The sequence below is a fragment of the Mytilus edulis genome, chromosome 5, assembly GCF_963676685.1.
Source record: "Mytilus edulis chromosome 5, xbMytEdul2.2, whole genome shotgun sequence".
Classification (NCBI taxonomy): Eukaryota; Metazoa; Mollusca; class Bivalvia; order Mytilida; family Mytilidae; genus Mytilus; species Mytilus edulis.
The window spans coordinates 67247672-67352558 of record NC_092348.1 but is presented as its reverse complement, the minus strand read 5'-3'; the positions used below and the strand labels follow the sequence as shown (position 1 = coordinate 67352558).

Below are 104887 nucleotides of genomic sequence, written 5' to 3'. Positions count from 1 at the left end.
GATCATGGTGAATGTGCCAAAGAGACAACAACCAGACCAAAGTGCAGAAAACAGCCTAAGGCCACCACAAGGAGAAAACCCCTCACATGGGATGTACATGTTTGTCTTTCAGTTACAGGATTGGTTTCCAGATAATAATTCAACTACTTGCTTGACCAAATTGTTGAAATTCAATAGATTCAGTCCCTTAAATTACCTTGATAGTTTGGTTTTTGGCGAGTCTGTGACTTATGTTGCAGAAAGCTGGACATCAGGATGGTGATCTGGTGTCGTTAATTAACTTCTTGAAAGCTTTTATATTTTAGAGGGTGGAAGACTTGGATGCTTCATACTTTGTATATAGATGCCGTATGTTACGAAGTTTCCGTCCGTCTCACATGTCCATTGTTCTTAACCTCTGACATTTTCATGGTTCAGTGACTACTTGAAAAAAAAGTTAAGATTTTTTGTAATGTTAATTTCTCTCTTATTATGAGTATAAATAGGATAACAATATTTGGTATGTGAATATCTTGGAAGGTCCTCATGACCATCAGACAGATTTCACTTAACCTCAACCTCATTTATTGATCAGTGAATAAGGTTATGTTTTGTGGTCAAGTCAATATCTCAGATACTATAAGCAATAGGTGTAGGTTATTTGATGTATGGAAATATTGTTATGTGTACATGTCCTACTGGCAGGTGTCATCTGACCTTGACCTCATTTTTATGACCTGTGGTTAAAGTAGTTGAGTTTTTGTCTATTTTTCTAAAATGGACAACTATATTTTTGCAGCAGGTCAACTATATTTGGTGTGTGGAAATATTTTATGTACATGGCAGTCTCATTTTTTATTTGACCTTGATAATATTTTTACGATTCATTGCTCAGAGTTGAGTTTTTATACCACCACACAATTTATCGCAGTTTTGTATAATGCTATGATACACATTTGGTTTCTGGACAATAACTTTAGTTTAAGTGAATGGATCTCTATGATTTTTTTTATTGGAACGCAAAATATAAAAAAACATTTGGTCGTATATTGGTATCACGCTGTTTTCGTCGTCATTGTTGTCAACAATGTCAAAAGACCCATGGTTTCCAGATTATAACTTTAGTATTAAGTAAATGGAAATCGATTAAATTTTTATCACAAGGGATTATTACTAAAGAAGGTTGGGATTGATTTTGGGGTTAATGTCCCAATTTTTTAGGAATTAGGGGTCAAAAAAGGGTATCAAATAAGAATTTTTTAGCACATGGCCCAAAGGGCCAAGTGAGCTTTTCTCATCACTTTGCGTCCGTCGTCCGTTGTTGTCTGTTAACTACTGGCCAAATTTAACCAAACTTGGCCATAATCATCATATGGTATCTAGTTCATAAAATGTGTCCGATGACTCGTCTAACCAACCAAGATGGCCGCCATGGCTAAAAATAGAACATAGGGGTAAAATGTAGATTTTTGCTTATAACTCTGAAACCAAAGCATTTAGAGCAAATCTGTCATGGGGGTAATATTGTTTATCAAGTCAAGATCTATCTGCCCTTAAATTTTCAGATAAATCGGACAACCGGTCGATGGGTTGCTGCCCCTGAATTGGTAATTTTAAAGAAATTTTGCCGTTTTTGGTTACTATGTTGAATATTATTATAGATAGAGATAAACTGTGAGCAGCAATAATGTTCAGCAAAGTAAGATCTACAAATAAGTCAACATGACCAAAATTGGCAGTTGACCCCTTAAGGATTTATTGCCCTTTATAGTCAATTTTACCATTTTTTCTTAAATGTTTGTAATCTTTTATACAAAAATCTTCTCCCGTCTGAAACTACTGGTCCAAATTTAACCAAACTTGGTCACAATCATCATTTGGGTATTTAGTTCAAAAAATGTGTCAGCTGACCTGGCCAGCCAACCAAGATGGCCGCTCAGCGACGCAATTTATTTTAAGAATGACCAATAACATAAAAGAACAGTTGGGGATGATGGTCCTAACGGTTTAGGAATAAGGGGCCCAAAAAGGGGCAAAACAAGCATTTTTCTAGTATCCAGACAATAACTTGTGGAATGGTGTATGGATCTCTGAAATTATACCACAAGTTACTATACCGCAAAAGGATTGGCTTTTTGGGTTTATGGCTCAAACCGTTTAGGAATTCAGGACAAAAAGGGGGAAGAACAAGGGTTTCCTGGTTAACGGACAATTACACTTACACTGCATTACATTATGCATAAAGAAATGTATTGTCTTGAGGTGAATCGTGATTAGCTGTCAATTTATTTTTAGATCTTAGGCAGCAACCATTTGATTTTCTGGGGGGGCTATGTTTTTTTTTGGGAAAAAAAGTTTGTTTCCAGTTTTTGGAGAAAAAAATAATTTGTTTTTGATTCTGAGAAAAAAAAATTATTTGTTTCACCCTCAGCTGCCACTATATGTAATGCTAAAATTGAAAGAAAAAAATTGCTTTCGACTTGTCGCGAAAAAAATAGATTGTTTTTTGCCGCAGGCGAAAAAAATAATTTGTCCAGAAAAAAAAAACCATAGCCCCCCCCCCCCCCCCAGAAAATCAAATGGTTGCTGCCTTACTGTTTTGAAAATGTTGATTAAAGGTATATCAACTTTATCTATGTTCATGTATTTTTTTGTAAAAAAAAAAGGGGGGGATTCGCAACAGCATAGTGTAAACAAACAAAGGGGTTGATTTTATTTATTTTTTTTATTTTTTAATTCAAATCATATATATAATTTTAAGTTTGTTGACTATATACAGATATTCTAAGTAAGAAACGTATTGTGTGTCAACTATTTAATTACAATCCAAATTCTGACCTGTATCAAGCGCGAATATTGTGTCCAGTTTTGTCACAACTGTTCAGGATTGGCCCTTTGCAGTCGTGTCAAGATGCGCAAGTCTAAGCAATTTATTGTGATTTGTTTTTCTTAAACTGTAAGCATGCGCGTAGCTACGTTTACGTCAAAACGCCCGGGCGTACACTTGAATTTTGAAAATAAAACAAACAATCGACATAGAATAAGAAAAACTGGTCAAAAGCACATCAGCCTTGTGCTTCTTTTTTTCAATGGATTGTGATTTTGAATAAAAAGGGACTAAATTTACTCAAATATATTTGTTCGAATCTTTTGTAAAAGTCTGAATCTACTATAAATTCGACGTACTTTTTCTTATATTTAAAGCAATTCCCTATCTGCTCAGATTCGATATACTGTTTGTTTTATTTGTCGAGCCTGTGATTTATGTCCCAAAAGCGAGACAAAGCGTTGTCAATATTTAGGTTCCGAATGTGGATAAAGTCTTTTGAATGACTCTCCGTGAAATTTTACGAAAGTTGGACATAAACTGTTTATGATCAAAAGAGTATTCAGAGCAATATAAAAATGCAATTGTATCTTTAATTTTCCCGCATTTTAAGGACAAAATGTATTTCTTTCTGCAATTGATAAGTGGTCGCAGTTTGGGCTTACATTTTGTTATTTCTCAATTACATTAACTGCTTGTCGAACCTTTATCGAATTTCATGAAAATGCCGAAGAAGCTTTTTCTATGACTAATGTCTAAAGCTAAAATTTTGAAAGCATTTGTTTTCGTTCATTTTTCTGTTCTTTTCTGATAGACAGATAGCCGGACTCTTCTTTACGCAATTAATTGTTTTATATGCTCAATTTATAAACCTTCATAGATTGTCGTGAAATATTCCAGATCAAGAAAAAAATATCAAAAGAAAATTTTTGATTTTTTTTAAATCCCTTTAAAGGAATGATAAATTGATTCACTTTTTGTGGGAAGAAATCCTAGGTGTTCAAGATTTTTTTTTATATTGCACCTCTTAGAAATATTTGTTTTCGTGTTCATTAAAAGGTGCTTTTGTCTATTGTATGCTCACTCACGGCACCCTTTAAACTTATTTAAAAGTAATATTGGTTTCGACGTTTTCTCTAAAACCAATGACCATTAGGCTAGCTTCCAGTTTAACACGATGAATAAGTTAACATATTACAAAATTTAACCAAAACAAACAAACCATTTAGATTCAAAAGTATGTTGCTATCAATGATTTTTGACTGACAGGAATTATTTACGGTATCTCATTCTCGATAGCTTTCGGGGGCTTCGTCCCTTTCGAACCCACTACCAGCAGGTGCTTTAACATTAAGCGGTTGGCATACCTCATATCCCTCGCCAAGTTTCGGGCGTACACGTAAAAATGACACAGCTACGCCACTGGTAAGCAAAGGTCAACCTTTATTTGTTGTATGGAAGGATTGCAAGCTGTGCATGTCTGCCTGTCATGGTTCATCTGATCTTGACCTTATTTTCATGGTTAAGTCTGTTTCTTCTTAGAAACTAAGAAACTTAAGCTGAATGAATCTAAGGTTATCGAGAATAAAGTTTGTGTTTTATTTTCTGTACTTTTAAATTTGCCTAAGTATCACCTGTGTCCTCCTTCAAAACATCTAAATAGTCTTATAGAATATATGAATGTTGTTTGAATTTAAATATTGCCAACCGAAATGGTGTCGTAAATCTGCAATGTACAGTTTAACCGTAAATTGCCAAAAATAAAAGTTTGTTTAATTTATTTTAACATGTTTAATAAGAAACAACGTTATAATTTGGTTTTGTAAATTCATTTCTGGGTATGGTACTTTTATTCCTTGACTGACTGTTCAGAAAAACGCCACTGGATTTATCACTCATCTGGCTGTTCATGTAATCGCGATAACTTATGTCTGCAATACTGCAGCTGTCCGTTAAATTCAATGGCGACATATTTGCTAAACAGCTGGCATCGAATTTGTATGTGTATTTCTTTCCATTGACTTTTCTCATAATATTTTTATCGTAATAATACCGGAGTGCTCTACTGAGTTTATCATAATTCATGTTTGGTCGACACTTTCTTTGTCCCCATTTTCTGGCTACTTCTTCCGGATCAACAATTCTAAACTCTCCTTCAGTTCCTTCCCATATTATACATTCTCTGTTTGATGTTGTTGATAGTAGCTCCAGTAAGAATTGCCAAAGCTGAATTTGCCCAGAACTTGAGCCTGAAACTAATAAGCAACGAAAGATATAAATTACTTTAATCTAAATCTTTTTATTGTGAATCATACTTGCAATAAGCAAGACAACTGGCGCCATTAGGGGAGCAGACCGTTTGTCCGTTGTGAGGCTCAGATAAGTTATATTGAACTTTTCATGAAAATAATTATGTTTAAAGTTTTATGAATATGTATTTAACGTTTACGACCAATTATGTAATTCTATGAACATTTCTCTTTTTTTTTTTTGTGTGAAAATTGTAACATTTGACACGCCATATCTGGTTGTATTTAATTAAAAGATTTCACGATTTGTTACACGAAAAAGTAATAATAATTGTTTTAAAAATAGTTCTAATTTCATACATTGCCTATTGGGTTTAGTTTACAGCAGAATGCATTGAGTGTGAAGGTAAAGTTATAATATTTGATTAGCTTGCTTGTTAGCTGAACCGTGAAGTCTTTGTTAGGTTAGGCGTTAGGTTAGGTGTAGTACCCTTATTTTGGAGTAGTCTAGTCCTACAGACTGATAAATTGGTTATATGTCGGACTAGTCTACTGCTAAAGGAGGGTAGCTATATAGTTTACCTAACCTAAAAATGACTTCACGGTTTAGCTTAGCTAGCTAGCAAGCAAGATAACCAGATAGTACCTTAACCTACACACTAAATGCATTATGCTTTGAAATTAAAGAGATATATACCCGTGTTTCTGAAGATTTCTTCTGGGTAATCAATTACTCGGTTATCTCCCCTAGGGATGTATTGCTGTGAATAGTTTACGTCATCGTTGGCTTGGTATCTGTATTGTATTAAATCTTTATATTTCAGGTATCTGTACTGATTATATGTGGTATCTGTTGGTATCTCTCCACGATTTGTAACTGGTTTTCTGCTATAGGAAATGTTATGACACATGTTGCTGTGTGCTGTTGATTGGTAAATTGGCAGAGTGGTATTTGACTTGTGGTTATAGAAATCCATATCCAATAAATTAAAGTGCCTATAATATAAAATTTATATGCTGAGCTTTCTGGTGTAACAAGAGTACATGCATCTTATATTTACAGTGTTTTTACAGATTTGTAACTGATTTAAAATCCGAAAGAAGAAATATTTTTGTCGCGAATACACATTACACCATGGAATAATGTTGTAAACAAAAACCAAAAAAAAGACTTTATATTCAAGCTCACAACTGAAAATGACCATACATATTCGTAGATTGTGAAATTCAACGTCAACGTCAACCGTTTGATCGCCTGGGAGTCAAAAGTATGTGCCCGTCACATATAGTGTAACAAACAAACAAAATGTCTCTCTGCAGACTGTTACCTTGTGAAACTAGCATCCGACTCGGCGTATATTTCTAATACGATACAATTTCATAATAATGGCATCCTGATATTCGTGTGATATCTGCCACTGTACGTTAATATCTAATTCATCCATCAATGTAGTTGTTAGAGTAACTTATACTTATTGAAGTTAAACACATCGACTTTGTTGTATGCATTGTATATAAATATATGACCAGAAGCAGTATGCCTAGTAAAAAGAATAGGCCTAAAAATTAATTCCGGCCTCACAATACCGACTTTGTTTTATATAGTTGAAACCCTTGTTTTTGTTAAAATGAAACTAAATAAAAATTGACAGCCCAGTCTTGTCTATAAAAAAGTGTACTTCATAAATAAAAAATAACAATGACCATGAATTGAACGTTAGATGGTCAATCATAAGAAAACAAAGAGTGATATGATTGTCATTGGGACATTTATCAACCAAAGTTCAAATGAAGTGGATGTCAGAAAATATAAGCAACCGTACGGCCTTCAACATCGAGAAAAACCCATACAGTATAGTCGGCGATAAAAGGCCCCGATTTACAATAATTTTCCAAACTCTTATTGAATATAGAACTGCTATTTCTTTGAAAATTTTCCATGAAGTTTTGTTCTTGTTTTATTTTAGCGTAATCTAAATTGTAAACATCATTGGGGTGAATGTGGTCATGTTTACTTCTTGTTGTATACACGGATTTAAAATTGGAAACTGAGTGAATGTGAAAACCATTGAAACCTGATTATTGAGATTTATATTTATAGTCGGAATGATATATTTGGATCCTTATTTTTTAACGTTTTTCCGATTATCAAAATAATAGTTGTAATTTCACCATAATTCTTTGATTGTATGACTATGTTCTGAAATAATAAAGCTGTCAAAAGTATCGTCTTTTAATCTAGCTACACAAATTAAAATCTATAAAGTTTTTGATTTCATCGTTGGGTTGATCTTATCAGTGAACTTTTTGTTTGTCCCGATGATGATAATGATTTTTTTTTTGTATATATTCATTGCTTCTCTTTGGTTGGATTGTCTCGTCGACATATTCTCCGTTTTCATTCTCAATACAAAATATATTCCCCGTTTTCATTCTCAATACAAAATACTCCTTTTTCATTTGATAATAACATAGCTGGAGTCGGGTTCACAAAAAAACTTGCGACGAAGATTGATCGTATAAGTTATGAACAATGCAGTATACTTACGATCAATCTTAGTAGTAAGTTTTTTTGTGAAACAGGTTCCAATTGTAATAGTTACAAATACAAATTTTGGAACCAAATATTTTGGATGAGACAGCAGTCCAGTATGTTTAACTTTTGTATTGGTTTGGCGTATATGACTACTAAACTATGCCTTCTAAATGTGTGTTCTAAACAATAAATAAGCTTTCAAATTCATTAATTTCTAAGGCTTGTTTTGTGACTTATGTATAAATTAGACGATCACGTATTAGTCCTTGTCTTCTTTGTAGGTTAAATGTTATAATGCAATTTCCTTACCTTGAATTCATTTGGAAGTCTCGAATAAAATGCACTTTTCCTATAATAACCTGAGACATCCTACATCTTTATATACCATGATTTTATCTTATTAATTATTCATATAATAACGGTTCATTGATTAATGGTGTTCATTATTCCAACAAACCGAATTTTATTACTGGACTTTTAGAATTAAAATGGTCTGCTTTAAAACCGTCTTTATTTTGTTCATGTGTTCATTGTATAAGAAATAAAAAAATATTTACACTTGCAGAAGAGTATAAACTAATTACAAAATGTTATAATATAATTAACTTTGCCTTCATGTTTATTTTTTTTTTTTTTTTTTTATATATATGATGAAGTTTAGCACGGCAATCGTTTGTCTTTCAGCTGCAGTACTCGTGTGCTCAATTATCTTTGCAAATGAGTGGATATCATGCTTTGGTTAAGTTTGAATTAGTTAAAACGATAAACAGATTATAAGTTGTAAGAAGTTTTAATTAATAATTAATCAGACAATTGATGCTAAATTCTGCATGGCAACCTACACGCGAATTGTCATGTATATACATGTGAAACAAAGCACCTGGTTCTGAAAAGTCATAAAAATACGCGGCATTTCCGTGATCTTACAAGTTAACGATCTTCGATGATGACGACCACTATTTGTTTACGTTCAAATTCATTTACACGAATCGTAATTAAGATATAATCGTTAGGAACAACTTGAGGCGATAAGCGTTTCTTTGAAAAGGGAAAGAGACAGGCTATTAAAAATTAACTAACATTAGCGGTATCTGATCAAACACTTTGGGATTTCATGGAAGAATTAAGTCAATGAAAATAATAAAATTTCCAAATGCACAAAATGAACAAATCTTCGTTATGGTCGCATCTATTTAAAAGTAGAATTAGTTATTACATTAACAACAAAGAGAATGAGCGAGATTAACAAATGCACATGTAGTGCTATGGAGTTCACAGACTGGTGGACAAGAGCTAGTGCTTTAAATAATCGATCCCAGTTTTCAATCTAGATACATAAAAAAATCACAAAAAGATTCCACTTATATCAAAATTGAGAATGGAAATGGGGAATGTGTCAAAGAGACAACAACCCGACCATAGAGCAGACAACAGCCGAACTAATCTATTCACCTGCTTTTATGTTCAGAATTTCGGTTTATGATTTACTTTACCCCTTTCGATCCAAACTTTGGAACCGGACCGGACCGGGTCTGTACCAATATTGTGTAATCAAATACTCTAATATTGCAGCTTTCGGCAAGATCTTTGAAATATCTTTGACTGAAAAAATGCACCGACTCATATCAGAGACATATATACACACACATACAATCATGCATGTCTCTGCTCCTATAAAGTTGTTTACCTCCATTCACAAAGTTTTATACTGTATTTCCATATATCTATTTTAAATGTCCATTATAGACCATTCCCTATTTGTTAAAGAAACATTCAGTCATTACAGTTTTTACTATTCCATTAACCAAGGAGTTTCATATAGCATAAAGATATGACATTGCGCAGGACCAGCCTTTTTCAGATGGGCACCTACACTAAATACCGTTTGATTTTGTACTGTTTGATTTATTTGTTGATTAAATTGGCTTTGAACTAGCAAGGTATTTTTATGTGAAAATCTTGTCTTGATTTTTAATAAAAGCAAATTTTGAGTCAGTTATTCAATTCATTATTTAGACTTCATTAAATATGGGACAACTATGTGATTTCAACTTATGATCACTTATTATAGAAATGAGAAGATGTCGTATGACTGCCAATGAGACAACCCTCTACAAGTGAAGAGATCGTACAAATGACATAGAAGTTATCAACTATAAGTCACCATATATGGCCTTCAATAATGAGCAAAACCAATACCGCAAAGAATGTAAAAAAAAACAATGAACGAAAAACAAAATATTATATATACACGCCCGACAGTAACATCAACAAACAGCAACCATTGAATTACAGTTTCCTGACTTGGAACATGCAAAATGTGCCGGGGTTTGACAAGTTTAAAAGAAATCATTTGAAAGGGCTTAACTCTTCAGATCGAGTCGAAGCAGAAAGACAACTAAACAAAACTGAACAAAACAGACTGGACGTGTACATCCCCACATCACAAAGAAACATAAAGTACAGATCTGATAGTACTCGCGCTACTTACAGCTACTTCAACGCCATTAACAACTCATAAAAAAAAATCATGCATCAAATGGTTCTTAAAAAAGGAATATTTTTAATGAAATTAAACAATTTTTAACTGTAAATATTATACGGGGAGATCAGTGAACTCAGATAAACGGTTACACATTTTCTTTTGATTTTCTAAGAGGTCTTGTATTAAATTCTAAAAATCTGACATTTAGTTTCCTATTCACACATAAAAAATGATATTCCTAATATAACCTTACAAAAATATGTCATGATTTTACAACCTGAGCTTGAAAACAAGATCGGTTACCAATAATTCTGTTTTATTCGAATTATATTTTGGCAAATTATGAAACAAATGATGGATTTCTTTGTTTGTTCAAATAAATGTACCATATATGTTCATGTTTGTGTCACAGGTGAAGATTGACCAATCAGATATAAGAAATGGAGTTATCAGAAGTTGACTAAACTTCTGGAAAACCTAATATCTTGGTCATTCCCTGAAATAACTTCTGATGATCAAAACATTCGATTTTACACCCTTTACGCTATTAAGCCTTAGTAACCACATAAAAATTATAAACTAGTCTAATCCGCAATGCTTTCCTCCATATGATGATGAAATTGGGGGTCGAACGAATGGATAACAACTGTCATATTCCTGACTTGGTATAGGCATTTTCTTATGTAGAAAATGGTAGATTGAACCTGGTTTTATAGCTAGCTAAACCTCTCACTTGTATGACAGTCGCATCAAATTCCATTATATTGACAGCGATGCGTGAACAAAACAAACAGACATAATACTAGGTAAAAATTTCAAAAATACAGCAGTCAAAACTGTGCTATAATCTCAATCACTAATAAAAACCCAACAAATATGTAACAAAGAAGAACAAAATGGCATATAGACCAAGCATATTAGCAAAAACTAAAGACAAGAATACATGAATTTACCATATTACAATGACACAATGATGGGAACCAACTGTGCACCTCTCCTTGTCGAGCTTTTCATATTTCCATACGAGTCGGAGTTCCTTCAGACAAATGAAAAGAACACGAAGATCAAAGAAGTTAGATGATTTAATTTCAAACATATATGTACAGGTATATTGATGATGGTCTTTCCATAAATAACTTTTTTTTCTAGTTGCGTCCCATTAATATATATGCTCCTGAGCTAGAGATTCAGGAAATCACAGATACAGCTCCTCTTTTCAATCTAAACATGTACCTCGAGTTTGCAACAGCAGTCATCTCAGTACCATGATCTATGGCAAACGAGACGATTTCAATTTTTAATAAACCAACTTTACTCGCATATGGAGTATTTGTTCCTCAATTCATGCAATATTTAAGAGCTTGTAGTTGCTACTCAGACTCTGCAAAACATTGTCAGTGTCTAAGCAAAAAATAAAAATAAATAAAATGATGAGCCAGAGTTTGTCAAAGAATGTCTCGTCCTTTTTCTAAAAAAATCACCGGACAGTACCATATCAATTAGATATAAAGGTACATAACTCTTCATTGTTTACTTTATCAAAATTAATACAAAATTATCTTCAGTTTTAGATTCAAGGATTTGTAGTTGGTGTATCTTTTTAAATACTTTACAGTTTCCCTTTATGAGTCTAGTGCTAAATTATGTTTCTTTTGATCGTTATGACTCGTGGTGTTACTCTGTATGTGCAAGCTATCGCGTTTTTTTAATTGGGCGTTCCATGTGCACTTAGTTATGTCCTATGGTGCGATGCGGACGCAAGAGGTTTTTAAAGTATTGTTTTCGTTTTTTTTACCCTAGTAATTGATTTTAATCAATGTTGACTTTGTCGAAAAAGTGTATACTACTTGTTTAAAAAAAATGCAAATGATTATGGGATTATAAAACTTGTGATTAATATGTGATTACTTGGAAAGCCATCGTGATGATGGGCCTCTTTCCACAGTTTTTGGCTGATGACTCCCAATCATTGTCATATTATAGCCTATTTTGTTTGTTTGGCTGTTTATACTTACCCAATTTTGTCAATATGACAGAACTACAAACAGCTGTTATACAAGTGATCACAAGTGGAAGATTTGCTAGCTACAAAAACAGGTTTAACCCACAGCACTTGTCTCAGAATGTTGTTTGTATATATTTTAATATAACACACTTATATATATAAAAATTTCTGAGACAAGTGCCTCAGTGTGGTTTACTCGACCATATTTCCAAAATGCCTGTACCAAGTAAAGAATATGCCAGTTGTTTTCCATTCGTTCCGTTGGGTTATAAAGTCTAACGTTTGATCTTGTCAGTTTTTCAGTATTAACTTGGTTCAGGGACTTTCTATTAGTATAGAAATTTAAGTCCCTGCTCAAGTTAGCTTCCTCTTTTTAAGTATACCCTAATATTTTAAAACCACTAAAGCCACTGTGTGTATATATATATGTTATCAGAACTTCTCCATAACTAGTCTATTGTTATTCACAAGACTGTTTTATTTTTTATATTGTCGAATTAACCTTTCTACCTAAGATTATATTTCCGTATCTGCAAGAAGGAGAAGAAGAAGAAAAAAGAAGAAGACCGAGAAGAAGAAGAAAAAAGAAGACCTCCTTAAAATCTTTTAAAAGTGCGACGGATGTTCGATGTAATACTACCTAAACTCGCAATTTGTGGTGTAATCCGGCGATGGTTCGGATATTATACTACGCTACTTGTTCGTGTCACTAATTAGCGACAAGAAGCGTTAAGAAGCGACAAGAAGAATAAGTTTAGCGACAAGAAGAGACAAGAAGACTATTTAGCGACAAGAAAACATTTTTTATTTTATTAAATTAAAAAAAATATGCATTTTAGTTTTTTTATTAATATACGGGCAGAAATAAATTGAACAAATAGAATATAAAATAGTATTCCCTTTCTAACAGTACAATTCATTGTTCAGTCTTGATAGGAACAACATCAGATGTGGCTTCACCCTAAGGTAAACACAGTACATACAATGTGGAACGTCAAATGAGATTAACGAGGCGCGTGGGTTTAGTCACGTTTCTCCAACATTTGATAATTAGACTAAAACAACATAAGGGATTAGGGGGTCCTCATAAGGACTGGCATCGTGATAATTACCTGTAATTCACCTATATCAGGTCTTAACTCAAATATTGTAAAAAGGGGGATATTGTTAAAAAATATTTATATCAAAACATTAACAAACCATATATTTTTGGTCGAGTATAACCAGAAACGGTTACGTAATTATTTTCATCCGCCGTATTTGATTTACAAAATTAAAAAGGTTATTCAACAAAAAAATCCTTAAATAAACGGGAAATTCTAATCAAACTGAAAATTTCATAAAAAATTATGAAGAAATAATCTCGAAATTATTTTTTTTAAAAGATATTTTTTTATTGAAAGTAACATCTTCACTGACTGTACCTCATTTTAGTAATTTATTCCATTACTTGATATATTTTTGTATTTCTGTTACATGTAGATGTTAAAATCTAAACCGATGCAAAACAGCAAATTTTTATTTATGGAAAAGTCACCAAAAGCGATTGTCTTCTAGTGCGAAGAACCGGTGTCTTCAACCTATGCCAACATTTGATAAAAATATATTCAACCTATGCCTACAAACAAAATACAAAAGGTGTTGTTATAACAATTATTAATTAATAAAAGGTAAAATACAGTCAGTATATTTAAGCATTAAATATTCCTCTTCAAAAATTCACAAACAAAAATAAAGTATTTGCAAAATTATGTTGTAGTAAAAAATGGAATTATAAACAAATTCTAAAGAGACAAAAATTGTAAAATAGAAGTCTGAACCCTTGATTCTAGCAAAATTGAGTATAAATATTAAATAATTATAAAAATGAAATAAGACTAAATTACTAAAATTAATCACATAACAATACTTGAGAAAAAATAGACAAAAAAATGTTTCAATTGTGCAATTTTCTTTTTTCTTTTTTCTTCTTCATTATTTTGTTGTATTAAATATGAAACATACTTTAACAAGCAACAAAATATACAAATATAACATACTTCAACAGAAACTATTTTTTTAAATCAAATTAAGGTGGTACTCAACACCTTCACTAAAATTAATTTGGCTCGTTTAATTTTCATAAAATTTTGACAAAGTATTTACTTTGATCTTTTGACAAAAATATAAAAATTTCAAAAAATTTGAACCAACCGTTTGATCAGAAAAATTACACTGGTTATATAGCACTTTGACAAACACTTATTTTGAACATTGAAAAGCTTAATATTCCCTTAACAACGCAACGTAATTAAAACGTTTAGCTAATTTTACAGAGTTATCTCCCTGTAGTGTTAATTTTGCAAAATAATTTAAAAAAAATAATTATTTGGTTCATTTATAGGCAGCAACTTTCCAGTTTGACAGTGCACTATTTATTTACTTTATTTTACGGGTAGTTTAGACAATTCAAGTACTCTGTGATTGTTTTTATTCATTATATATTGAGTTGTGAGCTTCTGTCCAAGTTTGGTACAAATCCAGGATAGTATAAGAAAGTTATTAAAATTTTAAAAACTTAAACAATAGAGTGAATGTATTGTTTCCTGGCAGAAAAAAGTAAGTCCTTTGAAAAGTAAAATACGGAAAAAAATGGATTTTTTGTTTTACAAAATTTACCTCTGGATTCTATCTAATATAACGGGGCTTTCTTGTGTGTGTCTTAGAACTTTGTCATTCTTTCGGGTCTACGCATCCGGGATCGTAATCCATGTTGCCCGTTAATATAGGGAACTAACTATTGTAAAGTTTCTCCGTAAGCTCACTTAGTACTGTCTATATAACGAAGTCCATTTAATGTTCACATGTTTAATCATATATATATATAATCTTTATATAAAAGTACATGTATGATAAATATTCTTAATCATAATTTCCAATTAACGTTCGTACATACAACTTGGTACTTCAAGCTACTACTCTCATATCTCTGACCAATACATAAAGTTTCTCACAAGATCCAGCTATAAACATGTTCTTAATTAAAGTCAGCAAAGGCATTGATTAATGGTCTTAGATTATTTGGATAAACTATTGCAGTTCAACTGTGCAACTAATGTATCGTATAAAGTGTCACATTAAACAAGATGAAAGATCATTAAACTGATTAAGAACTGACCATCAAATCTTAGATGTAATTGATGACGCCACATCAATGATCATAAACAAGCTTCTGTCCAAGTTTGGTACAAATCCAGGATAGTATAAGAAAGTTATTAAATTTTTAAATAGTTTAAGAAAGTTATTATTAAAATTTCAAAAACTTTAACCACAGAGTGAATTTTTGTGGTCGCCGACGGAATGTAGTATCGCTATGTATCGTTTTTTTACTAAAGGATAACAACATGACACCAGTTGCTTGTGTAGATGCAGCATCAATTCATATCTTACAGTATGACTTTAGAGGCAATCGGCATATTTGTGAAGTTTGTTTTATTCTCTGAATGTGTTGGAATTAATAGTGAACATTTAAAATAGATATTTTACATGAGTCAGTATCTATGAAATTCATGAGTTTCAATAGTGGTGTATGCCATTGTATTTGAAGGAATCTCTTTTACATAAAACTGAATATTTTTATCATAAATTTCTATATTATTCATGAAAATGACACTCATAGATATTCAATATGACTACATTGTGTAGATGATTGTTCCTTAAATAAAAATTCATAAAATCCTTTTTCCCCTCATTGTTTCATTATACTAATTTAAAACTTATTCCTTTATGAAATAGAGATACTCATCACACACAGTTACCTACATTTTCACTAGTACTTGTAAAAGAAATTGTATATTGAGTAAACATCAACGCTAGGTTTAAACTGGTTGTAGATTGATTAGCCCCTAATTAATTTATGTTTTTATAACACTTAATCTGTAACAAATTATTCAACCTATGCCAACATTTTTTCACACAATTTTATACCTAAATTTCAAAATGTTGGCATAGGTTGAATGAACCGAAGAACCATATATCTACCTAGTCGTTCTGTCTGTATATCACTAGAGCCGAAGCCAGTTTTCGTGGTATGCTGTCTTGGCAGATGAAATAGTCAGTATATCTGTTCACTTTTTCCTCGAAAACGGAGCTGATACAAATTGGGTACATCACGTCGCGTCATGATCTATATAGTGTTGAACTGTGGGAACTGGCTTGGTGAATATTGTGCACTACTAGTATTTTCGATTTGTTACTTAAGCTTTGGACAAGTTGACTAAGAATTTTGAATTAAACTGTATAGGTGATAATAAGCTGAGTTTTGTACTTTTATATAAGATTAATGACTCAAGATATATAAATTCTTAATAGCTCTCAAAATATTAAATGTTAATTTTTATTCAAGATCGCAACATTGTAATCTATAATACATTATTATGAAAAATAGAGAACAAAATTATGAAAAAAAGCAAAAAATTGCTTCCGGCCGTACGGTAACGGATACTGGATGTGTAGTGATTGATAATTTAGTCTTAGATTATTTGTTGCTTGTTTATGTATGTTTTTGTACAGTTCTTTTATTGTTCTGTTGCACCAATGTCTCAAGATAAGGGGGAGTGTTGGAGCCTGTAATTCGGTGGTTGTCGTTGCTGTGTAATATATTCGTTTTTCGTTCATTATATTGTACATAAAATAGGCCGTTATATTTCTCGTTTGAATTGTTAAACATTTGTTTTCTCGGGTCATTTTAAAGCTGACTATGCGGTATGACTTTGCTCATTGTTAAAGGCCGTACGGTGATCTATATTTGTTAATGTCTGTGTCATTTGGTCTCTTGTGAATAGTTGTCTCATTGGCAATCATACCACATCTTCTTTTTTATGTATAATTGTTAACTTCTATTTCATTTGGTCTCTTGTAGAGAGTTGTCTCATTGTCTATCATACCATGCACATATAAAATAAAAAATTACATCACTGTGTTAGACTATATGGACTTTTACAATTTTGGGAGACTATTAAAAAATATATATTTCTTTAAAAAATATATATTTCTTTAAAAAATATATACCTTTTTAACAATATTTTGGTCAAGAACAGGTGAATTTTGAATTACAGGTAGATATCAAGATCCAGTCCTTAAGAGGACCCCATAATTTGCCACCGGTAAATTCGACAAGAAATGTTGATGCAAATGAGTTTTATGATGCTTTACTGAGTCAAGTTCATATGTATGGGAAAGATTCCTTATTTTTGTTATGTGGGGATTTCAACAGTCGTTGTTCAAACTTTGAGGATTATATACCTGGTGTTGATAAAATCCAGGAAAGAAATATAGTCGATTTTAAGAGTAATTTATACGGAGAACTATTATGTGAATATTTGATTAATTCAAGTTGTTGTATATTAAATGGACGAAATTGTGTTAAAAATAACTATACGTATGTCTCTCAGCTTGGTTCATCTGTGGTGGATTATTGCATCGTTCCTTATGAATCTCTTAATCTGTTTGAAAGTTTTGAAGTTATTACTATGTCAGAATTATTAGAAAAGCACAAATTATTAGAATATGCCGATCCACGCGTGTCGAAACCGGACCACTCAATGTTAATATGGAATATAAATATTGATAAAATTGTGCGAGGAAATATGAATGAAGAAATTAATACTTGTGAATATAAAAAGTATGATCTTAATAATATTCCCAGCTCATTCTTAGCAACACATTTACATAAAATAGAAGATTTAATTTCATCATTGGAAGTGCAAAGTGCAAATTGTTCAGAAATTGATCAAATTTATAGTGATTTTGTGAATTTATTGAAAGTCGAAATGACGGAAAATTTAAGCTATAAAGTGATTAAAATGTCATCCGGGTTATTAAGCAACAAAAGACGACGAATTAAAAAACCGTGGTGGACAGATAAACTCACACAACTATGGAATAATGTCTGTGTCGCAGAGAAAGCCATGCTTGGGAGTAAATCTGATTCAAGAAAGCGTCAGTGTCGAATTGAATTCATTGATAAAAGGAAAACATTCGACCGTGAAGCACAGAGGGCGAAACGAACACATTGGAGAAAACAAATGGTTGAAATAGACGACATGGAAACGACTAATCATAGCGAATTTTGGAAAAAAATCGGACGTATTGGTGTTGGTACAGAACGAAGAAAACTTATACCTATGTCGGTTCAATTGCCGGACGGAACCATAGCCCATGGTCGTGAAGCAGTGGTTTCGGAATGGAAACGTGCGTATTGTAGTTTACTAAACCCAGAAACTGTCAATTCAGAATACGTAATGGACCAAAGACTTGATACCGAGATTGAAATGAATAATGAAATCACAAGTTTTGAAGTAGTGAACGCTGTGCGTAGCCTAAAGCGTAACAAAGCCGTTGGCGTGGACGAAATACCGGCAGAAATCCTTAAAGTCCCAAGTTTACTGAACTTTTTACGCAAACTTTTTAACAAGTGTTTTTCGAGTGGAGTTATCCCTACAACGTGGACAAAGGGAATTATAAACCCAATCCCGAAATCGTCAACATCAAATCCGAAAGACCCAATGAGCTACCGAGGTATAACGTTGGTACCAGTGTGCTATAAACTATACTGTCATATACTTAATAACAGGCTAGTAAAATGGGAGAACGAAAATGACATTCTTCATGACAGTCAAAACGGATTCCGGAAAGGGCGCAGTACAATTGATCACATTAAATCGTTAACATCAATAATCGAGACTAGGAAATTGAAACGTTTATCGACTTTCGTGGCTTTTATTGATTTTCGTAAGGCATATGACGGGATAAATCGAGCGATGTTATTCCAGAAACTATTCGACCTTGGTATATGTGGGAATATTTATAACGCTATTTTGTCTCTGTATAAGTCCGTGGAATGCTGTGTTCGCATTAATGGACATCAGACAGATTGGTTTAACGTTCAGTGTGGTCTTAAACAAGGCTGTTTATTGTCGCCATTACTTTTCAACTTGTATATAAACGGATTAGCTACGTATATTGATTCACTAGATATTGGCATTGACATCGAAGGGGAAAAGGTGTCCATGTTACTTTATGCCGATGATTTAGTGTTTTTATCAAACACAGAAACAGAGCTACAAACATTACTTGATGCATTGGATTTATGGTGTACCGATAACAAGATGACAATAAACGACAATAAGTCAAATATAGTCCACTTTCGGCCAAATTCGTTCCCGAGAAGTCAAACAATCTTTCACTGCGGAAACCACATTTTACAGACAGTAGAACGTTACACATATTTAGGCTTAGTTTTAACAGAACACTTGGACTATAACGTCATGGCAAAATACGTTGCAGCAGCAGCTAGTCGAGCACTTGGACTTGTAATATCGAAATACAAGGGACTTGGAGGTTTACCTTTTGGAACTTTTACAAAGCTGTACGACTCTATGGTTTGGAGTACTATTAGTTACGGTGCGGCAGTATGGGGAGATAAGTCATTCTCGTGTATAAATGCAGTTCAAAACAAAGCAATCCGTTTTTTCATGGGAGTTGGTCGTTATACCCCAAACGTTGCAGTAAATGGAGATTCGGGATGGACACCACCGTTTGTGAAACAATGGCGGGTAATCATAAACTATTGGAATCGTTTACGATATATGGATGAGAATAGAATAAATAAGAAAATAGACAATTGGGCAGAGCAGAATTTCAGACGTCATCGAGTGTGCAAAAACTCAAACTTTAGAATTTATAGTCTATTCGAATCATGTGGTATAGCGAACTTGTTTAATGACACTGATATTGATAAGCAGCAAGTTAACACTGCTATACATGTAAAACTTATGTCCGATTTTAAACAGAAATGGAATGAAGATTTGCATAAAGACACTACCAGACGAAATGGACCAGGAGGTAACAAACTACGGACATATAGAACATTTAAACAGGATGTATATACAGAACTTTACCTAGATAAACTTATAATACCATCGCACAGAAGAGCATACTCTCAGTTTCGCTGTGGTGTTGCCCCAATACGTGTGGAGACAGGACGCTACGAGAGTCTTCCAATAGATCAAAGAACTTGTTTTGTTTGTGACGATAAAATTGAAAACGAGGAGCATGTATTGACTGAATGTCCGTTATACGACGATCTTAGAGACGAACTGTATAAGTTTTTAAACTTTGAAAACGAAAATTTTAGTCTATTGCCGAATTCTTTAAAACTTTCATTTATTTTAGCGAGTGATAATATTAATGTGATACAAAAATGTGCCAAAACCTGCAAGCTTATTTTAGACCGTAGACGACGTTTTTTATACCGATAATTGATATAAATAGGTTTTATGATTTAACTTTTGTTTTATAATTGCTTTTTGAAAATTTGTAAATACTAGTTCCTTTTAACCCGTCTCTCATAATTCTTTTAGAATGGCATTAATAATTTTAAAAAGGTTTACTTTTATAATGTGAAATGTGTATACTGTATTATTGATGGTGAGACGTTAATAAATTATTATTGTATTGTATTGCATAATCCCTAGTGCTGTTTTAGTCTAATTACCAAATGTTGGAGAAACGTGACCACACCGGCGCGTGTCCCTTTTTTATTGCTACAATAACATCCAATTGACACCTTCAACTTTGTACACGCGTAAGACTATATATACAATTATTGTAAATAGTGAACACCTGTTGAAAACTCAAGATTGTCAATTAATTTCCTTTAATCTTCAATCAATATGCATAAACATGATAAATATCGTAAAATGAGGCAATACACAAAATAAAATGATGAAAAAATAATCACATTTTAATTATGTTTTCTTCTTGTTTTTGATTTCAGTTCATTTTAATGTATTTCACAATTTGTTTCTGTATTTTCTGAACAATGATGCACAAATAATGCATTTTGCAAGTTTCTTATAATTGTTCAAAGAGAGTCGATAAAAATAAATGTAGCAATTATATCTTTGCAAGGATGCAAGGATGTCACTAAACGCGACAAATCCTTGATCTATGTTTTAATTTTTTTTTCTACCAATATTAACTGTATGTCGCTAAAATTTTCTTTTCCATTTTCTTTTATTATTTATTTTAAGTAAAAGTTAAAGTAATTTTAATAAAAAGACAAATGATTTCTTGTCGCTAAATAGTCTCTTGTCGCTTCTTGACGTTTTTTGTCGCTAATTAGTGAGACCGACTGGTTCTGTTCTTCACGAGATTTCTAGGGTACCAGACACGCGAACATTTTGATTTTATTTATTATGAAAAACAAACTGCTTACAGATTTACAATGTTGAGTGACACTGTTTCACATTGGGACAGATGTACTATTGAAAACCATTTGCACATATGTTATAATGATGAATATCTGGAAACAGTTTCAGAAGTATTAGAAAAGATCCAAAAATTTGGGGAATTAACAGAGGAACAGAAATCATATTGTGCAGAAGTTAAGCGTTATCTTGCAAAAATAGACGGCGATATTGCAACTACGTACAAACTGAAATTCCGTCCACAAAATTTTTTAGCTGTCCTAGATGAAATTTATGAAAAATTTGATGAAGGCAGAGAACCTACTGAGTCGTGAGTATAGACCTTTTTAAAACTGTTTAAGGTGGTACCCAATACCTTAACTAAAATTAATTTGGCTCGTTCAATTTTCATAAAATTTTGACAAAGTATTAACTTTGACCCTTTGACAAAAATATAAAAATTTCAAAAATTTGAACAAACCGTTTTATCAGAAAAATTACACTGGTTATCATGGTTATATAGCAGTTTGACAAACACTTATTATGATCATTGAGAATATCCCCTTTCCAACACAACATAATTAAAACGTTTAGCTGATTTTACAGAGTTATCTCGCTGTAGTGTTAGGTACCACCTTAATATTGCTATCTGAGATCTTGTTACACTTAAACTTTTGAAATTATACAGCAATCACTTTTGTATTATTGCATCAGATATTTCCTTATTATGTTATATTTTTACGGGAACGTCTGTGACAGGTATGATACCTGGACCCAGACCGGACGCCGGACTGGGTAAAAAATTATAGGGGGAAAGTGAATTTTCTTATAATTATTTTTTCATTTTTACTCAGGAGAAGTTAGTTAATTTTTTGTGAGAATCTTTACAAGATGCATTATGATAATGATAAAAATAAATCGTACAGTGTGTATATTTATTAGGGTTGTCAACGAGCACTCGAGTACTCGAGTATTGCTCGATAGTACCAAATATCAATTACCAAAATGAAACTCGACTAATCAGTTTCATGTAAGAAAGTTGTTAATTTCTTAAGCTAGATAAAAAATATTTTTATTGAGAGCCCAGGAAATTAAATATTAATCATGTTAATCAAAATTAATAAAATTTAAAATACCATTCGAGTGTTTGCGTTAACTGTCATTTAAAATTCTTCCAAACAGAAGTTGGATACAGGGTTCAAATTAGCGGTGGTCCGAGGTCCGCGACCTTCCGCTATTGCAAATTAATCGGACTTTCATTTTGGTTACTACCTATGCAGCTATGTAAAAGCCGGTTTCTTGAGGCTTCATATATGAAAAATACATAAAATAACAGACTATCACACCTACGCCCGATGAATCTTCCATTTGAAAGAAATAAAAACTTTTTATTTCATCTTTATTATTCAGGACAGCGATGATCATGTTTGTTCAACCGCTAGCTTTAATCGTATCTGAGTGACAACAACATTGAAAAACAATGGATGCCATAACCGAAAATGAAGACAATTACAATACCGGATCAAATTCCGGTGGCGGATAAGGGTAATTCCGGATTTGCAGATCAAATACAATAAAAAATCATAATTCCAGGCAGGTGACAAAATACATAGAGAATAATACATGGCAAAATCCGTATCATATGTCGTATCATCCCGAGACATCAATATCAGCCCAAGGGCCTTTAGGCCCGAGGGATGATATTGGTCGAGGGTGATACGGCATGTGATACGGATTTTGCCATGTATTATACACTTTATCATATTTTTCAACAGAAGAGTATTATATTATATGAACTGTTTTCTGATCCATAACACTGGGTTACCTTCAGTTCTACTTTTGTCTTGTTTCAAAGGCCTTAAAAGAACTGCTCAATTACTTATCCGAAGCACCTGGGTTACCTTACAATTTGCGTGCTGTTGTTTTAAAAATATTTTGTTTATTATTGTATTAATTTGTGTGTTTTGTATTTTTCATAGTTGCATTTAGTGTGCCAAAAATTATGAAAACTTGACGTTCGTGACGTCACATACCAAACAATGACGTCATTCAAAAAATTTACCTATTTTGAGGAAAATTTTTCTTAAGCAAAAAAAAAACCAAAACTGACTTTATGTAAAAAAAAAAAAAAAAAAAAAGTAGGGGTGTGATAAAGGGTAGGGGTGTGATAAAGGGTATGCGATAAAGGGTAGGGTGTGATAAAGGGTATGCGATAAAGGCTGCGCATCAAAGTTGCGCGATATGGATTAAACAGCAGGCTATTTATCACATATGCAAAACTACTGTATTTACTACTAAACATATGATAAATCAAATTAATCACAATTATGTGACAGTAATTTTCTTCCATCATTAATAGATGTTGATATTACATGTTGATATTTTTATAGTGTAAAAATATTACATGTACTACAATTCAAAGAGGTAATTTCTTCTTAATTTTGATGGGCCAGTATTAAAAAAATCTGGAAGTTTCTTACTTTAATTTCACCATGTTCACAGAGGAACTAATATAATAGTGTAACTTGATATGATACACTTAATCACTAAACAGTTTGAATTTGAACTGTTACTTTAATTGTATACTCGGGTATGAATTGAACAATATAAAAATAGATACATATAGCCCTTTATATGATAGTAAAAACCAAACATTGTACATAGCGCTTTGAGTGAGCATGCACCTCTCTTCCAAATATCACCACTTCTCCCTATCAGTTTCAGAACGAGAAAGGTTACTTCTCCCTAGGATTCTGAAGTAGTGTGAGCCCTGAGATAATGGTATAATAAGTAATTAATTACCAATTGTTGAGACAACACACCCACCCACAGTGACACCCTCCCTAATACCAAAAAAAAAAAAGATTATTTGAATTTATAATATGCAAGACAATTACATTATTATTAAACATGTTATACAAGTAACAACAGTGACACTGACAATGAAACAAGCTAACCTAATGCCAAAAGCACATGAATTTGTATCTTACTGATTTATGAAGTATTTCAAGTAAAAGTAGGACCTGGAATTTACGTTGAGGACCTTTCGGTTTGGAGTGCCAAAGGTCCTCCTGGACCTTCCTGTACCAAATGTTAACTTGAACCCCTTGGATGTATGAACAAGAGCACTTTTCCAAGGCTTTCCCTGACTTTTAACTAATATTAGTATTCCCCTGCCTCTGTACCGTCAGAGCATATATTTTTATCAGCAGGACTGTTTAAGTTACCTAACAAAGTTGAAAAATTGCCTCGTCCCAGAAAAAGTTGACAAGATAATATTTTTGAATAAGAACAAATTCGTTGCACCCTGTGTCGCCCCTCAGAAAATGATTGAAGGCATCTTAATGGGTGTTTTTTTTTTATGGTTTATGTTGTTTGAGTAATAATTTTTCTACAGATCTTGATTAATTACATGATTAGATCATTGCCAGATTACATAATTAGTACATGTAGTAAATGAGCTTTTAATTATGGTAAAAAATTCCTTGGACTATTATCTAGTCCTAGGTAATAATAAAGAGAGTTTTACGTTCATAAGACAACGACCCACAGTACATACAATGGGTATTATTTTGTGTTTCCATTTTGTAAATGTTTTACCGAGCAAGTACTCCAGTATCGGTCGGTAAATCCAATGAGTACTCGATTAGTAAATCTTCACGGAGTTGACATCCCTAATATTTACAAATGACTTTAAAACACATGGAAATATTTTTGGATGAACTATAGGGGGAAAGTGAATTTTCTTAGAATTATTTTTTCCTTTTTTATTCAGGAGAAGGCAGTTAAGTTTTGGAGAACTGTAACACGATGCATTATTATGATGATAATAAAAATAAATTATACCTTCAGTGTGGTTATTTACAAATTACTTTAAAAACACATGGAAATATTTTTGGATAATTCTTTAAATAGGTTTAAATTAAAATAATTATTTGACTGAACAGTTTTTCTTCAGTTTCAACAAAATTTCGACTTAAAACATGTATACATAATGGAAACCTGCAGTGTTATTTTGTTAGCTACAGTCACTATTGCTGTTTGATTGTGATATTTTATAGATCTTTGAAGAGAGCTGTGATGAAATTTTTATTAGAACTGAGCAGATTTGGAGAGGATATACGAAACTCAGATGAAGCTGAGGAAGGTTGCTCTACAAGATTATTTTGTTCCTTTGCTGAAATGTGTTGTATGCATTCTGAGTAAGTCTTACTATCATTTTAGCAACACTGGTAAACAGACATCCATATAATGGAATTTAGATATTTTTTTTAGCCATTATTACATGTAACTCTTCTGAAACTGCAAAATTGCATAAAGTTATATGATATGCTAATTGTTTGTTACAATATTTAATTCCTAGATTTGTATTAAGAAGCAATTATCTTTTTGTTGTTTTTGTAGTTTTTACAAAAAATGTAGTATAAAATTTATCTTGACCCTGTATTAAGTACTTTTTTTGCATGCACCACTAAATTCCAAGACCAAGATTGGTTGAAAATATCAAAATTAAATCTGTGATAAACTGATTCAGGCTATTGACACAATTAAACCTAAAAATTTACTACTCTTTTTGTGTCCTTTGCAAACTCTGATAAGGCCAACAACAATGAAATTCTGTTTCCAGCCTCTCTAGCTATATGTTCCACAAATTTGTATGCCTATTCTTACACATCTTAAGAACATTTTTGGTTAATCATCATTAAAGGTATAGACAGTTTTTAATTAATTAAAGCTCCATTAAAGTCCAGACAATTCCCCCTTATATTTCAAAAAAAGATTATTAATACCAACGTATAACAAACAGTGCTACCTACCCTATTTTCCTCTCTCAGGAGAGTAAAAACAAAAAAAGTTTGTCTGTGCTGGAAATTGGCCTGTAACAATTTATTTCAAACATATGAATAAATATAGGTTTATATCAATGAGGCAGCAACAGAACAACAAACATTTTCAAAAGACATCAACATCAAATGGTAAAAGTTATACTTTAAAGAAAGGATTTACATACAAAATATGGTTAAACATTTTACCATCTGCCACTAAAAAATGAATTTGACCATTAGGGAGAGTGATACAATTTTTATCCGTTCGTGATGTATGGTTGATGACCTTAGTTACCATAAAATGTCCACTTTCTTTCCTTTCAATGGCCATATATTTAATTAATTTAATCAATATTTATATGTGAATTTATATATAAAAAAAGTAACACTAACTTGAGTGATATATTCTCCTAGTTCTTAGATACACATGTAGTATCATAATTTATAAATTATACCATAAATACCTGTGTTTACAGAGCAAAAACTTTTATATTGATAATTCATATTTTTACAAATGTATCTCGTTTTAGGATATCTTTAGATAAAAGGGGCTGTACGATTTGGAAGAATTTCAAAGGACTGACAGAGGTCACTTCACTCCCAGACATTCGTCTTTACAGCTATGGAATCAAAACTACCAAAACTGCAACAGCAAGGTCAAAGATTCCAGTATCTGTTGTTGAGGTATTTTTTTTACAGCATACTTTTATATGACTTGTCAGTGAAAGATTTGTCATCATTATTGTTTTCTACAGTACATATAATATTTATTCTAGAGCAATGTTTAATTGTCCCCAAATTTTTCTTTAGCTGAAGAAGAAAATAACAGGAATTGCTTTTATTTTGTTTATTCTAACCTTACTAGGTTTTATGAAATTGAATGTATGGTTCATTGAATTAGTCTGTATGCCTGTCAAAACCAAGATCTTGTTCAGATTTGCAAATTTTTTTTTATAATTCATTCCTTAAACAAAAAAAATTATGAACTTTTTTTTAAAGAAATAGTTATTGTCGTTTTATTTATAGGTTCAGTTGTCTCTTTGTTTCATTTCTCTATCCATATGTTCTGTTACTTGTTTGTTCTGTCTGTTTATCCATCTTTTCATCTCTGTCTAACATTAGCTCCTCTATGATAATTTCCCCAAAAAGCTTTCATACACAGTATGATTGTATGTCATTATGTTCATTTGACCATACTGTATTGCCATATTGATTTGACAATTTTATTCACAGCTAAGGCCTAAAAAATGCTTGGGGATAAAACTGTTGCAATTCATAATGGAATCAGGCCCATATATCTGTAAATAAAAAGTAAAATAACAAAAACACCAAATTTCTAATTTTCATCATAGTTGTGGTCTACATATTATATTTGTTCTAAAGCAATGTCAAACTATTCCCAAATTTTTCTTCAGCTGAAGAAAAATAAATTAGACTTTTCAATATTTAAAATGTCTGGTCTGGTGGATTTTTAGAAGAAGAAACACTTTAATAAATTTGCAATTTCATGAAAGAAGATATAACAAAATATATGGTCCCAAGGTAAGGTATAAATTGCTCTATCTTTGATCTCTATCTGATAATCATGATAATTAAAAACAAATGTTTTCCATGAAACTTGACACATTATTTTTTTTGTATGTAAAAAAGAATCATTTTTTTTTATTATCATAATCAGAAGAATCTTTCCAATATACATATGTACATACATGAATTAATTTTCTTTGTAGGTTAAGAAAAGTGTTGAAAAACAGTTTGGAGAATCAGAATTATTAGATCCTCTGACAGAAAGGTTAAAGAGTACTGATCTATCCTCATCAATCAGCTCCTTAGCATCATCTGAGGATTCATATAGGAAGCCTCCAATTGAAGAATATTTGATGAACAGTACATCTCTAGGACAACATGCAGGACAATTGCTACTTGAACTTCATAAATGTCATAAAGATTACAAGAATTGTCCAATATTAACAATGTCTGGAATGATAATTGATGGAACAAAGGTAGGAGGTATTTTTAACCTATTTTTGCATATTTTGCATTTATCCTATTCTAGCCAGCCTCATGGCGATATAATTTTTTGTGATTTTCAAATTTACTAGATGTAGTTCAATAAGGAAAGATCCAAGTTTTACATATAAGTGAAGATTTATTTTCATGTATTTTCCTAACTTGTGAAAGTTGTGAAAAATTAATCGCTCATGAAAATTGGTTTGTTTACAGTTTTTCCAAAAGTAAGTACAACAAAGGAATATATTTTTATGACTACCTGTATATACCATAAGTTCGATTTGTGCTTTAAGTAATTATAATAGTGCATTATCTGTCCATCTGTCATGTTCTGTTTAAAAAAAATAATAAAAAATCTATGAAATTACCTGGCCTATTGAAACCTTGGTTATAATCTTTTATAACATGTGTTGCTTCTGAACTGTTATTTGGTATTCCTGCCTATCAACCAATATGGCTGACATCACTGAAATTATCTTGAAAACCATAATCAAAAAGGGATATCTAATAGGGTAAAAATGTTTAATTACTAAGCTTTTGCGAAAAAAACCATTTGCAAACCTTTTAAAGAACTATGGTTGATAACTCCAACACCGTCTACTGTATAACACAAATATGATAAAAACATTAAAAATGAATGTAAATGGCTTGCATTGAATCATCAAGAAAAATAGCAAATTAATACACAGAACAAGCTTGTTGACCACAAAGATATTTTTCCATGTAATATAAAAATAAGGAGATTAGGTATGATTGCCAATGATACAACTATCCACCAATTTAGTGAAAGTTCAAATGAAGTGGATGTAAGCAATTATTGGCAACTGTAAGGCCAATGAGAAAAAACCTATTCTGTAGAGTCCACTATAAAAGGCCCCGACATGAAAAATGTCAGGCTCCTGACTTGGAACAGGCACATAAAGAATGTGGCAGAGTTAAACATGTTTGTGAGTGCTCAACCCTCCCCTTACCTGGGACAGTGGTGTTATAGCACAACATTAGAACAAACTTTAATCATGACCTGTTTCTGTTTATATAACTTTATTGTGTGAAAATTTGATATGTCAAATTATAATTTTTTTGTGAACTGAGTGTCTTTGTTATGTGTTCCATGAGGTCAAATGCCTCATATTCGTATAACCATAACTGTTTATTTAAAGATGGTTACATGGAATTAATTTTCGTAGTTTTGAATTAAAGTGAAAAGTTACTGTTCGATTTCTCAAACTTTGTCTTATTTCCTTATATTGCAGGTGTTATTTACAGTATTAGAGATGAAAAAGGAACATTTAAAAAAGCTGGAAAATAATGAAGAGTTGGATGAAGATGACAAGGCAGTAATTTATTATTCTCAGCCTTTTGATTTGATTTATTCTGATGAACGAAGTATTTTGATTGATAATATCATGAGACTAAATAATCTTGAGTTGTAAAAAAAATAAACACCTGTTGTATATCATGTTTTTCCCTGATGTATGCAATTGCTTCATTATAACTTTTCATTAGATTTTTATACCCCCGCTTTAAAAAAGGGGGGGTATACTGTTTTACCTCTGTCTGTCCTTCCGTCAGTCCGTCAGTCAGTCCGTCCGTCCCATGAATATTTTTCATCGCATTTTTCTCAGGAACTACAATACAAGGATTTCTGAAATTTGGTTTCAAGGTTTATCTAAGTCAGCTATACCGTGTGATGCGTTTTCAGATTGATCACTCGACAACTTCCTGTTTACCGAGCACTTGTATGATTTTACACATGATAGCCAAGTCAGGGCCGTAACTAGGGTTCTAATTCAGGGGAGGCAGGGGTTTGGGGGCCGCCGATTTTTTTTTTCTCCCAGTAAAATAGCTAGAAATGACCCGTTTTCTTTCGATTTCCTTACTCTAAGAGACATCAGTATTGCTTGAACCTGGAAACAATTTTTATGCAAAAACAAGCTGAGATTGCTGTTCGGGTTGAGCCAAGGCTCCGTCTTGAATGTTGTAATTTGGCCTATAATTATTAACATTAAATACATTGTGACCACGAATTTTTTTCTTTATATGGCTAAAAATTACCTGTTTTTCTTCGATTTCCTTACTTTAAGAAACATCAGTAAAATGGAAGCAATTTTTATGCAAACAATTATTACCTGTATAACTATTTCAAGATATTTTGTTTTAGAAATCAAACTGGTAAGTTAAAAAAACCCATATAAAGCAACTAAGATCATGGAACGCAAGATAATTTTTTATCGAGGACCATGAATTTCAATATTGTTGAAAGCTCAACAGACATGTATATAACTAAAACAGGGACTTTAAATACAGTCTAGTATATACTTAGTATAGAAATTCCCTGCTACAACGAATGGGGGTGTCAGTTTAGCTGCTAAGGCATGGACCATAATGTTCTCGTACGATCGGGAGAAGCGGTTAAAACAGCTGATTCAGTCGGTAACGAATTTCCGATATCATAAAAGATTCACAATTTAAAGGGAACTCCCTCTGCTCAATTGAGCCCCTAAATAAATGTGAATAGTTAAGTTTTATTCAAAAATATGTGTTCTGAAACGGTTCACTTTCGATCACAAATTCGGAAAATGACGCATATCACGTATCATGATAACACTGTTAAAACTGTAAACTTGTGTTGTTTATAAAATAAATTCAAGTTCTTGGTGTACATACCGATATTGTCAATATTGCACATTATTACTTAAAAAAAAAGTTTTGGTGTAGAAAATTCAGGGCCTCCCCTGCCTCATAGGTAGTTACGGCCCTGCAAGTTGAAAATTTTCGTCACATTTTTCTCAGGAACTACAATACAAGGATTTCTGAAATTTGGTTTCAGGATTTATATAAGTCAGCTATACCGTGTGATGCGTTTTCAGATTCATCACTCGACAACTTCCTGTTTACCGAACACTTGCATATTTTTACACTATTAATATTATCCACTTGCGGGGGGGGTATCATCAGTGAGCAGTTTCTCGCAGTTTCACTTGTTATTTCTCCTTTGTATATATTTGGATTTGTTGGTTTTTTGTCAGGTCTAACCTTTACACAAGTAACCAGTCTTCATTCTCATGTGGTTCTCTTCTGAATAAAAATATAAATGGATTTCTTAAATATCCGGGGTAAAACGTTTAAACCCGCTGCATTTGTTTGCACCTGTCCTGAACCAGATGTTCAGTGTTGTCTTTTGTTGATGTGATTCATGAGTCTTTCTTGTTTTTATATAGATTAGACCATTGGTTTTCCTCTTTGAATGGTTTTACACTAGTCATTTTTTGGACTCTTTATAGCTGGTTGTTAAGTGTGAGCCAAGGCTCTGTGTTGAAGGCATTACTTTGACCTATAATGGTTTACTTTTACAAATTGTGACTTGGATGGAGAGTTGTCTCATTGGCACTCATACAACATCTTCTTATATCTATATATGGTAGATCATTTTTGTCGAGCCTGCAACTTTTGTTGCAGAAAGCTCGACATAGGGATAGTGATCCGGCGGCGGCTACGGCGGCGGCGGTGTTAGCTCACTTCTTAAAAGCTTTATATTTTAGAAGGTGGAAGACCTGGATGCTTCATACTTTGTATATAGATGCTTCATGTTATGAAGTTTCTGTCAGTCATATGTCCAATAACCTTGACCTCATTTTCATGGTTCAGTGACTACTTAAAAAAAAAGTTCAAATTTTTTGTAATGTTGAATTCTCTCTTATTATAAGTAATAGGATAACTATATTTGATATGTGCGTACCTTGAAAGGTCCTCATGTCTGTCAGACAGTTTTCACTTGACCTCGACCTCATTTCATGGATCAGTGAACAAGGTTAAGTTTTGGTGGTCAAGTCCATATCTCAGATACTATAAGAAATAGGGCTAGTATATTCAGTGTATGGAAGGACTGTAAGGTGTACATGTCCAACTGGCAGGTGTCATCTGACCTTGACCTCATTTTCATGGTTCAGTGGTTATAGTTAAATTTTTGTGTTTTGGTGTGTTTTTCTCATACTATATGCAATAGGTCTACTATATTTGTTGTATGGAATGATTGTAAGGTGTACATGTCTAGCGGGCAGATGTCATGTGACCTTGACCTCATTTTCATGGTTCAGTGGTCAAAGTTAAGTTTGTGAGTTTTGGTCTTTTTACCTAATACTATATGCCATAGGTCAACTATATTTGGTGTATGGAAATATTTTATGATCTTTATGTCAGTCGCGAAGGTTTTATTTGACCGTGACCTCATTTTCACAGTTCATTGCACAGTGTTCAGTTTTTGTGTTTTGGTCTATTTTTCTTAAACTATAAGTAATGGGTCAACTATATATGTTGTATAGAAGCATTGTTAGCTGTACATGTCTGCCTGGCATGGTTCATCTGACCTTGACCTCATTTTCAAGGTTCATTGGTCTTTGTTGAGTTATCTTGGTTAATGTTAAGTTTATGTGACAGTTGTAATAAAGCTTAGCTTTATACTTAGGACTATCAACATAATATCAATGAATAGTATAGAAGGCGAGACATTTCATCGTGTGCACTCTTGTTTTTCAATAGTGTTTACTATTTGAGTTATTACCCTCGAAAGATGACCTTATTTGCAGAATTCATAATTGAAAGAGAGGAAATGTTTAAAGCAAAATTTTGCAGCAAAATAAGATCTACAAACAAGTCAAAATTGTTGAAATTGTCAATTGAACCTTTAGAAGTGTGATTGCCCTTGAAAGATGAATTCTACCCATTTTTTGTGTTTTTATTTTGCAGAAACTTTAACTGATAGAAATAGGCGAGTGTAATATTTGAAAAAGACGTCTAGTTAAGGACTTTAATGCACCCACCTAACACACGGCTAATTTCTTTTTTAAATGAAAGAATAATGATTTAACTTTGATTTTTGCCCGGTCGTCACAAAATCGTACGGTGCAGTTTTTGTAAAATTGACGTTTATTTCAGAAATTAGTTGAAAATTATAAAATTACGACATATTTTTGAAGCAAAAGAAATTAGTAGTATCTCTTCATTTAGACAGAATAATTAAGTGAATTAGATTCTTAAAATAATGAAAAACAATATTTACAACTGTAAGTCCGCATGCTTTTGCATTCCTTCTAAATATTTGACATTTTGTACGAAAATTTTCATAATCCTGACCTTTTCGGATCTACAAATAATTTTTTATTAAATGCTTTTGCACTCTATCCGTTTTAGAACACACCAAATTACTCATCAGTTATCGTTTTTTCATTCAAGATCAAGACTTTATCTCAACATTTCTTAAAATCACGAATTTCTGTAATTTTATGATGTTGGGTAAAATCATTATAGTTTCCGGAATCCCTTATCTATTTCGATTTCGTTTTTTTATTGAATATATTAGTCGATTTCCGTGTACTTAATAGTGCTATTAGAGTACGATAAATCATATTTAAACGGTTCTTTTTCTATCTTTAACTTCAGTTTAGCTTAAATAGATATAAAATCGTCCGAAATTAAGATCAAATCAAAGTAAAACATAGTTTTTGAGTTCTGTAGAATTCATCCCTTTCTAAATAGGGAATCGTATCGGAAAATTGTAGAAAATCTTCCGAGTCGTGTCAAATTTTCACAGTCCAGTTCACAATCAAACCCTTCCTATGCTAAAAAGCAAAAACTATCCATTGATTGACACAGATGCATAGTTTGTCATGTATTTACTACATAGAAACTATGTAGTTAAACACTTAAATGAAGATACGGTTGTATTGCCGCAGTGGGAAAACGAAAAGATGAAGACTGGTCGATGAATATGAAAAAAACGAAAACATTCCATTTGAAAATACAAAATATCATAAGAGTTGCTATAAATATTTCAAAAGTAAGTTTTGTCTGTACAAAGACTTTGTACTACATGTACCAATTCTACCGACCAGTCTCTTCTCATATATTAACGAGGGCGGTGTATATACAACTCATTCTGATTTTTCTGTTTGTATATTTTGCAAATGTATAAAGCCTATAAGCAAGTTACACAACTTCATAAGATATCCTCTGAGGAGCAAACTCAAGCTGTATTGAGTGTTACTACATATATCTTCTACAATGATCTGATTTACAAAATAACTCATGATAATTTTACTATTAAATCGTTATACCATCGAGCTTGCATCGCTAAATATTTGCTACAAAATTTGAAATCAGAAATTAAAGAGCTATTTAATTCTGAGCATAAAACAGATGAAAGATGACGTGCCTGTACACAAGTAAGTATTCTGGTTAACAACTTTACTGATTACTTGATCAGTTAACCGGGCTTAATTTCTGCTCGAGGATCGAGGATCGCCGCCGAGAAAACTACACAATATATTATCAGCTTCAACAAAAACTAAAAATATATGGTTAATTTATAGTTATATGTATACAGCCTCAACAAGACCAAGGTAAATCCAATATTGTATACAGTATCTCTATAATGTTGTCTTATGCCGTTATGACGGAAAATTACCCGTTTAAAATGACTGTGATATATAGTCTGTCAATTTTAAAGATCTGAGCAGTGACTGCGAAACTGGTTGCAAACACTTTATGCAGCTACTAGTATTTTACAGAAGCAGATATAGGGTAAAGTTGTAATTCAGTCAATTGAATATCTGTTATCTAAAAACATTTCACTGAACAATTCAATTGAAATTATGCCACCTGCTTTAAAAATATTTCTGTATTGTCTTTTGGATGATGGCGCATCTGCGGCAGTCAATAAAGCGTACACTATTCCTATTGACAAAGTTCTTAGATGTATGGCTTTAGTAGAATGTATATTATGTATAAATATTTTTTTTACTCTTTTTCATTTATGTTTATCATTACAAATGCACCGTATTTATGGACACACCTTTGATAACTATTAACAAGTTTGACTGATCAGGAGATTAGAAAAATTGAAAATGGGGCATACATTCTACATGGCATTATTTTTCTTCTGGAGGTCAAATTTTATCCTAGACAATGTCGGCCTAACAACAAAAACAGTAAGTTCTCCGTATGACTTTGGTTGGCTAAAAGACAACATCGGTCCGGTATGATGTCATCCAACGTTCTACAATATTTGATCTGTTCACGCATTGGTATAGGTATAGGGGGAGGGTTGAGATTCCAAAAAACATGTTTAACCCCGCCGCAATTTTGCGCCTGTCCCAAGTTAGGAGGCTCTGGCCTTTCTTAGTTTTGCATGATTTTTTATTTTAACTTCTTGAGTATATTTCGAAGCTTAGTATGACGTCCATTATCATTTCAAACTAGTACATTTTTGTTTAGGGGCCAGCTGAAGAACGCCTCCGGGTTTTGGAGTTTCTTGCTGCATTGATGACCCATTTGGTGGTCTTCGGTCGTTGCCTGCTTTTTGAACGGGTTGGTGTCTCTTCGACAAATCCCTCAATGTCCATTCCTTATTTTTAATTCAATCTGTATATAGTTGATCTTGTGTCCGCTTTGAGCAAAACCTCTGCTGTACTGATATATACCCATGCCAAGGAAGTTGTCTTTGTATGGATATGTTGACCGATAAGAATGATGAGCTAACAAGTTATAATGAAGCTATAATATTCCGATATCGCAATATTCCGACACCTAAATGGTCGAACATCCCATTGGTCCGACGTTTCGATCATTTAGGTTATACGCTAACGGGATTTTAACATAAGAAAGTCAAATAAAAGGTTCAATATTAGGATACCTTGTCCTCCCTTTTGAAGCGGTGAAACAAAATATAAAAAAGTAATACTTAGTGCCAAAGTAGACGAACGTCATCACTAGCGTAATTTAAAAAAAGTACAAACTACTTTGTCAAGAGTTGTTTGATTAATTAGATATCTCAAGATACACGGCGGCCGACTAAAGTAAAATCAAACACAGTTTGACGTACAATGAGTGATCATATTTTCCTTGTGATGTTTTATATTAAAATTGTCAATTTGTTGATATAAATATACTAGTAGCACTTTACTCATTTTAGTAATGTTAGTTAGTACTCTTATCATATCTGATTTAGTGATGTAAATGAAATTGCGGTATGATCCAGACTCAACATATTGCACTACAATAATAAAAAAAATTTGCCCTATGATTGTCTCATCTTGAAGCAGTTGGCAGGCTTTCAAACTAACAGGAGACCATACGCTTCCTCAATTTTATTGTACAGCTCAACATGGGACTTTTCTAAACAATTAAAAATACGTCATATGTTATATTTTACCCTTGCTTCAAATATTTAATTTCGGAATATTTATATCAAATTTAAAGTTATATGTTTGTAAATACGTGTAATCAAATGATATGGAGGTATCATAAGATTTAGATAATGCAAGGGCGACTATAGATACACTTGTGTGACTTAATAATTGATTTTCAAGACTCCGAGAGAAAACGTTACGTAACATGCGTAACCGTTAGAATCAACCAAAATCAATTAATACTATGATAGAAATATATTTTCCCAACAGTAATACAGCATTTCTATAAAATTGTTTCGTTTTTGCATTTGTTTTGTCTCGATTTTTCCTCTGGAAGTATCCGAGAATTGAAATTGCACCCATGACCTTTGACCTTGATTTAAAAAAAAATGCACCATAATTTCTTTTGACGACCGGGATATTCAGAAAGTACACATTCTTAGCTTTCCAGTGATATATAATTTAGCCGTGTGTTAAGTAGGTGCATTAAAAATGTAAATTTGGCTCTCATATCACTCGCCTAAAAGGAACAGTAAATATCAAACATGTTCAGCACATAAAGATCTAGAAATAAGCCAACAAGTCGTTATAAGAGTTATTTCCCCTTAACGATGATTTTTATCCATTTTTGGTGAAAAAAAGATATACATGTAGTATCATCACTATTTTGAAAACTTAAATAGATAAGTATAAAATTGTTAATAGTTAAAACCAATCAAATCTTAATAATGTCTCTAAATAAAATTTGCCAGCATGCAAACATATTGCAATTAAGATAAAATAGATATCAACATGGCATATTTTTATTAGGTGGTTGATTCAGGCTCTTGGAAGCATCTTGTCTTGATACCATCAGAAATAAGAACCTATAAAAACTAAGATTTCACATACAGACAAACTTCACCTATTAAATTAATAAAATATCTTTCATAAGTTGTCAGTTTATAGATTTAGAAATTATTAAGAACCTAAGGTTGCAACTCCTAGAGGCAAAGTTACCCTTGTATTGATTTGGTTTATATCTTAGGTCCTTTTTGTCGAGCCATCGACTTTTGTCACAAAAGCGAGACATACCTATCCTTCATTTTGTCGCCGGCGGCTGCGGCGTCCACAAATATTCACTCTGTGATTAAAGTTTTTGAAATTTTGATCACTTTTTTAAGCTATCCTGGATTTCTACCAAACTTGGACAGAAGCTTGTTTATGATCACAAGATTGTATCCAGAAGTTAATTTTGTAAAATGGACTTAGTTTTTCTGCCAGTTAACATTACATTCACTCTGTGGTTAAAGTTTAAGACTTTTTAGTGTTCCTGATGAAGGTAAATCCAGAAAGCGCTTCTGACGCATAAAATTAATCAAGTGTTGTTTACATTTTTGTAGAGCACTACAGCAATGCTGTTGTGGTGGACTATTAGTCCTCGAGGGTTTGATCAACTCAGTAGTCTGTACTTTGGTACTGTATGATTTAAAACATACCTTTCTAAGATTGACTGTGCATTTATACATTTATGAATTATTAAGAATACTCCCACAGGCAAAGTTGACCCTAGATAGATTTGTTTATTATTTTAAGGTCTGTTTTGGTCATATAGGTCTTCATATGTGTTGGTTCTTATACATCCTTAGCTTTCAACATATTTGGCTTTTATCGTTTCTGATGAAGATAAATTGAGAAAGGTGCCAGAACCGGCAGCAGAAAATTTATAAAGTGTTATTTTTTTTTTTTTTTAAAGAATTAGATACATGTATATAAATTTTCATTTCTCCTTTTACCCTATTAATTCATTACCACCACATACAGTATCCACCTTCATAGTCAAAACATTCAGGGAACATTCACTACAACTGTCAGCGGATTAGTTTTGTGGCATTTTGGATGTTTTCAAGTTCATCGTAAACTTTTGTCCAAAATGGCCATGTGAAGACTACCCTTTTACCCAATCAAAAAATCACACTGGACAGTTGTTTTTATTTTCTCGAATTTTCTGTTACTTCATGTTTCAGTCAACAAATAGGGAGCATTTAAAATTAATTTGGTTGGAATTGAAAGTAGAAGGACTTGCACTAATCAAACATTTACTGCTTGCTGAGGTTTCCTCCACGAGGGTATCACCAGCCAAGTAGTCAGCACTTCTGTGTTGACAGGAATTATTGATATGGTCATAATTATAAAATAACTGTTAACAAACTTTGAATTTTTCGAAATACTAAGGATTTTCGATCCCCAGGAGTAGATTACCTTAACTGTATTTGGCAAAACTTTTCGGAATTTAGGGTCATCAATGCTCGTTTACTCTTTATTTTGCCTTTTAAACTTTTTTTTATACCAGTGTCACCAATGAGTCTAATATAGACGAAACGCGCGTCTGGCGTACATTATTTTAATCCTGGTATTTGAGATGAGTTTACTGACATGGTTCATATGACTTTTCAGGGATCCTTGATACAACATAATTTTTGTAACTTATGATTATGTGTTGCTTTTAATAAACCTTGTGGTAGAAGGCTTTCAACATTAGGAGTTAATCTTAATCAGTAAAGTAGCCGAGATATTTCAGTATTTGCACCTTTGTTGCACGTTTTGGCTATTTTCTCATTAGTAAGCAATTATAGATCGACAGAAATTGTAATAGAAAAATATGATCAGCAATGTAAGATTGTCCAGCAAAAGGACATTTCCAGCAAGGTTTTTTATTCAGCATATTTTTATGCGAAGTGGTATGCGAAGCATACACTCTTACTTTATAGTACGCTTATAAACAAAAGTAGACGCGGATTAAACGTCAACAACAATAACAAAAAGACACCAAGATGGTCACATACAGTTGTCCACAATAAACAGATGTTTACACAATATGTGAAGCTCAAAACTGTCTCGAATCAATCAAGTTTTAAGTGTTGAGTAGCTGTACTTGTTTTATGCTATCCCCAGTGTAGCTGTTCCTTTTACATTTGAAGACATTATCTGTTGTGTAGTTGCCTCATATTTCTCATTTTTAAACAAGCTATAGACGCTTCCGCTAAAAAGGCTGTGTCATGAAAGCTGTTACGTTTCTGATCGTTACGCTCATAGCGAAATCATAGATGTTAGATTTATTTGAATTGGTTTAACCGTCAAGTATAGATTGTTAGTCTGGCAATTTGTTCACAATTCTAACTTTGGACAAATGATGTTACGTCTCTTCTTTTTACTGCAAGGTAAGAGTCACTGTAATTTTATGGTATACAAGGATAATAATATAAACCTTTTTTTCTCATTTTCAGTCTTCTTTTCAGATACTAGATAAATGCATTGACCGAACATTATTTTCTGTTTTGTTAAATTTTAAAAGTTTAGAATGTTTGCCTCTGGCAAAGTTAACCTTAGATGCATATCAGATAATAGTATCCCTTTTTGTCTTATTGTTCTTTATGTGTTTATGTCTTATACATTCCTGACATTTAATTTGTTTGATTTTGATCATTCCTGATGAAGGTTTAATACAAAAAATGTTACGGACGCACGAAATTGAAAAAGTTTCATTTTTAGCTCACCTGGCCTAAAAGGCCATGTGAGCTTTTCTCATCACTTGGCGTCCGTCGTCGTCGTCGACGTCGTCGTCGTCGACGTCGTCGTCGTCGTTAACAATTTTTCAAACATCTTCTCCTCTGAAACTACTGAATGGATTTGAATGAAACTTAGCATGATTGTTCCTTAGAGTATCCTGCACAAAGTGTGCGCTTCGATTTTTGATCCGTCAAAAAACATGGCCGCCGTTACTTAAAATAGAACATAGGGGTCAAATGCAGTTTTTGGCTTATATCTCAAAAACGAAAGCATTTAGAGCAAATCTGACATGGGGTAAAAATGTTCATTAGGTCAAGATCTATCAGCCCTGAAATTTTCAGATGAATCAAACAAACCATTGTTGGGTTGCTGCCACTTAATTGGTAATTTTAAGGAAATTTTGCAGTTTTTGGTCATTATCTTGAATATTATTATAGATAAAGATAAACTGTAAACAGCAAAAATGATCAGCAAAGTAAGATCTACAAATAAGTTAATATGACCAAAATTGTCAATTGACCCCTTAAGGGGTTATTGTCCTTTAATGACAATTTTTCACAATTTGTTCATCATATTTGCTAACTTTAAAAAATCTTCTCCTCTGAAACTGTTGAATGGATTTGGATGAAACTTAGCATGATTGTTCCTTAGATTATCCTGCACCAAGTGTGTGCTTCGATTTTTGATCCGTCAAAAAACATGGCCGCCGTTACTTAAAATAGAACATAGGGGTCAAATGCAGTTTTTGGCTTATATCTCAAAAACGAAAGCATTTAGAGCAAATCTGACATGAGATAAAAATGTTCATTAGGTCAAGATCTATCAGCCCTGAAATTTTCAGATGAATCAAACAAACCATTGTTGGGTTGCTGCCACTTAATTATACCCCCGCTTTAAAAAAGGGGGGGTATACTGTTTTACCTCTGTCTGTCCGTCCGTCAGTCCGTCCATCAGTCCGTCCATCAGTCCGTCCATCAGTCCGTCAGTCCGTCAGTCCGTCCGTCAGTCAGTCCGTCCCATGAAACTTTCGTCACATTTTTCTCAGGAACTACACATCCACCCTTTCTGTAATTTGGTATCAACATTTATATATGTCAGCCATACCGTGTGATGCGTTTTCAGATTCATCACTTGACAACTTCCTGTTTACCGAACACTTGTCTGATTTTACACATGATAGCCAAGTTGAAAATTTTCGTCACATTTTTCTCAGGAACTACAATACAAGGATTTCTGAAATTTGGTTTCAGGATTTATATAAGTCAGCTATACCGTGTGATGCGTTTTCAGATTCATCACTCGACAACTTCCTGTTTACCGAACACTTGTATGATTTTACACATGATAGCCAAGTTGAAAATTTTCGTCACATTTTTCTCAGGAACTACATTACAAGGATTTCTGAAATTTGGTTTCAGGATTTATATAAGTCAGCTATACCGTGTGATGCGTTTTCAGATTCATCACTCGACAACTTCCTGTTTACCGAACACTTGTATGATTTTACACATGATAACCAAGTTAAAAATTTTCGTCACATTTTTCTCAGGAACTACAATACAAGGATTTCTGAAATTTGGTTTCAGGATTTATATAAGTCAGCTATACCGTGTGATGCGTTTTCAGATTCATCACTCGACAACTTCCTGTTTACCGAACACTTGCATATTTTTACACTATTAATATTATCCACTTGCGGCGGGGGTATCATCAGTGAGCAGTAGCTCGCAGTTTCACTTGTTGGTAATTTTAAGGAAATTTTGCAGTTTTTGGTCATTATCTTGAATATTATTATAGATACAGATAAACTGTTAAAAGCAAAAATGTTAAGCAAAGTAAGATCTACAAATAAGTCAATTTGACCAAAATTGTCAATTGACCTCTTAAGGAGTTATTGCCCTTTAAAGACTTTTTTCACAATTTGTTCATCATGTTGACTTACTTTAAAAAATCTTCTCCTTTGAAACTGCTGTATCAATTTCAGCCAAACTTAGGCTAAATGAGTTTTAGAGTTTCAGAGTATCTAGTATAAATTTTATATTTCATTTCCTTGTATGTCAAGAAACATAGCTCCTATGGCTAAAATAGAACATAGGAGAAAATGATTTTTTTTTTGCTTTTGAAGAAAATAGGACGATTCAAAGAACATTTAAATAAATTGAAAAGCCAAAATAATCATTGATATGAGATTAAACCAAAAAAATTCAGGTGAGCGATTCAGGCTCTTGAGAGCCTCTTGTATTTACTAGCATTGGATCGATACCGTAAGTCCCGAAGGGTATCACCAACACAGTAGCCGATGCTTCGGTACTGACATGATTTTATCGTTTCTGATGAAGGTAAATCCAGAAAGGTGCCAGAACCGGCAGCAGAAAATTTATAAAGTGTTATTTTAATTTTTTTTAAAGAATTAGATACATGTATATAAATTTTCATTTCTCCTTTTACCCTATTAATTCATTACCACCACATACAGTATCCATCTTGAGTAGCTGTACTTCGGTTGTTTCATGCTATCCTCAGTATAGCTGTTCCTTTTCTATTTGAAGGCATTATCTGTTGTGTAGTTGCCTCATTGTTATGCCCCCGTCGTAACAGAGGGGGCATTAAGTTTTACCCTTGTCGGTCTGTACGTACGTACATGCGTCCAAAAATTGGTATTCATTCTCTAACTTTAGTTTACCTCAACCAAATGTTATGAAACTTATAGACAATGCTTATTACCACAAAACACAAATCAAGTTTGAATTTTGGTGGCGTCAATTTACCGTTCTAGAGTTGTGCCCCTTTACAAATGGAACAATTGCTGAATTTTTCGTTTCCGTTCTCTAACTTAAGTTTGCCTCAACCAAATGTTATGAAACTTATAAACAATGCTTATTACCACAAAACTCAGATCAAGTACAAATTTGGGTAGCGTCACTTTTACAGTTCTTGAGTTATGTCCCTTTATAACTTTATATGCAAGCGGGGGCATCATATGTGTCCCATGGACACAATCCCCATTTATTATACAAGCTTTATAAGGTTCATGTGGACGCTTTGGCTAAAATGGCTGTGTTTTCACCGCAAAATTTACTCTGAGTGTAGACAAACCTCTGCATCTGGAAAATCTTTAGGGCATAGCATATCCTAGATGATCCTAGATCTATCAAATTCAAATGCAATTTTATGTTTCAGAAAATTTAAAACTTAACTGGATTTTTCTGTCCACTTTTTCTTAGTCCTTCACAAGATGATGAAACGAACAAACACTAGAGATTAACTTGATATGGTCCACTCAGTACACAATTTAAATCTATTTTTGTCAGATATCCACTGTCCATCTATTGTCCATGATAATCAATACAGTTCACCTTGAATATAACATAAGGGGGAGTTCTCAATTTTTTCCCCTAACTTTGTTTATTTTTTATCTCGCTTCGACGAAGTGGAAAAAGCGAGACTTAGGCATAGACCTTGAATGTATTGCATAATTTACATGTTAAATTGTGTGATATGATCAGTTTAAGATGAACCACTCATGGTAAGTCAATTATTATACCCCACGCAACGAAGTTGCGGAGGGTATAATGTTTTTGACCCGTCCGTGAGTCCGTGAGTCCGTCCGTCCGTCAGTCCGTCAGTCCTGTTTCTTGTCATCGCAACTCCTCTCAAACCACACAACAGAATTTCACAAAACCTTTTCAGATAATAAGAAAACTGAAAATTTTCATTTAAAACTCATTTCCATTGGAGAGGTGTGTTCTCAACTAAAACATCTTAATATTAATAAATCCGCAGGTTTAGATGGAATAGGTCCCAAATTTTTAAAGTTAAGTGCAGAAATAATATCCCCATCATTAACTTTTTTAATAAACAAAAGTATAACTTCAAATCGTTTTCCGCAAAAATTAAAACTTGCAAGAGTAACTGCTATACATAAAGGAGGACCAAGAGATATTCCCTCAAATTATCGTCCAATTTCTATTTTGAATACCATATCTAAAATTTTCGAAAGACATGTATGTACACAGTTATATGAATTCCTTAACAATAAAAAATTGTTACATATCGCCCAGTCAGGTTTCAGACAAGGTCATTCCTGCCAAACAGCGCTAACTAAACTAATTGACGAATGGTTAAAATATTTAGATAATGGAGAAATAGTTGGTACAGTGTTTTTAGATTTCAGTAAGGCTTTTGACCTTATTAACCATGCCATACTTCTAGAAAAGTTAAAATTTTATCATATCGGAAAACATATAATAGATTGGATAAAATCATATTTGTCTGACAGACAACAAGAAGTCCAATACGCTAACATTAAATCTAATAAATCGTTTGTAAAGTATGGAGTACCTCAAGGTTCTATTTTAGGTCCGCTGTTATTTTTAATATATATAAATGATTTACCACTTCATGTTAAACAATCCAATATGGATTTATATGCTGATGATTCAACATTGCATTTTCATGATAAAAACATTGAAAAAATAAACAGCATATTGCAAAATGATTTAAATGCTATACAATCTTGGTGTAACAATAACAGTATGAAAATCAATGCACAAAAAACTAAGTGTATGAAATTGGGTTCAAAACAAAAACTTAAACAACTATCAGAATTATGTATTACCGTCAACGAAACATGTATTGAGAATGTCCATTCTTTCAAATTACTTGGAATAGACATTGATGAAAATTTAAGCTGGGAAGATCATGTTGATCGTATATGTAAAATTATCTCATCTAAAGTATCACTTTTATATAAAATTAAAGTATATTTGCCAATACACACAAGGCAACTATTTTATAATGCATATATTCTACCATATATAGACTATTGTAGTTCAGTTTGGGGAAATTTATTACAAAAAGATTCAGATAGAATCATAAAACTTCAAAAAAGAGTAGCAAGAATTATACTGGAATGCGATATTTCTATTCCATCTAATTTCATGTTTTCTTCTTTAAAATGGCTATCTTTTACCAAAAGAATAAAATACCAACAATCAATTCTAATGTATAAAATTGTAAATGGGCTAACACCTGATTACTTAGCAATACTAAATATTGATGATGTGCAACGCCACAACTTACGATCTGTCTCTAATAATGATCTTTTTGTTCCAAGACCAAATACAAATCTTTATAAAAAATCTTTTCATTATTCTGCAACCAAAGTATGGAATAATTTACCACTCGAAATAAAGAAATGTCCTAATGTGGAATTATTCAAGAAACATAGTTATAATCATTTTCTTGAAAATTATATGCAAGTCAACTAATTTGTTTTCCTCTAACAAAACTATATCAAATATTGTCATTTATTACCCTTTGTATATTTCAATGATTGAATTGTGTATATACTATTAATATATATTGTAAATTAATGTATGAATGTATGAATGTTAACTGTATGCATGTATTTTGTTTGAGGGCCTCAATGAAAATTAGACTATTTCTAATTGAGTTACCCTCTTTAAATAAAGAATTTATTATTATTATTATTATTATAGTCGATGATTCGGTACTGACATGATTTTTAACAACTTTTCTTAAATTTTCTGTTGATAAACTATCAAAGTCAACGTAGCGTAGTAAAGAGGACGTAACCGCTGTTTCGGAGTTCGTATTGTTAGGTCCCGTTTTGTCGTATTGCTCTTCAGATTAAGCTTTTATACATCCCTGCTTTTCAAAATGTTTAGGTTTTAGCATTCCTGGTGAATGTAAATCCAGAAAAAACGCTTCGGATGCACAAGACTAATAAAGAGTTATTTTCCTTAAAAACTCGGATGATAGGAACGTTCTCAAAAGCTTTTTAAAGGAGCTTATTTCTTCAGTAATATTGCAATAAATGTTGTAAACTTTTATTATTTTATTGCGAACCAAATTAAACTTTTCCACAGAGCCATCTCCTATTGGTCAATTTATTTAAAAACAAATTTCAATAGGAACTATGTCAACAATTTTGTAAAAAATCAACTATTAATGTTTGAATCACTGTTTTTATTGAACAGATTGAAAACATATTATTGATATTGAATAAATACAACATCACATGTAGTTTTGTGAGTTAAAACATGTATTTTCATCTTTTAGAAGATTTTTTTTTACTCAGGTAAATTAATCAATGAGTGATGGATTTCTCTTAGAAGAAATTTAAAGGTCCCAGTGAATAAACTACACAGAGAACAACATGGAAGGGAATATCCGCCATAATTATACATTTCTTAATTTGTAAAATGCAATTTCTTAATTTGTAACATGCAATTTCTTAATTTGTAAAATGTAATTTCATAATTTGTAACATGTATTTTCCATCCGTTACATGAATTTCTACATTTCTTGATTTGTAAAATGTAACTTCTTAGTGTGTAAATGCAATTTCTTAATTTGTTAACTATTTTCTTCGTTCGATTCATGAAGTTTTATATTTCTTAATTTGTGAAATGTAATTTCATTGTTTGAGTCACGTTTTGGGAGAATGTATCAGTGTAATTGTTACCGCTGCCGGCAAATGAGCCGTTTCTTAAGAAACACTACAAGTTACAAATCAACAAGTTACAAATCAAGAAGTTTTACAAATCAAGAATGAAATAGTTCTACAATATTCCACATGAGGCGCTGTGGATCCATGTCAACTTGTACCTTAGCCAACTCGTACTCAACCAACTCATATTCAGGCTCTTCCAACTCGTACCCAATATTATATTATTTATATGCATTAAAGTTGTTATGTTTTTTCTATATAATATAAACACATACAATTAAAATAAAGTACAACTTTATTGATTGGTAATCTGATGCAATTTGTTTTCAAATCAGAAATATCTAAAGTTAATCATTCGTCTTATACAATCAGGTCTATTTTACAGGCCCTGTATTAGACGAATCTAGGACAGAGCGTACCAACTCTTCGTAAAAAAATCATGACACGACCCCAAAAAAGGTCTTACTCTAGTGATACCCCACCTAGCAAAAGACAGCGACAGGGGTCGTCCCCTCGTTCACCGAACGCAAATGCTCCAATGATTTCTAATCTTTTTGAAGAGATAAAGCCAGCACAGGAATTCAACATAGTCCAAACGTTTTTACATTTACAGTTATTTAGATACTATAACTGATACAAACCATGATTATAAATGTAAGATCAAGGTTTCAACCCCCGGACACCCTCCCCTCTCGCCACTGACTAATGATCACTGATTAGAACATTGTATTATTATAATTATTCAACATGTATATGCAATAAATTATCGTTCAGACAATTTCATTTAATCATTTACTTCTAAAGAAGAATGATTAACTTTAGATTTTTCTGATTTGAAAACATATTGCATCAGATTATCAATCAATAAAGTTGTACTTTATTGTATTTTGTATATTATATAAAAGAACATGAAAACTTAAATGCGTACAAATAATTGATTGACTTTTGTTTTTTGATTTTTGGTGTTTAAACGCCACTTTTAAGCACCGCTTTGGGCTATTTCATGGCGGCCAGATTTTATTGGTGGAGGAAGCCGGAGTGCCCGGAGAAAACCACTGACCTTCGATAGGAAAACTGTCAATCCCAGTCAATTAAGATTGGAGGCGAGTGCACGAGCGGGGTTCGAACTCACAAGCTCAGTGTTGACTGGCTAGTGATTACAGTAGTAACTACTTAGACCACTCGGCCACCGAGGCCCGTCGTACAAATAATAAAATAGTGGGTACAAGTTGGTAAAAGTACGAATTGGTAGAAGTACGAGTTGGTAAAAGTATGTGTTGGTAGAAGTACGAGTTGGTAAATATTGGGAACGAGTTGGTTGAGTACGAGTTGGCTAATGTACGAGTTGACATGGATCCACAGTGACCTCGTGCGGAATATTGTAGAACTATTTCATTCTTGATTTATAAAACCTCTAAATTTGCACTGGCGGATCCAGAAATTTTCATAAGGGGGGGGGGGGGGAGGGGACTGACTGCCATGAGAGGGGGCCCGCTCCAGTCATGCTTCAATGTTTTCCTAAATAATCAACAAAATTTTTCCCACAAAAGCCCCACCCCCTGGATCCTCCTATGATTTGTAACTTGTTAATTTGTAACTTGTAGTTCTTCTTGAGAAGCGGAACTTCTCATTGGTTGGCAGCGGTAACAATTACACTGACACATTCTCTCAAAACTTGACTCTAACAAAGAAATTACATTTCACAAATTAAGAAATGTAGAATTTCATGTAACGAACGAAGAAAATACGTTAACAAATTAAGAAATTACATTTACACATTAAGAAGTTCCATTTCCACAAATCAAGAAATATAGAAAGCCATGTAACGAATGGAAAAAATACATGTTACAAATTAAGAAATTATATTTTACAAATCAAGAAATTGCATGTTACAAATTGAGAAATTGCATTTTACAAATTGAGAAATTGCATTTTACAAATTGAGAAATTGCATTTTACAAATTAAGAAATGTATAATTATGGCGGATATTCCCTTCCATATACTATCAGTACATATCCGTTTGACAAATATATTAAGGCCCTGGCCCCTAGGTCATGGTCCAGTGACTTTGAATCAATTAGATATTTTCAACGTTAAGTTTTTTGCTTAAGTCAGTTTGATAAGAACTTCTTGTGATAGATCTATGGTATTTTGTATAAAGTTGCATTGCTATCAGTACATATCAGTTTCCCTAGGAAATGGTCCAGTTACTTTGAATTAGTGAGCAATTTTCAATGTTAAGTCTGTACTTTGGTACTGTATTATTTAAAACATACCTTTTTAAGATTGTGCATTTATACATTTATAAATCATGAAGAATCTAACTCCCACAGGCAAAGTTGACCCTAGATAGATTTGGTTATTATTTTAAGGTCTGTTTTGGTCTTATAGGTCTTCATATGTTTTGGTTCTTATACATCCTTGGCTTTCAACATATTTGGCTTTTATCGTTTCTGATGAAGATAAATTGAGAAAGGTGCCAGAACCGGCAGCAGAAAATTTATAAAGTGTTATTTTAATTTTTTAAAGAATTAGATACATGTATATAAATTTTCATTTCTCCTTTTACCCTATTAATTCATTACCACCACATACAGTATCCACCTTCATAGTCAAAACATTCAGGGAACACTCACTACAACTGTCAGCGGATAAGTTTTGTGGCATTTTGGATGTTTTCAAGTTCATCGTAAACTTTTGTCCAAAATGGACATGTGAAGACTACCCTTTTACCCAATCAAAAAATCACACTGGACAGTTGTTTTTATTTTCTCGAATTTTCTGTTACTTCATGTTTCAGTCAACAAATAGGGCGCATTTAAAATTAATTTGGTTGGAATTGAAAGTAGAAGGACTTGCACTAATCAAACATTTACTGCTTGCTGAGGTTTCCTCCACGAGGGTATCACCAGCCAAGTAGTCAGCACTTCTTTGTTGACAGAAATTATTGATATGGTCATAATTATAAAATTACTGTTAACAAACTTTGAATTTTTCGAAATACTAATGATTTTCGATCCCCAGGAGTAGATTACCTTAACTGTATTTGGCAAAACCTTTCGGAATTTAGGGTCATCAATGCTCGTTAACTCTTTATTTTGCCTTTTAAATTTTTTTTTTTATACCAGTGTCACCAATGAGTCTAATATAGACGAAACGCGCGTCTGGCGTACATTATTTTAATCCTGGTATTTGAGATGAGTTTACTGACATGGTTCATATGACTTTTCAGGGATCCTTGACACAACATAATTTTTGTAACTTATGATTATGTGTTGCTTTTAATAAACCTTGTGGTAGAAGGCTTTCAACATTAGGAGTTAATCTTAATGAGTAAAGTAGCCGAGATATTTCAGTATTTGCACCTTTGTTGCACGTTTTGGCTATTTTCTCAGTAGTAAGCAATTATAGATCGACAGAAATTGTAATAGAAAAATATGATCAGCAATGTAAGATTGTCCAGCAAAAGGACATTTCCAGCAAGGTTTTTTATTCAGCATATTTTTATGCGAAGTGGTATGCGAAGCCTACACTCTTACTTTATAGTACGCTTATAAACAAAAGTAGACGCGGATTAACCGTCAACAACAATAACAAAAAGACACCAAGATGGTCACATACGTCCACAATAAACAGATGTTTACACAATATGTGAAGCTCAAAACTGTCTCGAATCAATCAAGTTTTAAGTGTTGAGTAGCTGTACTTGTTTTATGCTATCCCCAGTGTAGCTGTTCCTTTTACATTTGAAGACATTATCTGTTGTGTAGTTGCCTCATATTTCTCATTTTTAAACAAGCTTTATAAGGTTAATGTAGACGCTTCCGCTAAAAAGGCTGTGTCATGAAAGCTGTTACGTTTCTGATCGTTACGTTCATAGCGAAATCATAGATGTTAGATTTATTTGAATTGGTTTAACCGTCAAGTATAGATTGTTAGTCTGGCAATTTGTTCACAATTCTAACTTTGGAGAAATGATGTTACGTCTCTTCTTTTTACTGCAAGGTAAGAGTCACTGTAATTTTATGGTATAAAAGGATAATAATATAAACCTTTTTCCTCATTTTCAGTCTTCTTTTCAGATACTTGATAAATGCATTGACCGAACGTTATTTTCTGTTTTGTTAAATTTTAAAAGTTTAGAATGTTTGCCTCTGGCAAAGTTAACCTTAGATGCATATCAGATAATAGTATCCCTTTTTGTCTTATTGTTCTTTATGTGTTTATGTCTTATACATTCCTGACATTTAATTTGTTTGATTTTGATCATTCCTGATGAAGGTTTAATACAAAAAATGTTACGGACGCACGAAATTGAAAAAGTTTCATTTTATTTACTAGCATTGGATCGATACCGTAAGTCCAGAAAGGTATCACCAACACAGTAGCCGATGCTTCGGTACTGACATGATTTTATCGTTTCTGATGAAGATAAATTGAGAAAGGTGCCAGAACCGGCAGCAGAAAATTTATAAAGTGTTATTTTAATTTTTTAAAGAATTAGATACATGTATATAAATTTTCATTTCTCCTTTTACCCTATTAATTCATTACCACCACATACAGTATCCACCTTCATAGTCAAAACATTCAGGGAACATTCACTACAACTGTCAGCGGATTAGTTTTGTGGCATTTTGGATGTTTTCAAGTTCATCGTAAACTTTTGTCCAAAATGGACATGTGAAGACTACCCTTTTACCCAATCAAAAAATCACACTGGACAGTTGTTTTTATTTTCTCGAATTTTCTGTTACTTCATGTTTCAGCCAACAAATAGGGCGCATTTAAAATTAATTTGGTTGGAATCGAAAGTAGAAGGACTTGCACTAATCAAACATTTTCTACTTGCTGAGGTTTCCTCCACGAGGGTATCACCAGCCAAGTAGTCAGCACTTCTGTGTTGACAGGAATTATTGATATGGTCATAATTATAAAATAACTGTTAACAAACTTTGAATTTTTCGAAATACTAATGATTTTCGATCCCCAGGAGTAGATTACCTTAACTGTATTTGGCAAAACCTTTCGGAATTTAGGGTCATCAATGCTCGTTAACTCTTTATTTTGCCTTTTAAATTTTTTTTTTATACCAGTGTCACCAATGAGTCTAATATAGACGAAACGCGCGTCTGGCGTACATTATTTTAATCCTGGTATTTGAGATGAGTTTACTTACATGGTTCATATGACCTTTCAGGGATCCTTGATACAACATAATTTTTGTAACTTATGATTATGTGTTGCTTTTAATAAACCTTGTGGTAGAAGGCTTTCGACATTAGGAGTTAATCTTAAGAGTTAATCTTAATGAGTAAAGTAGCCGAGATATTTCAGTATTTGCACCTTTGTTGTACGTTTTGGCTATTTTCTCAGTAGTAAGCAATTATAGATCGACAGAAATTGTAATAGAAAAATATGATCAGCAATGTAAGATTGTCCAGCAAAAGGACATTTCCAGCAAGGTTTTTTATTCAGCATATTTTTATGCGAAGTGGTATGCGAAGCCTACACTCTTACTTTATAGTACGCTTATAAACAAAAATAGACGCGGATTAAACGTCAACAACAATAACAAAAATACACCAAGATGGTCACATACGTCCACAATAAACAGATGTTTACACAATATGTGAAGCTCAAAACTGTCTCGAATCAATCAAGTTTTAAGTGTTGAGTAGCTGTACTTGTTTTATGCTATCCCCAGTGTAGCTGTTCCTTTTACATTTGAAGACATTATCTGTTGTGTAGTTGCCTCATATTGCTCATTTTTAAACAAGCTGTGACGGCGTGTATAAAGCTGAGTCCACAAACGTAACGTCTTCAAATTACTTTAATCATTTACGACGTCGGCATTTCCCCCCAGAAAACGTAAGTGTAACAAAAACACTGGACACTTAGTTTATCACATAATTTTAAACATAAACGTTCAACATATTTCTTTTTTTCGAACAACAAAGCACAGCAAATGCACATTCTGGAAATCTGAAAAAATATATACTAAGAGCAGTGTAATGGAAATAATAAGCGACTATGCCGTGGACCATATTCAGAAAATAGCGTTAAAACGTCATTTCTTTAAACTGTAACATAATAGCTGGACATTTAAAAAATTCAGGTGTTCACCCTTGACTACCGAATCATACATAACTATCAGATTTTTTTAAACCCCTTGTAATGCACATTTTGAATATCAAGTCATTTCGAAATAAGAAAATAGCAAGTACATATTTTTTTTTACCGATTCTTCCATTTTCTAATATGAATCCTTCCAAATTACTACTTCTTACGCATAACGAACTACATTCCAAACACATCAACCATGGCCGTTTTTGAAAAAAAATTTGGTGAAGTTCGTGGACGTCATAGTCCGAAACCGAAAAATGCTATTGTACGAAAATGCAGGAAAATACGTTTAATTTGTACAAATTTCAGGTCAAAAAATCTATTTTATGCTTATTTAATGTTACAAGTTTCACATATATTTGCCGTTTTCTCCATGTTAGTTTCATACTTTTTAGATTTAATTTTGATAACCTTTTTAATTATGTGTATTTTAATGGCTAGCTTTAATCATTTTATCATAAAAAAACCTTCCCATTTAAAATATATGTTTAAGACGGTTGTATAAAGCTTCTTTTAAAAGCGCATTTAACAGTTGCCGTCAACTTTGTGCACGCCGTCTTAATATAAGGTTAATGTAGACGCTTCCGCTTAAAAGGCTGTGTCATGAAAGCTGTTACGTTTCTGATCGTTACACTCATAGCGAAATCATAGATGTTAGATTTATTTGAATTGGTTTAACCGTCAAGTATAGATTGTTACTCTGGTAATTTGTTCACAATTCTAACTTTGGAGAAATGATGTTACGTCTCTTCTTTTTACTTCAAGGTAAGAGTCACTGTAATTTTATGGTATAAAAGGATAATAATATAAACCTTTTTTCTCATTTTCAGTCTTCTTTTCAGATACTAGATAAATGCATTGATCGAACGTTATTTTCTGTTTTGTTAAATTTTAAAAGTTTAGAATTTTTGCCTCTGGCAAAGTTAACCTTAGATGCATATCAGATAATAGTATCCCTTTTTGTCTTATTGTTCTTTATGTGTTTATGTCTTATACATTCCTGACATTTAATTTGTTTGATTTTGATCATTCCTGATGAAGGTTTAAAACAAAAACTGCTACGGACGCACGAAATTGAAAAGTTTCATTTTATTTATTAGGCACTGGATCGATACCGTAAGTCCCAAAGGGTATCACCAACACAGTAGTCAATGCTTTGGTACTGACATGATTTTTAACAACTTTTCTTTAAATTTTCTGTTTTAAGATTAAGAAATTATGCAGAAAATATTGTTCCAAGTCCTAAGTAAAAGTTGGTCTCAGATGAATTTGGCTATTTTTAGGTCCCGTTTTGTCGTATTGCTCTTCAGATTAAGCTTTTGTACATGTGACTTGGATGGAGAGTTGTCTCATTGGCACTCATACCACATCTTCCCATATCTATTTTCATCCCTGATTTTCAAAATGTTTAGTTTTGAGCGTTCCTGGTGAACGTAAATACAGAAAAACGCTTCGGATGCACAAGACTAATACAGAGTTATTTCCCTTAAATACTCGTATGATAGGACTCTTCTCAAAAGCTTTCTAAAGGAGCTTATATATAACTTTTATTATTTTATTGCGAACCAAATGAAACTTTTCCACAGGGTTATCTCCTATTGGTCAATCTATTTAAACACAAATTTCAACAAGTAATCCTGTGTTAGGATGCTAACACAAAAGTCACTAAAACGGACCCAAATCATTTGTTCTGCGGTATCCATGATGCCAGATAACGTGTGTGTAAAGTTTCATTAAATTTGAAGAATTTTGATTGTTTTTACATTTGGGCCATTTCCATGGTAACGGCGGCCATTTTTGAAATTACAAATTCAAAAGTCCAGTCCAGATATGCTAAGCAATATTTGTTTTAAGTTCCATGGTAACAGCGGCCATTTTGGAAATTCCAATCTCAAAAGTCAAGTCTGCACAAGCGAAGCAACATTTGTTATGAGTTTCATTAAATTTGAAGCATTTTGAAGTTTTTCGTATTTTTGCTGTTTCCATGGTAACGGCGGCTATTGTAACAATTCAAAAGTCAAACGGCTGCTGCAATTTGTTCGCTCCTTAATAATATACCATAATATAACATTAAATGTCTCTAGAATAAATTTAACATTGATGTTCTGGAAAGTTCAATGAAAATTCAACGCCCTAAAATTATGCCAAGGAGACCCCCTACTGAAATAAAAAAAAGTTCCATGTTGAGTCAGACATGTGTATCTTAATATTCATAGAAGTAATCATAATTCCATCTACTCTACAAACAGTAGCAAATTTAAGAAATGAAAAACAAATTTGACCCTACCCATCTTTGAGCCCCCTAATTATGCCAAGATGACACCCTGGTATCATGAACATTGGGTTCTGCAACATCCATGATGCAAACCTATACCCAGAAAAAATATTAAGTTTCCATCCTCTACTACTTCCAAGAAAATGTTAGGACAGTTTAAGTAGTGAGAAAAAGAAAAATAACGAATTGCCATTGCAAGCAATAGCGGATGTCACCCTTCCCCCATTGTCACTAAGTGGCAGCCATTTGAAAAAATATTGACAATGAATGCAGATATATGCATTGGTATATCTCTTTCTGTAAATTTTGAGTACATTCAGAGCATTTAAAACTTTCTGGTGTTTCCATGGTAACAGCAGCTGTTTTGAAAATTTCAAAGTCAAAAGTCTTAACTGTACTTGCCAGTCAACAATAATATTGAGTTTCATCAATTTTAGAGCATTTGAAATTTTTGATATTTTTGATCAGTTTCCATGGCAACATTGTAGAACTGAGGATTCCCAAAATCATCCAAAACATGTATATAGAGGACAGCTACAATGTGTTAAAAGTTGATGATCCATTGTTCAGGCATGCTCAAATTATTAACTTAAAACAAAAATCTCATTTTTTCACACTTTTACTGTTTCCATGGTAACAGTGGCCATCTTGGAAGTGCCAATTCTGGCAGTGGTGGTTGACATTATTGTATAGTTCCATTACAATTGGTCCATACGATTCCGAGAAATAGTATGGACAAAATGTGTGGAATGGCCATCTTGGAAGTGCAAATTCTCACTGCACTTCTGGCAGTGGTGGTTAACATTATTGTATAGTTCCATTACAATTGGTCCATATGATTCCGAGAAATAGTATGGACAAAATGTGTGGAATAATAATAATAAAAATAAAAAAAAAAGAATCGTACAATAACAATATGTGACCCGACCTCCGTCAGGGTGACATAAAAAGAATCGAACAATAACAATATGTCACCCGACGTCCGTCAGGGTGACATAATAATAATAGGGAAAAAGAAACAGAGGAAAAGCAATATGTCACCCGACATTGTCGATCGGGTGACATAATAACAAAGAAACATAAGAAAAGCAATATGTCACCCGACATTGTCGATCGGGTGACATAACTAGATTTGTAATTGCTAGCAATAACGGATGGCACCCTCGTTCCCCAATTGCCAGGATAACGGCAGCCATTTTGAAATTACCAAAGTCAAAGAGCGTATCTACACATCAAATTACAATTTTTGTAAAGTTCATTAAGTTTGGAGCATTTTGAAATTTTTGACATTTTTGCTGTTTCCATGGTTACGGCGGCCATTTTGCAATTTCCAACTTCAAAACGCAACTCTGCCTATACCAGTTTCATCCAGTTCGCACCAATTTTTTTTTTTTTTAAATTTGGACCTTTTTGCATTGTTTCCATGGTAACAACAGCCATTTTGGAAATTTCAACTCCAAATGTCACATCTGCCAGTGTTGCTCATTATAACTGTGAAGTTTCATAAAGTTTGGAGCATTTTTATATTTTGGAAATTTTTGGTGTAGTTTCCATGGCAACATAGTAGTTCCAATGATTGCCAAAATCATCCAGCACCTGTATATAGTGGGCACCTACATTGTATTAGGATATAAGATACTGAGTTAAAGCATATCCAAACAGTTCACCAAAAATCAAAACTGGATTTTTTTTCATTTGTTCCGTTTCCATGGTAACGACAGCCATCATGAAAGTGTCAACTCCAAAAATCAAATCTTCACATGGTGGTTACCATTATGGTAATGTTCAATCTTCTTGGGTCCATTAACATTAAAGTTCCAGACTGGACAAAAAAGTGTGGAAGAAAAATGAAAACTAGATTTGTAATTGCTAGCAATAACGGATGGCACGCTCGTCCCCCAATTGCCAGGATAACGGCAACCATTTTGATATTTCCAAAGTAAAAGAGCGTATCTACACAGGCACATTACCATTTTTGTAAAGTTTCATTAAGTTTGGACATTTTGAAATTTTTGACTTTTTTGCTGTTTCCATGGTTACGGGGGTCATTTTGAAAATTTCAACTTCAAAATGCAACTCTGCCAATACAAGTTACCATTTCGGTAAAGTTTCATTTAGTTTGCAGCAATTTTTTTTTTTTGAAGTTTTTGACCTTTTCGCATTGTTTCCATGGTAACTACAGACATTTTGGAAATTTCAACTCCAAATGCCACATCTTCCAAGGTTGCTCATCATTACTATGAAGTTTCAATGATTGCCAAAATCACCCAACACCTGTATATAGTGGGCACCTACATTGTATTAAAATAATATGAGGCAGGCATAACCTGTAAATGGGGACGAAGTCTGTATGAATTATTTTTTTGTAACTTAAATATTTGTTAAAAAAAAAGAAACGGAAATACCGTAACGTTTCCGATTTTGGTTCTGTTGTTACAATCTCCCATACAGACAGAGTTATCGTCCTTTCCTCCTCAATTGAGGAGGAAAGGAATCTCCCATACAGACAGAGTTATCGTCCTTTCCTCCTCAATTGAGGAGGAAAGGACGATAACTCTGTCTGTATGGGAGATTGCTGTTGTTAGGGATTTTAGTTGTGACGTTATTTAAATTATGACGTCATATGCAATGTAAACAAAGAAACGCTATCATCAGGTAACGTTTTTTCATATCGAGGAATTATTAAAAATGAAATTGGTATTGCGCGTTCCTTCCTATTTTATACTAGACTGATAAATATATATTTTACTCAAAGTTTCATACAAACGAGACCGGAAAAAGGAAGTACATTGTACATTTCTGCGCAGGTCCGGGATTTCAAAACATGACATAAAAAAAATTGAACGATTTTGAGTTCATTAGTACAATGAAAAATTCGGGAAATTTTCCCAAATTTTTTTTTTTTATTGAATTTTCTACTGTTATTGGGGACTTCGTCCCCATATAATGATTCTGAGTTAAAGCATATCCAATCAGTTCACAAAACAAAAAACTGGATTTTTTCACATTTGTTCCGTTTCTATGGTAACGGCAGCCATCTTAAACCATTCCATGCTTCGTGCACAACTTGACATGGGGTCCTCACTATAGTAGAGTTCCATCAACATTGGTCCATTGGATTTCGAGAAATCACCTGGACAAAATGTGTTGCAAGAAAAATAATAATTAGAAGAAAAAAAAAAGAAACGTAGAATAACAATGCGTCACCCCAACTCGTTGAGGGTACCATAATAACTAGATTTGCCATTGCAAGCAATACCGGAGGATGTCACCCCGTTTTGGACATTGTCATAGTAGCAGCAACCAGTTTGAATGTACCAAAGTCACAGGGCACGTCTAGTATATTGTATACATGCCTTTGACCAACCCTATTTTCTCTTCTCGTACAATAAGATTGATGTCTATATATAGTTGGGGAACTCTTTAAAATCTTAAATTAGACACACGCGCGAGGAAGAAAGGTGGTGTCACGTGAAACTGAAGTATATTATCGTGGACTTTATATTCTTTTAAAGGGGACCTTGGACAGACAAGCGGCATACTAACTGTTCATTTTATTCTCCAATATCTCGCGTATCACACGATACATGTATTTTATCTTGTACAATTTAATTACACGCTTATCGATTATCTTTTAGCTCAGGTGTATATTGTAGCAGGTGTTCGATTAACGGATGTGTTCTTTAGTGCAAGTGCAGAAATTCACTTATGTGTACTCTTCGTGTTTCTCTCTCTCTCTCTCAGTGGCGATTTTCTCTTCAAGACACGATTTATGTATAGAATTGAAGCACGTTAAATTATATATTAGTTTTCTTCTAGCATTTTCTAGAAGATGTTTTGCAGTACAGATTTGTATTTAATATTGCACTTTTAGCCTTATTTCCATGGTTACAGCAGCAGTCTAAAAAATTCCAACGGCAATGAATTCTACAGTTCATACTCTTGTTACGCGGGGATAGGTTTGGGGTCGTATCTGTAACGGTTGATTTAATATGAATTAATGAAGGAAGTATTTTCGTTTTTTTTAACTTTTGGACTGTTTCCATGGCAACGATAGCCATTTTGAAAGTTTTTAAGATGGATTTCACGCTTTCGAATGATGAGTTATAATGTCTGAAAGTTTCATTTCATTTGGACCATTTTCGGTTTTTCACATTTTTGCCGTTTCCATGGTAACGGCTGCCATCTTGAAAATTCCAGACCCTAACTGCACATCTGCACATAGGGATTGTCATTATGGTACAGTTTTATCAATGTATGTCAAGTCATCTCCGAGAACTAATCTGGACAAAAAGTGTGGAAGAATAATTTGGAACAATAACAATATATCACCCCTATTTCCATAGGGGTGACATAATAATATGAAACGGGACAAAAACATAAAGTCTCCAAAACTCCGTTTTGGTGACTTAATAAGAACTATGTTAACAACTTTGTCAGAAATCAACTTTTAATGTTTGAAATACTGTTATATTGAACAGATTGAAAATATGTTATTGATATTGAATAAATACAACATCACATGCAGTTTTATGATTGTAAAACATGTAATTTCATCTTCTAGAAGATTGTTTTTTCAGGTAAATTAATCAATGAGTGATGGATTTCTCTTAGAAGAAATCTAAAGGTCCCAGTGAATAAACTACACAGAGAACAATATGGAAGGGAATATCCGCCATAATTATACATTTCTTAATTTGTAAAATGCAATTTCTTAATTTGAAACATGCAATTTCTGAATTTGTAAAATGTAATTTCTTAATTTGTAACATACATTTTTTCCATCCGTTACATGAATTTCTACATTTCTTGATTTGTGAAATGGTACTTCTTAATGTGTAAATGCAATTTCTTAATTTGTTTACTATTGTCTTCGTTCGATTCATGAAGTTTTATATTTCTTAATTTGTGAAATGTAATTTCATTGTTTGAGTCATGTTTTGGGAGAATGTATCAGTGTTATTGTTACCGCTGCCAGCAAATGAACCGTTTCTAAAGAAAAACTACAAGTTACAAATCAACCACAGGTATTTGCGGCATTGACCCCCTTTTTTGGAACTCACTAAAAAAAAATGTTTGGTGTTTTTTTTTTTTATTTATTTACAATTTTCTACAATGTATAAACATATATCAAGTCTCAACAATCCATTGCTAGTCGATTACAATATTTATTTTACTATCCATACGAGCCCCAAGTGAAAAAAGAAGAAGGTAATTACCTTCGATGAATGACATACTTTCACTTTGGAGGATCAGGTCAGGAAATCGATAAAAATTTCATATAAAAACTCACTTAAGTTTCATAAAAATTACATCCTTAGATTCCTGAGATATTTTCTCGACGTTTAAATAGGTCACATGGTGGTCTGCGGCGGTTTTGTGTCTTGTTTTACTGATTTTGTTCTACAATTCTCGTCCGTTTGAACCTCGATTCACGGAAGTGAAAATACAGCGCCATCTGCGTGGTCTTTCGCTATGTTAAAATAACTCCGTTTGACTAAACTGCTTCCCTGTTAACTGTTAAAAAAGCTAAAGTATTTAGAAAAAGTTTCTCAGTTTGAATATTTTGACATGATTCATTTGACATCGTGCTATTATTGAAGAAGGATATCTGTTATCCGAAATATCTAATATTTGTTCATTTTATAGTTATTTAATGGTGATGTTGTACCCTTTTTGATTTGTTATATATATGAACTCTATAAACTATCAATAGATTATATATATAAGTGCGTCTGAGTCAGTGACAACTCTACAACAGATTTATCCATCGGATCACCAGCAATATATATATATTTATATACAACTCGTCTTAAACATCAACCCAACAATGTTAGATCTGTAAATTTGCTTTCGCAAATTTTTGTTGTCCCCTCGCCGGGATTCGAACCCATGCTACTGATGTTGTTTTCGCATAAATGTAGCTTGTTCCTTTCCAAAAAATGCATTTTGTGTTCATCATCACATTATGCTTGAATCAGATCGGCTGAATTGAAGACCGATACTTTTTAAAAATTGAAAGCATATCATTCTGCTAAAAGAGGGACGAAAGATAACAAAGGGACAGTCAAACTCATAATTCTAAACCAAACCGACAACGCCATGGCTAAAAATGAAAAAGACAAACAAACAACTGCACACATGACACAACATAGAAAACTAAAGAATAAACAACACGAACCCCACCAAAAAACTAGGGGTGATCTTAGGTGCTCCGGAAGGGTAAGCAGATCCTGCTCCACATGTGGCACCCATCGTGTTGCTTATGTGATAACAAATCCGGTAAATAGTCTAATTCGGTAGGTCACATTCATGAAAGGGAAGGGGGTTGTAGTTACGACGTAAGGAACATATCTGATATCATTTGTGAAACGGTTATTCCATAACGGTCAACCAACTCGTGATGGCGTCTGTAAAATTTACGAAGGGATGATTTCAACTTCACCATTTGAAACTCTTGGTTTGATAGCTTCCTTGTGAGCAGCAACCCTCTATCAAGAAAATCATGATAGGAAATGCTAGCACGGGAAGATTTATACCCCGTATGCAGGTGCTGCTGGAATGTTGCTACTTAGAAATGGAAAGTTCACAATTGGAAAGCTGAAATCATCTCTTATGTCGTAAAGTTTTGTTTTCAACCGACCCTCATTGTCAATTTCTAGATGTAAGTCAAGATATGAGGCCGACTTAACTGTATCTGTAGTATCCTTTATCTCTAGCTCGATGGGATAGATACTTTCCACATAGTCACCAAATTTTTTATTTACTGAAAGAACATCATCTATATAGTGGAAAGTAGAGTTAAAGAATATTGCTAACTTCTTCTTTTTCTTCCTAAGAAATTCCTGCATGAAGTCAGCATCGTAATAATAAAGAAACAAGTCGGCAAGTAGAGGGGTACAGTTTGTTCCCATTGGAATGCCGACAGTCTGTTGAAAAACACGTCCTCCGAACGTAACAAATTTGTTGTCAATCAAGAAATCAAGCATCTTGATAATATCATTTTCAGAGAATTTTTTGTTTGAATCAGAGTGATCCTTTACAAAGTAGGATTTATCCATCCCTAAGACCAGATACTTGTATCTACGTTGGCCATTCTTTTTATGAAGCAAAGCAATATCAACTCTTTTAATTTGTCTTTTAGTTTAGAATGTGGAATACTTGTGTAAAGAGTTGAAAAGTCAAATGTTTTAATACTGTTACAAGATGAAAGAGAGTTAAGAAGATGTCTGTTAAATGAATCGATTGTCTGTCCATAACACATTTTTTCAAAATCAAACTACTAAAGATAAATTTTAAAGATGAATATTCCAAAAAAAGGAGTGTTCTTTATAAAATTGCAAAAAGACACCAACTTTTTGAAAATAGTAATAGACATTTCCTTATGTAGATAATAGTAGTTTAAACCTGGTTTTATAGCTAGATTTAACATCTCACTTGTGAATAAACTTATCATACCAGGATTGAAATTTTGTATTTGCGGCAGACGCGGGTTCCGTTTACAAAAGACTCACCTGTGACGCTCAAATAAAAAAAAGTGAAAAAGACATAGTAAAGTACGAAGTTAAAGAACATTGGATGACTCAAGTACAGTTAAGATAATTTATTCAAGATGTAGAAAAGCCTTTGTATTTCAAAAATTCAAAGTTTTGTTAACAGTTAATTTTTAATAATGACTATATCAATGATATGTCATGTATAGGCTGGTGATACGCTCAGGGAATAAAAACTCCATCAGCAGTAGCATCGATCCAGTGGTACAATATAAGTTAACAAAAGACTCGGTGACGCCCGAATAAAAAAAATAAAAGGCCACATAAAGTACGAAGTTGAAGAGCATTGAGGACTAAAGATTACTGAAAGTTTTACCAAATAAAGCTAAGATAATCTAATCATGAGGTAGAAAAACCAGACACAAGTTGTTTCCTTTTTCCTTTTTCCTTTTTCGTAAGTCCAAACTGAATTTTTTTTTTCCCTCAAAATTTTTTTCACAAATTTTTTTTTCCTAAAATTTTTTTTTCCTTAAAAATTTTTTTTTTCAATTTTTTTTTCACAAAATTTTTTTTCCTCAAAATTTTTTTTTCCTCAAATTTTTTTTTCCTCAAAAATTTTTTCCTCAAAAATATTTTCCTCAAATTTTTTTTTCCTCATTTTTTTCGTTTCCTTATTCGTTTTCTATTTCCTTTTTCGATTTTCATTTCCTTATTCTGTTTCTATTTCCTTTTTCGATTTCATTTCCTTATTCGTTTTCTATTTTCTTTTTCGATTTTCATTTCCTTATTAGGTTTCTATTTCCTTTTTTGATTTTCATTTCCTTATTCGGTTTCTTTTTCCTTATTCGGTTTCTTTTTCCTTATTCGGTTTCTATTTCCTTATTCGATTTTCATTTCCTTATTCGGTTTCTATTTCCTTTTTCGATTTTCATTTCCTTATTCGATTTCTATTTCCTTTTTCGATTTTCATTTCCTTATTCGTTTTCTATTTCCTTTTTCGATTTTCATTTCCTTATTCGGTTTCTATTTCCTTTTTTGATTTTCATTTCCTTATTCGGTTTCTTTTTCCTTATTCGGTTTCTATTTCCTTTTTCAATTTTCATTTCCTTATTCGGTTTCCATTTCCTTATTCGATTTTCATTTCCTTATTCGGTTTCTTTTTCCTTTTTCAATTTTCATTTCCTTATTCAGTTTCTATTTTCCTTATTCGATTTTCATTTCCTTATTCGGTTTCCTTTTTCCTTTTTCGATATTCAAATTTTGAAAATATTACAAGTCCAAACTGAATTTTTTTTTCCCTCAAAATTTTTTTCACAAATTTTTTTTCCTAAAATTTTTTTTCCTTAAAAATTTTTTTTTTCAAATTTTTTTTCACAAAATTTTTTTTCCTCAAAATTTTTTTTCATCAAATTTTTTTTTCCTCAAAAATTTTTCCTCAAAAATATTTTCCTCAAATTTTTTTTTCCTCATTTTTTTCGTTTCCTTATTCGTTTTCTATTTCCTTTTTCGATTTTCATTTCCTTATTCGGTTTCTATTTCCTTTTTCGATTTCATTTCCTTATTCGTTTTCTATTTCCTTTTTCGATTTTCATTTCCTTATTCGGTTTCTATTTCCTTTTTTGATTTTCATTTCCTTATTCGGTTTCTTTTTCCTTATTCGGTTTCTATTTTCTTATTCGATTTTCATTTCCTTATTCGGTTTCTATTTCCTTTTTCGATTTTCATTTCCTTATTCGTTTTCTATTTCCTTTTTCGATTTTCATTTCCTTATTCGGTTTCTTTTTCGTTATTCGGTTTCTATTTCCTTATTCGATTTTCATTTCCTTATTCGGTTTCTATTTCCTTTTTCGATTTTCATTTCCTTATTCGGTTTCTATTTCCTTTTTCGATTTTCATTTTCTTATTCGTTTTCTATTTCCTTTTTCGATTTTCATTTCCTTATTCGGTTTTTTTTTCCTTATTCGGTTTCTATTTCCTTTTTCAATTTTCATTTCCTTATTCGGTTTCTTTTTCTTTATTCGGTTTCCATTTCCTTATTCGATTTTCATTTCCTTATTCGGTTTCTTTTTCCTTATTCAATTTTCATTTCCTTATTCGGTTTCTTTTTCCTTTTTTAATTTTCATTTCCTTATTCAGTTTCTATTTCCTTATTCGATTTTCTTTTCCTTATTCGGTTTCTATTTCCTTTTTCGATTTTCATTTCCTTATTCGTTTTCTATTTCCTTTTTCAATATTTTAATTTCCTTATTCGGTTTCTTTTTCCTTATTCGGTTTCTATTTCCTTATTCAATTTTCATTTCCTTATTCGGTTTCTTTTTCCTTTTTCAATTTTCATTTCCTTATTCAGTTTCTATTTCCTTATTCGATTTTCATTTCCTTATTCGGTTTCTTTTTCCTTTTTCCTTTTTCATTTCCTTTTTAAGTTTCTATTTCCTTATTTGATTTTCATTTCCTTTTTTCATTTCTGTTTCCTTATTCGGTTTCTTTTTCCTTATTCGAAATTCATTTCCTTATCTGGTTTCTGTTTCCGTATTCGGTTTCTTTTTCAATACGGTGGTCAGACGGTCCCGGATCCCAGAAAAATATTTAAGTGGGAAATAGCTTGTGTCAATCCCTTTCAAAGGTATTGACATAAGCTATTTCCCACTGAAATATTTCTTGGGGATCCGGGCCCGTCTGGCCACCACAGAGCTCGGTTCAAAGGTGACCCTTAACGTAATTTTCCGTATTAACCACACATTCGGTACTACTCGGCATATCCCTACATCAAAGTTCTGAACCGGACCTAGCTCATTTCAAAGGTATTGACCTAGGCTATTTCTCACTTAGATATTTTTCTGAGATCCGGGCCCGTCTGGCCACCACAGAGGTTCAAAGTTGCTCTTAAACATAAATACAATACCCAGAACCCAAGAACCCAAGTTCCTTTTTAATCACGTGTGTATCTACATCCATTTGGTATAAGTTTTATATATTACAGAGTCTATTATTTCGTCAAATTTAGGACATTGAAAGACCGGGGGTCTCAACATCATTTAAGCGGTCCTAAGCGGTAGGTTTTCACTGTACATTTCTTTTTTGTCTTTTCATAAATATTTCTATTTATATTTCTAAATGTCACTGGAGTGATCGGTATTTGTTTTTGTTTTATATATCATATATTAAATTACATCTTTGATGAACCTTTGATGTCGTTTTATTGATAAAATTCTATACTTCATAAAGACAAATATTCAACTTATATAAGGGCTTAAATTCGAGGTCAACGAGAATTAACGACAGCTTGAAGGGGTCATAAAACGATTTGCAGTAGTCTATTCCATTATTGAAATTAAGCTATTTCTCAATGTTCACGCGTATTTCGATATTAAGTCCGTCGGTACTCCTCTAATATGCGATGCGGAACATATTGACTATATACCTTTTGTTCCATTCTTAATAAGCATTCGAGTGAGGTATAAGCTAAGGTTTATCTGTACTTACGGGCTGAAGGGTCACAGCAGTCCATTTCATTATTCAAAATATCTATTTCATTATTAAAAATTTGCTATTTCTTAATTTTCACGCGTATTTTTGTATTTAGGCCTCCGCAATCCAGCTAATTGTCATTGCGGCACATATCGTTTATTCTCAATGTATTCCTCTATCAATAAGCTTTAATTTGGTGTATATTTTTTTTCCTGAATTAGGAGCTGACGGGTTGCAGCAGTCCGTTCCATTATTCCAAATAAGCTAGTTCTCAATGTTCACGCGTATTTCGATATTAATATATAAAAAAGAAGATGCGGTATGATTGCCAATGAGACAACTATCCACAAAAGACCAAAAAGACACAGACAGTAACAACTATAGGTCACCATACGGCCTTCAACAATGAGCAAAGCCCATACCGCATAGTCAGCTATAATAGGCCCCGATTAGACAATGTAAAACAATTCAAACGAGAAAACTAACGGCCTTATTTATGTAAAAAAAAATGAACGAAAAACAAATATGTAACACATAAACAAACGACAACCACTGAATTACAGGCTCCTGACTTGGGACAGGCACATACTTAAATGTCCGTCGGTACTCCTCTAATATGCGTTGCGAAACATATTGACTATATACCTTTTGTTCCATTCTTAGTAAGTTTTCGAATGAGGTATAAGGTTTATCTGCAATAACGGGCTGAAGGGTCACAGCAGTCCATTCCATTATTCAAAATATCCATTTCATTATTCAAAATTGGCTATTTCTTAATTTTTCACGCGTGTTTTGTTATTTGATTTTGCCATGTGATTATGGACTTTCCGAATTGATTTTTCTCTGAGTTCAGTATTTTTGTGATTTTACTTTTTTTGGTATTTAGGTCCACCGTAACCCCTCGAAAGGTCATTGCTGCACAATCAACTTGTTATATCTTTAATCAGAGGATGAAAAATAGCAAAGGTCCAGGGGAAATAAAAAAAGACAACGTAGAGTATTTTGATATATATGTTTTGGTATTAAGGTTGTCCATACATGGAATTAGTATGGCGTTCATTATCACTGAACTAGTATATATTTGTTTAGGGGCCAGCTGAAGGACGCCTCCGGGTGCGGGAATTTCCCGCTACATTGAAGACCTGTTGGTGACCTTCTGCTGTTGGTTTTTTTTTTCCTATGGTCGGGTTGTTGTCTCTTTGGCACATTCCCCATTTCCATTCTCAATTTTAATTTCTGTTAAAAATAGTTAAGGAAAAGCCATTAGTTTATCCTCCTGAACTAAATAAATAAATAAAATAAAAGATTTACAGAGTGTTTTTATTTTTTTCTTATAATAATTTGAATGTTCGTTTGATAACACCAAAATGACGAATTTAGAAATACGGAACTTAGCTATAGTGTCAGTTATTTTTTTTTTAAATTTTTATTTCACTATTCACCGCTCCAACTTGAATAATGAAACCTAAACTATTTCATTTACATTGAATAGTGAATAGTGAACTATTCCATTATTCATTATTAAATTTTGAATAATGAAAAATGAATAATGGACGTACTTCAGCGCGGTAAAAATGACATGTATGATGGATTTTGTTTCTGTGCTCGGTAAAAAGACCACCTACATAATGTAACTACTAGTACTTTACAGATCTATGGACAAATCGACAGGCAGGACGGAACACACTTGGTTAATCATATATACATACCATATAAAACTTCATTTTTGAGGGATTATATATATATATATATATATATATATATACAACCTCTAGTAACTTACCCTGTATTTCACTTTAAATGTGTCTCGTTTTATATTAATGTATAAGTAAAATTGTCGGGCAATCTATGACAGATTTGTTAGTCTTTCTTTGTCAGCTGTTCATATTAAATTGTTCGTATTGCCTCAAATCTGTGTGTCTTCTATGCCACGTACAACTGTGACGATATTGACTTACAATTCTGCTCAAACCGGTGCTAGGGCTGTCTTGCAACTTTTATATTGAGACGAGAATGATTTCTCTGTGTTGAAGATCTCACTGTATTTTGTCAAGATGAAGAACAGCAATAAAGTCTTAGACGCTGTTTCTTTGCTGCAAATTTATTTTGTATATGTCTTGATTTTGGTGTCGGGCAAACTTAGGTAAGAAAACGGAAACGAAAAATTCAGTATTTTTTTTTATTTGTTAAGGCGCATAACCCTAGAATGGTATAAATGACGCCATCAAAATCAAATGTGATATGTATTTTGTTGTAATACGGATTGTGTATAAGTTTCATAACATTTTGTTGAGGCAAACTCGAGATAAAAGAACGAAAACTAATTTCTTGACGTACAGACATACACACGTACAAGGCTAGCAAAACTTAATGCCCCCTCCACTATAAGTCATATTTCATTGAGTAACCCGATGTTTTCATCACTTAATAACGATAATTGCTATATCCTATTCTCTTTTTATTTATATAAAGTTCCGGAAAAAATGTCCCTAACCATATTAATCAGAGTCTTAATATCTAGAAGGAATTCCGATCTATATATAGGAAATTATTGACCTGGCTACTGAGGTTGTTATTTGTCGCTTCTGTAAAAGAAGTAAAAAAACGGGGCATGTATTAATACCGAAATCGGGAATACCGGCTGGTATTTCATAATCTACCATGTATTGTTTCGTAGGGGAAATTTGTTCTTACGAAACAGCTTCTAAATGCACATCTTATATCATTTTAATGTCTCATATAGACTTTCCAGGTCGTTTTTCATTGTATACTAGAAAGATCTCATTTTTTTCTGAATTGGAGAACCATTTTTAAACGATAAAGATTAAGCCCCAGTCCCACTAGACCACGATCCCACCACGCTCACCACGATCTAAAATAAATTCAGATCGTGGTGAGGTCGCAGTATGAGCGGCATGAAAATGTAAATTTCTGTTGCTTTCACGATGCTACTACGTCCTCATTACACTTCTACAACGATCCCGCTACGATTATACTACGTTCTCACCGCGCTTATTCTGCGACCTCACTACGCTTATCAAAATCTTTCTACGCTCATCGCGTTCTCACTACGACCATACCACGAGTTATCCGATTGCAACACGATCTTACCACGCTTCTACTGCGATTATAGCACGTTCTTACCACGATTATACTACGCTCATACCGCGATCTTACTACGTTCTCAGCAATAACGTCAACATCGTGTTCCATATCAATACAGTTCCATTCCTTCTATTTCTGATTAATACGTAGATTTCGCGGAAACAATACAGTCATGCCGCCAAAATTTACTAGAACACGTGGGCGTGGTGGTAGGGGTTGATGTAGAGGCAGAGGGAGCTCCAATAGTAACAAATCCTGATCCAGCAGAGATGTCGGACCGACCAATCCAACCCAAGTTACAACCTATTGCTGGTCCATAAAACTCAAATGACGATATTTTAGTGAACGATACCAGAGATGACACAGATGTGTCAACAGATATAGGAATATGTGGTATGAGTGCGTTTGAGACAACTCTCCATCCAAGTAACAATTTATAAAAGTAAACCTTTATTGGCCAAGGTACGGTGTCCAACACGGAGCTTGGGCTCACACCGAACAGCAAGCTATAAAGGGCCCAAAAAATTACTAGTATAAAACCAACGGTCTAATCTAGATAGAAACGAGAAGCATGGTTGAGCCGTTAGAGAAAATGGACAAGAAGTCCTAATCACATACAGACAAATAAAATCTGGAGAGATTTAATATATTTTATGTGAAAATGACAACGAGAATGATGGTCGTAGTATGCACGTAGTCAGGTCGTAAGAAGAGCGTGGTGAGTACGACAAGGGCGTGCTAGAATCGTACTATGGTCTTGAACAGCGTGGTGTAAACGTGGTGTAGTCGCCGTGAGAACGTGATGCTCGTAGTGATGTCGTAATAACGTCGCTGTGAGATCGTAGCACATTCTCTCCGAATAGAATCACGCTCTCGCTACGATGGTACAGCGACCTTTGCGATCTTACTGTGACCTTAGCGCGCTCTCACTACGCTTCTACTACGACATGATTTCGCCACGACCGCAACACGATTGTTTTGAACATGTTCAAAGTTGTCCACGCTCATCACGATCTTGAAGACCTCACCACGACCGTGATACGACCTTACTACGATCTACACGATCGTACTACGATCATCAAAATTTGCATTTTTTTCACAGATCGTAGTGCGATCGTGGCCTAGTGGGACTGCGGTATTAGACAGTACTTTACATACGAAGAAACAACTCAGTCTCATGCTACTTAGTGGACATTTTGATGAGTTTTGAAAATTACATGGTACTAACCCTTGTTAATTGTTTTGTACAAATATAATTGAAAAATGAGTATACAAAACGACTGCATGCCATGGTAGTTGTAGTGTCCCGGCACTACGAAACGATTTTCTCCCGCAAACCGAATAAGGAAATAGAAATCCAAATAAGGAAATAGAAACCGAATAAGGAAAAAGTAACCGAATAAGGAAATGAAAATCGAATAAGGGAAAAGAAAATAAACTCATCAAAATGTTTTTCTCCCGCAAACCGAATGAGGAAATAGAAATTTAAATAAGGAAATAGAAACCGAATAAGGAAAAAGTAACTGAATAATGAAATGAAAATCGAATAAGAAAAAAGAAACCGAATAAGGAAATGAAAATCAAATAAGGAAATAGAAACCGAATAAGGAAAAAGAAACTGAATAAGGAAATGAAAATCAAATAAGGAAATGAAAATCGAATAAGGAAATAGAAACCGAATAAGGAAAAAGGAAACAGAATAAGGAAATAAAAACCGAATAAGGAAAAAGAAACCGAATAAGGAAATGAAAATCGAATAAAGAAAAAGAAACTGAATAAGGAAAAAGAAACCGAATAAGGGAATGAAAATCAAAAAAGGAAATACAAACCGAATAGGGAAATGCAAATCGAAAAAGGAAATAGAAAACGAATAAGGAAATGAAAATCGAAAAAGGAAATAGAAACCGAATAAGGAAATGAAAATCGAATAAGGAAATAGAAACCGAAAATAGGAAAAAGAAACCGAATAAGGAAATGAAAATCGAATAAGGAAATAGAAACCGAATAAGGAAAAAGAAACTGAATAAGGAAATGAAAACCAAAAAAAAAAGGAAATAGAAACCGAATAAGGAAATAAAAATCGAATAAGGAAATAGAAACTGAATAAAGAAAAAGAAACCGAATAAGGAAATGAAAATCAAATAAGGAAAAAGAAACCGAATAAGTGAATGAAAATCGAATAAGGAAAAAGAAACTGAATAAGGAAATGAAAATTGAAAAAGGAAAAAGAAACCGAATCAGGAAATGAAAATTGAATAAAGAAAAAGAAACTGAATAAGGAAATGAAAATCGAATAAGGAAATAGAAACCGAATAAGGAAAAAGAAACCGAATAAGGAAATGAAAATTGAAAAAGGAAATAGAAACCGAATAAGGAAATGAAAATCGAAAAAGGAAATAGAAAACGAATAAGGAAATGAAAATCGAAAAAGGAAACAGAAACCGAATAAGGAAATGAAAATCGAATAAGGAAATAGAAACCGAATAAGGAAAAAAGAAACCGAATAAGGAAATGAAAATCAAAAAAGGAAATAGAAATCGAATAAGGAAATGAAAATCGAAAAAGGAAATAGAAAACGAATAAGGAAATGAAAGTCGAAAAAGGAAATAGAAACAGAATAAGGAAATGAAAATCGAAAAAGGAAATAGAAAACGAATAAGGAAATGAAAATCGAAAAAGGAAATAGAAACCGAATAAGGAAATGAAAATCGAATAAGGAAATAGAAACCGAATAAGGAAAAAGAAACCGAATAAGGAAATGAAAATTGATAAAGGAAATAGAAACCGAATAAGGAAATGAAAATCGAAAAAGGAAAAAGAAACCGAATAAGGAAATGAAAATCGAAAAGAGAAATAGAAAACGAATAAGGAAATGAAAAAAGAAAAAGGAAACAGAAACCGAATAAGGAAATGAAAATCGAATAAGAAAATAGAAACCGAATAAGGAAAAAGAAACCGAATAAGGAAATGAAAATCAAAAAAGGAAATAGAAACCGAATAAGGAAATGAAAATCGAAAAAGGAAATAGAAAACGAATAAGGAAATGAAAGTCGAAAAAGGAAATAGAAACCGAATAAGGAAATGAAAATCGAAAAAGGAATTAGAAAACGAATAAGGAAATGAAAATCGAAAAAGGAAATAGAAACCGAATAAGGAAATGAAAATCGAATAAGGAAATAAAAACCGAATAAGGAAAAAGAAACCGAATAAGGAAATGAAAATCGAATAAGGAAAAAGAAACCGAATAAGGAAATGAAAATTGAAAAAGGAAAAAGAAACCGAATAAGGAAATGAAAATTGAATAAAGAAAAAGAAACTGAATAAGGAAATGAAAATCGAATAAGGAAATAGAAACCGAATAAGGAAAAAGAAACCGAATAAGGAAATGAAAATTGAAAAAGGAAATAGAAACCGAATAAGGAAATGAAAATCGAAAAAGGAAATAGAAAACGAATAAGGAAATGAAAATCGAAAAAGGAAATAGAAACTGAATAAGGAAATGAAAATCGAAAAGGGAAATAGAAACCGAATAAGGAAATGAAAATCGAATAAGGAAATAGAAACCGAATAAGGAAAAAGAAGCCGAATAAGGAAATGAAAATCGAAAAAGGAAATAGAAAACGAATAAGGAAATGAAAATCGAAAAAGGAAATAGAAACCGAATAAGGAAATGAAAATCGAAAAGGGAAATAGAAACCGAATAAGGAAATGAAAATCGAATAAGGAAATAGAAACCGAATAAGGAAAAAGAAACCGAATAAGGAAATGAAAATCGAAAAAGGAAATAGAAACCGAATAAGGAAATGAAAATCGAAAAGGGAAATAGAAACCGAATAAGGAAATGAAAATCGAATAAGGAAATAGAAACCGAATAAGGAAAAAGAAACCGAATAAGGAAATGAAAATCGAATAAGGAAATAGAAACCGAATCAGGAAAAAGAAACCGAATAAGGAAATGAAAATCAAAAAAGGAAATAGAAACCGAATAAGGAAATGAAAATCGAAAAAGGAAATAGAAAACGAATAAGGAAATGAAATCGAAAAAAGGAAATAGAAACCGAATAAGGAAATGAAAATCGAAAAAGGAAAAAGGAAACCGAATAAGGAAATGAAAATCGAATAAGGAAATAGAAACTGAATAAGGAAATGAAAATTGAAAAAGGAAATAGAAACCGAATAAGGATATGAAAATTGAATAAGGAAAAAGAAACCGAATAAGGAAATGAAAATCGAATAAGGAAATAGAAACCGAATAAGGAAAAAGAAACTGAATAAGGAAATGAAAATCGAAAAAGGAAATAGAAAACGAATAAGGAAATGAAAATCGAAAAAGAAATAGAAACCGAATAAGGAAATGAAAATCGAAAAAGGAAATAGAAAACGAATAAGGAAATGAAAATCGAAAAAGGAAATAGAAACCGAATAAGGAAAAAGAAACCGAATAAGGAAATGAAAATCAAAAAAGGAAATAGAAACCGAATAAGGAAATCAAAATCGAAAAAGGAAATAGAAAACGAATCAGAAAATGAATATCGAAAAAGGAAATAGAAACCGAATAAGGAAATGAAAATCGAAAAAGGAAATAGAAACCGAATAAGGAAATGAAAATCGAATAAGGAAATAGAAACCGAATAACGTAAAAAAGAAACCGAATAAAAATGAAATGAAAATCGAAAAAGGAAATAGAAACCGAATAAGGAAATGAAAATCGAAAAAGGAAATAGAAACCGAATAAGGAAATGAAAATCGAAAAAGGAAATAGAAACCGAATAAGGAAATGAAAATCGAATAAGGAAATAGAAACCGAATAAGGAAAAAGAAACCGAATAAGGAAATGAAAATCAAAAAAGGAAATAGAAACCGAATAAGGAAATCAAAATCGAAAAAGGAAATAGAAAACGAATCAGAAAATGAATATCGAAAAAGGAAATAGAAACCGAATAAGGAAATGAAAATCGAAAAAGGAAATAGAAACCGAATAAGGAAATGAAAATCGAATAAGGAAATAGAAACCGAATAACGTAAAAAAGAAACCGAATAAAAATGAAATGAAAATCGAAAAAGGAAATAGAAAACGAATAAGGAAATGAAAATCGAAAAAGGAAAAGAAACCGAATAAGGAAATGAAAATCGAAAAAGGAAATAGAAATCGAATAAGGAAATGAAAATCGGATAAGGAAGTAGAAACCGAATAAGGAAAAAGAAACCGAATAAGGAAATGAAAATCGAAAAAGGAAATAGAAAACGAATAAGGAAATGAAAATCGAAAAAGGAAATAGAAACCGAATAAGGAAATGAAAATCGAATAAGGAAATAGAAACCGAATAAGGAAAAGAAACCGAATAAGGAATGAAAATCAAAAAAGGAAATAGAAACCGAATAAGGAAATGAAAATCGAAAAAGGAAATAGAAAACGAATAAGGAAATGAAATCGAAAAAGGAAATAGAAACAGAATAAGGAAATGAAAATCGAAAAAGGAAATAGAAAACGAATAAGGAAACGAAAAAATGAGGAAAAAAAAATTTGAGGAAAATGTTTTTGAGGAAAACAAAATTTGAGGAAAAAAAAATTTGAGGAAAAAAATTTTTGTGAAAAAAAATTTGAAAAAAAAAATTTTTAAGGAAATTTTTTTTTTAGGAAAACAAAATTTGTGAAAAAAATTTTGAGGGAAAAAAAAAATTCAGTTTGGACTAGTCTTGTAATATTTTTCAAAATTTGAATATCGAAAAAGGAAAAAGGAAAAAGGAAACAACTTGTGTCTGGTGGTAGAAAAGCCTTAGTATTTCAAAAATTCAAAGTTTTGATATCAGTGAGTTTATAGTTATGACTACAAAAATGATATGTCATGTCAACACAGAGGTGCTGATTACTGGGCTGGTTATACCCGCGGGTAAGAAAAACTCCTCCAGCAGTGGCATCGTCCCAGTGGTTGTAAATAAACTCATCATAGATACCAGGATTGATATTTTGTATTTGCGCCAGACGCGCGTTTCGTCTACAAAAAACTCAGTGACGCTGGAATGCAAAAAAAAAAATTAAAGGCTAAATAAAGTAAAACTTTTATATAAATTACCTTCATTGTTCAAATCTGTGTACGATAATCAGACATATACCACTGGGTCGATGTCTCTGCTGGTGGACATTTTGTCCCCGAGGACATCATCCGCCCAGTAGCAAAACTACAATTGCATGAATTTACGAAGATCTAACAGGAAACTGGCTCGGACGTCGCCCAGCATAAAAAGGTCCGAAACAGACGTCACCATGGACACGGTGTCGTCTGATACGGCAGGTGTCCCCTCATCACCAGACATGACAAATATCACAAACATGACTCATTCAGATCATGGTCCTAGTGAAAACAGCAATATTACACATATACAGCCATGTTCAGTTCTCCTTAAAGACATTTTGGTTTTTGATGACACAGTACAACACTGTCGCATTTCGAAATGTGAGACCAAAGGCTGCAAAACTTGTGCAATTTTAATTACAGATGCTGAATTCACTAGCAATTTGACCAAGAAGTCATATTTTACCAGAAGTTACGATGATCTGAATTGTAAATCGATAAATGTCGTCTACGGATTAGAGTACAACCTTTGCGGATTGGTATACGTCGGTGAAACGAAAGGAAGGCTAAACAAACGTATGTGCGGTCATAGATCAGACATTAACCTCAATGCCAACGACATTCTATACCAGCATTTCAATCAGCCCGATCATTCCATCGTTTCGATGACAGTTCGCATTATCGAAAAGATATACCATAGCTCTAACAATCCTAATCTTTCAACAACTCTCCGTAGACAAAAAGAGGATTACTGGATTAGACAATTGGGAACTGCGACACCTTATGGTTGCAATGACAAAATTGATGGTATAGGTATTCTATCTAGTCCTTCGTGTAACTCGGTGAATGTGATGAATATTTTCAACTCGACTCCTCGACGTAGACGCAGTCATGGTCATCGTCATTATACATCACCTTCTCTGCATGATGTATCTATTAATGACTTGCTGCCATTTATACAAAAGCCGTTAGGTATTCATCACATTCGCACGAAACTTTATTCATTACCCCTTTCAAAACTTCATTCTCTGTTCAATTTATGTTTGGAATCCACTGTTACAAACCCTCATTCAAACCGATACAAAATTACAGCTATAATTTCGGATATTGCAAGTCACAGACTTTTCAAGCCAGCCCGCATTGGCAAAGATGAAAAAAAAAGATCTTTCCTTAATCTTTCCGTTGCCAACAAAGGTATCGATGGCGTCAACTTAGGCAATATCCTTCATCATAAATTAGTTCAATCGAAAATACCTTCTTATTTCAAAGACCAGTCTGTACCAATCATTTCTTATACCTATACCAAACCTATTGCAACTAAAATTTTCAATTACAAACACGTTTTGCAGGATCTCGATATTGACGACTTCAAGTCTAAACCTCCTGATTGCACTTGTGCTAGTTCCCAATTCACATATAATCCTGCTGGCCACGTTATTACCGGTGACCTCAACATTGTTAATAACACTTTTCTACGAAATGTGTTATCGAAAGGTCCGAAAGAGGGACGAAAGATACCAAAGGGACAGTCAAACTCATAAATCTAAAACAAACTGACAACGCCATGGCTAAAAATGAAAAAGACAAACAGAAAAACAATAGTACACATGACACAACATAGAAAACTAAAGAATAAACAACACGAACCCCACCAAAAACTAGGGGTGATCTCAGGTGCTCCGGAAGGGTAAGCAGATCCTGCTCCACACGTGGCACCCGTCGTGTTGCTTATGTGATTACAAATCCGGTAAATAGTCTAATTCGGTAGGTCACATTCATGAAAGGGAAGGGGATTGTAGTTACGACGTAAGGAACATATCCGATATCATTTGTGAAACGGTTATTCCATAACGGTCAACCAACTCGTGATGGCGTCCGTAAAATTTACGAAGGGATGATTTCAACTTCACCATTTGGAACTCTTGGTTTAATAGCTTCCTTGTGAGCAGTAACCCTCTATCAAGAAAATCATGATAGGAAATGCAAGAACGGGAATATCGTATCAATTGGGAGATATATACCCCGTATGCAGGTGCTGCTGGAATGTTGCTACTTAGAAATGGAAAGTTCACAATTGGAAAGCTGAAATCATCTCTTTTGTCGTAAAGTTTTAAATATCGTGAGCCTAAATCCATCAATTGGAAATACAACTTTAAAATTTTGATGGATTCAGTTGAGGATTATGCCAGGCAATGGGCTAAGCGCGAGAAGGAAGACGTAGACACTCTTTCCGAATGGATTAAGGCAGTGAGGTCGATGATACAAATCAGAATTAAAAAACTGAATGGGTCTATCAATGCCCATGCTACGTCAATCTTTAAAGACCCAAATGTTGCAAAACACCTATCCTACCTCCATGACAAATATGTTGTTGTCCCCACAGATAAAGCCCCTAACAACATCGTTTTTGTATGTAAAACTCATTACATTAACTGCTTGATAAACGAATTAGGTATTGACAATTCACTTGGAAACTCAACATATACCCTCACGACACTTACCAAAGAGGAAATCCTGGATAATCATAGGTCTGTTCTGTGTTCCTTTGGAATTTCAACCAAAGATGAAGAACTGGACCTGTCATCACTGTATTGGATACCTAAACTACATAAGTGTCCTTACAAACAACGGTATATTGCTGGGTCTTCCAAGTGCTCCACGAAACCTCTTTCTAAATTATTAACATCTATTTTATCAGCAATCAAAGACAACAGATATCCTTCTTCAATAATAGCACGATGCCAAATGAATCATGTCAAAATATTCAAACTGAGATACTTTTTCTAAAAAAAGCTAAAGTATTTAGAAAAAGTTTCTCAGTTTGAATATTTTGACATAATTCATTTGACATCGTGCTATTATTGAAGAATGATATCTGTTATCCGAAATATCTAATATTTGTTCATTTTATAGTTATTTAATGGTGATGTTGTACCCTTTTTGATTTGTTATATATATGAACTCTATAAACTATCAATAGATTATATATATAAGTACGTCTGAGTCAGTGACAACTCTACAACAGATTTATCCATCGGATCACCAGCAATATATATATTTATATACAACTCGTCTTAAACATCAACCCAACAATGTTAAATCTGTAAATTTGCTTTCGCAAATTTTTGTTCTTCCCTCGCCGGGATTCGAACCCATGCTACTGAGATATCGTGACACCAAATCGCCTGCACTGTAGCCGTCCCGCTAGACCACACGACCACCTGGACTTCACAATAATAAAGCTTTCGGTGGCCGTGTGTTACCTTTCCTCGTCAGTTTTAATCTAACGGCATATATACTAGTATCGATCGGTTTCAATAAGTTAAGGAAGAAAAAATTAAAGTTTTTTACAAATTACAGTCGAATTTCGTTGTGTCGAACTCGGTTGTTACGAAAACTCGGACGAGTCTAAGTAATTTCTTGGTCCCGGTATAATTCCCGTTTGATCAACACATAACTACCGCTGATAAGTCGAACTCGGTTGATTCTAATACTCGGTAAAATTAATGTAATAACCCCGATGTCTCGATATTCGGAAAGAAGAATTTTTGAAAGATGCAGATCGTATGATAAAATTCAAATCGGATATACTTCTTATCTAACTCAATTATTTTCAAAAGAAATTAAAGCTAAGATAACACACTTAGTGATACTCGTGTGTATAACAGTTATCATGACATGTTTAAACTGAACTAAATAATGTGACTTGGTGAATATGTTTGCGGGTCCGCCAACCCTTATCTCACTTGAGACAGTGTGGATCCTTAATGCTCTTCAACTTTGTGATTGTTTGGCTTTTTGTTGACCAAATAAAATACGAAGTTGAGCATTGAGGACCACACATTCCTTTTTTTTCCAACGTAACAATATCTTTATTGCATATTTGCTGTAACAATTTACTAAGTTTACAGCTTTAACTTAGTATCCCTCATGTTAGCTTACCTAATAGTTAAGGGAAGCACTATTTGGCAAGATATTATTTGGTCATAATATTAGAATTCATAAAATAAGACATTTCACAAAATATGGTTGACAAATTATTATGATTATACACGTACATTACATTTCGGGTTTTTTTCTTTCTTTTTCATAGTATTTATTTTTTTTCCGGAATCAACACCGTTACCAGTATGATTCGTGTTTCCATTAATATTGGGCACAGTGTTGTTTTTCGCATGTGCGTTATCGGGTATATTTTTGATGTGTGTTGTCTAAATATAAATATTATCCACTGGATTTAACGATTATATATGGTGACTTTACTATTCAAGTTTTCTTTAGTTATCTACTGATCTTTTTTCGTCGAAATGTATATGTGTAATGCACAAATAATTAAAGTTTAACAAGCAGGAACACGAAAAGATACATTATTTTTGCACAATAATTGATAAACGTACGGATACATTTATACCATAACAATTCTTTTTATCTTTTGTAAATACACATTTTAAAATATAAAAAATGCAGTATAATTTACATGCGGTGACTCTTGCATGGCTGAACATGCTTACAAACATTGAACATGCATGGTTGAACTTGATCATAAATATTACCATATTTGGCTTGTGTACATTATAAACAATTTTGTACACAATGTGTTGTGCTTCGTACAAAGATTAGTCCCGATTCAATTGAATCGTTGCAATGAATTTATTTGTTTTTAGAATTATCTGGTTAGTTTTTTTGTTATCAAAATTGTTTATTTCAATAATTTCTGAAATTTTTTTCTGGCAAATTTTAAAAATGTTTATTTTTTTTGTCTTCTTTTCTGAGCCAAAATGTGATTTGTATATTGAGAAGGATATTATAGTTAATAAGTAATTAATATCAAAGTATGCTGAATCTTCAATTTTGTACCCTGTTACTAAATGTTCAAGGCTTATAATATCTTTTTCAATAATTTCATTACTATTTTTAGAAAGTCATTATTATAACAGCAATTGACAAAAAAATGTTCATAGTCTTCCTTTTTTTTACAATGCTTACATAAGTTGTCTTCAGTTATTTTCCACTTTTTTAAAAGTTCCTTACTTGGCAGTATGTAGTGAATAAGTTTCCATCTAAATATTTTCAATCTATTATCAGTGAGATATTGAAAAATAAAAACAAAAGTATTTTTCAATTTAAAATTTAAGTGTTTCTCAAATATTTTTTCCCACTTAAGAAAACCATTTGGTTTATCACAACTATCTTTCAGTGTGAATATTTTATAGAGTTCTTTTGTACTCATCATGGAAGTAATTGTCCTGTGCATAATTTTAAAGTCATTTATAACTTTAACTTTAGTTTTGAATGAATCTTCAGTGCAAAGAATTGTTTTCCAATCAATTGGTATTGCTTTTTTTAACATATATATTTGCCTTATCCAATTTTGTTTATATTTTAATTTAGTTAAAATAATAGTTTCAGAGATATTGCCCTGTTCATCAATTACATCATTTATATTGATAATGTCACTGTTTATCCAATCTTCGAAGTTTAAACATTTTCCATTAAACCGGATATTATCATTTCCCCACAAAACTTGTTTTCTAATTTCCAGAAAATTTTTGGGATATTTTGTATTACCTCCCTTTACACTTATCCAATCTTTAATTAGTTGTTTATAGAAGGTAAATATTGTAACTTACTTTTATCAATGTCGTTTATATTCTTTAAATTCATTTTAAATACAAGAAGATTTTTTCTTAATTTGTTGAAGTAAAATTTTGGAATAATTGTCCAGTTGTCATTTTTATTTTCACTTAATTTAAGAATCCAGTTGATATGCAATGATTTTATATAAGCGTCAATGTCTTTCATCTTAAGACCACCTTCCTGAAAATCATTTGATAGTGTTGATCTTTTTATTCTATCTCTTTTGCCTTTCCAAATAAAATTGTATATTAAAGTTTTAAAGTCTTGCAACATTTCCTTAGGAATAATAGTGTTTGATGCAACATATGTTAGGTTTGGCAAAACTAAAGATTTGATGACCACAAATTTCTAAAAGGTTTGGCAAAGTCAGGTAAGGTATTCTATTCCTGAGGAAGAAAAGTCTTAGTATTTCAAAAATTCAAAGTTTTGTTAACAGTTAATTTATTATTATAAACATCAATGATAACTCAAGTCAACACAGAAGTGCTGACTACTGGGCTGGTGATAGGAATACATAAAATATGAAACTCAATATAGAGTACAGTTAAGAAAGGGTTTGCATTTTAAAATAATGCAATTGTTGTTATGCCGCCTCGTAGTATGTAATTAAACTGAAAATAGTTATTTCTTCAAATCATACTCTTTTTAATTAAAACTCCAGATGTTTTAGTTAATTTGGAAAAGGGACTGTTGTAGGCCTGTTTTGTTCTCAAAAAGGAAAAAAAATCAATTCTTCAGTTCAGCTTATCGCAGTTGCGACAACTCTTTGGTCGAGCCCAAGGTGATCTTGTGCTAGATAAACGTTTTTCAGGGATTTCCAAAATTACTTCATTATATAATGGGAGTCGAACATTTCTGATTTTGCGGCTTTTGCTTCTAACATATATTGTTAGTTTTTTCTCGTCATGAACATGCATGACAAATTAACCATTGGATACTTAGAAAAATCCAATCGATTAATTTCCTTCATTAAGGAACTGCACGTGGTTTTTAATAGCCGATTGTGCGGTATGAGCTTTCATTGTGCAATATAGTTACCTATAAATACTTACATCCACTTCATTTGAACTTTGTTGGACAGTTGTCTCGTTGGCAATCATGCGATATCTCCTAGTATTTATATGGAAATATCTATTTTGTTTTCAAAGATTACTCTTTGTTATAGCGTCTCGACTGTATATAGATCGTTTATTTTCCAAATATATTGAACAAGTAAGGTCATAGTGAATAGTTAACATATTGGAAGCATTAAGATTGATACTTTGGTTTCAATAGGATAATTAAGAGTCTGTCTAACGCCAACTGGCAAATATTTCATGCCAATTAAAACGACATGACAAACCTTCCGAATACCAAACATGACATTCAAGATATCAAACATGATCTTAACGACAAAATTGGGATTTTTATTGATTAAAAAATGCAATGGGGTACCATGATAGTGGCGTACCACCATACATGTAGTGGAAGCAACTGCTTCTAATTCTTTTTGGCAGTTATTTAGTGTTTATGCTGTGTAGAATATACTCGTGCCTGAAGTGTAGGACTTATATTTTATGGTAGAGTTTTTTGCTTTGGAGAGAGCTGTTAAAATATTTCAGTACATTAATTTTCTTTTCTTGTCATTTGGTCATTTGTACAGAGTTATCTCATTTGCAATCAAACCACATCTTTTTATTTTCATATGCATTGAATACTGTCTACTGGATATTAAGCAATATAGTAATTTGTCAAGTTAATGAATTGTTAGATAATACTTATTTGTATAAATTATTTCCTCTATTTAAAAATGTTCTACTATGGTAAAAATTTAAACATGTTCAGGAACTACAGTCGAGCTTTTCTACCTTAGGAATGGATTACCTTAACTATATTTGGAAACATTTTAGGAACTTTTGGTCCTCAATGCTCTTCAACGAAGTAATTTATTTTCCCTTTTTAACATTTTGTGATTCGCGCGTCACTGGTGTGTCTTTTGTAGACGAAACGTGCGTGTTACGCAATTATAAAATTTCAATCCTGGTTTCTATGATGAGTTTATTGTGTCTTCGTATAATAAAAAAAATCTAAATTATCAAAAAGAAATTCTTACTTTTTGCTGCGCTCATTAAACCAGGATGAAGGGAAAAGGGAGACAAGAGAAGTTGTGTCTGTTTAAATCACATTTAGATTAGTTAATTACTTTTTCGGATTGATCAGGCAGCGTATATGTAAGAAATGCTGATTTTATTTTTACAGGATTGTCATACTTCCAGATGACGTTTGGGTTTAGTGGTCAGTGTGCATTCCCATGTAGTTTGCAGGGGAAATCATTTAGTCCAATTATTGGAGGAATTTTCGAGTCAGGGTCGGTTATCGGAGAGTATGGAAGTGAAGATCCATCGATTCTGACATTTACGATCACAAATCAAAACACACCTAAACAGGAAATATGGGAGTGCTATGCTAGATCAGGACCTTTTTTCGCGTATAGGTAAGGATAACACATTTTAATTAACAATACTTCGTACTTAAATTTTTGAGCGATTTATTATTTCTTTCTTACACAGTTTATTACGTATTCAATTTCCCCGTAATAGGTTTAACATAATTGCTTCTTAAAAATACTTTATGAAGCTTTTTTTTTTTAAAAGGCACCGATCATTCATCATTTTTGAGTGACATATATATATGTGATGTGAAAAACGCCCACTTGTTGCGATTAATAGTATTTTGGGATTCAAGCGTCACTGATATTTCTTTTGTAGAAGAAATGCCCGTCTGGCGCGTAAATACAAAACTTAATCCTGGTATCTATGATGAGTTTATTTGGATGAATAATCGTCTACAATCCTCGATTACAATGAATATGGTGAAGAAAAGTCATTTTTAGTGCTCTTTCAACATTTAAAACAATGCAAGAGAAATAAGTGACTAAATTGTGTAAAAATTGTAGAATCAAATTTTGAAAATCTTAACCATAATGGAAAATCATATCTCATATTTTGATTTCGTTTATCCGATTAAAGTTGTTTATAGAAGGACGTTATTCCTTATTCAGTGATGGATCAAATGTGCCGTCCTTTATCCTGCTCGAAACATACCTCCGTATCTGAAGTAGTGTCAAAAATGAAATTTTTCACCAAATGTAAAGAATGCCCATACCATATTTGACACCTTTCGGAGTTTTTGGTTGTAGAAACTCACCGTCTTTGTATTTAAATTCACCTTCGTACTGTTTACATTCAAGCTCTAATGATGAGTCTTATGTATACAAAAAGAACGTGGGGAGCAACAAATGATAACTATAGTAGTTTTGATGAGTTATTAATTCATAAAAAGCTTTAATTGTTAGCAATAATTTCCTCCAGCTATGTGTTAGTTTTTTAAAAAATTAAAAAAAACATTGAATTTATCTTGTAATAATTCTCAACCTCCCTAACGATTGAGAAATTATGTAACTATCGATTTGCCGACTTAAAAAAATCATCAGTGAAATAAAAGTACTCTTATCTTATTTCATGTAAATAGACGAAAGCTGAATGAAACTTACGTCGAATATAGATGTGAAAAACGCCCACTTGTTGCGATTAATAGTGATGGAGATATACGTGTAGTGTTTGGATCAGAATGGGGTAAGTATTTTGTAATTGAAGAGATGGGGGCCAGGACTATATAAATAAGATCTTTTGACTCAATGTTTTATAATGTAAAATTCAGTCAACTGATTTATGATAATGATATTGAAGAGAAAAGGGGAATGTGTCAAAGAGACAACAGCCCGACAAAAGAGTAGACAACAGCCGAAGGCCACCAATGGGTCTTCAATAAACCCGACTTCAGCTGCTTTCCCCATCGTAATACTTGATACAACGATGCCAATCGCCGTAATTCCTCCTTCCAGTACAAGCTCTAATCAACTCATGATTCCAATTAGGTTTGGGCATGTCTTTTATGGGACATATTTTTTATTACTAATTTTCAATGGAAACAAACCCTTTTTGTTCTTATCTATGCCATATTTGTTTCAGAAAAACTTAGAGTCAGGTATTTTTTAGTGTAAACCATTGGTTATATATGACTTGTATTCTACATCTTACTTGTCTTATTTGCAATACAGATTTTATCACTATTAACGAATGCCTTGATATATAAAGATGTCTAGCAAATAAAGGCAACAGTAGTATACCGGTGTTCAAAAGTCATAAATCGATTAAGAGAAAACAAATCCTGGTTACAAACTAAAACAGAGGAAAACTATTAGATAACAAAGTAATTGAAAACAGTAGTTTAAGGGTTATTGATTATAAAATTAAAACCAAAAAGGTTAATGATGCTAATTACTGAAACAAGAATTGGCACATACAAAACTTTGACACAATCTTAATTTCATTGTTTAGTGCATTTTGCTGAACCGCCAACTTTATGCGACATTTGCAACGGAAAATTAACAGTTAGTCCAGTGATAAAAGGTATGTAAATTGTGCATGTCATTCAGGTTCATATAACCCTACTGGAGCACATGAAATAACTCCATAGTCCATCAGCTGGTAAGGTAAAATTTCAGTTCTGTGTTACACCCCAGGGTGCCGCAATTTTTTTGTATAAATTTAAAGAGTAATGTCTGAAGAATATTTTAAGAGGTGTTAGACTTTTGAAAAAGTGTCCAAAAGGGGTTAAAAGGGGTCTTATTTAAGAGTTTATCAAAATCTTTGTTTAGCCCATATATACAGAAAAAAGAAAAGGTAACCAAGTATTCGGTACTATTTCTCTTATCAAATTGAACTAATCATATCTCATTTATACGGAGGCTATTTTTTATTTAATTTTCAATCGTATAGGACCAAGAAAAAAAGGGGGAGGGTAATATCCAAAATTCATGATTTTGAATGAAACAAAGCATACATACTAGTTTTCTTGATAAAAAAAAGGTATATTTTTTACATTGAAACATAGAGCATCAAGTAACTAAAGGCAGTTGAACAAAATTCAAAGGTAAGAAAAGGAAAAAACATGGAATCAATGACAAACACAAACATAAGCAATGTACATCACAGTCATTAAAAATCACACATAGCACTAAAAGAACTGTCAGGGTTTCAAGATCTATATTAAAGTTCGTTTAACAACAGAATCCCCACATTTTAAGGTCATGAAGAAGGTCAATCCATAGAATCATCTTTATTTTCGTCAACTCCATCTACCGAATTATCATCACCATCATCTTCATTATCTTCGTCGTCTTCGTCAGCCATATCAACGATTTGATTATTCTTGTTGCTACAAGCATTCGTACATTTGCAGCCATCTGTACAGGATAAACCTTGTCGAACACATGAACATCTTTTGGTGGCACAACCAGCTTTACATGAACAGCTTATCAGTATCAATAAAGCATCTAACACTGGCGGTTGGCCAATTGATGCTGATCAAATCGTCCTTAACAATCTAACCATGTTTTTTTGGCGATGGAACAGTGTTGTGTTGAAGAGCAGAATTCCAAATCTTTGCCTGAAAGTTGGCTCGTTTGATGTGCTTTAACATTGCATCTTTTGATGTGCTTTAACATTGCATCTTTTGTTGAGGGCAGTAGATGATAATTGCACATTTATTAATCTGCATTTGGAATAATAATATTAGAACTGATATAATTCTGAAAATAGCAGGCCAATACTTCCACATCCGTGTCAAACAATTTTATATCAACGGAATCGTAACCTTTGTCAGCTACGTGTTTTGCATGAAGAAACATCTTTGTGTCGGCTTCTTTCTGTATGCTTAGAAGCTCAATGCATTCTATACTTGTCACTATTTCATTTTCAACATATATTTTGTGGCACATATAGTACTGCAACTGACATCGAAAAAGACGCTTAGTTAACGAGTTTAATGGTCCGGAATAACACGATGCTGCAAATTGTTTTAAATGATAGAATAATATCTGTATTTTAATTTCCGCCGGGTCGTAAAAAGTTTCTATGGTCACATTTTTGTATTTTATCCTTTTAATGGGGGTACCCCTTAATTTACGGTTTTGGGTAGTTACCTTAAAATCCGAAAATATATTTTTTGGTTAAATTTCCCGCTATTTTCGTAAATATTTTCTATGCACATATCATCAAGGATCATCGGAATGATAAAGACATAAATATAATAGCATCTCCAAGTAAAACTTTCAAACTTAAAGTTGGCTGTTTTTTTTAGATAGAAATTTAACGCGTTTTTCTTTGAAAACGAGAAAACATATGATTCAAAAACAGTATTTGACATTTGAGAGGACAAAACATATTATTGCGATACTGCATGCAAATTTTGTTGGGCAAATTTCAAACAATTTTGTCAAAAACTCAAAAATAAAAACATCATTTGTAACTTTTTTAATTACGGAAATTTCCTATCCGTCAATCAGCTCCACCATTTATTTTTTCATTCACAATCAATTTGATAGTTTCGATGTGATTATGTAGATTTTGTAGGAGAAGTTAATTTATTTTTGAGTGATTTGAATACATATAGTAGTTCTTTCGTGTATTTTCTGTAAATAAGTTATATTTTTGTTAATAAAATTTTGACTTTATATAAAAGTTAACCAAATCCTTCGAATAAGAGGTTTTTCCGGATAATGACTATAGTTGATATTGTGTGAAAATACATTGTATGTCAATGTTTAACCTCAGAGCAATTAATATGCATGCAAGTGGTCGGGGGAAAAGTACTATTGAAGTTTCGCAGAGATTTGGTGTGTGACAAGGTGATGCTAAAACCAACTTCTCTTCATATTCTGCTTTCCGTGGGCGAATCATCAGTGATGTTATGAGACTTGCACCAGAAGGCAAAATTGTTATGAGACTTGCACCAAAAGGCAAAATTGGTGCGTCTTTAAATTAGATGGATTGATTGATTGTTGGTTGCTTAAAGTCCAGTGGCAAATATTTCATGCATGTTCAGGACGAGAACAAGCTAACAATAAAAACAATAGGCAGGTTTTGTCATAATAGAGGCCATTCGGGATGATGATCGGGAAAATTTAGACTGCAACTGGAAAATGATGGGATATTGGATTGGGACAGACATTTTCCATTGCAACATGCCACCTACGGACCCCTCAAAGAGTTGATGCAAAGGTTTTTAACTTGCAAAGAACGTGACACTCCCTTTACACGAGGCATCGGATTTAACGTCCCCATTCTGATCGGACGTGACTGCGAACTTGATACATCCCGCACAGCCAAACGGACGCCCAACTTCGTTTTACTGCCGGTCAGGGGAAGACCAAGTGACCATATTTCGTTTCCCCAGTCACCCTTTGGGAACTTTAAATTAGAAACAACAGAAATCCATATATGTGATCAAACTGATCGACATGTATCTTCACAACCTGACACTTTTATACGATCTCGCGCTCAGTTTCTTCCTTGTAGTTTGGATATGAAAACAGGGTTTTTGTATAAAAGAAAAACCTTTAAAAAAAACAGAAAACTACGCAAAACTGAGTCCTCTAAACGTGTTGACAGTCTTTTAAGTTGTGCTTATTAATGTGAGTAATCATTTATCCATGCATAACCAAGTACTTATTGAAGTCAACACCTGTGCAATTAAGTAAAACAGTCACTGAAAAATTAGAATTTGAACTTGCTGTCAGTTCATTAATAACGATTGTTAGTGATGTGATTTGTTCTTCCATAAGAAAAAGCCTTTCTCATGTAGCACATCCTCTATATATACCGATCAATTTTACCCAAGACTGTCTCTGATGCTTACCAAACTGCCAAACTCCAGAACTAACTAGATATTGTGACACATTACAATTCAGACACAGTGGGGCCAAGGGATGTGACTTATAGAGTTTAGCTCCGAACTCAATTTAAAGGATGCCATATCTGCTGCAGGAAAATTGAAGTCTATATTAAGATTTTCAGAATTACACCAAGGATACATTAAAAGAAAAACAATTACTTCATTCTGCCACCAGTGCTCTTATGAGCTATGTCCTCGTTTTGGTATTTCTATGGAAATGACGCCCGCATAGCTTGTTAATAGATATAGGAAGATGTGGTATGAGTGCCAATGATACAACACACCATCCAAGTCACAATTTATAAAAGTAAACCATTATAGGTCACGGTCCGGTCTTCAACACGGAGCCTAGGCTCAAAAGTTCATTTGATAGTTAATAGATGAAAAATAACACAAAGGCGCTTCTGAACCGTATATTGTCCCTAAAGATAACAAAAATTCGTAAATGTATGGCTATTACAAAATCAATCGTTTCTGTAGCAACATTCGCCCCATTACATTTGGGATTGGCAGTGCAGATACACCATGCATATGCATTTGGGAATATGGGTCACGAACATTGATCGAAACTCACATTTCTTTTGTGTTTCCTATGCAAAGGTAAGACTATATCTGACGAGTTTAACCAAATCATGACGGTATTTACGCTCCAGATAGCATTGGTACTAAAAAACTGTGTTTGCTTTGAACAAGCTCTGTTCTGCGACGAACTTGTTCTTATAAAAAAGGGAAGTGTCTTGTAATGCTAATACGCGTACTGAAGCCGCATATGATGACTAAGAGATTGATTTATGTCCCTATTTTATGAATACTTGAGCTATTGTGTGTCGCTTTTAAAAGTTATATAAGGATCATGACTGATTTTGAATTACAATATTAGAAAATTGGCATTGCATTGTATAATTTTTCATCCTTCCCTTAAAAAAATAATGAGTTAACTTTTTTACCAGGATTATCCCACTAAAAAATGTTCATGCACCAAACTGACTTTGTTTTACACTCAATTTTTTTTTAAACCTCGCGTTCGCCTCGGGTGATTATGGTATATTTTGTGTTATAACTGCTCTGTCCAGACTTGTCAAACACACAATATGTATTTATCTATAACTAGATACTAATTTTCTCAAGATACACAACCTTTAAGATGCAAAATTAAAAACACTGTTTCGATGCCACTGCTGGTGGACGTTTCGTCCCCGAGGGTATCACCAGCCCAGTAGTCAGCACTTCGGTGTTGACATGAATATCAATTATATGGTCATTTTTATAAATTTTCTGTTTACAAAACTGAATTTTTCGAAAAACTAAGGATTTTCTTACCCCAGGAGTAGATTACCTTAGCCGTATTTGGCACAACTTTTTGGAATTTTGAATACTTAATGCTCTTCAACTTTGTATTTATTTGGCTTTTTAACTATTTTGATCTGAGCGTCACTGATGAGTCTTATGTAGACGAAACGCGCGTCTGGCGTATAAAATTATAATCCTGGTACTTTTGATAACTAATTTCAGCGCTTGAATTTTGTTTTTTTTCAAAGATAGAAAAAATATTGAAATAATTTGATAAACTGGTGTTTTATACTTTAGAAAATAATTCTGTAATATACTATAGTGAAATACTATACACAATATGAAAGTTTATGGATGTGAAAAGGTCAAGGCCACTTCTTCTTTTGCTATGTCTTAAATGGAAAAAAATCAGAAGGTTCCAAATCAACGCCATTTTGTAATGGCAGCTCTTCATATAAGTAGTCAAATTTGTCGTTTTAACATCGTTTATAGCATATGCTTATGATTGAATTGTTTTTTGTAGCATTCTATTGAATAAATATCAGAATAGTTCTCCTTTTTGTTCTTGTGGTTGAAATATTGATATTTTTAGGTCTGACCTTTGACCTCAATTTCACAAAATTGTGACCACTCTGGATTTTTACGACCCAACTTTTCTTATTGTACACGTTTTCCTCTTTCCATCGACATATAATTTAGGTGTGTGTTCTTCCGGACCATTAAAGTTTAAAAAAATGAACTCTGGTTGCAGTACTAATACTTCCATATGATACAAATAAACTGGGACTATTATACTAATAGTATAGTCTTAGTCTACCAACTGACAAAAAAATCTTCAATTGCCGAGGACAAGATTGTTTTGATCTAGAAATTGTTGTAATGATTTGACCTCCCAAGGACCTGCGATCCAGTTATAAGTTTTTTATAGATATTGTGGGATACTGATCAGTGACAAAATCAATGCGGGGAGCACTTTCTGAAACTAAATGGGTGTTTTATTAAACAACAATTGTCAAATCAGAAAAAGTACTTGGTATCCTAGTAAAGGATTGAATAATTGCCGTTCCATCAAATATCCACATGCTTTCCTCAGGAATGGCTTGCATTGTTCAACGTCCTTTTCTTAAAGACCACCTCGGACAGATTTATTTGTCTTTATAGGTGTATCATCAACGTTTGCAAGAGACCATGGAAGAGGACATAATTCAAACTGGAGTACCTCTCGTATATCCAACTGTCTAGTCTGGGCTATGACATGCAGGCTACCAAAAAGATTTTATCTGCTTTCAATATGATGCTGTTCTTGTCACCCATTAACTGTTAACCTTTTATTTCCTTTGTTGAAAATGTAAGCAATGATTGTCTTTTGATTAGTTTGAAGATATTCGTTGACTTTTGAATAAGCCGTTCAATAATGACATTTTCTGATGCCGACTTTTCCTTTTCATACGCGTTTGGAAGGTCGCACCTTAATTCCGAAGAAGCAACAGTACCCGAGGAAAAGCCAGATAACTGCTTAGATGTTTCAAATGGATTTGTCCACCTTTGCAGTGTCTGAACAAATTTTAATAGTCAGTTTCTTCTCGCGTCATTTGAGTTTTTTTTTGTGCAGATGTTTCAGGGTTAACAATTCCTGCCAAATCTCAACATTTTAATGATATTGAAGCTCTTTCATGTGCATTTAACAACCAACATTTAGTAAAACTTTGATTTTAACTGAAACCAACAATGCCACCTCTTGTTTTTGTATCTCTGTTCAATGTTTGCTCTATTGTTTGGTCAACTGGAGATCTAGAAAATCCATGAGAGCTTCTCTAAACACAAAAACAACCAGCTGAAAGATAGTCATGCGCATCAGGATGGATATTTTGCATATGAAGCAAATAGACTGACATGTATCGGGAATAGTTTTGACGGTCATATGCAAAAAACTGAATGCAAACAAAGTAACAAAATCATTTGACAATATGTACAAAATTTAAAAAGCAAGACTAAATTCATTGAACAGTAAAGCAATATATCCAAGCAGGAAGGAAAGAAAATGGGGAAAACACTATTAAAACACTACTGCAAATAGTTTAAACATTCCATACCGGTCAATTTTAAATTTTAATTCACAAAAACGGATAATTCCATTACGAATTTCTTTATGAAATGAGAAAATATGCCTTAATTTTAACCCAAAAAATCGGATTGTTTGTAATGTAAATAAACATTTTTTTTAAAACAAAAAATCTTCAGAGTTACATTTAATATGATAGTTTTATATCTGTTTTAGTTGTTTAAACCTATAACGTATTTTTTTTTAATCACTTTATATTGAAAATTTTAATTAAAAATTACATAGTCGTGATAGCTAAATGAGGGGACCATTGAAAGGGACGTTTTTAAACCTCTTTTGGACACTTTGTTTTTAGTCTAACACCTTGTATTTTATCAATAAGATAATGAAGTTGAATTCTATCAAAAAAAAAATCGCGGTACCCTTGGGTGTAACACAAACTCCTTAACTAGAGCGCTTTTGAAAACTAGCTGATGGACTACCAGTTTTTAGAGGGGTTCATGTAGCTCAACCCTTAGTTGTCGATGTTGAGTGCTGTGTATTGTTGTTTGTTTTTGTTTGTAGTTTGTTTTTTGCTATGGAAGTGACGGGTTCTTTTTTAATTTTAAAGTTTGAATATTCCTTTGGTATCTTTGGTCTCTCTTTTACAACATTTGTATGGTTTGCTCAGAAACATTTTCATTTTGAATATTCAGTAAAAAAAATTGTAAGTGGCCTTCTAATATGTGGGGCGATGACAATAGTGAACTTGGTTTGATAATACAATTTTCCAATTTTTGTAAGAAAAACAATCAATACGTCAGTCTTTAAATATTACAAACTTTTCACAAGAATGTAGATACTAGCTGATAAAGGTTATCAAAACCACAAAATTAAATGACTGTAGGTTGAGTTGTTGACTATGTTTACCAATGCTGTTGTTTTTGCGCAATTTTGTATTTTTTCAATAACAGTAATATCAAATTTTAATATTCAAGGCAACAGTTCAATTGGCGAATAGGAGCATATAATTTTATAAATAAAATGCTTAAAAAGGAGGTCATATTGTTATATAGATAAATGTTATGAGATACTAAATGGAAATATAGAGGAAAAAAACCAGAAAATTATTTAATCAAAGAATTACTACCTTGTATTAAATGTTGATTATTGTATTTATTTTTAGAGGTGTCTACAAGTGAGTAATCCTTACAATACTTTTACACTAATTATCTGTTGTACAATGCTATCACAAATATTGTTTCTACAATCGAATCTGAAACGGTTATTTTTCACAGTGAATGTGTAATAATATTTAATAATTACGTTTTGAAGAATCGTGTAAAAAAGTGCAAAAAACTTATTAATGAAAATACCAGTGACATTGATATATACATTACAATTATTTTATTTTCTAGGTTGTGGAGAGGGTAAGTAAATTTTTAATATCTTTATGATATAATGGTTTTGTATTCATGGGAAGGGCCTAGGAGGCCGAGTGTTCAAAGTGGTTTATCTACAGTGATACTTAGCCTGTCAACACTGAGGTTGTGAGTTCGTGGCAAACTGAGTTCGACTCCGATCTATATTAACCAATATTCAACCAATCAATATATATATGCGCGGCATATCATTTGTAATTTGTTATACAGAATGTTCTCAAGAAGATTCCATTAAACTTGATTCCTAATTATATTCTTATGATAGTACTACGTACCTTATTACAAACTGCATATGAGACAATATCTGAAAAAGTCTAATTTCCATGTCCCGCACTTCACCAGCAATTATTTTTTTATTCAACCATCTTTTTTAAAAATTTTAAGTTTCAGTATAAATTAAATTATATAATGCACCAACTCCTGTCAATTAAACACTCATTCTTATATTTCTTCCAATAAAATATTGTAATTTAAATGTTCATCCCCCCTATAAAATCATGTTGTCCCCTGTGTTTTTTTGAAAACTAAATCATTCAAATAATATCCAAATTAATTAAACAGACGTCCGATTCTCACATATATGATATATTATTTCATAAACTTGCCCCCTAATTTGTCTTTTTATATTATAACTATAGCATATAATAAAATTTTTCAAATTTTAAGAGAAAAAAAAATTGTCCCTAGGGGTGATTTCCCTCCTGTTACCACTGGGTTTTTTTTACCTATGGAAACGTTTACAAGACCAAAAGTTATTTTCCCATTATGTATTGTGAAGAGCATCATTCCCTGAATGTATTAGTACAAAGAAATAGTTGGAAAGGCGGCCAGGTTTGAAAATTCCAGCCCATCCAAGGTATGAATTTATAGAAAAATACTTATTGGTGTTCAATCCTGTTACAGCCTTTTCTTACACTTTCTGAGAATATTTTTAAGTGTGCACCACAACATTAAGTGTGTTTTTATATCAGCTTTTTAAAAGTTATATGTCACAGGAAATACACTTACATTTAATGTGATAAAAAGGACAAAAACTATCGCGTTATTCCTTTCTGTTACGTTCTGTCATGTTACCTGATAAAAAGTAACAGCATAACCATCATCAGTAACAGGAAGGATGTTCAAGACAATTTCACTGAAGAATCGAAAAGTTAATCTACTATATGCCAACCATTTCATTTAATATAAGTTATCACCACCATATCAAATAAATTTCAAAATAATATACAGTATATTGAATAAAAAAAATAGGTTTTTTGCTTTTTATAACAGCAGAGAACATTGTGCAATTCTAGTATAGTAAATAGTAACAGAAAGGAATTTATTTTAGAATTTTTCATTACCTAGGCAGATTTTTCATCTTGCAAATACAGTTTCAAAGGATAAATGACATTGTTTGCTGTTATCTTCCAATTGTGACCAATCTAAAATGATGTATTTTTCTTAAACTTTAAAATAAAGCAGAAAAATCCTTTCTGTTACCAACTCTGTCCTGTTACCGTTGTCCTGTTACTCAAGATTCTTTCATGTTACCGACATATCTGACTATATTTAAGTATATTTCTAAACCTTTTGTATTGCAAATGCTAAAATCAATCATTGGCATTTGATAAACTATTGCAGGATATACTAGTAAACCACAAATAGTGTCTTAAACTTATTCCTTATTCCCATTAGAAACTTTTTAAAATTGATTCACTTTGGTAACAGGAAAGAACTGGAGTGTTTTTTTGTACCATTTTTAAAATTGCCATTGTTTCCTTATTAAACAATTGTTTGAATTACAGAAAACAGTTCCTAGATCCCCAATGTGTGTTCTTCGATTTGTGCTATTAAAATACCGGGTCTAAAGATTTTTTTTTCTTTTTCTTATTGCCAAAAATTAGACTTTTTCAGATATTGTCTCATATAAAGAATATTTCCGTTTAGAAAAAAACCTAAATCTAGTAGACTAGACGTTTTTCAAGGTTTACTTTCATTTTAAATTTATATGAGTTTGCATGTTGGTTAGCAGAAATGAAGTAGAATTAAATTTTGAAAAAAACGTAAAAAGAAATTGTGTATATATATGATCATATATTAATTATATTGGCTGTATAATTCAACACAGACAAAAATGGCAGTTTCAATAGCCATTGTCATTCTAAACCGATGGACAACAAATTTCTCGACAAAATAAGCATCACCTATTACAAAAAACATTCAGATTTATATTTTTTTTTATATCTTACAGTTAAGTTGCCAGGTAAGTTATTCAAACTTATAAATTTTTATGCCCCACCTACTATAGTAGAGGGGCATTATGTTTTCTGGTCTGTGCGTCCGTTCGTCCGTCCGTTCGTCCGTCCGTCCGTCTGTCCCGCTCCAGGTTAAAGTTTTTGGTCAAGGTAGTTTTTGATGAAGTTGAAGTCCAATCGACTTCAAACTTAGTACACATGTTCCCTATGATATGATCTTTCTAATTTTAATGCCAAATTAGAGTTTTTACCCCAATTTCACGGTCCACTGAACATGGAAAATGATAGTGCGAGTGGGGCATTCGTGTACTGAGGACACATTCTTGTTTGTTATATAGTAAAGCACAAATTTATGGTTAATATCATACAAAACAAATTACTTTTAGATAATTTATCAATTAATCAATTTTATAAACTTAACATCAATTTTAAATCAGTACCTTATTAAAACTAGTCATGCATTTTTTTTTGGCTTTTTAACGGTTTTGATCTGAGCGTCACTGATGAGTCTTATATAGACGAAACGCGCGTCTGGCGTATTAAATTATAATCCTGGTACCTTTGATAACTATTTAAACCACTGGGTCGATGCCACTGCTGTTGGACGTTTCGTCCCCGATGGCATCACCAGTCTAGTGGTCAGCACTTTGGTGTTGACATGAATATCAATTATATGGTCAGTTTTATAAATTTCCTGTTTACAAAACTTTGAAGTTTTTGAAAAACTAATGATTTTCTTACCCAAGGAGATTACCTTAGCCGTATTTGGCACAACTTTTTGGAATTTTGGGTCATCAATGCTCTACAACTTTGTATTTGTTGGGCTTTTTAACTGTTTTGATCTGAGCGTCACTGATGAGTCTGATATAGACGAAACGCGCATCTGGCGTATTAACTTATAATCATGGTACCTTTGATAACTATTCATGTTGTGTTAACGATTAATTCTTTTATTTCTGTTAATTCAGAAACTAGTGATTTATTATATAAGTGTTGAGCATTAATAACACACGAGAATAATAATTGAGATCTTCGATATAAATATGCGAGTAATGCTACTAAAATCAAAATAACATTCTTCGCAAAAATACTTGAATTTACAACATATAAAACGTAATGGAACTTTATTGGCACGTTGGCGTGAAGATGGTGGTGTTTTTTTTGTATGAAAAACTTTGCCATGATTAGTCAGATGGATAATTAAAAAGCTACACATATATAAGCAACACAAATTCTTTCCAAATACAATTATTGCTGAACCATGTAGTTATTAGTGAGAACACGAATTACCTGTATTTTGATAAAATTTAAAAAAGGTAATCAGGTTAAATTCGTTTTTCTCATATTTGTAATCAAAGTCTGATAAATTATTAGCTCACCTGGCCCGAAGGGCCAAGTGAGCTTTTCCCATCACTTGGCGTCCGTCGTCCGGCGTCGTCGTCGTCCGTCGTCGTCCGTCGTCGTTAACTTTTACAAAAATCTTCTCCTCTGAAACTACTGGACCAAATTAAACCAAACTTGGCCACAATCATTATTGGGGTATCTAGTTTAAAAAATGTGTGGCGTGACCCGGCCAACTAACCAAGATGGCCGCCATGGCTTAAAATATAACATAGGGGTAAAATGCAGTTTTTGGCTTATAACTCAAAAACCAAAGCATTTAGAGCAAATCTGACGGGGTAAAATTGTTTATCAGGTCAAGATCTATCTGTCCTGAAATTTTCAGATGAATCGGACAACCTGTTGTTGGGTTGCTGCCCCTGAATTGGTAATTTTAAGGACATTTTGCTGTTTTTGGTTATTATCTTGAATATTATTATAGATAGAGATAAACAGTAAACAGCAATAATGTTCAGCAAAGTAAAATTTACAAATAAGTCAACATGACCAAAATGGTCAGTTGACCCCTTTAGAAGTTATTGACCTTTATAGTCAATTTTTAACCTTTTTTCGTAAATCTTAGTAATCTTTTACAAAAATCTTCTCCTCTGAAACTACTGGGCCAAATTAATCCAAACTTGGCCACAATCATCTTTGGGATATTTAGTTTAAAAAATGTGTGGCGTGACCCGGCCAACCAACCAAGATGGCCGCCATGGCTAAAAATAGAACATAGGAGTAAAATGCAGTTTTTGGCTTATAAGTCAAAAATCAAAGCATTTAGAGCAAATCTGACATGTAGTAAAAGTGTTTATCAGGTCAAGATCTATCTGTCCTGAAATTTTCAGATGAATCGGACAACCTGTTGTTGGGTTGCTGCCCCTGAATTGGTAATTTTAAGGAAATTTTGCTGTTTTTGGTTATTATCTTGAATATTATTATAGATAGAGATAAACTGTAAACAGCAATAATGTTCAGCAAAGAAAGATTTACAAATAAGTCAGCATGACCAAAATGGTCAGTTGACCCCTGAAGGAGTTATTGCCCTTTATAGTCAATTTTTAACCATTTTTTCGTAAATCTTAGTTATCTTTTACAAAAATCTTCTTCTCTGAAACTACTGGGCCAAAGTAAACTAAACTTTGCCACAATCATCATTGGGGTAATTTGTTTAAAAAATGTGTGGCGTGACCTGGCCAATCAACCAAAATGGCTGCCACAGCTAATAATAGAACATAGGGGTAAAATGCAGTTTTTAGCTTATAACTCAAAAACCGAAGCATTAAGAGAAAATCTGACAGGGTTTAATTGGTTATCAGGTCAAGATCTATCTGCCCTGATGTTTTCACATGGATCGGACAACCCGTTGTTAGGTTACTGTCCTGAATTGGTAATTTTAAGGAAATTTTGCCGTTTTTGTTATTATCTTGAATATTATTATAGATAGGGATAAACTGTATACAGCAATAACGTTCAGCAAAATAAGATCTACAAATAAGTTAACATGACCAAAATAGTCAATTGACCCCTTAAGGAGTTATTGCCCTTTATAGTTAATTTTTAACATTTTTCATAAATTTTTGTAAATTGTAGAAAATATTTTCCACTGTAATTACTGGGCCAAGTTCATGATAGACAGAGATAATTGTAGCAACAAGAATGTTCAGTAAAGTAAGATCTACAAACACATCACTATCACCAAAACACAATTATGTCATGAATTTATCCGTGTCCATTATTTAATATGCACAAGACCAAGGTGAGCGACACAGGCTCTTTAGAGCCTCTAGTTCATCAAGTCAAAAGGCAATAAAATATACCAAAAGGTAGGACTATTTGTATTAAGTTTGTGTGTCCCTTTAGTTGTTTTTTAACTGCAGTGCAAAATAACGTTATATTATTTTTGAAGCCATTACATACACGTATTAGTTTCTTAGAAAAAATAATAGTAAAGATGTAACAATTGCTTTCAATTAAACAATACAGATATATAAATGGTACTTACATTTTTGTATGTATCTAGATGTTGGTTGTAATATACCAAATGTTTGCCGGATTCAGGATCCGCAGAGACAGACTCGATGTGAACAATGCGAGCCATATGAAGTTGATGATGGACTTTGTTGTGATATGTGATGCAGAACTAAAACAAAACGAATCTATGATGAAAATAAAGAATTTAAATAATTCCTTGTTGTAATTCTTTCTTTTCCTTTTCCGTTTATTTGTATTGCTCAAATGAGTCTAAATGGTATTTGGCTTCATTAAATTCCAAAAAACTGTCCACAGCAAAGTACAAATATTAATATGAAATAAGGAGATATTGATGTTTTTTTTTTCAATTTGCTAAACAAAAGCAAATGAAACATTGTCAAATAACAGTTAACCTTAAACATGTTAAACTGGAATGAAAAATGTTCTAGACTAATTTTGTTTTGTATTCAAATTGCATCCTTTCTTTTACAAAACACTTCATAGTTTTCACGAGTTCCTCAGATAACCAACGTGTTGAATATCATTCCTGTCTGCTGCTTTTTTGGAAAGAACCATCACCATGTATGTTAAAGACCCAATATTTCGAAAGCCAAAACAGAACAATGTGACCATAGATTCAACAAAGGACTCAACATAACAAGCAAAAAGAAAATACCTAAAATATCGGAATCCGAAATAAAATTGTATGTTGAAAACGGATGTTGAATTTTGAAAAAAAAAATATTAACCGAATGTTGAATGTTGAAAATGAATGGTGAATGTTGAAATCGAAAGTTGAAAAAAACAGACATTAACTTCAATAAAATTTGAATGTTAATGTTGCAATCGAATGTTGAATGTCGCATGATTGTTGAAAACGAATGTTAAATTTTGAAATCGAATTTCGTGAACGAATGATGAATTTTAAAGGATGGAAAGGTTTACAAAATTTTAAAAAAATATATATAAATAAGAGTAGAATATTGTACCAACTTGAAATTCATGTTACAACTGCATACATATATACTTAATATGTTTGACTTAACATTATGCTAAACAGACACGGTCAATGAACCATGACAGACGGTGCTTGACTCAAATCCCTCAAAAGAAATGCGATGTGCGAATACTAATACATCTGCATACAAATTATAAATGACCTACCCCTGATAGTTACCAAAACATGAAAGGTCAATAGATCATAACTACCCACAAAAACTCCATGGAAAGGAGATATACCAAATCTTATACAACTGCATACCTAATATCATTGACCAACAGTGGTTTCCCCATGTGATTTTTTTAATATACTTTGAACGACAAAATTGTGTGTTAAATTTGATAAGATGCTTTTTTGTTAAATATTTGTTTATTTTGTGATTTTGACTATTTTACATTTTATGTCTGTTTTGTATGATTCGAAGAGTGAGAGGTTTAGCGCTATAAAACCAGTTTCAATCCACCATATACTACATTTGAAAATGACGGTACCAAGTCAGGAATATGACAGTTGTTGTTCATTCGTTTGATGTGTTTTATCATTTAATTTTTCCATTTGATAAGAGACTTTTCTTTTTGAGTTTTCCTCGGAGGAGTTGAGTGTTTTTGTGATTTTACATTTCAATACACATACCTCATATGAATAATTATCAATGATTCACATAATGAGGTTACCGAATAGAAATGTAGACCCAATAGACCTGGCTAACCTCTGGCTTCCAGTATATGAGAAACAGACTATATACCACAAAACAAATTCACAGTCATGAACAATAAACGAATGGAGTAATAGGAACATTGCAAGGCGGACAAGTCAATCATATAATCCTTCCATAATAATTTTCATATAAATAATCTAATGATAAAAAAAGTAAACTCACAAAAATACTTAAGAAATTTTAAAACGGAAAGACCCTAATCAAATGGCAAAATCAAAAGATAAAACACACCGAACGAATGGACAACAACTGTCATGTTCCTGAATTGGTACAGGCATTTTCGAACGTAGAAAATGGTAGATTGAACATGGTTTCATAGCGCTAAGCCTCTGACTTTATGATATTCGAATCAAATTCTGTTAAATTTACAACAATGCGTGATCAAAACAGACATAATATGTAAAATAGTCACTTGTACGACAGTCGCATCAAATTCCATTATATTGACAATGACGCGTGAAAAAATGTTACAAATAGGGGTACAACAACACCACGAGTCCCATCATGGGGGTGATTTCAGGTTGTCCGGAAGGGTAAGCAGATCCTGCTCCACATGTAGTACCTGTCGTGTTGCAAGCATCATAAAAATGGATACAAATATGAACAAGCATTCTGTGAATATTGCATGGCAATACATAGTCTCCTACCGGTTAAAAATCCATTGTATAGGAACAAAATTTCAACTTGATCTATAACTTGTCATTGTGTAAAAAATATCAGGTCAATATCTAAAAGTATGACACAACAAAGGACCATAACTTTGCACAAAATCATCAGACCGGAACAAAAGACAAACTTGATCTGTGACTTATGATAAAATTATCTACCAATTTTCAAATCAATATTTTCAAGCATGACGAAAACAAGTGCAGAAAACGGATTATTTTAGTGAATTTTCTAAATGAAAGGACCATAACTTTGCACAAAATCATCAATCCGAAACGGAATTCGAAGTTGATCTGTAAATTGTCATGATAAAACAATACACCAAATATGAAATCAATATCTTCAAATATGAAATCAATATCTTCAAGCAAGAAGAATAATTGATTTGCCGGACTGGCGGATAGACAGACAGACGGACGGAGTGCAAATAAAGGCAACAGTAGTATACCGCTGTTCAAAACTCATAAATCTATGGACAAAAAACAAAATCGGGGTAACAACCTAAAACTGAGGGAAACGCATTAAATATTAGAGAAGAACAACAACACAACATTAAAATGTAACACACACAGCAACGGACTAAGCATTAGGCAACAACCGGAACAAAAGACAAACTTGATCTGTGACTTATGATAAAATTATCTACCAATTTTCAAATCAAGTCTCCTTGGGCTTTGTCGGTAGGGGAATAAAAACATAACTTTGTTTTATGGACCATGTTGACATGGTAGAATTTACTGATATGAACCTTGTCAGAAAGACATGTCATGATGTTACCAGGCCAAAAGAAGACCCAACAGCCTTGGCTAACCTCTTGTTTATGGTATCTGAGAAACAGACTTAACAACAAACAAACTTAACGCTGAACAATGAACAAATAAGATCATAGGAAAATTGAAAGACGATATACAATCCTTCCATAATACAAGAGTACACACGCTGAAATGTCTCGCCTTCTTTACTAATCATTAACCAAGAAAACTAAACATTGACCAATGAACCAGGAAAATGAGGTCAAGGTCAGATGAACCATGCCAGACAGGCATGTACAGATTACAATTCTTCTATACAACAAATATGGTTGACCTGTTGGTTATAGTTTAAGAAAAACAGACTATATACAGAATATACTAGACCTATTGCTTATAGTATCTCAGATATGGACTTGACAAGCAAAATCGTAACATGAGGCATCCACATACAAAGTATGAACAATCCAGATCTGCCACCTTCTAAAGTATAAAGCTTAACTCCTCAAATAGACACAAAGACCTTACAATCATTTATGTGGCTCTGTATTCAAACATCCCACTATTGTTAAATTGTTCTATGATAATTTTTGTATTCTTGTCTTTTATATTTTCTCATGTTTTATCTATGTATGCCTTGTTGTTTTCTTTGATGAAAACGCTGTGGCTCTTTTTAGCTCACCTGGCCCATAGGGCCAAGTGAGCTTTTCTCATCACTTTGCGTCCGGCGTCCGGCGTCCGTCGTCCGTCGTCGTCCGGCGTTAGCTTTTACAAAAATCTTCTCCTCTGAAACTACTGGGCCAAATCAAACCAAACTTGGCCACAATCATCATTGGGGTATCTAGTTTAAAAAATGTGTGGCGTGACCCGGTCAACCAACCAAGATGGCCGCCACGGCTAAAAATAGAACATAAGGGTAAAATGCAGTTTTTGGCTTATAACTCAACAAGAGTGCACACGCTGAAATGTCTCGCCTTCTATAATAATCATTGATATTATGTTGATAGTCCTAGGTATAAAGCTAAGCTTTTTTACAACTGTCACATAAACTTAACATTAACCAAGATAACTAAACAAAGACCAATGAACCTTGAAAATGAGGTCAAGGTCAAATGAAACATGTCAGGCAGACATGTACAGCTAACAATGCTTCTATACAACATATATAGTTGACCCATTACTTATAGTTTAAGAAAAATAGACCAAAACACAAAAACTTAACACTGTGCAATGAACCGTGAAAATGAGGTCAGGGTTAAATAAAACCTGCGTGACTGACATAAAGATCATAATATATTTCCATACACCAAATATAGTAGACCTATGGCATATAGTATTAGATAAAAAGCCCAAAACTCAAAAACTTAACTTTGACCACTGAACCATGAAAATGAGGTCAGGGTCACATGACATCTGCCCGCTAGATATGTACACCTTACAATCATTCCATACAACAAATATCGTAGACCTATTGCATATAGTATGAGAAAAACAGACCAAAACACAAAAATTTAACTATAACCACTGAACCATGAAAATGAGGTCAAGGTCAGATGACTACTGCCAGTTGGACATGTACACCTTACAGTCCTTCCATACACCGAATATACTAGCCCTATTGCTTATAGTATCTGAGATATGGACTTGACCACCAAAACTTAACCTTGTTCACTGATCCATGAAATGAGGTCGAGGTCAAGTGAAAACTGTCTGACAGACATGAGGACCTTGCAAGGTACGCACATATCAAATATAGTTATCCTATTACTTATAATAAGAGAGAATTCAACATTACAAAAAATTTGAACTTTTTTTTCAAGTGGTCACTGAACCATGAAAATGAGGTCAAGGACATTGGACATGTGACTGACGGAAACTTCGTAACATGAAGCATCTATAAACAAAGTATGAAGTATCCAGGTCTTCTACCTTCTAAAATATAAAGCTTTTAAGAAGTGAGCTAACGCCGCCGCCGTAGCCGCCGCCACCGCCGGATCACTATCCCTATGTCGAGCTTTCTGCAACAAAAGTTGCAGGCTCGACAAAAACCAAAGCATTAAGAGCAAATCTGACATGGGGTAAAAATGTTTATCAGGTCAAGATCTATCTGCCCTGAAATTTTCAGATGAATCGGTCAATCGGTTGTTGGGTTGCTGCCCCTGAATTGGTAATTTTGAGGAAATTTTGCTGTTTTTGGTTATTATCTTGAATATTATTATAGATAGAGATAAACTGTAAACAGCAATAATGTTCAGCAAAGTAAGATCTACAAATAAGTCAACATGACCAAAATAGTCAGTTGACCCGTTTAGGAGTTATTGCCCTTTATAGTCAATTTTTAACCATTTTTCGTTAATTAAAGTAATCTTTTACAAAAATCTTCTCCTCTGAAACTACTGGGCCAAATTAATCCAAACTTGGCCACAATCATCTTTGGGGTATCTAGTTTAAAAAATGTGTGGCGTGACCTGGTCAACCAACCAAGATGGCCGCCACGGCTAAAAATAGAACAAAGGGGTAAAATGCAGTTTTTGGCTTATAACTCAAAAACCAAAGCATTTTGAGGAAATCTGACATGGGATAAAAATGTTTATCAGGTCAAGATCTATCTGCCCTGAAATTTTCAGATGAATCGGTCAATCGGTTGTTGGGTTGCTGCCCCTGAATTGGTAATTTTGAGGAAATTTTGCTGTTTTGGGTTATTATCTTGAATATTATTATAGATAGAGATAAACTGAAAACAGCAATAATGTTCAGCAAAGTAAGATCTACAAATAAGTCAACATGACCAAAATGGTCAGTTGACCCGTTTAGGAGTTATTGCCCTTTATAGTTAATTTTTGACCATTTTTCGTTAATTAAAGTAATCTTTTACAAAAATCTTCTCCTCTGAAACTACTGGGCCAAATTAATCCAAACTTGGCCACAATCATCTTTGGTGTATCTAGTTTAAAAAGTGTGTGGCGTGACCTGGTCAACCAACCAAGATGGCCGCCACGGCTAAAAATAGAACAAAGGGGTAAAATGCAGTTTTTGGCTTATAACTCAAAAACCAAAGCATTTTGAGGAAATCTGACA

General features: G+C 32.9%; 3 protein-coding genes across 3 annotated transcripts; 2 read left to right on the top strand and 1 right to left on the bottom strand.

Annotated features, from left to right (window-relative positions):
- Positions 1-4597: 4597 nt before the first annotated feature.
- LOC139525205 (Friend leukemia integration 1 transcription factor-like) lies at positions 4598-7959 on the bottom strand. The gene is made up of 3 exons (XM_071320396.1): positions 7901-7959; positions 5753-6051; positions 4598-5061 (listed from the first exon to the last, which is right to left on the bottom strand). The coding sequence occupies exons 1-3, from the start codon at positions 7957-7959 to the stop codon at positions 4598-4600; spliced, it is 822 nt and encodes a 273-aa protein (XP_071176497.1).
- A 13305-nt stretch (positions 7960-21264) lies between these two features.
- On the top strand, positions 21265-29603 carry LOC139524327 (uncharacterized). Its single transcript, XM_071319082.1, has 5 exons — positions 21265-21642; positions 25373-25513; positions 26668-26821; positions 27868-28140; positions 29401-29603. Exons 1-5 carry the CDS (start codon positions 21350-21352, stop codon positions 29578-29580), a joined length of 1041 nt encoding a protein of 346 aa, XP_071175183.1. The 5' UTR covers positions 21265-21349; the 3' UTR covers positions 29581-29603.
- A 20622-nt stretch (positions 29604-50225) lies between these two features.
- LOC139525204 (uncharacterized) lies at positions 50226-98838 on the top strand. The gene is made up of 8 exons (XM_071320395.1): positions 50226-50363; positions 82775-83009; positions 84047-84150; positions 84916-84987; positions 92830-92841; positions 93062-93073; positions 95319-95330; positions 98726-98838. Exons 1-8 carry the CDS (start codon positions 50333-50335, stop codon positions 98836-98838), a joined length of 591 nt encoding a protein of 196 aa, XP_071176496.1. The 5' UTR covers positions 50226-50332.
- The last annotated feature ends 6049 nt before the right edge of the window (positions 98839-104887 follow it).

Coding starts and splice junctions, on each gene's coding strand:
- LOC139525205 (XM_071320396.1), bottom strand. CDS start 7,959: ATGTCTCAGGTTATTATAGGAAAAGTGCATTTTATTCGAGACTTCCAA. Junction 6,052..7,900: donor GACTTCCAAATGAATTCAAG/GTAAGGAAATTG, acceptor TTTATATTATAG/GCACTTTAATTTATTGGATA. Junction 5,062..5,752: donor AGAAATCTTCAGAAACACGG/GTATATATCTCT, acceptor GTTGCTTATTAG/TTTCAGGCTCAAGTTCTGGG.
- LOC139524327 (XM_071319082.1), top strand. CDS start 21,350: ATGTTGAGTGACACTGTTTCACATTGGGACAGATGTACTATTGAAAAC. Junction 21,643..25,372: donor GGCAGAGAACCTACTGAGTC/GTGAGTATAGAC, acceptor GATATTTTATAG/ATCTTTGAAGAGAGCTGTGA. Junction 28,141..29,400: donor TGATAATTGATGGAACAAAG/GTAGGAGGTATT, acceptor CTTATATTGCAG/GTGTTATTTACAGTATTAGA.
- LOC139525204 (XM_071320395.1), top strand. CDS start 50,333: ATGATGTTACGTCTCTTCTTTTTACTGCAAG. Junction 50,364..82,774: donor TCTCTTCTTTTTACTGCAAG/GTAAGAGTCACT, acceptor TTATTTTTACAG/GATTGTCATACTTCCAGATG. Junction 84,151..84,915: donor AGTGTTTGGATCAGAATGGG/GTAAGTATTTTG, acceptor TTCATTGTTTAG/TGCATTTTGCTGAACCGCCA.